The sequence below is a fragment of the Melopsittacus undulatus genome, chromosome 9 (assembly GCF_012275295.1).
Source record: "Melopsittacus undulatus isolate bMelUnd1 chromosome 9, bMelUnd1.mat.Z, whole genome shotgun sequence".
In the NCBI taxonomy this organism is placed as follows: domain Eukaryota; kingdom Metazoa; phylum Chordata; class Aves; order Psittaciformes; family Psittaculidae; genus Melopsittacus; species Melopsittacus undulatus.
In genome coordinates, this window is record NC_047535.1 from 24,671,560 (window position 1) to 24,783,453 (window position 111,894).

General features: G+C 39.0%; 2 protein-coding genes across 5 annotated transcripts in view; both read right to left on the reverse strand.

The window, feature by feature from the left end:
• Positions 1-7,924: 7,924 nt before the first annotated feature.
• Positions 7,925-66,471, reverse strand: PPARG (peroxisome proliferator activated receptor gamma). Of its 4 annotated transcripts, none has more exons than XM_034066019.1 (8): positions 66,363-66,418; positions 61,324-61,421; positions 31,831-32,058; positions 29,950-30,119; positions 28,387-28,525; positions 19,602-19,801; positions 15,720-16,170; positions 8,055-8,510 (listed from the first exon to the last, which is right to left on the reverse strand). In XM_034066019.1, the coding sequence occupies exons 3-8, from the start codon at positions 32,048-32,050 to the stop codon at positions 8,263-8,265; spliced, it is 1,428 nt and encodes a 475-aa protein (XP_033921910.1). In that variant the 5' UTR covers positions 32,051-32,058; positions 61,324-61,421; positions 66,363-66,418; the 3' UTR covers positions 8,055-8,262. The 4 variants fall into 4 exon arrangements, with proteins under 4 accessions (XP_033921912.1, XP_033921910.1, XP_033921909.1 ...); XM_034066018.1 differs by having other exon boundaries at positions 66,330-66,399; XM_034066021.1 differs by lacking the exon at positions 61,324-61,421 and having other exon boundaries at positions 7,925-8,510; positions 66,363-66,471.
• Positions 66,472-97,901: 31,430 nt separating this feature from the next.
• SYN2 (synapsin II) overlaps positions 97,902-111,894 on the reverse strand; it is a 185,316-nt gene continuing 171,323 nt past the window's right edge. Inside the window, exons 12-13 of the mRNA XM_005149375.4 lie at positions 101,456-101,729; positions 97,902-98,927 (exon numbers count right to left, since the gene is read on the reverse strand). Of these exons, the coding sequence (XP_005149432.3) occupies positions 98,792-98,927; positions 101,456-101,729 (410 nt within the window). The 3' untranslated portion in view covers positions 97,902-98,791. The remainder of the gene's footprint in view (positions 98,928-101,455; positions 101,730-111,894) is intronic.

Here is a 111,894-nt window from a genome sequence, read left to right on the forward strand (position 1 = left end):
TTAGAAGGGTCTTAGTCAAATATAACATTCCAGGCTTGGTATTAGTTAATGTATGCAGTGTTACTATGTACAAATGGAAGTGTTGGATAGAGGGAGCATCAGTGAATGATTGCTATAAATATCTTAAGTGGATGCTTTACAGCCCATTGTTTCCTCCTTCATAATACATGTATTAAACTGTATAATCTCCAGTAATGACAATTTATTATGGTAGCACAAGGTAGAAACACACTGCACTTATATTGTATCTTGCAGGTAAGCACCTCACAATCTTCTACAAAGAGAAGATTAAGGGTTATGGGGGCCCAAAAATAGCTTACACCAGAAAATACCCACTTTATGAGTAGAGGATTTTTATTGGTAAGTTCAGAACCTGGGCTGCCCAAATAACTTCTATATATCACCTTCACAACACTGCTGTGTTTTCAAAATCTGTTTTCTAGTAGGATTTCATTTGGGTATAATGCCACTGCCTTTAACAACATGATACCAGACTTGAATTATACTTGCAAGCAGGCTCTGCACCTTTGCATTGCAGTGGGAAATGCAATGATAATTTCTTGTGGTCTTCTTCACTTCTGGAGTTCACCCAGAAATGAAGGTGAATATTCCCAGTGACTTCAGTTTTCATTATCTTCTGCACTTTAATTTTTCTTAATAGCAGATGCCAAATGAAAAAATATATTCCTCTACTAAGCATTTAATATGTTTTAATTTTAATAATAAAAACCCCAAGACTGTTTCTGATAGTCATTTGAATTATCCTTTTTTTCCACTGGATTGCAAGTTCAAGCTTAATAATAAGAATTGGGGAATTTTATTCCATAAATTGATCTTAAAAAGGGAAGTACCTTGAAACTCCAATTTTCCTTGAAGCTGACTTTATGATTACCCTGGTTTCCATGTGATGGTAAAAATCCATAGATTACAAACACCTCATGTTTGTACCTCAAAGTGTACGTGCAGGGTCTGGCTGCAGAAAAGCCTGCGTAGCACTGGATCTCATTTGTGAGAGCTCAGCTATCACATGTGTGATGGCCTCTGCCTAGAATTAATCTAGCAAACAAAAAAAAGGCTATTGTAAAATGTGGAAGAATGTGCCACCTACAGAAAAAGACAGTATAAGAGATGTTTGTCTAAATAGCTACTAGATCTTTTGATTAAAGTTCAGCTATGAGACTGTAAAAACAATCTGGATTCAGACCCACTGCAGCAAAACTATTCTTTGATTCCCTGCACATTAGGGTGGACTGTTGCAATGGGCAATATCAGAACACTTCAGAATCCACCACATTGCGTGACTCTAATTATTCCTTGCATTTTGATTTAGTCTGTTTGGAGGCTTGAACTGTGAAGGACTTCTGTGAGACAATGTTCTTTGTGAAAGAACCTCCCCATACGAATGGGCCACAATTGAAATCCCAAATTTGAACAGCTTTGAGTTTTCTTCTCCGTGTGTCTGCACAAATGGTTGGAACTCTGCATGTAGATTTGCCCCCATGGTTTTGGATCAGGTTCATGTACATATAAAGAAGGAAACCTAGCAAGCAGAGTTTCACCAGTGCAGCCGGTTTGGAGAGATTCCATTGAACAGTTTGAGATATTATCCTGTTATCAAATAAAGACCCAAATCCTTCTGTTTGATCTAAACCCCAAACCTGTGAGAGCCACCTCCTTTGCTCTGCTGGGATTTTGTGTTGAGTACAACAGGAAGAAGAGAGCTCTCCTTTGCCAGCAAACAGATGTCCACCAAAAAGATTTTGCTAACTGATCAATTGCAAAATCCCTCCCTGCAATCCTTTATAAAATAAGATGCCCTCTGTCCTTCCTCCCACCCCGAGCTTAGTTGCCAAAACTTACATACAAAATTATTACTGTAATGTTTTATAGTCACTGGGAAAAAAAATATCCATTTGGTCTTAGGGAATGATGTGAAATGAATCTCTGGCCTCAAAAGAAAAAAAAAGTCTATTAAAAGTAGTTCTGTTCCCTCCCTCCTCCCTCTCCCAGGCCCCTTTTGCTCCCCTCCCCCAACAATAAAGGATGTTTTGGAACAGCCTTTTCAGGAAACATTTCCACAGCAAAATGCAGCATCATTTATAATATTTAAAGCTACATTTTTGTTGAGATGGCTTGGCAGGCTTTGCTTGCAAATCTGGCAGGATATGGCCAGCTGAGAGTTAGCACTAACAAACTGAGGATATGCTGACACAACAGAATGCTTTAATCATCATTGCAGCAAGCAGGACAAGATCTTCTCCTGCACTGCCAGCTCTTCCCAGTGTGAGAACCAATGGTGCTCCGTATTTCTCCTTCCCTCCCCTGCCTCTGGAGACAGCAGTTTTCCCTTGCTGTTTCCACTGAACTAAAAAAGCCTTGTTGGGTAACAGCATATAATATAATGAGCAATGGCTATTCCTCTTGGCCAATGCTGGTATGAAAATGCGACCCATTTCCAGCCCAATAAGGAAGCCTCGTAATAAAAAAGAAAGGCCTTAAACAGTATTGTGTCTCAGTGGAAGGGCTATTTTCATTTGCAGCTCAAGCTCTACTTCTGCTTTACCATTCGTGCCCTTTTCCAAAGCAGGGCTGAAAGTTAGATTCAGTTTGCAAACTCTTAACTAGAAACTTGTCCCATTTGAGAGCTGAGAACCGATTTTAGCTGTCTGCAGAAATCCATTGAAGTAAATCCATTTTTCATTTAAAAGAAGTCTCAAAGAATTTAACCCTGAAGATCTGAGAATTAATACTTTCAGTAAGATTTGCCCAGAGTAAGGCTTGCCCAGAGAATTCCCACTCTACGGGCTAGATAAGCTACAGCATAGAGACTATGTTCCTGCAGTAATTTAGCACAGGATTTGATCCATCAAATGCCAGAGGCCTGTGCCACGAAGGAGACTGTCAACTGAACTAATCATGCATAGTTTGTGGGCATATTCATATAGAGATGCTGTTTGCTGGCTTTGTTGCACTAAAATTTCTTGCAAACACAATGGCTGTTGCACAGTAAAAATGGGAAAACCTATGAGAGGCAGGCCCAGCAGTCAGGCTGGGTGCTAAGCTGGGTGTTGTTCCTTATCTGTGGATCCTGGTTAGGACAAGATCGAATTCCCTTACTGCTCCCTCCCTTTGTCTGCCTTGTCTGGTGTTCCTTGGAGCAGTGCTGGTGTCTGTAAGGCCAAGTACAGCAGGACTCCCTAATCTTGTTTAGGAACTTTAGGTGCCTTGCATACAAATAAGTACGATTAGTGTACATTCCCAAGATTACACATTACACAGGATACATTCCCAACATGCAGCTGTGCATGCTGGGAAGAACAACTGATATCTTTGCAAGTGTGCAGCTTTTATCCAGTACACCAAGGCCCAGATGCTGGGGTATCATAAACAGGGATACTCTGTGTAGTCCTTGAAGTAGAGTGTGGTTTGCCAGGTGTGGTGGATGGTCAGACACAGTAAAACTGCACTGTCTCCATATCTGGAGCTGTTGCTGCTCATACCCATCTCCAGCTCAACATCCAGGCTTGAGGATATGTGCATCAAACAGCTCACATACCAAGGAGGAACCCACCTGAATTGTTACATCTTCAAAGTAGGGGTTTAGCAAAAGAGAGCTGATGAAATAGAGGGCCAGGTGGCAATGCAGGTTGATCAGAAGCAAAAAAGCTTCTACCTAAATACTCTTTTTATCCTGGAGATACAACGGGCTGTATTTTGAGGCAACTCTCAGAATGTATGAGCAAAAAGGTAACAAGCTGCAGTTATTTTACACTGTCTGCAGTTCTTCCACCCACAGATTACTAGCAGGGGTGTCTGGCTGGGAGCTGTGCTGTAAATTAATGCTGGGTATGTCCTTGCTTATGTGCACAGGTACACATGTATCATAGTACTGTATCACATTTGGAATCTTTTCCTTACTTCCTGTTGTCGTTCGGTCACTCTTTGGCTACTGCTTGTTTACTTGAAGGCAGTGAGCAGTACTTGAGATGTGCTGCTCTAATTCCCTATCTATACCCTGCATAACACAGTGAAATTCAGAAACTGTTTTCCCTACAATTATCAGCATTTTCAGGGCTAGTTTGTGCCAATAAAGGTGAACATACAGTATTCATATATACAGTATTCATATATACAGCTGCATTCATGTAGCTGGAGACACAGCTATGCAGCTGATTTTTAACTACCATAGGCAAGGCAGTTGGAATGGGGTTTAAGATGAGGCACATCATTTTTTCTGGTGCTTGAAAGAAAACCTGAAGCATTTGGCAGGTGTATAGCTGAGCTGCTGACCCAGGGTGCTGGGTTGGTTTGACCCTCATCTTTGTTTTGCTTCTCTAAATCTTTAAATGCTGCAGCATTGTGTTGCTTAAGTTTACAAAATTGATGTTAAGGGAGAGATATTACCTCTTAAAAGAAAGAAGCCCCATTAAGATGTACTCAGCTTCAAGAGAGAGAGTTTACAATTGCTGATCAAATATTAAATCCTGATCCCCCAGGGTTTAACTGTACTGCTGGTGCACTGAAGCCTGGAGCATGTATGCTGAAGTGACGGGGCAGGGCAGGCCTGTGGCACTTCCACAGCTTGGAAACACGAGTCATGGCAACAGTTATCAGGAAGGCCATTTTCTAGGCTTCATTATTTTGGAGTACTGAAGGGCTGTCTGCGGTGGGAAAAGGTATGGTAGGAACACACAACCCCACTGCTTCCTGTCATGCAGTGCTGAAAGGCAGTGAGGTACCTGCAGGAGTAGGATAAACAGGTTTTCTTCTCTGTTATGGAAAAGGTGGTTAAAATGGTCTCAGCTGCCTTTGCTACAATAATGGTGATGTTTTCCTCTCCTTTAAGTTTTCATTTTAGGCCACTTACAGCAATATTTACTATAGAAATGGTCACCAATGAACTTTGTCTGAAGATGGTAATTTTCCCTGTTATTCAATAGAGACCCTGGAGCTTCCACAGGGAATGGTTTGATGACCGGCTGATGCTGGGCATGGGGAGGGAAATGGGCAGAGAGCTGCGGATAGGTGTAGCTATCCCAGATGCCATTCCCTAAACAGGATTTACTTCCAGCATTTTTCTGCTGAAAAGCAGATGAGTATAAAACATAAGACAGAATAACAGCTCAGAAGCTTTAAAGCCTGTGGGAATGTACCAGTATTGAACTGCACCCATCAGCCCTGAAGATGTTGTGCTGTAGGGAGCAGATGAGTAAGGAAGGACAGTAAAACACAAGGCAAATGAAGTTCTTCAAAGGCAGGCATGTACCAGCTGACTGTTTCTATTTTTGAGTTGTGAAATGGTTTTAGTAGCACTGGAGATCAAAACACAAACATTTATGGCATAGCCCATTCTGATCAAAACTCCAGAGGGCCTGGAAATATTACAGCCCACTTAGAAACTCCCATTAGCAAGTTTTTTTTGTTTTTAATAAATAATGTCCCATAGAAACAGAAAGTATTTACAATTAGATCAAAATTCTGAATGTAATTCACAAGAGAAAATGCTATTTTTTGAGAAAATGTTTTTGTATCCTCATAACAGTCATTTGTTCTAAATTAGTACATAGTGATTGTCCATGAAACAAACATTTTTCCCTGAAGACCTATTCTTGTAGAGAAGTATTTTAGACCAAACTTCCTAACCATGATGTAACCATTTTGAATCAGAACATTTCTGTGATTAGTAATTCACATGAAAATTAATATTTTCCATCACTTGAGGAAAATGTGATGGATAATTATCAAAATGTAAGAGCAGACATGATGTAGGAAGAACAATAGTTTATTAGAGCCTCTTATACAGTTGAAAGAAAAGTATAGGCTTTGGGGCAGTCAGGGCCTTCATCCTAATAGAGGATAACACCTCTTCCAGCATAACTGTCTTCTCTTTTATCCTCAGACCATTATGAATATGATCATGCTGCCACTTTCAGAATGTATAGATTGCATATGTCCATGTTAGGCAGAATGGTTTAAACCCTGTCACTGCCGAACTGCTACCATCAAAAATAGTACTACTTGTACTAAAGTAGGATTAAGCTCTTTGAGTTAATGTGCTTCTTGGTTACACAGTTTTTTCCCATAACAATGTAATGGACTTAATTTCATTGTCAGTGCATCTCTTCCACTGTCCTTTTCAAACAAATTTTAATATTACCTACACGAGAACATGCCCTAGAGTTCTTTATTTAAAACTAATTCTGAAGTCTCATTTCTAGTGAAGCCAATGTGAAACTGGATTTTATTGCTGTGTTACTATTACAGGAATGCAGTGTTGGAGCTGTGGTCCATCTCAGTGCCAGTTAATTGTTGATATGTCCTCCTACAGGGGGGGATGAACTCTGCAGTTAAATAGAGGCTCTCCCACTAAGGGATAGATGGCAAAGTTTCAAATGTCCAGTAGAAAACAGATTAAAACAAGAGAACATATATTCTTCTCAGAATCTGATGCTCTGCTAGCACGTCTAGCTTGAAATGTGCACGAAACATGCAGTCTTGAGCATTAACATGCAATATTCCATTGGCTTTAGGGCAACCCTTTCTAAGTTACCTGGAATGAGCTCACTGTGAACTTGGTGAAGATCAAAGCTGTTCACTTCAGCCTTACACTGACTTCATCTCAGTGCAATTTCATCCATGGGTTTTAAACCTTGAGGCTGCATGATCCAATTCTCCAAACTTCCTGGTGGGCATAACTCCTATTACTGACCATGGGCCCAGAGGTTATCTGAAATTAGTAGGAAACATTTCTAGGTGGAGAAGGCATGAGCTCAAGGATTTATTTTACTATTTGCCTCTGTCAGCCTAGTTATTGCACAGTTTGCACCAACGTAGAACTTCAAGGTCTACATCGGGATTAAGGCCAATTTATCATCCCTGAAAATCCAGTCTACTCACATATGCACTTACATTACCTCTTGGTCCAGTTATGTAGCACCACTGAAACTGTCTCACCAAGTTTAAGGCACACTTTTTGCTACATAAATAAAATGTGGGCATGGGGAGGAAACTAATGATATTAAACTGAGGATGGCTCCTTACTTCAATATAAATATTACAATTAGTGGCTTTTCCCTCCCAGCATTCCCTCTTCTGGTCCACCAGCATGGATCACACCTGTGACTTTGTCAGGGTCACATTCACAAATAGCAGATGTGGGCATGCTAAACGTGAATCTAAGGGAATCTCACACCAGTCCTGAGAATACCCAACGAAGACAGTGTAAGTAAACTCACCTTCTGCTCAATTTATTCATTTCCTTGTGCTTTGCTGCCAGTGGACACTTCGGTGACATTATAGGGCAACATATACAAGGAAATTAACAGTCTTAACACCTCAAAGCATTCTCCTTCCCACTGATGAGCAATGATGGCTCAAGTCAAACTAACATAGGAGGGTTTCCATTACGGGTGTGTGTTTTAAAGAATGAATTTAAACCTTCCTTTAGTTTAGGAGGAGTCATGCTATTCCAATTCTCCATGACATTTGGGACTGAATGTGTTGTTCAATGATAGGTCATCAATAATCTGGGAAGGTCTCAGGCCAAGTGGTTTGCACAAACCAATTGCAGACTCAACCAAGTGACTGAAAGCTGCATTAGCACTGCCTGCTGGGGCACGGGCCTTGGGAAAAGACTCCCAAGAGCCATGAGCAGAGGCTATGAATGAGTTCTTGAAATGGGATCTAGTTTTGGGGTTTTCCCACAGCTGATGAGCCTATTCTTACACTCAAAACTCTTCACAGAGCTCTCTCAGTGTAGAAATTACATTAGGGTAGGCACAATTATTGTCAGATCTGGCGCTTCAACTTTTGCCTCTGAAACTCTCCTAGGCAGTTACACTCATCTGTGACTCCACTTCATTGCTGCTGCCTTGGGAGCACAAAATCAAACATACTACTTCAAACGTTTCCCTAGAAATGTTTAAGGAGATGTTTATTTCTCAGTTGCGGATGGAACTGCATACTGAACCAACCCGTGAAGCATCAATCATACTGCACAAGCATTGTAAGAAATAAGATATTTAAAAAATTAATTCTGAAAATACTGCCAACAATTTTATGATATAGATATTTTTAATATTAAAAGTAAATTGTAAATGTATCTTTATAAACAATATGCATAAAATAGATCTACTATACTAAGCTCTCTCTTTTTAAATGCTGCTTCACAGTAATTTCTTAGGTATGCAAAGTTTTTCCTCCAAGAAATAGTGCAATCTGAAGAACATACATTATGTCAGCGGATCAGAACTACTATGGTCATTAATACAAGTCTTTATAGATCTCTTGTAGGAGTGGATGAAGGCTCATGTCTGTCTCCGTTTTCTTTATGATTTGCAAGAGCTGCACGTGTTCTGTTACAATCTGTCTGAGGTCCGTCATTTTCTGCAGCAACTTTGCAAACAGCTGTGAGGATTCAGGGTGATTCAGTTTCAGCTGGAGCTCCAAAGCTTGCAGCAGATTGTCTTGTATATCTTCAATGGGCTTCACATTTAACAAACCTGGGCGATCTAGGGGGAAAAAGGGGAGTTGTAAGTTTATGAAGAATGTGTTTCTTAAATCTGTTTGTTTCTTAAAGATTTCTTAGTGTATTGAGCACTTACAGCACTTCCTGACAACTGTTTGACAAATGGGTTTATCTGTCAGATCTTACTAGAATCTGCTCAAAGACATTTTAGAAATAATCTTAGAAACAATCTGAGCATTCGTGTGGGGCAGATGCAGAGGCAGGTTCGTACAATACTACAATGCATATTCCACAGTAAACTGGGAGTGTTTATGGAAAGGAAGAGTGATTTACAGTTGGGGCATAAACAGTCTGTGTCAATTAATTCACTTACCTGACACACCAACATATACTCAGATGGATTTGCATGTAGTTACTCCCATTAAAAATGTCTCCTGCTAAGGGGGATGCTAACCTATTGAATTAAAAAAGGCATAAATTCATCTTGTGCAGTCACGCTAACTTGGGGGATTTAAAAACCACAGGCTCAGTTCTTCTCCACACCCAAGTTCCAGGGGCCATTAAGAAGTCTCACGGTAAGCTTTTAGCATCAGCTCCTCAGCTCAGCCCTGAAGGCTTATGGCAGTGGAGGACTGAGAGATGTGGCTTGCACTGAAAATGCCTTTCCTGGGCTCGTGCCAACAGAGTTCTCTCTCCTCCATATAGATCTTTACAGCTCGGGCCAGCTACTTGCACTGCCACAGCTGTGAGGTCCAGCATTATCTTTGATGTATCTTATTCTTCAGCAAGAAGCAAAATCTTTCCTTTTTAACCACTAGTATCTTTCATCATAATAGCTATCTTGTTATTTCTGTCTGTCCCCAAATACCTTCTGAAGTGCTTGCAGTTATTCGTTAACATCGTTTGTAACATTTGTTTTCCAACTTGAGGCAATAAATTACTTGATTCTACACCCATGCAAGTTGATAAAGTTGCTTAACATTATTAAACCCTCACATATGACAATGAACATCAGTAATGTGTTACTGCTGAAGTAGCCTCATCTTGATTATCAGAATGGAAAAACAGTCAATGATTTCAATGACATTTGCTGTGAAGCTATATAATCAATTTATAACCAATAAAAAGCAGTGCCTGAAATCACTTCCCTAAGGCAGTATTTCCAAATTTGAGCTATATTAAAATGGTGAAAAATAGGCTGTTATTTGCTGTGATCTCAGTAACCTTTCTGTGCATCCAGTTCTACTAACTCAGCCTGGCTTGTGCTGAGAACAAGGAACAAGGCTGAGAGAAAACAAAGCTCTTTGTAAACACATTGGGGTTTTATTCCACAGGTCAAAAACTGCAGTGTGAACTAAAACTGAAACCAACTGAGTATCCCAGCCATGAACACACATAGGTCAGCCCTTAGGAAAGGACAGTTAACTCTCAAAGAGTTGAAGCTGGGGAAAGTTGCAAGTTTAAAGTACCATAAAGCATGGCTCAGAATGTCTGTAAGTAAATATCATGCAAGCAGAAAATTGTCTCCAAACAAACAGCTACTTTATTAATGCCCTTGGGCAAGATTATCAATGCATTTTTACAGAAACTTGAGAGAATTTTTGGTAAATTTGAGATGTTTCCTATTACCTACATTTACTGCGTGTGCTGGAAAACGACTGCCTTCTTTATACCTTTCAGAAAGTTCCCGGTTTTCAGTACATCAAAGCTGTTAATGATTTTGGCTTTGGGGTGCGATAGCTTTAAATTAGACTTCTGTGCTGCAGCTGAACTCTGAACTATGTATGACTCATTGCTCAGTGATAGAAAAACTCAGAAAGCTCAAAGCCTGTGGCCTTGATTTCCTCTGAGATTAATCTCACTTTGCCCCCTGCTTCTTTTATGATGGGAATTTTTAGGGTGTGAGGTTTTCAGCAGTGAAACCCAGTTCAAGCCTTGTGCTCCCCAGCACAGTCCAGGAGGCAAACCCAGGAGATCAGTACTGAGGCTGGGACTCGCCAAGGAGCCCCCAAATTGGGGTGCCCAAGGTCAGTTGAAGTTCAGTGAGACTTAAGCAACTAAAAGCCCTCAGATCCTTTGAAAATCCCAGTCTAATGGGTTTATAATGACCCAGTGGAACTAGAGTCAGAAAAGATGACTATGACAAAAACCTAGGAGATAATCATATGTTATTTTTAAATAAGCCAATTTGAGAGGAAGGAAAATTCCCATTGAAGGCAAGAGAGATTTTTCATGAATGAGAACTTCAGGATATGAACATTATTTTTTTGGGTGTTGACAGTTTGTTATACTTTCTCAGTAAAAACTTCTTACAGAGAAAAATACTGTTTCTCTTCCAAGAAACTTCTAAATCGGGGGGGGGGGGTGAGGGGGACGAGAGGAAGGAAGGAAACAAGAGGCAAAAGCTTTAATATAGAGGTATTGTGGTATATTTCTTGTTGTTAAGATGCTCTTAACTATATATGCTCTGAATTCATTGGGCTACTGCACCAAAACATGTACCAGAAATGGGAGCAAACAAGATGTGACACTGGTGGAGGCGTTTGGAGAGGCTAAGAAAGACAGAATTGCTGTTTGACAGCTCACAGAGAAATCTGCAAGGGGAGGTGCTGAGAGGAATGAAAGACAAGCTCCAGTGAGTGGCAGCAGGACTTTCTTACTATACAGTGGCATTAGGCTGCAGAAGGCCAAAGGAAAGAGAGTTGAAACGATGATGGTGAGAGACAACTAAAAGCAAATGAACACCACTGTTAAACCTCTCTGATACAGAAGACTGCTGATGGAAGTTTAACCTCTTTATGTGCTATTTGTGACCTGCCTTTTATCCATTCAGACTATGCCAAGAGAGTACCACATTTCTCTTTTCACTACTACTTGTCTTTATGAATTCTTTCATTTGTTTCATTCATTGTCATATGGCTGTTTCATTTGGCTTGGAAATTCTGCAGGAAGCTGTGCTAAGGAAGAAAATGGTCACAGAAGTGACCATTAGCCCCTTAGCTTTGAGCGCCAGCTGTATGACTGCGTGAATTGATGTTCTATACTGGGTCAGGGAAAAATATGTTGTTTATTTCCTTACAGCTCTGGGTGCTTTTTTCATGTCCCTGACAGTAATTGCAATTTGGTTTCTGTTCCTCACATATGAAACTGCTATCTGTACGCCTTTACCCATACCTTTATATTTTAGTACCTGTGATCAAGTGCATTTTGCATTCAAATACACATTCTGAAATCTTAATATGAGAAAACAGGCAAAGATACGGGTGACTGCACAACTGTGCTACTTCTTTTGCTGAGGCAGATATGACTCAGCAGTCTGAGGATTTTCTTCAGGACTGTAACGTGTGTTGTAGTCCCCAGGACTGTGGTTCAAAGCCCACAGTGGTTATCTGCAGTTCTTGGTGTGATTATGGAATGCTTCTTTGTTCTTAACAGCTTTGCAGAGCAGGATTTGTGTAGCAGTAAGTTAGGAACTATTCCTTGGTACTATTCAGTGATAAAACTTCAAATTTTGCTGATCAGATTGTAGCAAAATTACTGAATGCAATGTTTAAACAAGAGCAGTGACTGCTGTAAAGAACACACTCAGAAAACAGAAGTGAATGAACATTGGTGAGTTCAGGTACCATTCTGACTGCACCTCTGGGTAACAGAGTCTGAGTCTTCACAGGTATTCCCTACTACAGTTCCCAAACACCACTGAAGCCTAAACACTGCAGTAGTTCATATACAAAAGTTCAAGTCTATGTGGACATGCTACAAAATCACCTTTTGAGCTTTTCCTTTATTTAACAACAACCTGCTTGAGTGAGTCTGCTGTTTGTAAATGTGGATTATCCCAATATCTTGGACTACCCTCTTTCCTGCCTAAACACGGACATCCAGTTTATTCTCCTTAAACCTTCTTATGACAGACTTCATTTTCAGCTCGTTTGTATACCATATTTTTAAGGATACTTCAAGTTCTATAACATTCATACCATGGCACTAACTACTGGCTGAGGATATGCCTCAGTGGAATACAACAGGGAGGAAGAGTATCTCCTTGAAAGGAGTCTTCCAAACCCCATTTTACCAAATGTACGTATTTATCAAAGCTACCATAAGTAAAAGGACATTGTAAAGAGAGTTTGGCATTGCTGTTAATGGCATAAAGCATTTCTTGGGTAAAACCAAGGTAATATCCTATAATCATAGAATCATAGAATAGTTAGGGTTGGAAAGGACCTTAAGATCATCCAGTTCCAACCCCCCTGCCATGGGCAGGGACACCTCACACTAAACCATATCACCCAAGGCTTCATCCAACCTGGCCTTGAACACTGCCAGGGATGGAGCATTCACAACCTCCCTGGGCAACCCATTCCAGTACCTCACCACCCTAACAGTAAAGAATTTCTTCCTTATATCCAATCTAAACCTCTGCTATTTAAGTTTCAACCCGTTACCCCTTGTCCTATCACTACAGTCCCTAATGAAGAGTCCCTCACCAGCATCCCTGTAGGCCCCCTTCCGCTCACAAACACAATCTCTGTCTCATCAGCATTAAATTCATAATACTAGAATTTGCTGGCCATTTACACTGTTGTTTTAAAGCACAGTGAACCAACATTGAGAATAACTCTTCTGCTTTGTAATGATGTGTTCAGAGTGACATTTGGAATCACTGAGACGGCGAGGCTGCACTGAGCAGCTCAGGAACAGTCAAATGACACTGGAAGCAGGGATACTTTCATTCTGTTGATGTGACAGTTAATTTGTCAGCTTTTTGTTGGCAGAGAAGTATTTTGCCTTTTCACATATAAGGCAAAACAACTGGTTCGCTGTCAAAAGGCTGAACTGTTTTATAGGATTTGTGACAAATTCCAAACACACTTCACAATGAAAAGCTTTCTACATGTGATGTTCCAGCTGGAATCATCTTTCACTTTTCCTTCTCTCTGCTCTTCAGAGCTGCATAAGAGAGTGTGCTGTGGAGCTGCAGAATGAACATCATTTCACAAGGCAATGACAGATTCACTTCGAATCAGAGCTTTTGGTGAGGATCTTTCCGTGTGTCACAAACTGCTTTGCTTTTTAAGATCTTTCTGCACAGGATCTCTTGAAGTGACTTAAGAATGAGAGTATTCCTGCAGCCACTAAAGGCCTTGAGGTAATATCATATGGCTTTGAAAACCAATTTGCAATGAAATCATCCTGGCTCAATATCCCTATAGTTCTTGCAGAAACAAGGGCATCTGAGCTCCCTGAGGAATCGGATTTCAGCTCCATACCACACAGAATGCATACAGGTCAATATACATCATACTTGACTGTAAATTCCATGATAAAAGCCATTCTTTAATTGCCTGCAAAGCTTAATTGTTTTCAGAAGAAAAACTTAGTTTTTTGCAAATAACTATCATGGTTTTTTTTTGGTTTGGGGGGAGGGGGAATAAAAATAGTTCTGAATAAAGACAGTGAGTGAGAGATTTTTGCTATCAAGAAATGAAGGGATTTTCCAAGAAAGGGTTGGTTGATTTTTATATGGGTTTATATTTTTATCTGGCTTTGCTTCAGGGTTATTTCAAAACTATTAAAATTGAGTAGTTCTTTATGGACATCTGTTTGCAAATTATTCTTTAAAAAGAGACTTGCTGATAAATCTGCTTTGACAGAGTATTTTTTCCTGTAGGTCACTGTCCTCCTGAGATCTAACATGTGAGATCGGTTCCATGATACCTGTACCCTTTAATGCCAACCAGGCACCACCAAAGACCCAGCTTTGCAGACTGTGAGGTCCCTTTTCCCACTTAGACGCGGATTTTGAGAGGTCTGTTCCTCCTCTGTTAGATTTCATTATATTAGCAAATGCAAAATATCAGCATGTTTTGGGGAATGCCCTAATAGGTTTGGATAATTTCTCCTCCCCTATCAAAGCCAACCAAAAATACACCAATAGCATATTTTCCCTGCCTGAATTAGTTCAGAGTCCTCAGGGATCATTGTGTTCAAAGGTTTGCACAAGGGAATGGCTTCTGGGAAGTGCACTTGTTTGAAGTGGATTTTAGTTAGTCTAATAAACCAGCTTGTGATACTGCAGTTTTACTGAATGAAACACAGTGCCAGGAGTAATTGTGTGTGATTTTACATGAAGGTATAGGTAACAATGCACGTTCAGCATGGTTGGTTTCGGAACAATAGCAAGTGGTGGTTGTGTTTGATTGCTTAATCATCACGTAGTAACAACATACCCTGCGTTACTCTGTGGAGGATCTGAATTCAGAGCATTCAGCACATTCCTCCCATTGATAGCTGCAGAATCATTCTAAGCCTAAACACACACAAATCAGTGAGGTAAAATGTTCTTTATGTGACATCACTAACTTGATAGTATTGGCTGAAGTAAGAGACCTTCAGTACGACGTGAACTGTGTGTCTTATACCTCCGATTCTCAATGGAAAGGTTTCATAATTGAACTAAAACTGGTTGGCAGTCAGTAATTCCCAAAAGATAATACCTACATCACCTTGAATCAGATAGAACACAATTACTGTCTTCAAACAAGCTGCAAATTCAGTGTCTTGTTTAATGAAATGTTAGGATGCATGTAGTCTGATACCTGGGCCTGAAGTTCATGTTTGCTAAAGCATGATGTATAAAGATTAATGCAAACAGAGCATCTTAGGAAATATGACCAGAGCAGACACATGATGCCTCCTTTTCTCAGCCATTAAGAGAGCACGGTTTTCTAGAGGAATGCATTCTTCCCCTCTTTTAAAGGCAAACCAAACCTTGCACAAATGAAAAAACCAACCATCAAAAACCCCATAACAATCCTGGAAGCCAAATTCCACATCTATTTTGAAATAGTTATGGAGTCAAAGCTATTTGTGTACAATTAGCAAGCCACACAAGCTAATTGCAGGTTAAAACTCTCATGCAGAACTTTTTAACTTTTTGAAGCTCTTGCCAGTGAAATTCCACCCTTCCTGTTTTCAGGGAGGCAGTCCTCATTTTGTTTCCTAACTGAATGCACTGCTGACTCAGCAGGCATTTCTAGCTCCATCATTAATAGCAGGTAATTTACATTCTCAAGTTCTACCTGAAACTGAAAAAAGGGCAAACAACATCATGAAAGCTAAAAATGTATCAAAGCCTATATGTAAATACAGTCCCATCCTGCAGCACTGAGCATTTTCCCATTTACACAGGAGTGAAAGGTGTCAATTCTGTTATATAAAATACCATATCAAACAGGACAGCACTTACCTCCACTTAGTATAATGACAGCTATAAATATTGCCAGGTCACTGTCATCTAATTCCAGTGCATTGAACTTCACAGCAAACTCAAACTTGGGTTCCATAAAGTCACAAAAAGGTTTTCTCAGGCTCTTCAGAAACTCCCGTGTCATGAATCCTTGTCCGTCAGATACAAGAACTCCATCTTTATTCATCAGAGAAGCCAGGAGCGTATATATGATCTCATGGACCCCGTATTTCAGGAGAGTTACTTGATCATTCAGGTCAAGATTCACAAAACCTGGAATGTTCTTGGCAAACTCCGTGATCTCCTGCACTGCCTCCACTGAGCGGAACTGGCATCGCTGGAAGATGCGAATTGCTACCTCTTTGTTCTCCTCCTGCAGTGGGGACGCATGTTTGCACTTGATCTGATCTTCTCCCATCATTAAGGAGTTCATGTCATAAATAACAAATGGCTGCAAATAAAAAGATAAGACAATTTACTTTCAAATGTCCTTTCTATGAGCATTTGCCTCCTGAGATACTGAAGCAGCACACAGAGGTGTCCTGCAGCCAAAACCACTGGAAAGTCTGTGAGGAATATAGCAAGAGTAGCTGACCCCAAAAGGTTAAACCTTCATAAACCTATTAAAACAAATATCCTCACAGTGTTAAAATGATTTACAGAAAGGCCAAATAGTTCTTAGGGCCTTCTCCACATTCTAAACCCAGGGCTTTGGCTGGTACTTCCTCACTAGTTGTGGGAGGGAAGTAAAGGACACGATTTCAAAATAGCTGCTTTCTTTACCCTTTCTTTTAATTGGTTTTCTTGTTTGTGTGTTTGTTTGACAGAAGTTCTGTAACATCTGAGTTTGAATTTGGAGTTTGGAACAACATTAAAATATTTACCTGAATTTTAATGTACTCTATAAGCCAGAATCTACTCAGAGAACAGGGACATGTTTGCACTTCAGATTATATACCTTCTTTTCTATAGAGAGACAGAGTATATTCACTTTTTGATTACTTTACTGTGAGGGTGGTGAAGTACTGGAATGGGTTGCCCAGGGAGGTTGTGAATGCTCCATCCCTGGCAGTGTTGAAGGCCAGGTTGGATGAAGCCTTGGGTGATATGGTTTAGTGTGAGGTGTCCCTGCCCATGGCAGGGGGGTTGGAACTGGGTGATCTTAAGGTCCTTTCCAACCCTAACTATTCTATGATTCTATGATTCCTATACTGTCATGTTCTTCGCAAGTTCTATCCATCTAGAAAATGCTGCAACTAATACCAACTTTATGGTATTGGTTATCTGATAAATTTAACCTTTTGCTGTTAACTCCTTTAACAAGAACAAAGTTGGGATATATTTAAACTCAAACAAGTTGGCACTGGGAAAGAAAACAACCAATGCGATACAAACTACAGGAGCACAATTCAGAATAGAGGAATGAGTCTGACTGTGAAATAAACACAACTGCCATAAACTAATTTTGAAAGCAGGCCAGGAAAAGTAGTGCCAGGACAGCTTTTGTTAGGATCTGGAAACAATCTGTTGCCGAGTGTGCAGAAGAAGCTCCTGGTTTTAAAGGAATGGGTAAGTGGGGAATTCTTGAATTTATCTGAAGAATCTTTTCCTTGGAGGATAAATGACTAAATAGCTCATTGCTGCACTGAGAACTCTCATTGATGTGAATAGCTTTGTTAACGTAGCTGATTAATTAATGTAAATACAATGAGTTATTCAACAAATGGATTAGAGAAATGCATTTTTTAATTTAAGATCCCTTGTGGTTTCATATCTAATTCATTCTAATGCCTTATTCACATGGGTGCTCTCTCTCCTGCTTTTGTAGTCACTATATACTGAAGAACAGATTCCAAATGAGCCCAAGCCTTCCTAACTGTAGTCAGCAGTCCTCTCCCACAGCATCACCTCCTGGAAACTCCTACGGTTCTGTTCCTATTGGATTAAAGTGTTCCTATTGGTTTTAAAGTCTATTCAGTGCTAAATTATTATGGGATTCTTAGAACTGAAATTAGGTACTTCCTTTAGAACCTGGGGGTGCCTTTTTTCAGCTGAGGTTACTGCTCCCATAGTTCTGCCAATGGAGACTGTGGAAGTGTTCACTCATCTGCTTCAGGCTAAATCAAACAGAAAGCTCTGACTGCTTTCCCTGGGCAGGAAGGAGGGCTGGAAGCTGGCAGTGCTTCCCTAACCAGGAGAGCTGATTGGAAAACAGAGCTCTGGCTGTGAACTGAACCAATAGCATCTGCACAGGAGGATTTCAGCTTCAAAACAGGTTGGTTGGATCAATATTCCACTGCTTACAGGACCAAGGAAAGTAGTGCTGTGACTTTCCCAGTAATGATAGGCAAACACAGCTCCAGCCCCTGGGATCCAGTTAAACAGAGGGTGAGGTGTGACACTGTTTTCCTACTTGCACTAGGATTTCAGTGTGAAACTGAACAAATAAACATACAGCACTGAGAAAAGCCAGGAGGAGGAGGTGTTTTTCAAGATGCAATGCTATTTTGGCAGCAGAGAAAGCATTTTATACAGATCTGTATATATGTGTATGCACACATATGTAAAATAGTGGAATAAAAAGACAAGAGGAAGCTTTTAAAATGCATGTTTCAGTACTAGTAGGTCGTTACTTTGTTTTCTTTCTAGAAACTTTAATGTTGGGGCACCAAGTACAACAAAGGCATTAATTCTGTGCATGAATATGTGCTTTAGAAAGAATGTTTCCCAGTGCAGGTACCTAGTTATTAGGATCACACTTAAATCCCCTAAACTCCTGTGTTAATTCTTTTCCCTGTTTCTGATATAGAGAGGGAACTGAGAAAAGAGTTGGAAAAAGCAGTGCCACTCAAGTGGACCTACCACAGCAGCTTTCTTCAGAGTAAAGAAACTATGCTGGTTAAAACTTCATATACTCCATGATGAAAGGCTACACAAACTGTAAGTGTCCACCACATCTGGATTTTGATGTGAGGAATGCATCCAAATTGGAGACAATATTTGATTTATTATTTTAGCCACCTTTAAAGCCTAAAACACCTCCAAATTCTTGCCTGTCTTTGAAATTATTAAAGAAAATAAACCCCAGGGTCTGCTGTAAAACTGACAATTAAAGATAAACCAAAGCATTATAAAACTTGGAAAACTGGTTTTCTTTTGAAGTATTAAAATAGTGACAAAAATAAAAACCTCCCATAATTATCAGTTAATCTTCTCACTGCTAGAAAAGATTGTCACACATTGCCGGTGAAGTTTCCAAACATATATATCCCTATTCCTTACTTTTCAAAGATTTTCCTGTATGTTCTCCTCAAATTGAAACTGCACCAGCACAGGATGCTGATCTGATACAAGATAACCCCCTTAAATGCAGGAAGTCATCAAAGCTTCATAAGAATAAGCATCATATTTAAGGCTAGTAATGCTGTTGGCACTGGGAATCATTTGACACTTAGGAAAAGAGTATTCCTTTGGGAACAGGTAGTACTGATAATAAGCTATGATAATATGCTGTGATACAGATGTTTGAATAGTATAGCTGCCAATTCCTGACAGCAAGATAGCCACCTTAACAGATGATGTGGCAGATAACCTTTGGTGGAAGAGAAGGAAAACGGGAAGAGAGGCTCAGAGAATACAAAAAGGTTAAGGTGACCTTCACATTCTTGTACTGGTTTCAAGTAGTTTATTAGGTGAACTCGGAGTTTTTTCAAATAATGTTTACTTATCCTATCTAAAAACATTTCCTGTGTTTCAGACACAGCTTGAAATAGGGAACTGCCAACAGCAAGGGGGGGTTTTGAAGATGTGCTGTCTATGTAGTAAATAATTTACTCAAAAGAAAGGCAGAAAAAAACCCAAAACAAAACAGAGGGAACTAACTGATTTGTCTGTCGTCTTTCCTGTCAAGATCGCCCTCGCCTTGGCTTTGGTCAGAGGGAAGGACTTTATGTATGAATCATACAAATGCTTGGCAAGTGCTCGTAGATCAGCAGATTCAGGGTTTAACTGGTCGATGTCGCTGGAAATCTCTGCCAAGAGCTTCTCCTTCTCCGCTTGTGGCATTCGCCCAAACCTGATGGCTGAAGAAGATGACAAGCGATTACTACAGCTATAGTTGCACCTGAAAAAGCATATTTGCATTGCTTTTTAGGTCACCTTTTGTTATGAGTTCTTGAAGTCTTTATTAAAACAGTACTTAGGCAAGCAAGAAAAAGATGAGTTTCCCCAGTAATATAGGCAAAACAGCGGAAGTGCTTTACAGAAATACAAACAAACACATCCCAAAGAGGAAATCGTCTGTATGCCCAAACAGTAAGATTACAATATCTTGCTTGGAAATGCAAACCTGAGAGAGTTGCTGAAAACCACTGGTTCTACCTCCAATCTAAATAAAACAGGAAGAATCTTTAAGATATAAAAATCATGTTGGCTGAGGGTAGGAACCACTTTTCAGCCTTGTATTATTTTGGGCAAATCACTGTATGGATCTCAGGTTCTTCATTTGTTTAGAAACAAAATACTCCCATGCCTTGCAGGAACAAATTCCTAAGTAGTTTAACACAACTTAGCGTGGTAAGTGCTATGAAATGTTACTGAATGAATTAAAGAATTAGAAAGAAGTTGTAGAGGGAATACAAAAGCCAGAAAAATGCTGAGTTCTTCATGTAACTCTATGTGCATGCAGTATTGAGAGAACAGGAAATGGTTCTGCCTACTCATATGGTCTCACAACTGCTCAATACTGACCAAGGCAGGCTGTAAATCTCCCACTGTGACCCATATGCCTCCTCTCCAAGACACTCTTCATTCATATGGGGACTGACTTGGAAAATATTTCACATGAGCTGTCAAGATCAAGCCTGATTTATTGCATGATAGTTCAGGAAACAGAATTTGGTTTATTTTACAGAAACAAAACAAAAAAGCATCCAAACAAACAACAGGAGGAAGAGATAAAGGTTTGCATGTTGGCCTTAGAGAGAGAAATATTCTAAATAGTTTTGCAGTGATTAGTGTCTTCCTTGGATAAAGCAAAAGTGCTGTTAAGATCATACATAGGGATGATCATACAGGGGATATTTAGTTTGGAAACAACCAGGCACTTTCCTTTCAGGTGTTTGCTTGCAGTGTGCTGATGGACAAAAATGACACTCATATTCAAGACTAGCTGTGCTAAAACACGAAACCCAAACCCTGTTTGTCAGATATTATACTGATTGATCAGTTCTCTTATTTCATGCCTCTAGAAACAAGGTGGGCTGTTTTTACAACTGCATTACCGTTCTCTGTCAGCACACTCGGTCTCTGAGTGCTGCGTGCTGTATATTTCATATCTGCTTGAGTATTCTTTGAGTGTTCAGATGTCAGAATAAAAAGCTTCCTGAGAGGAAGCCAAGTTCAATGGGTAGAAATTGATATATTCTTTTTACAGACATTTCCAAGAGCTAAATATTTAAAGAGAAGTTATTAGCTTCAGATAAGTTTCTATGAGGTACTAGAATGGCTCAGGCTGACCCCACTCTGAAAAGAAGCAGTGTGAATGAGTGAGTGTATGATGACATTAGTGATGCACAAAACACTGATCCCAAACAAAAGGAGAGTTCATATTTATACTGAGTGTAACTGAAATAAAAGAATGAAAAGAGAGAATCACCGAACCAACTAGGTTGGAAAAGACCTTTAGATCACCAAGCCCAACCATTACCCCAGAACTACCAACATTCAGCTAGCTACAAGAGAATTAATTCATCTCCATCTGCTGCCATGAGCACGGTGGCTCAACACTCTTTTGGTACTTTCATTTTGCAGTTAAAATGGATTCTCTCTGTGTTAACAATTCTTATTTGTAGTTATCACAAATCCTTTCAGTTTGTTTTTAAAAGCCATGCTCTGGAGGTTGGCAACATTGAACCTTGCTGTGATCTCTGCATTTAGACATTCCTGAAGATGTAAAATGAACAAAGTCTGAGTGTTCTATGAATTAAATAGAACAAAAACTCACCGAGAATATTTTATAGCATTTACAGATCTTTTTTCTGATATTTAAGGACTGAGTCAATAAAAAGAATCAAACTGGCATCACCATAATAAAGCCAAAATACAGTATTACATAAATACAGTAAGAAGTTGCTACACATAGAAATAAAATGTGGAGTCAGGAAGGTGTTAAAATAACAATATTGCTAATAAAGGTGTTAAAGGTGAATTAGAAGTCCATGTCAAACAGTGTGGCCCAACATTTTATAACTTCACATCTTCATTAAAAGCTCTTATGATCTTCACTAAACCTGGTTTCAGATTTAACGTTTATTTCATATTACATTTGTGGAATTTTATCATCAATGTCTCCACTTTTCAAATGTGCCTTTTGCAATAGCTTCATCAATGTAAAAAAATCCTGTTCTACTTTGATGATGAGAAAGTTGGGGCTGTTCAGCCTGGAGAAGAGAAGGCTGCGTGGAGACCTCATAGCAGCCTTCCAGTATCTGAAGGGGGGCCTACAGGGATGCTGGTGAGGGACTCTTCATTAGGGACTGTAGTGATAGGACAAGGGGTAACGGGTTGAAACTTAAACAGCAGAGGTTTAGATTGGATATAAGGAAGAAATTCTTTACTGTTAGGGTGCTGAGGCACTGGAATGGGTTGCCCAGGGAGGTTGTGAATGCTCCATCCCTGGCAGTGTTCAAGACCAGGTTGGATGAAGCCTTTGGTGATATGGTTTAGTGTGAGGTGTCCCTGCCCATGGCACGGGGATTGGAACTGGATGGTCCTTTCCAACCCTAACTATTCTATGATTCTATGATTCTATGATTCTGATTGGCATCTTGACAACACAGTCAACTCTTCAACATCTGGTTTTGAGGAAGAATTGGCAAACTGGAGACCTAAGTGAAGCCTTTGCAAGACTTCTCACACTGTAACTTTTAATCTGGAAAGAAAGCAAGGCAAATATTAGCCTCATGTAAAGGACTGTTCATAGGAAAGGGAAATCAGAGTTGCCCATGTCTAAAACATTGATCACTTCCAGAAACACATGAAGTGCAATTTATTATGACCTGAATCTTAACACACAGTAAGAAGTCCCGAGGAACTCTGAGGATCTGTAAGTCCTTGAAGAGATTTCACAATCGGATCAGGAACGAGGTGCTTTGGGACAGAGAAACGTTTTGTTATGATAAATCCTACTTGTAAATTATTTTGGTATTGTAGGTGGAATGCATTCATAAAAATATTCTGTATAATGTTATAACATCCATTTTCAACAGCCTGATGTCAACCCTACACGCTCAGTCTGTAAGCACACCAGAAGTATTACGGAAAGAGATGTTGACTGGACACCAGGGCGAGACATGATTCTGGAGAGCTGGGATTTGTGGAAGCAAATTTATAACCTGGAATCTCTCTGGCACAAGACCCCCTGTCATCAAGGTTATTTTTACAAATGGGATTAAAAAATATAGCACAGTATATTCAGTATATTGCTTCCCCTTCCATATGAATGTTTTAATATTAATTTAGCTCTAAAATAATGCATGCATTTCCCCAAAGCATTAAAAATTATAGGAATTTATTTGTTTTTTTCTCTACATCTGCCCCTAGTCAAATATCTAGTGAAACATTCATAGTGATGTACCACAGTGCATATACCAGCTGCGACACTGCTTATGAAATAGAACTGTTGCATGGAGAGATTTGATGGAGAAGATAAAGGATTCTCAAAGCACAGATTGTTCTGTCAGTAGAGAGTAACTCAGCTGTGTAATTGTATTCTTTCAAGGAACAGAAACTGGACTGATGGCAAACACCTTGCTAGAAATTCCCATCGGGGGGACAGGCTGGTGCCTGTTTTCTCAAGTAGATTTGCCAGGATTGAGTGGGATAATTTGGTTTAAAACTCATGGCAGTTTTCCCCTAGCTGTATCTATCTACCATTGCATTGATATCAAATGTTGCACAGCATCAAATAAGCTTAGTTCTGAGTATAAAAAAACAGCATAGTATGTACACGATGTTTTCTAACTATGCTCCTATACCCCGGTTCCTGCATTCCTTCATCTCCTGTGCAAGAGCCTCTTGGGAAGTAAATTACAGTATTTGTGCTAGAAATTTGGTATTGCTAGAGGACATATTGTTGCCTATTCAAAGTTTTCAATAGCTCTAGTGTAGAATTTACAGTAGATGGCAACTTGCTCTGTCTTGATTTTTTTCTAATGGAACATAATATGGAGTACAGGTGTTTCGGAATCCTGTTTCTGGTGTGCTGATCTATCCTGACTGAAGGATACCATATTGCCTTTGCATGGATTACAAGGCCTAGTGCTTCTAACATTTAAAGAGTGTACTGGAGTTCATCATACTGTTAGTAGTTCATTTACTGTGAAGAATCCTAGAGTAAATGCCCTCTTAGCATTCAGTTTCAGTTTGTCTGTGATGGTGACACTTATTTTCCTGCAAAGGGTTTTGAGAACTGTATGAAAAATGCTATAACCCCAAAATACTATTTATTCCTTTGCTGTTTCTTTCAGAACTCTGCCTTGTTGGAATCAGATTGAATATTCTGTTTATGTGTCTTTAAGAATTTGTATAATTCTTATATATACAGTCACCCCGTGTGAACATCAGTGTGAAATCAGAGCGTTGCCTTCACTGTGCCAAATTCTATGACTGCAAACACCCATATTTATAATCTATTTTGGACTCAGAGCCCAAAGTTGCAGAGGAAGATGGTATCAAATGAAAAAGAAACAAAAAGAAACCACAAGGAAACAACAGCACAACTGCCAAAGAGAACGCTGAATTCCATAGCAAGTGTGTTAAAGTGCTAAGATTACATTGAAAGAAAATCTACACATATACCATTATATAGTAAACTGGGTTCTAAGCACTAACTTCCATGCTGGAATGCTTGTGTGTTGCACTCAGAGTGCAGTCAGATACAGCAAACACCTCTCTGGTTCTGTACAGATGGTATGATTATTAGCATTCTCTATTTCCACATATGTTTGTTTCTTTCTAAATGGGTGATCCATGCTTAAACATCATCCTTATATCATGAACACCTGTGCCCTGGAAGGTTTCTGCTCTAAGTCAGGAATTCTGAGCATAGTTTCCTAAAAAAAAAGTGATCAAGACCCAAAAGTCTATGTTGTCAAACTATTACATTTATAATTAATGTTATTAGTGACTAGTTATGGATCAAACATTTTTATCCTATAATTTGATGGGCAAAAGGATAGTTTTAATTTGGTTTTAATGTTTAGAATGTGTTTTATAAACATGCTGTTAGTTGCAGCAGGTACTGTTCAATGTCTGTTAGCATTGTAGGCAAAATCTGGGGCAAAATTCAGTTTGTGGTACTGGCCTGATAGCTTCCTGTTGGAGAAGCCACTCTCATTTTCAGGGATTGAGATTAAAGTCAGGGAGAGGTCAGGCACCAGGAGGGTTACGGAAGGAATTTGGAAAGTGGGATTTTGGGTGAGAGGAGAGGTAGGACACATTGATTGTACTTAGAGAGGTCAGGGTGGAAAAAGGAGAGTTCACAGGCTGGGTAGGAATTCACAGCATTTCTAGTGGATGAGGGAGATTTCAAGGATAGGTGGAATCGTTTTCTGCTTCTCTCTCAATCTCCCTCCTGTCACCCTGGTCTCATCTTCCATTTCCTGGACCACTCATCCTCCTTGCTTCTCTATCTTCTCTCTCATCCATCTACTCTCACAGCAGGCCCAGCTTCCTTATCTCCAGGGAGCCTGGGAAGTGAATCAAAGCAGGATCTGTGGAGGGGGGAAAGAGCATGGACAAGCCAGCAAGCTGGTATAAGAGACCTGGAAGTGCGACTTGCTGCTCACAGTGCATGGGTGGAAGGGTTTCAGATGGTAACTGCTTTCACAGTAATAGCAGATCCTGAGAGTGTAGGCACATGCTGGAACATGAGATCTCACGCTTTCCTTTGCCAGTTATTTCCTTTACTTGTGTTTAGAGTATTCTCCAAATGTCAGTGCCATAAAGCCAACAGTGAACATAGTAAGATGCTACACTCTACCTTATACCCTTGGCCTTTCTGTGGAGGAACTAGAATATTTACCCTTACACCACATTTTACAGCTTGCAGAAGTCTCTGTACCTACTCACAGACTATTCTGTACAGCACTTGATCCCTCCGATTGACCAAATTACTTCTGAGCACAAATAAGTCCCCAAACAGACTATAAACACAGCTTCTTGCACTAGAAACAAAAGGTAAAGCCTGCATGCATGCCTGTCTGGATTCACTGGAGGCATGTGCCCAGACTGAGCAGTTCACTGCTCCCAGCACTGATGGTAAAGCCTTATTGCCGTGTGTGCTCTTCTTTACAGTAGTTGTTTTTGTATAAATAGCAGCTTTGAGGAGAAGAGAAAGAAATTAATGACTTTTCTAACAGACAAGCCCCAAGCTTCTGCTTAGTGGTAATTCAGCACAAAATGAGCAGCTAAGGGTTAAACACAGAGCAGCACTGTGGCTAGAGAAGGAAAGGAAAACAATATTCAAGGCATGAGAACTCTACTGTCTTCTTTAACCTTCAGCCAAGTGGTATGTGGCGTTTCTACGTGAAAAAATGTGGCTGTAGCTGCTAAGGTCTCCCTGCATTCCCTGCTTCTCCAAGTCCCTTTTCATGCTGCAATAGTGTATCTATGCACAGACAGGCATAGATTGTAACCCTCAGGCACAAATAATCCACATTCTGATGCCAAGCATTTGAAATTCAGCTAATTTCACTACCCAAATGGGTGAATAAGTGTAACATAAAATGTGTTTGTGTGCAATCGGCAGCACCCAGTGTTGTGTTTCTGGATGCTTCTTCATGCAGCACTGCGTCTTCAAAGGTGAAAGTCAGTTCTTTACTGTAAGTGTGATCGTTTATAAATGACAGAGGAATGAGGGTGTTTCATGCTATGTCATGAAACCAGAGCGAGTAGAAAAGGCAAATGGAGAAGCCAATATTTGACTACAAACACTCCTGACTCCCTGTTAGGTGAGCTCACGGTGACAGCAAACAGCAGTGTTCCTTTAAGCCCTGGGACACATGGCTTTGCCCCTTCCCAAACTCCCAGACCCACATCCCTGGTGCTGCAGCTCCTGCCTTGGCAGTGGCTAAGCAGAAGAACTGGGAGGGGAAGTGTTCATTTTAAAAGCATTTCTTGGGCCCTTTATGTTACACAGCCAGAGGGAACGGTCCCGTTCCCCTTCTTGGTAGGGCTGCACATGGTTCCCATTGACAGAACTGGGAGCTGTGTTGCTAGGTTGTAAATTTGGCATGCACCTTGAAAAACATCATAATAAACTCTCCTGAATTACTGTAAGAATACCCACAAGTAGCATTTCAAAATTAGATTTATGTTTAAGTGTTGCTGTTGCATCCCAGGAACCTGAAAGCCATATTTTCTATTAGCAAAACGTTTCCCATACGAGTTTACACTCAGTGCATGTATTAACTTTGCAAACCACAGTTAAGCTTTCCTCTTGGGGACAGTACACTCATTTTTTATATTGAAAATAATGAAAGGTCTAAAAACCCACAGAGGAGTTATTTTCCCAGTCATGCTTGCAATTTTTTACCCTTAGAATTACATAAGTCTCTGTTATGACATTTAATTCCCGTTTTTACTCCACTTTGCCAAAGCAAGGCAGCAAAGAATCTTCATTATGTGTTCCTGTGCAAACATTCATAACTATTTCCACATGAACTGATTTGTTAATTTTAAAGTTCAGAGGGACTTTCTTCTAAATTCTATGCAAGAGAGCAGTATCATGCTACACTTCATGCTATTTGCTTACCTACTGTAAAGAAGGAAATCACAGGACCATACCCAATGGCAAACACCTTTGCTATGTAAGATTGTGACATATTCAAAATGGAAATGCTGCTCACAGTTCACAGATGGGGGGGGTGTTCACCTCCGGGTGGGGGACTGGGCAGAGAGCATGTATTACACAGGAATGACAGCCAGACACACTATGCGATGGGAGGCTGACAGCTGAATGGGCATGCTCAGAAACACTACACTCCTACTTACCACACACTGGAATCTATGCCCAGATGTGGGTATCCTAGGAAGGAGGAGGAGGAGAGGGGTTTGTAAACCAGTACAGGGTCCGGCCCATTCATCTAAAGTATGTTGTGTCCTAGTATGAGGAAGTGTTAACTTAGCGATGCTGACAGTCCTCAGTAAGTGTCCTATGCATCAAATTCAAGTTGTTATTCTTAATGTTTCAGTAAAGTCTCTAGTCCATTTTTCATGTTTATATTGAGCTCCAGGATGCCAAACAGTCTTGTCAGAAAACAAGACAATTGAAAAATAGCAATGACACTAGGAATGTGATCAGGAAGAACAACCAGCAGTGTAACGGGCAAGAATAGTGCAGAGTAAAACCAGCTCATATGTTGTATGATACATTATATTTGAGAAGTGCAGATCTCTACCCATCTGATCTCTATATTGAAAGCAATCTCCAGTCTTACACGACCCTAAACTCAGAGGCAGTCTCTGCAGTGATATGAATTTCTAAACTGCCTCATGTAAAGATATAGAAGACTCCGGGGGTCACAGCAGCACACTCAGTGACCGTATTAATGTTTCATGTTATTTTTCAGTTGAAACATCATTAATGCATGCTGTGTGCACTTACCATTATGTGACATTCCAACAGCAAGGCACTTCTGGAACCTGCAGTATTGACATTTATTCCTGCTTTTTTTATGGATGCGGCAGTTCAGGTCACACCTGTCATAGATCAGCTTTAACCTGATGGTTCTTCGAAAAAAGCCCTGGAGTCAATACAGAAGCACGTAAGAGGACACCAGAAACTGCAGTGTCATCACCTCACCTCACCTCCCCTGTGAGGATAAACCCAAAGCACATTTCTGGACACACACTGAAGCTAACTTCGGTTTGGGCAGCTTTCCAAAGGAAGCAAGGCTCATGTGATCTGTGTCTGCTCCTCCGTGTGCTCCTCTTCTGATCTCATTAGCCATTTGCAACCTAGTTGGATAGAGGGGAACTGGGAAAGCTCATAGGAATCGGTGGGGTTTGAAGGACACAAGCTGGGAGCTCTATAGACATGCTGAGCATGAAGAACACTGTGTCAAAGGAAGCAAGCTCCATTTGTTCCACTGCTCGTGGGACAGCTTGTTATGAAGAGAAATTTTAGATTGACTACCAGGGGAGAAAACTGCAAACCAGAAATTCTGCCAACAGCAATTTGATCTCCAGTGAATGGGTCATATTATGGGGTATTGTCTCCTGACAGTTTAAAGATGCTTTCCCAGATCACTCAGAATCAATGAATAAATTTTACCCAAATTTACCTGCATTTGTCCCTTGTAACAATTAAGGTTTTCCTCACAATAAATAATATCAATAAATAATTCACTGTAATTTAATTAATCAACAACATACCTATTGCTTTATGTGTTCCTAGTTCAGAGCTATGTGTTTTATTTAAGCTCTGCATTGGGTCTTTCCTATTAGTTCATTTCCTCTAGATATTGAAAACAGAGAAGATGAGAATTTGATGTTAAACTCTGTAATGTTTTTCTTTGAACTAAATGAATTATTATTCATTTCTTTCTCTGGCATTTCTTCGCTCATTCTTGAGGAAGGTCAATTTTTACACCATTGATTTGTCCTTTTTGTGATACAAACACTAAATACCACTGACATTAAAAAAAGCTGGTGGAGTTCTAAAGCAAAAAACCACATTCTTCCATTCCATTAGACTTTTCCATAGTCATCTAGAAATGTGTGAATTGGGTGAGGCAACTCTAATCAATCGGAATAACAGAGAGTCTGAAATTTAAATTGCTCAGAGGATTGAGCTTTGGAGTTAGGTATGAGTCTGCTTTTGCTGCATGCTATGAATTCAGATTCTGAAATTGATCTCTAGGACAGCAAGAATTATCTAGAACTGCACAATTGCCAAAAGTAGAAGAAATGAACAAAAAATTATAATAGATCAGTAACATAATAAAAAGGCTAATTATATTTAAAACTCCTTCTCCTATGAGGTCCCTATCTGCAGTCTGGAGGACAAATGGTCCTTTCCAGCCCGAACTGTTCTGTGATTCTATGACTGTATTTCAAGAACTAAAGCTGTTTATAAAAGCACAGACCTCTGATTTTACCAAGGGATTATTCAGGTGGAAATAGTATCCAATCTTCCTTCAGAAGAGCCACTTTGGTGACAACTCACCTTGCAACCTTCGCAGGCATGCACACCATAATGAAACCCAGAGGCCTTGTCCCCGCACACACGGCATTCAATAGCCATAAGGGAGTTGGAAGCCTCCTCATGAGGCTTGTTGTACAGCTGAACCTTTTCTGAAAAATAGGGTGGGGAAGGAGGCTCCATTTTGATTGCACCTGTGTGTAAAGAAGAGAGAAACTCAAAGTACAATTAAATATATATAGGATGAAACAAGGAATAAGCCCAAGGAATCACAGTAAACATAGCCAGAGTCATAGCTCTGCTTCATAAGACAAAATGAGCAGGAAACAGAGGATGTAAAGGGATGTAAACTAGAAGACACTATCTCACTGGCACCTCATAGGCTGAAAAACCTGGAAGAGGCAGATTCTGATGTAGAAAGTGCATTACAGATCCAGTTTTCAGCTCTGGAGGGTGGAACGATTGGAAGAAAGGAATAGAAAAATGTACCTATGGAGACCCCATACTAGAAAGGCCTTCCAGTATCTAACCTGGTTGCATTACTTCAAGGTGTTCAGAGCTACTGCAGGGAGATGGGCTGGAGTTTCTAATCTTGTAAAAAAAATTATGTAAGTACCTCTGCATTGAATAATGGATGATTGGATATTTAAAGAAATTGAACTCTCCTGGGGAACACTTTGGATGCAGTTTAGAGACCCATCTTCTCTTCTGGATGCTTCTAACTGAGAGAGCAATTGAATATCAAACAAGCTCAAACAACCAAATATTATGTCCTTAAACCAGTTACTGGTCATAGAAGCCTCAGAAGTGATGTAAGTGCCACAGTATTACAAAAGCATGAATGTTTTTCTCTTCCAGACTGGCTGCATGATACAAACTAGAAACTTTTCTTTCATATCTAAACTAGGAAGAAAGAAGAAGAGGAAAACTTTTAAGTAAAGATGAAGAGATTTATCCTATCTCAGCTCTACCATACCCTACCTTGTTACTGGAGTGTTATGGACAGTTAGAACTAAACAAAAGGAAATTATTAGCTGGGGAAATGTCTTAATTTATTACGTATGCAACCGAGAGGTACACAGCACCCACTTCACTGTTCAGCCAGAAACACCACAGGATTCCTAGCAGGAATTCCCTTGAAGAATTCCTGGACAGATTGCTACATGCAAAAGTGATGTCAAATCCAAGTAGGCTAAGTGGATCTTTCAGAAAGTTCCAGGCACAGCAAGCTCACATCCCACTTTGGAGCAGGGATGTGCAGCAACAGCTCACTTACAGACTGTACACCTTAAAAGGAGAGCTTCCTGTCAGTTTTTTACTGTAACTGGCAACGAGCAGCACTGTTCCTAGTCCATAACGAATCCTAGCCTATGGAGCCCCAAGGCTATGCCTGCATTAGGGACACTGGTAAAAGTTACACCAAAGCTGTGACTCAGGTGTAGCCAATATCTCTACTCCATCACTTTCTTAGGCTGTTTGGCATTTCAAAGCTACACATATGAATTAGTAACATGTTGTGTAGGCTGGGGCATTTTTTAACATCCAGGATACTTATTCTGCACTGTGTGCATAGAGCTTCAAAGGACAGTTTACACATAAGGTACTTGAATGGGAAACTGGAAGTGTCAGAAAAAAACTGGTGGGGTCCATGCGTCTAATAAAAAACATTTAATGTCATTTTAGCTACCTTGTGATACCCTGCCCAACCTCCAACTGCTACTCTGGAAGGGTGAAGGGCTGCTGTATGCATTTTTTCTATCCTATCTGCCCTGCAAGCATGGTGACACAGGATACAGCAGTTAGTCACTGGAATACTTCTACAGCCTTTGGCTGATAGGACACTTTCCAGAGAATGGAGCAGATATGAGCATGAAGGAAATACAGTTTTTAAAATCAAAAGCATACCTTGGCAATCCTGGAGCTTGATATCATATTTATAATCAATGCTTGTCTGATCACTTCTTGCAAGAGGAATATCTTCATAGTGTGGTGAAGAAATGCTTGAAAAATCAACGGTGGTAAATGGCTTTATGTCGAAGGAATGTGTGTGATCTTCCATTGCAGACAGATCCACGGGGCTAATTCCAAAATTCATGGGCCAAAACGGCATTTCTGTGTCAACCATTGTAACCCCTGAAAACAGAAACACAGACAGTTTGAAAGAAACTAGTTATCTCTGTGACAAGTTCAGGTCCTGTTGTCTCACACCCAAAGGGTTGGGGTGCAAACTCTCAATCAGGTGCAGGTTTAGGCCCCATCTATCATTTGCCATGAGTTTGTCACCATACAAGGTACTAGGGCTTCTAGTAACATTGCATGGCTAACACTGAGCAGTTAACCCGGCTTTGAGGTGGCTCTTAGGGAGGCTCTGCCAGCTCATGTCATAAGAGTAAATGAGATGTTCTGACATCCCAGCCTCAGGCTAACCTTAGAATAGAACAACTGGAGAAGAGAAGGCTCAGGGGGGACCTTGTTGCTCTCAATAACCACCTGAAATGGACCCAGGAGGAGGCTGGTCTCTGCTCCCAAGGAACAGGGGATGGGACAAGAGGAAGCAGCCTCAAGCTGTGTCAGGCAGCTTTAGATGGAGCTGAGGAACAATTCCTTTCCCAAAGGGTGCTGAGGCCCAGGGCAGTGCTGGAGTAACCGTCCTTGGAAGTGTTCACAAACTGTGTAGACAAAGCCGTCAGTGCCATGGGTTAATGGTGGCCTTGGCAGTGCTTGGGAACAGTTGGAGTGGATGAGCTTAAAGGTCTTTTCCAACCTGGGTTATTCTATGGCTGTCTTCAGTATCCTGCTGGACTGAACTGATCTGATCTGTTTTTCAGAAGGCAGCATGGATAGTTAATGGGCTCACAGAACTGTGCTTAGGTGAATAACCCACAAAAACAGATGGGAAAAATAACCAACTCAATAACTGTGAATGGGCAGATGAAATACAGTTTTACTTGGCCCTTTTGTAGAATATGTATGTGCTTTAGTAAGCATGCAAGTCATGTGAAACAAAAACAAAGCCCCCCAAAACCCAAAGGCAGATATCACTGACTTTAACTGCATCTCTCAATGGTATGTATATGAATAGAATAAGAAGTCTTCCACAATTAGTTTTGCAGCTTTGCAAATTCCGATCAATCTCCCCAAGTGCCTGAAAACCTGAAGAATTTCTACACTTAGAAAAAATTAAAAAGTAGTTGGTGGTTTTTCCTCCAAATAACCAGAAAAGTTTAAAATCTTTCCTCATTCAAGTGTGTCAAAAGCTTTATTCCAGAGTCTTAAATCCAAGGCTCAAGGAAATTCCATTTCTGACTTCCCACATTCTAGATCTCTTTGTGCACATCTTGAAAGTAGTAAACAAATCAAAAGCTTCAATCTGCAAAAATGTTCAGCAAATCAAGTGAAATGAGACTGAGATTTAAGGAGTTTTTCTGAGTCCTCTTCTGACACTTAGATGACCCAAATCCTTGATTCAGATGTATTTCAACTATAAAGGCTGTAAGCAACAGCAAGTGTAAAACACTGGTTTATAACTAGGGCTTGTCTTTCAGTTTCCATCATTTATAAAAAGAACATTCTGATCTAAAAATAAAGTTGATGTGAAGGAACTTCATTGACTTGGTCCCTTTGGCTGTTTAATTTGGACTTCAGACTAAATCAGGTAAATAGCCTTTAACCTCTAGATAACACGAACATTGATTTGATCCACTTTGAATCAAAACTACTTTGTCACACTGCCACAACTGTTGTAAAATGAGTATCATGGATCAGACCTGCTCTCTAACACTGAGATCATCCTCTATTTTGACAGGCCTGCAGGTAAGTAAACCCATGACTGTCCTCCCCATCAACTGCACTGAAGTGCTAAGGTAGTAATGGCTAGAAAGGGTTACAGTTCTCTTGATCTTTCCTCAGGGAAGTCACCCTCATTCTTCCACCTTAAGGACTCACAGCACAGCCTTTTCATTCTACCTTGGCCACAACAAAGGTTGTAATATATCTTCCTTATTTTTACATTTCAGATTAGAAATTCTTACTGCAATAGGAACAAAAGGGATGCTACTCTATCCCATGCTGTGCAACACACCTGTTGCCTCTAGGAGAACAAAATGGGATCCTATAGCTCCATACTGCCACTCCTACTACTACGTGACTGATGAAGCAGAGTCCTGTAGAGCAAACAGTATTGGGGGCTCACTGTTGGCAAGGTCAGCCTGACACTCAGCAGCTGTTTGCCTTCCCAAAGGCATCAGCCATCGGATGAGATGTGCAGGCTCCTGTCATCCCTAATGAAAGCAAGATCTGCCTACAAGAAAAAATCAGAACTTCTAACTGCCACAAGGGAGAGTTACCCTGTGAGAGTACATTAGAGGTTGTCAGAGTACCTTGGAGTTACATAGTCTGTTCCAAACAGTCAATTGTTCTGGAAGCATGAAGTGCAAATCCCTGGCCATCAACACTGAGAACTGTCCTCATTAAACACATTTGCAAATAAAGCAGTAAAATAGAATAGACTCCTTCCTAAGAGGCCATTTTCGGAATTACCCAGACCTTTAAGACAATTAAATCAAATCAACAGACATCTGTATTTAAGCATCGGTTTGTAGTCCTGTAAGCATTGAGAGCTATGTCCACTGTGTATGTGGAGGGCTGCCTCAGGGGTGGATAAAGAATGCCTGAAGGCCTGGCCCCAGTTACAGCCCCAGTTCATCCTGTGCAGCCCACAGGACTCAATACACCCAGGTGCACCCATGAGGTTCCTGTGAGGCCAAGACACACGTGCAGGCAACCTCAAGAGGCAGGAGGACTCCTGCTGACACCTGCCCTTGCATGGACACCTCCCCTGCACTAGAGGAGCTGAGGAGGCTTCAGTATGGGCCTGAAGGCAAGTGCAAGCTGAAGTCACCCACTGAATGGCTGCCATTGAGCTCAATTGTTCTATTACACACAAAGCAGATGTTACAAATAGTGTTCCTGCATCATCCGTAAAACCTCTGTGAAGATATTCTCGCAGCCCTGAGGCATTATCACTTTGTATTCTCAATTTAAAAGGCTTTAATCTGCAAACCACTGTCAGCTAAACAGCAGGTTAAAGTTAGACTATTTTTCACTTTATAACACAGGGAACAACTGGGATGTTTTGGAGAAATTGGTTACACACAATGTGATTAATTCTGTGAAACTCCTGACCCATTAGAAGACAATGTATGCTTGACATTCGCTATGTACAGATAGACACACCACAGGTTGGAAAGACCCAGAGAAGTGTGTAAGCCCAGAGGTCTGGCTTGCAGGGCACAGGCTCTGAAAGCTGAGGGTACAGTAACTCCTTAGCATGTTCTGCTTTCACAGTCAGCACAGCTTGGTTGTTTCGGCAAAGCCTACCCATAACCAGAGGAGTTTCATGGGAAAAGTATTTCTAGCACAGAACTTTAGATTTTTACTACGTTTTAGGAGAAGCAAACAAAATACATAACAACCCTTTGCTTCAACACTCACTCAACCTGAGGAGCTGTTTCATGCATGCTGGTTTTTCACTACTGTTGTTTGTTTTCCCTGCGCATCTGTTCACACCACATACACATTCTGTGAGCTGGGGACAGAGGAAATACAAATGCCTCAAGTAAACCGAAGGGCAAACCAGAACATTTAGGTGCATCTATCAGCTGCCACAGGGCACAAAGTAATTCCATTTTATGCTACTCATATTTCCAATCTAAGGTAATAAAATCTGGACTCAGCAGCCATTTACAACCCTTCAAGGAAGAGCCTATAAACTCCATCCCTTCCAGAGATGAACGCCCCATGCACAACCAGTAATAGCAGTTCTTCTGATTTGCAGGCAACTAAAAAGGATTTGCTAAATTGTTCCATACCAAAAAATGTCTACTTTCAGGTTTGAAAAATCATTATGTTCACAGAATGTGCACATACACATAATTGTGTATATCTGAAGTCTCCCATTAAAGTATAAGGTTCTGACATGATAAAATGCCTTGAGTAGATAGGATTGACTCAACACAAAGAAGGTTTACCTGTACATGAGCTGCTTTCCTTACACTGGAAACAGTTACCTTTGGCTGTACTGTAAACCCCACTTGACAAGGCCTTAGCTCTGCTAAGTTTACATGAATTTCATTCTCACTCCCAGTCCAGCATCAACCTGGGAGGGCTCACAAACACAAAACTTTTAATCTAACCACAGGGAAACATTCTGCCTCTCAGACCTTGCAGAGCAGGCGAGTACCTCTCTTGGGAGGGCTACAGCATTCTCCAGCAGCAGCAGTACAAGACAAGACGGTGTTTAGAGCCATGCATGTCTACATGGATGGAAGTGGAGAACGTGTGGCTTCTACTTCGTCTTGGCTTCCCCACTACTGTGTAACATAAAGCAGATTCGGTGCTCTCCCAGCAGCAGGGATGATACTTCTACTACTTACTATGACACCTGTGCTGTAAAGGTTTATTGTCTTACTAGATTTCATGCAACAAAAAGACTAAAATGTTTGGCTTTCTCTCATTATGCACATATTTCTGATTTGTTTGGCTAAAGAAAAAGAACTGTATAAAGCAGTAGTGTGACCTGGCATACAGATACACCACTCACTGGCTGTTTTCCGAAGACACCAGTAAATCCAAAGTTGCTAAAGGAATCCTGAGGATGTCAGTGCAATATATTCTGTACTGTGAGTGTATCTGTGGTCAAACTAAGCACAAGACAGATGTTTTACATTTCTTTCTCCATTTCTGGACAACAAGATGCATATTACCGCATTTCTTTAGACAATAAAACAATGATCCCAGATAAATACTACCCATAATAATTTCTGTATGATGAGAGTTTGCTGTGTTGGATATAAAAATCAAGGTGTTTTATTGCAGTTGTAAAGTTCAAATTCTCACATGTAACTGCTAAGTCTTAGATGATACAGACCTTGTTCAATTTACTAAAACCTTCTAAAACCTTCTATTACACTAGAAACAAAATGGATTTTACTATTCAGACTAACCTAGATTGTGAATACTACAATGAAGTGCTGATTTTATTCCTGTGTTATTGAAGACTAACATGTGAAAACTGTGCCTGTGTTTAACAGTTTACAAATATTTCTATTTAGTGTATAACTCTACTTGATCTCTGCTGTGATTTTTGTCTTTTCCCCTCCCCATAAAATGTGAATGCCAACATTGCCCTCTGGAAAACCTAAAAGTTAAAATAAATAATGATAGTCTTCCCATGGCTTTTTGGGAAAACGAAACCAGCACCCAAACAGGCAGACACCAAAACACCTAACGCAGAACTCCAATCCACAGACTACTCCAAGATCCTTTCATAACACTCACACATGCTCATGTGAAATCCAGGTAATAAAAACATAACTAATATTGATTGAAAAATGTGCAAAAATCATTCTCAGCTAGCCAAAGGCAATGCAGATAGGCAGCAGAGATGTTATTCACATGAAGTCAGATGAATATGCTTTAGTATTTAAGTCACCAAAAAGAGCAGAAGTGGAAGAGAGAATCTGTTGAGATAATGTTACACAAGATATGAAACCAGTCTTTATATCTCCCTTGAATTGCACTTAACCTCAGGTAGCCAACTGCTAACTATTATCTACAAGGAAGCAAAGGAAGGCACATGAACTCATGAGACACGTCTCTATCGACTACCAACCACAGCAACAGCTTACACTTGATTAACATGGTCCTGACTGTGAGAAGCAGCATTTCATTCAGCTGCTTCATGCAGGAGCAAATTATTTCCAGTTCCTAAGAAAGTTATTTGGTGCATTTGTCACCTTAGGAAAACATGAAGTATAACATAAGAGATTATCATGGTATGAAAAACATCTTGGATCACAAGCTCCTTTCTACCGTAAACACTGCCTGTGCTCAGTTAACCTGAAGGGCCTGTTGCACTACATTCTAGACACGCTCTTTCCAGACAAAACTACCAAAATATGACCGTAGAGGTATTTAATGAAGCAACCAGAACATCCTAACCTCGGATGAGATGCTGAAAATCAGAGGGGAAAAAAACAGTCAAAGCCTCTCAGCTTTGAAACATTACTGAAATCAAAGCAATGGTATAACTACACTACCCTGACAGGTATAAATATGGACAAATGCATACATGGTGTAAACCTGTTTTTATTTTTTAAATTAAAACATATTTCATGGAATAGTCTGGAAATAGTTTGATCCACTGAATCACAAACTTTCATTTGTCTTTCAGGAGAGAATGCTGCAAAAGGACTATAAGAAGAGAAGGGACAGTCTCATGACAGAACTGTTGCATTCCCCTTCAATAACTCAGTTCTTCCATTGCCTCTGACACAGAAATTCAATGTGGCAATGGACAAGTAGCTCAAGCCAACATTTTCATGAGTGCTGCTTTCAGGTCCTCTATGTGAGGCATAGGGTCTGGTGATACAGAAAGTGTATCAGAAACATCAGTGATACAGATGGTGTTCAGAAAGCAATGATCTAGTGTCTCTGGAAGGTGGAGAGAATAATGGATTGTAGTAAGACTTGGAAAAACAGTATCACTTTGTCCTATTCGAGAAGGTTATTTCGAGAAGATTGGATCATTTTACTGCATTTACTTTTTTCCTGGAGTAAAAGAGATGCTGCTGACTTTTGTCTCAGTTCTCCACTTGTATAGAGAAAGAATATTACCTTTCCCCTCCCATTCTCTCTGTTACCATCAAAACAGCCATCTTCTTCAGCAGGGATGGTATTACTGTACAGTTTTGATATTCCTGATGATGTCTGAGTACAATGAAGCTTTAAGCTTAGCTTAAGCCTCTAGGAGATACCTGCTTCAATCACAAAAATGATGTATTGTTCATTCATAGCATCTGTTGTTATAATGGACTTTATCTGATAGACAACATTTGCATAAAATAATTTTATTTTGGATAAACCAAAGTATGTGCTTTTATTGCTGTCTTTCAATGACTCAAAGCACTTGGACACAGTCCTTTTAATACATTAAAACAACTACTGCATGGTCTCAGGTTCTTAAATCTAAGGCAGGACCTGGAATACTTGTGTTCTGTTGCTGCAGAGTCAGCAGAGGGAGCACAACATAACTAAAAATACCAAACCTTCTTTCCAAGAACTCTGCCGACAGGACCAGCGACGCTCGTCGACAAACAAACAAGCACCAAATGAAGTCCATAAAAAGAGCCATGTTGCCTGATCCTCCCCCCCCCCCCCCCCCCCCCCCCCCCCCCCCCCCCCCCCCGTTCAGTGTTTGATAAAATCAGTAAGCTTCAAATTGCAGCAAGAAAACCCAAGTAACAGCAACAAACTATAAAGACTTGTTTTAAAAACTCCAGTACAGAATCTTGTATGTTATGTTTGCATTACCAAGACACAAAGAGGATTTTTCCTTTTTATTCATCCACCTATTCTGAACACTAGCATAATTCAGGGTAGAAGTTGTTTCATTTCTGTGATGACGCATGCACTGAACAACAATGTCTTGGTAGGAGTTATCCAAAGCAGCCTTTCCAAGCAAATGACAAATTAGAAAGCACTTGGGCAACCTTCAGGGCACGAGGGCTAACTGGTTGTTGTTGTCATCCACCCCACTGCTCGACCACCCGCATCCACGAGCTCCTTCTGACAACTCAGTAGTGCCTTTCAGTTTTCTTTTCAAGTATGATTCTATTCAAAGTATGTGCAGGAATGCAAATGGAGCTCACTGCAGAGGAACTAAACGTCTATGGATTTGTTTCGAGAACTCTAAAGCCCCTTTCAGTTTACCTGTAAAACCAAAGAAAATCCCTGGTGGCCTCTAGTGAATGTTGAGCATTAAACAAGTGACTTAATGAAGAAGTAAGCTGATGGTGCTTTTGGTGCACTGCTTTTAACATCAGCCCTGACTCCAAGCACAAGCTCAAGACAATGGATAACATTTTCCTTTCCGTTCCACAGATCCAAACTTCAAGCCAAAACCAAACATGTCCCTTAGGAAAGATACCCGACAATACCGAAAAGATGCAACATGACCAATGTACTATTGAAGGAATAGGAATAAACAAGCCTGGTGGTTCTAGCCAAAATGAGTTTGTGAATCTTGAAGTAGAGGAGGAGAGATGTATCACCCCGTCACAGGGTGCAGCCACACCTCAAGGGTTAATCATGGAGTGGGAGGGGTATGAGCCCTGTACAGTCTACTGTACTAACCTGCATAACCAGCATGGGACCAAAATTCTGATAGCAAGAAGGAAAGCAATGAGCTGGGGCTGAGTGGAATGTTAAAAGTGTGACAGCAAACCCAATACTCCCAGGAACATCTTGAAGCACTGCCACCAGATGCAAGTGTCTGTCACATCTCCACAGCATGAACCGTGGAGGAGCACTGAAGATTCCATGGCTTAAGAACCAGGCTGAGAAAACCAAGCAGTGGCACTGTACATGGGCTGCAGAGAACAGCAACACCCAGATCCTTCAGGAAGCCAAATACAAAGTGAGGGGGGGAGTCAACCCTCTCAGCAAGGCTGCACAGTACAGCATCAGAAGCTTGAGAAATGGTGTAAAGCCAAACACTTGAAAAGGCCAAAAGCAAGCAACTCATAAATCAGTAGGAAATGTGTTTTACGCCTGTAACTGAATTACAGCTACAAGCTGTAATTACTAAAAGCAGAGTCCATAAAATTTACTGCAATGTTTAGGAGGTAGCTGTTAATAGAAACAGCCATTCAGAGAACAATAGAGCTGCTTAAATTAAAATATATTTTCTATTCTGTGCCTATGGAAGTCACACAAAATGGTAGCTGACCTGAGTTCTTACTTGAAATAGTAGCATTTTATACCATTGTAGATTCACAAATCATTGTAAATATAAATGCAGGTGAGAAGCAAGCTCAAAAATGACACAGGCTACTCAGATAGGCTACAAATTCTACCATCCTATTTTAATTTTTTAATGTAGGGTTTGCTGCATTCTGATACTGGAGAGATATTGATGAAACTTTTAAGTTATTTCAAGATATAAAAGAAATTGATTGCAAGGCTGTGCTCAAATAGCTTAACTAGAAATTGAGAATATTAGAAGATTATAGCTGTATAAGAAGTCCTGATTTACGTATCTAAAACACTTTGTGGACAAAGGTAGCTCAGATTTAAGGGGAACAGCACTTCAAACCCATGGGAAATAGAAGTACAAGATTCTGGAAGTGGCATGGTGTTGGACTCCTGGTGGTAAAAGAAGGACTAGAACAGAAATGAAAGTGCTCTACTACAGCCACCAGACTGACAGAATACTGAGCTGTAGAGGTAATTTGTGCCCTGTTAACTCAGATTCAGGGTTTGTGGGAAAGGACCCTAAAATTGTTCTTAGAAATACCTGAGCAGCAAAACTGCAGTTTTGTGGTTATAGGCAGCTGCAATCCATGCTTTGTGAGGTGCCGGGTATTGAAACTCGGCTGAACCCTGATGAAAGGCTTATCTTCCCAGGCCTTTTGTTCAAAAATGTCTTAAAAATACCTCCCACTTTTCAAAATATAAATGATTCTTTCATTCTGTTGAACAAAAATACCCAATATCCCTAGAAGCACAAAAATCTGAAAAATAAGATATCATCTGATTGTTAATATAAAAGTCAGAATGAACGTGTGCAGATTCTGTTTGGCAAAGACCATATATTGGTATGTACAATACACATGCTTGCCTTAGGAGAGCTCAAATGTGGATCATTTTGGTTTTGAGGGATTTGAGGAAACCAGAAACACACAACATGTCTCCAACTTGCACTGGCAGTATTGTAAAACTACCTCATGATATAAAATGTGGGCGTTACTCTCTATGAGTCATTGTGATTTAAAAAGGATACTGATAGATAGGCAATGAATCACATTCAATTTTGTAATCAGAAAAAGCTGGCTTCTTAAGAGAGACCTTTGCCCCCTTTGGCAAAGCAGAACAACTAAATGTGCCAAGCTACTGAGAAGTAGGTTGTTCTTGTCATGGAAGTGGCTTCGTAAGACTGAAGGAAGTAATTGATTTTAAAGCAGACCAAAAAATGCTGTGTTGTATACAAGATAGCAAAGCTTTATCAACATGAAAGTCACAACATAATTCCATTGGCAAGAGTGCTAACATTCTCAGCCTGTGCTTGGCTCCAAGACTCAGTGTACCTTTTAGAACTGGCATTGATTTATAGTGGGCAGTCTTCACATTACTCAGGGCTAGTGAAAGTTTTACTAACTACAGGAAACTCAGTTCAGAAAGTGTACATTTGTGCAGCTTAACCCATGCTGCTTTTTTTGCCACTGACTCATTAGGAGAGAAAAACCTGCTTCCAGATTCTATGAAACTGACTTCCTGCTGTGCTAAAGAAGGGGACTAAGACAGCATTCCAGAAGCCTTTCCGTATATCCCCAAGATGCACAATAAGATAATATAATTAATTCATTTTAAAATAGAATGCCATCTAATGGATATAAACTCTTTATTAACGGCAACAAAAAGAGAAATTACCACGGAGATAAGAAGCCTTTTAATTCTCTAAGTTTTCAGTCAGATTTATAAGTTCAGTGCATGTCATTAAAAGGATTTTAAGGGGAAATTCCACATTCAGAAGTTTCATATGCAGACTTAGGCAAAAGCTGTGACTGCGCTTTCAGGTGTCAAACTTGTTTTGAAATCAATAGAAGGCTTTATAGCTTCAATATAAATGCAGTGTTTAGGCCACGGTTAAGCAAAACACTCATTTATATGTTTTATTTTGAACATTGTATTATTGCTAATGGTATTAAATACCTCCTTAAAATGTAAACACTTTAAAAAACCCAGTTCCTGGCCAAGGAAGGACTTCTTTAGCCAGGATATATTATCAAATTCCGTATCATACATGTATGCACACAAATAAACCAATAGATGTTGTAACACAGATCTACGAGAAATTAGGATTTCATAAAATTCCATATTTTCATGTAAAATTACTGTTTCTCACTAGCTGCAGTGACAAAACTGCTGACAGTTCATCAAATAAACTCACAGCTACCATGAAACACTGGTCGCAATGCTCAGCCAGATGCCTGCTGTATGGTTAAATAGGTAACAGCACTGTCCCAGAGTGCTCAAGTCTGGCAGGAAAACTATCTAGCAAACTGATACTCTGCTCACACACGACTCATTATATGAGAACTTGCAAATTCCTCTGTGGCTTCATAAGCCTTCCCCAGATTATCAAAGATTTAAGCATGTAGTATGGCAAAATGCGCAAGAAGACGTGTAAGAACTAAATTCTTGACAAGACAATCTTATGCTTCACTGTTTAGTTGGGTTCATTGGGTCATTACCACTGTGTCTTTTCATGTATTTTAATTTAATAATAATGGCCCTTATTCTTTATAAATGGTGCTTAGTGAATACTTATTAACTAAGGGACCAACTTAGCAAGAAATTTTAGACTGTATGTACTCCCTTTTGGGATTCAAATCTGAATATGAAGCTTCGATTCCTTTTTGAAGTGTTAATATACAATAATCACTATGAAAGTTAATATGTGCACAATATACAGTTAATTTTTTTTTCTTCTAAGACAACTTCAGTGCAATAAATGTTATACTGAGACTGAAGAATTTTTATAATATGAATACTTAAATAACTACTTAAAGCTTCCTCAATTAATTTGGTGTGTTAGAGAAGTTGGTGGGATCTTTTCACAGAGGCATAATACTCTTAGTAGGGAGCTTGGGATTTTTTCTTTCCTCAGCCCCTGCCATGTCAGTGCTTTTCAATGTTCACAAGACAGTAAACTGAAGTGTTGGTTCCAACAGATGAGCTAATAAGGCATACAACTGTAACAGGGTAAAGTATACTTACTAATATCCTCAGTGCAGTTCCCTGCCATGCAGAATACTGAATACTCCCGCAGGAAGAGGAGGAGAAACAAATACAACATATGAGTTTAAACTCATTCCTTGAATTAAATCCCACTTCTACAGTTTTTCCTGGCAGGCAAAGACATTGCAAATTATCCATGAAAATGCTTCTCTCTTATTGGGACGAGCTGTTTTAATCACAAAGCTGTCATCTTTAAAATACTAACACTGTAATATGTATTTTGATATGGTCAAGCTATCCATAGGGCCCATATAATTCCCTGTTTTTTATATAATAACATTTAAAATATTTTAAGTGTTGGACAGTCACTAAGTCCTAAAAGTTAAAAAGCTCCATGTTGCAAAACTGGTTCATTAATGCAGCTCAACATTATTTGTGCATTAAATACAGAAAATATCTCAGCATAACAGGGAACGCACTTCCCTAGGTATAATTATTCTTATATATAATTATATATAATTTCTGACATATACCAACTATAAGATAATACTCTCTGCATACATGTGTGTACCGCCACTAAACTCAATGATGTCAAGCTAGGTCAAACACTTCATAGCGTGAGAAAGCAGTATACAGTACCGAATAAGGCTTAATATTTAGCATTCTGATCTTCTAGATGCCCCCCAAAATTAATCTAGCACAGAAATATGTTCAGACCTTGTGTAGAATACACTTCTTTATATACTGTTACTGAAGTGTATTTTCATTAGCTGCTGAAACTCTTCTATCAGACATTTCTAAACGTGGAAGAGTACCACCAGGGATACACATACCACTTCAAAGCGTAGTGTTGCCCAACATAGTGCTGAAGGACTCTGTTTTTTACTCCATCTCAGTTGCTGGCATTCCTTTGAGCAGATAAACACCAGGCAAAAGAAAAATGGGCACCCTGCTTTGATTAGGTGTAACAGCAGGCTTTGTACCAGCCTACAGCACCAGTGCTCAACTGAAATAATTCATTCCTAAAGACAGATGAACTTTTGTGCATCTATCATCTCTTGCACAAATGTATCTCTTTCATCTTTTAAATTAGCAAAGAAAAATTAACCTTCTCCACTGTACTGAGCAGCACATAACCTGCTCAGCCACTTTTCAGCAATAGAGCAATCTCTTGTCATCTGACTACTGTACTTTTGACCCTCCAAAATATTCCCAACTGAAATATGTTGACATGTTTTTACATGTGATTCAGTAATTATTGTTCTCAGTAGTGTAGGATACTTATCATATATTTGGATCGATGCTCTTTTCGTCTCATGTACTCCATCTTCCTAAATATTCACTTTTCCAGATGACTTTAAAACTATCCCATCAAGATGACTTCAGGCTACCTACGCCAGGAGTGTAGAACCAGGGTATAAGTAGGTAAGCTTGCTTTTGTAACTGAAATTGCAGCATTGGGCAACATTGTGAGAAGTATTAATGAACACCAGTAAATTAACTATGAATTGTGTTCTAAATTTAAGTTACCTTGAACAGTTCCACTTCTGAACCTTCTATTGGACCATGAGGCAAGGGCACCAAGAGAATCTTTCCCATTCTTGGGTTTTGGGGCATCAGTATAAAATACAACTTCATAAAACATTGTAGTTTGCATTTTATTCCAGAAGAAAAATAGGTGGAAACTTTCTGAAGGAAATTTAGCACTGAAACCAGACTATCACAGATTTAGATATAGAAGAGTAATTTTAAAACCTGCATATGGCTAAGCAATAGCAATTTGAGAAAAAGAATACTAAAGTACCATCTCTAAAATGTCAAGCATAAGTTAGCACCAACTTACCTCCTTTCATGTTATGGTATTTCTTACTTTCCACAGAAATTATGGGAATTTTGTTAGGAATTGTCCATTTGATGCACTTCAGAAAAACTTTTTGTATACTGGAACTTAAAACTATAGTAAACTGCTGAACCAAAAAAAAAAAAAAAACCAAACCCAAAAGCAAACAGCTCAGGATTTGAGTTACTGGGATATAGATGATACTGAGAAGACCTAGAACAGAACAGTATTATCTGGAGTTCCAAACTAAATATAATGGGTCCCAAATATCAGTTTCTGGGCTAACAGTTCTGCTGGCAAGCTCTGTAGTCCTGGATGTCAGTGTGAACAAATCAAACTAATTAAAACTATGTCATTATTGTTCCTACCATCTAATGCTAATAAACGAAACTCCCCTTACCATTCTGAAAGCAAATCTCACAGTACATGCAGTCAGGTCATGGATTATCAGCACAATATTATAGGCTAATTCAAAACAGGGTACATGCTCAGTTGTGACACGAGGTCATGGAAGCCTTCCATTACCCACCCCTCAGGAGTTTTCTGGGAAAAGGCCCCTGTCACAAATATTTCTGAGAATGTGACACGAGTCTTTGGGAGTGGCACAGAATTTGATGGAGATACTTAACTTTTAAAAGTACTTTTCAGGGGGAGACAACCCAAAGATTCTTCTATATCCTTAAGAGAAAGATAACTTACTAAAACACAAATGGTAAGTGTTGTTTGAACCTGAACAAAAAGATGAATATTCCCCTGCAGCCTTTTGATATGAAAAAGTAGACAAAATATTGGTGGGGAAAGAACACGATCTCATCTTTCATTTCAATATCATTAATGCACATCAAAATGAACTTAAACATAACCTGGATAATGATACATTAATGCAAAATTCCACAAGGTCCTGACTTTGTTACTGATGCAGAGACTTAGTGGATGTTCTAATAACAGATCTGGCAAGGTTTGCAATTTACCATGTGATTGAAAATTTAAAAGAAGGGATTTTTTTGATCTTGTTTTCTGTTGGGTCATTCTTCCTCTATGCTATTAATAAGCTAAGAACATGTCTGCTGTGACTGGGCCCTACTTTTGTCAAGCTTTCTATTTGGAAGTAAATTTTTTTCCAATTTGTCCATTGAAATTGCCTTGCTTTCCCCATGAAAGAATGAATGTTTTCACCTGGCAAAGTATGGAATATTATTTCACACAACTCCCTTGTCCCTTCATGTGAACTGTATGTCACTCCTGCATTTCCTGGGAGGGGCATTCACCCGCAAAGCAGGGTGTATTTATATTAACATTTAAGCAAACATATATGTCTGGCAATAAACTGCACTGGTCTAGTAGCTCCATGGCTTTTGCTACTGTTCTTTGCTTCTGCACTAAACTAACATTTTAAAACCTGTGTTTGATGTTATTCTTCAGTTCTTAGTGTTGGGGATCTTTAACCCAGAGAGCCCACGCACAGCAGCTCTCGCTCTTGTCACACACTTTGGCACTGCGAGTCAGCAGAGTTTAGCACAGTGACTGACTAAGTCATTCTATTAAAGGAAGATGAGAACTTGTGCTGCTATTTTTGACAAAAAATTTTCAAGCGTTCAAATGTCATCATTTTAGGACACCAAACAGAAAATATCCATGGCTAAAACCAGTTCACTCTTAGGAAGAAGTTATTAATTTCTAGTTTAAGAATTTTGTTATTTTTATATCTAATGGTAAACAAATACTTAAATAACTAATGCTAAACAGTCACTTTTGTAGATTTCTTTGTTTCCAGCTGTAAAGAATCTACTAATATTTTACTTTATCAGTAAAGATTCTGATTGCACTCTATTTTGTATATAAATACTGTGGAGAACATGAAGTGTCTATCAGCTCTAAGCTAGAAAAACTCCATGAGTCCCACTCACCTATGTTCATCTGGATTTCATATTCTAGGAAGCTCTGTATCAGAGAGTGAGAATTGCATATAGAGATCCCAGTTCATGCAAACTTACCTGCTTTCTTTAAGTATATCAACTACCATCCCATTTGTAGCTTTGACAGCATCTGCTAGTTTCATCTAAAGCAAAAAGTTTTTTTTCAGTCTAACACTGTTTCAGGAAGATTAATAATTATAGGGTTATGCAACATTAACAGTGTTGCTACAAGCAAAGCAGAGATGTTAAATTTTAACAGCATTTAAAAGAGGGGAAGAAAGACAGAAAATTTCAGTTCCTTTCTCCGTCATGTGCTCTTGTCATCATCTTGGGTTTTCCATATTTAAAATACTTTAAGAATTTCTTCTGCAAGTACTCTAAGAGGACAGCTAGCAGCAAGTCTTTCAGATTTGTGTCATGGTAAGTAAATGCATACACCACAATTCAAGATGACGATGTATATTTAAATATTTATATTTATAGCTAACTTGTTGCATATTTTTCTAAAACATTTATGGAGTAAGTTAGTATACTGAAAAAAACCCCCAACATACTAACTTGCTGGAAAGTGTTATTTTGAATAATTGCATGCAACCGTATTTCTTTAATCTAAATGTGCATGTCATTTTCACACACAAACCACAAATCATGCACTGGAGTTCTGCCCATGCTCTGGGATACTTGATAACTGGATGGGTTTGTTTTCAGTTCAGCTATTCATCTGCAATTTGAACAGAATTCGGAGCAATATTTAACGTTGCAATAAATTAGATTGTCATACTCCATTATTCTTTTAAGAGGATTCGTTTTCGAGGCAAGCGAGTTTAGTGTGAGGAGTTAGAAGATATTGCCATGACTCTTTGTAACCCCTAAAGCAGGCTTGTGAACAACTAAATATCACGTGCCTCTGCTACACACTGAGGGTAAGTTACTGAGACTTTTTACTGTTCTAATACTTTTTAATTGCTAAAGAAAAAACAATCATTTGGAAATTTCTATATGCTGAATTTGAAACATGATCACAATACAGATGGTTGATCTCTTCAAAGATTCCATGGTATTTAAAAAGAGTCAAATTAAAATACTATTGGGATTATCACCAAAAAAATAAATTCTTAAGGGACATCTGGATTAACTCCAGTGCAATGTACTGTCATATAGAGCTGAGTATCAGGATATGAGACTTCTTGCATTCACGCTACATGAGAAACTCCCACTGAAACCTTTGGAAGAAGCATTAAAACAAGGGGCCAGAAGTGGTCTTCAACAGTACATTGCTTCCCACAGCTTTTGCTTCCTGTTCTTTGTGTAACAAGGTGTGAACATCTGTTGTAAACCTTATTTCTCTACTCTAGACAAAACAAGAAATTATTCTGCAGCAGTTTAGCTGACCCTTCACCAACAATGATAATGTGGGTTAGAGGAATATGACAAGGATGAAAATAAGGACAACAATAATCTAATTCCGTTACACCCATCTAAACTGGGAGAGCTTGGAAATTTAGATCCTGGTTTGATTTCTCACCTCCATTTTCCCCTGTCAATATATCAGCACAAAATACAGTAAACACCAAACTAGTGGCAAAGCAGAACCTGGTTTTCATTGGGTTACAAGAAAACAGTATTCACTTCACAGCTTTACACAGGCACACCTTTCCGACATAAGGATGGGCTTGTAAATATGTGGGGAATACTGTGGGAAATGAATACAATTACACAACCGTCTCCCCTGCATCTCAAGAATTCCTAAACTGTTTCAGATGTAAACTCATCCTGGACTTGGTTCATTGTTTGGAACTATGGAATATTTTGTGCAACTCTATCTGCTCACCAAGTCAGGCAAGATAATTTGGGGTCAAATACTGGCTCCCTTAAAATTGACTGTAAAATTTCTCTCAGTTTACTTAATTTACCTTTTGTGGGATGCCAATGACTGCATGGGTTTTTGAAGAGGAATTCTACCCCTCTTGGTCAATATTTGAACACAACAACCTCAAAATTGCTGCCAACACGAGCACACATACCATACTAAACAGGGCCTCAAACTGAACCTCCTCCTTCCTCAGACATTCTGAGAAAATCATTGGTTTATAACCCTAGGTTATGAAAAGTAGAAACTATTGATACTGAGATCACAATAATACATAGACTGATCAATAAATAGCTTCCTCACAAGATTTACATCTCAGTGAAAGCAGAAAAAGTTGCTCATTTCATTGTTGGTCAGATACTAAGGCCCCAGTTTATCAATGGGCTATGCTCTGTGAATTACAGAGCTCAAGTGGTTCTTGTATCTTACCAGTTGTATCTCTATTTTACTATTTGCTCTCAGATGTTAAAACCACTATTGTACGCAGTTCAAAAATACATTGTTGGAAAATTATTAATGCCCTAGTCATACAATGTCATTCTGAGGCTCCCTGGGAATTTCGATTCGCACAGCTTATTAGGATATGACCTTTCCCTTGATTTTTTATTTTAAGAGCAAGTTAACATGATATTTCCCCAGTGGGAGTTGCTGTGTTTCCTTCACAGATAAGGAAAAGAGCAATGGCAACGCTGCATAGAGACAACTTTCATACATTTTCATAGTACAGACGACTCTGTGGTCTTGACAGACATCCAAAGCATTCCTAGAGATTGAGAGGAAAGTCACGCGGCATCTTAACTAAAAAAACCCCAGGAACATAACAAAGGTATTTCCCTGGATCTTTCACCTCTTTTTTTTTTCCTTACTGGTTTCTTGTGTTTTTTTTTTTTTAATGTGATTTGAGATTGAGCTTTGAGGAACTTTAAGTCCTGTGGGCTCCCTGCATTCAGACGATCAGGGTAGCACTGCCTGAGATAATAGCTTGTTTGTGAAACACATTCATATTCCTTTGGATGTGCAATTACTACCTCTACAGCACTCTTTTTTCTTCATGATACAGATCTTGTCTCTCAAATTCACACACTTCAGCATTTCCATGCTTATTATATTAGCATATTTTTTTGTGAAGCTGATCTAAAAGCAGGAGGCTGGAAAACCAGCTTCCAAGGTTTTCCAGTGTGGCTTCCTTGGTGGTCAGTGAGAGAGGTTCCTCTAGAGATGAATTCAGAATAGGTAAAGTTGTCTCTTGCTCTAAATTATCCTGTAGAGGCAAGATCTTTCTTGCGATATGGGCTGATTATCAACTATCAAGAACAGTGTTTAAACACATCTAACAAACATTTTTTAATAGCTTAGGACAGGTATATTCAAAGTTTCTCCACCCTTATCTTGATGAAGCCCACAGAGATAGTTAAATAATTAGAAGCTGAATGATGCTGTTTATATTTGAAAATATACAAATGGTCAAGATGGCAAAAGCTAACAACTGTTACTTAGGTTTCATTCAAGAAAGAATAACTTTCTTGCTAACAGTGGGTCAATAAAGAGCCTCTACAAGGAATTAAGTATTTTGCTTTTTGGATATTCAGGGTAAAGGCTTCATGCAGTAAGCCTTTGCTATCCAAACAACATTTTTGCTTAACTACAGATACCAAAAGAAGAAAAGAAACTTATAATTAATTAAAATGAATTATTTTTGTTTTTTAACTTTTCATAGAAGTGGTTTGTTGATTTGGTACTCAGTAGGCATCCTGCATAGAAGGTCCTTATACTGATGCCACATTGTAATATAAAGTACTGCAGTATGATATAAATTCATTGTGATTATATTTGAATGTCATAGCAGTGACACATCCAACAAAACCATACAAAGGTTCAAATGATTCCTAAAACAACTTCAGGTGATTCCTAATCCAACTTGAGTCAACTTTCTGTATTTCATTGTTCTGCAGTTCTTCTCACAGTAGTGATGCACATTTTCTCCTGTAATCTGGGCATGAAAAAAAATGCTCTTTAAATTTTCCTGCAACAGCTGTTAACAGGGGGATGTCCCCGCTTAATTAAATTCATGCTTCCTGAAACAGACATTCCTCTTTCAACAACTGAAAAGAGATATGGGTTTACTACTCTAACAAACAAGAGGCAGACAGCGTTAAAACCAATTTAGATTATAGGCAGACTGTAGGAGTTAGCTTGCAATTGATCGGAGGCTAATCTGTCCCTCTTGGGTAAGTAACCTACATCACCGGTTAAAGCCCTCTATGACACTTATGTATCTAACAGAGGAGTAAACAAATCCAAACTGATAACCATTTACTGCATATCACTGTAGAGTACACTGATGTCATATATACCTAACTTTTCTGCAAACACATCTACCAAGATTCTAGAAAAATGCTAATAATATAGAAGGAAATAATTACAAGCTGAATACTACAAACTTACAGGCAGAAGTCTATTGGCTAACATCATTCTGATGGAAGAGTGTATCAGCAGGCATGTTTGAGAAGTGATTCAACAGAAATGTGTATCTTTGTCTACTCTGGTGACACAGACTCTCAATGCAGATGCATAGTGTAAGCACTAAAAGTTTATTTACAGAGGGCAGGACTGAACATTGCATGTGAACTCACTCAGACCATGATAAAGAGCTAAAGAGCTTTGTCTCCCATTAGTAATTTAAAGAATTGTGATTTGGTACTCCCAACACACCTATAATTGAATTCCTCAGTCATAAAATCACTGGTGCCAAACAAGTTCTGATATCTTTTATCAAGCCTCTTTTTTCTTGTCATTTGTTAACATATTTCTTATGGAGCTTTTCTTCTTTTTATAGATACATTTGTTTTAGTTATAAATTAACCCTGGAATTTACTCTCCCAGAGGCCACAAACTGCTTTTTTAATTCTCCTGACAAACTTTCTATATGAATTTATGATTTTGAACAATTTTGAATAACAGTTGGTGGTTCAAATACAGAGTAAGGGAAATGTCAAAAGATTGATAAAGTAATTATGAATAAACTGAAGATGTTTAGATGTTTTTCTGTGCCTTCTTCTCCAGAAGCCCTGATGAAGTTACCAAAAGGGGACATATTTGCCTGTGGGATATGTGGTGCTTCCGGTTCTGGTAATGTAAACTAAGGTACAGGCTCATTCTAAAAGGTCTTTTTAAGAAGTTCCGTACTTCAGTGGGTCTTAAAAATGGCCAACACATGCCAAAGGTATGCAGAATACTTTGGAGTTTACACTCAAGCGCAATTTGAACCATATCAATGGTTAAATCATCAATACTTTTTATCAGGGTGGTTCAAATAATGGCCATTAATAGCCTGATTTTTCAGTTGATAAATCCTAAAGAAAAAGGCTTACAATATTTGCTGGTTCCTATTGTATGTCTTTGTTGGCCTCTTTCTCTTCATCCCCAATAGCTTTGGAAAATATTGGCTTGGTTCAGTCAGAATAAACTACAGTGTAGAAGAATTTTAACACAAGATGTCTAAATTGTTAGTGTCACCACTGAAAAAAAAAAACAACAGTTTGAACTCATCCTGTAATAAATATCAGAAAATCCAAATGAAAAATTCCTAAAAGATATATCCATAGGAAACTAACTTAATTGGTTCTACTGTTCAAATAACAATTTGTGTAAGGACAGAAGAGCACTTCTTAACAGCCAGGATAATACACACAGTTTCCTTTACTGGTCCTTTTGTGCTACTCTTCGCTTCATTACAAATCAGGTAAGTCAGAAAAATGTGATTTGATTTGACGTAAGGACACCAGAAATCCATGTTTTAGTGGTTTAATTCCTGGATTAGTTAAGACTTCCCAAGGTGAAGCAATTTGAAAAAAAAAAAAAAGCCTTAAAGATTCAGAAAACAGGAAATGATCTTACGGAACTTTGCATTTCTGGATTCCTCTTCCTGATCCAGTTCAGACTAGCTGTTGCTGTGCTGCTGCGTGCACCGCCTGTAACAACGTGCTGATCTAATCCAGTGGGTGGTGGGTTCCAAATGACACTGGTTTGGTTTTAACAAAATACTTTCAAAATGACTCTTTAATTCAGAGTAACAGAAAGGATTAAGGAGCCCTGGGGCACTTTTTCCCCATCTCTAGTTTTCCATATTCAAGACAATGTTCTTCCTGCAAAGGAAAACAGAACTTCCTTCTCTAGATGCTGTTTCTCAGATTGCCAGTCAGTTATTTGAAGTTAAAATGGTAAATTTTTTGTCTCACATTGTGCTTTGGGTCTCTGATTTGTTACATTTCTATTAGTGAGGGAGTGCCACATCCACTTGAAAAATGTTAGAACTTGCTTTATACTTCTTGAATGTTTAAATCTATTTAGTTACCTATAGAAGGTTCTTGCTGTATCTTTGTTAAGTCTAACAAAACATGGTATTTTCTGCTCCTTTAATTGAATCAATAGTGACACAGCTGAAAGGATTTTAACAGTCAAAATATTTATCAATTTTTACAACAGAAATGAAGTTTAAAATAGTGGCCACGTTGTAAAATATTTTAGCTCTCAACTCTTCAAGCCTTAAAATACGCATCCATCTGTCTAAATTTTACAACTCTGTGCTTTCTAATTAAAACAAAATAAAATATCTATGACTTTTTTTGTTGACAATAGTTGGGGAATATCACTCAGTCTGCTTTGGCCCTTCTATACCTGTGTAGTCCCATTAAAATCAATGAGATGGTGAGCGTAAAGGTCAGATTGCACCAACTACCCTGAAGGCTCAGCACCATAAATTATGCACCAGTATAACCATCTCCTCTCACACCTTGTGTACACATTTCATAACTTTGTTTGCCCTGTGTACTTTCACTTGAGTCAAAAGGAATTTTCAGAGCAAACAAGTTGTAATGTATTCTTTAAAGGTGAGTTACAATGTTGGTTATCTGTAGTTCTTGGATCAGACAGTAGGACACCAATAATTTCAAAGGTTTTTCATATTTTTTTGAGTAATGACAATGTTATAGATACGTATTTTACTAATGTCTGCCCAGATCATGGAGAAATAGAGGGTGAGTTTTGCCATTATGCAACACAAGCTCTGGTAACAACTTGATCTGTCACCAGGGGTTAAAAAATATTTCAGGAGTATTTTTGAAGATTTTAGGCTTTATGATATATGCCTTTATATTTATTTATATGACAGCCAAATGGATGTATAATATGGACTAAAATGAAATATATATGTTTTTCTTTTCATAAAATGCCAACCATCTACAGCCTCTCTTTTGCCAGATACACAACTTCCATTACTTTCTTGCATGCCATAAACTTCCAAACTTACAAAGATCTCCAAGTTATAAATCATTAATTTTTTGGAGCTAAAAATCTATGAATGGATCATTAAGCATACCTTGTCTGGGTCCATAGTCAGGGAGAAACTTATAAAGGAAATTATAACAAATCTGAGAGGCACTGAAGCTAATTCAGTTTCAGCTATACCAATAAACTAAAGCCTACCAGGACTCCTACTCTGGGCATCTTTGTTCCACTTGCATTATCAAACTCTTTTAGTCATAAAAAAGTGGGTGGCAATTACCTAAATGGCCCATTGGAAATGGTCCATGGCTCATGTTAAGTCCCACAGTATTGCTGGACATTGATTGCACGGTTCTTAGTCGCCTGAACTGAAACTGAACCAGGGACAATTCTAAGAATTTAACCACTTACCAGTCCAATCCCTGAGCCTGTGCCCAAGTTACAGCACTTTTTAATTTCCTAGTATGGATCAAGCCTTTAAATTCAATTGGACCTCTCTGAAAAAGGGAATATAATTGCTTTGGGGTTTTGTTTTGTTTTTCCTCAAATTCAACAAGATGTTTAATTTTGCATCAGCTTTTTTTTTTACTCTTAAATTTGGTCCTACTTTCTTCCTGCAAGCTGACAACACCTGTAGTAGGTGCTCTTAGCTTTCAGAAAGTGAATCATGCAATTCTGAAGACATCAGCATCAGGGAGAATGTGAGTAAAGCTCTAGAACTCCCATAAGCCTCAGGAAACATGCTTTTCCTTTGTACATCATTTTATTGAGCACTAATATAAGATCTACTGTACCATTTTTCCCAAACTTGCACTTCATTTCAGTGAAATGAAATATCAGAATTATCTGTGCAAAAAGAAACTGCAGAGATGGAAAACTCTTAAGACACAAGTTACATTCCTGATAGACAGACAAACTAGCAAAATGATCAAATTTCTGTAATGGTCGTGTAACGTTTACCTATTTATCTTTGTACCACATGAAAACAGAAGAAATTTTGCTGCTTCAAAAGCCCACCAAAAAATGGCAATACTATAGCAAACTGGAAAGTGCTTCCTATTTATCTCATCATCTACTCTGAGAATAGGTAACATGTACTGGATACAATTACCACCTCAGAATCACCCTAGCTTCAAGGGGCTAAAATAATCTTGTAGAAGGCTCATAGAAGAAAACTGACTATTCCTCAGATAGACTGTAGAGCATCAAAGTGCATAACAGAACATATCGGGAATAATGGCTCATAGATGATGAAGGCAAGAAAATCCTGTGGGATGGCAGTATCTCTTCCCAACACATCACTCATCTCTGCAGTAAATTTCTTTTTTTTTTCTCTCCAATTTATTTTCAGGAATTCTTCAGGAAGTCAGAAGATGCTTTCTTTGAGCTCTGCTCTACAGTTTATATGAGCTACTCAAATTAGCAAATAGCGCTGTTCAGTATTTAGCCTGCATTGCCTTTCATTTCCATATTCATAGCTAAGTGAGCACTCTCACCATTTTGAACTCCAAAGAATTCCTTTCTCCCACAGTGTAACTGCCAGGTATAATTACTACATTCATTAGCCCTTCCTGGAGTAACTGTCAGGAAAGCACAACCAAAGTGCATCAATTCCTTCTTCCTCCTTGCTTCTTTAATCTGCTTTACTTCCAGGACAATTAGAGTACCTCCCTACTTTGTTTCTCCCCTTTACACTGGGTCTGTCACCTTACTCTCCTCAAAATTTTTCCTCCCTTTATTCCTCCCTTCAAAATGAAGATTTGAGGAGGAGGGGGAGAGATTGTCCTACTGTTTCTTACTGTTTTCATGCCTACCAACTTGTTGTGGGTTTGCGTTTTGGGGGGGGGGTAAGGTTTTTTTTTAATCCATTCATTTTGACATAGGGAGCCTCATTGTAGAGTTATTTCAGCAGTGACAACAAAAGAGTTACTCTCCTGTCTAAGGGTCAAGCTTCAGCAGAAATTTAAAATTGCCACATGCTGCATAACATTGTGCTGTGCCTTCCTGTTAGTGCGGGGGGGAGGAGACAGGAATCCACAGCACAGCCTGCGTCAGAGAATGTAGTCACACTACAGAGTATCAAAGTTAGTGTATGTACAAGTTATTGTTACTTTAAACTTACCTCAGCCTTCAGCAATATTCACTGTCTGTTCTCCTGTCCTTTGTGACAGGAAAGCTGTCACTTGTTGTTAGCATATCAGACAGTTCCTGTTCTCAAAGGAGTAATAAATAAAGCTAGATTTAAAAAACAGAGCAAACTTGGGCAGAGAAAGAACAATGAGTAGGAATGCCAAAATACAGTGAAAGACCACGTTATGGCATTGTCAGCATATCTTAAACCAAGAAAAGCTGAAAAATCTCTTAAGAGACCAGACAGAAGAATTCAAAATCAAGAAGGTTCCAACAATAAATGTTAAACTTCAAGAAAGAAATTCAAGCATCTGTGTTTTTAAAGAATTTCCCTGAGGTTTTTTAATACCTTCTTTGGCAAAGATAAAAAGGGATAAATAAATAAAAACAACAGTCTCAGCAAATCTTCCCACTGCCTTGCTTACAAATGTCCTTCAATTCATTAATTTCCTTTCCTGACATTTACTGTGGACAATTTTGTTACTTTTTCCCAGCTCTCTTCTCTGCTGGGCCTCTGAAGTCCCACATTGACCTTAGATCCCTGTCTTAATCCACCACAGCATTTAATCTAATCATACTGAACACCAGTAGCCTCTATTCAGATTAAAGATATTCTAGCTATTTCCCAATATTTTAAAGCCAGAGCCTATCTTAACATCACACATTACTCCACCTACTTTGCACAAATTTTGTTGCATGGATATTTTTGTGTGTAAAGCAGCAAAATACTGTTGATAATGGTTTTCTGTTTTAAAAACAGAATTGATAAAATCTACAGAAAGCAGTTTTCTGGGTTTTCATTTGATCTCTCACCTACTCAGAATTGGCACCCTGGTGACCCAGAAGAAGAATGGAAAGAAATGCACATGACTTCCCCATCCTCAATATTACATCATGAAGGATGAAACAGCATATTGTGTACAGCTCAGAGGGCTGCTGGGCTGTGTGTGACTCTTCTCTTGCATAAAAAAAATGCTTTTCTTAACAAAACTGTGACTCATTAAAAATTTGACAGATACCATATTCCAATGCATAGATCAGTGAAAACAACGACAGACCATTAGACACACTCATTTCACAATGGGCTCAGCTCTGCGAGCTCTGACATTAGCATCCGAAGGGGTTTTCAGAATAAATTAAAACATGAAGTTTGTGGGAAAAAAATATCTTTAATATTCTATTTTTGGATTAAGGTTTTCATTGCCAAACATTTTCAAGAAGACATGCCTAAAAGAAAAGAGCTTTCTTGGAGGAAAAATGGGCTCTTGATGGTGAAGCACTTCAAGCACTATCATAAATTCCTGCCTATGCCAATTGTGCTGTAGTAACTATTTCTTAATTAGTAATCCTGATCTAAGAAAATAATTCCTCAAATGTCAGTACCTATGTCAGAAAGTAACTTGCATAACCTGAAGTTTTATCCCATCTAGGCTGAGTAAAACCTAAAGCAGTGTGATGACTTCAAGTGTATATTTTATATGAGGTATAGGGGTATTTGATTACCATAACCCCCCCAAACTAAACAAGATCTTGTGAACATAATAAATATCCACCACACCCAGTTTAACTGGGTAAAGTTAGCTAGCCTGATCACATGAGGCAGACCCAAAGAACAAGTCTTTGGGCAGTGCCCAAAGGAAACTGTGCGAGGAACCCTCTTGGGTCTCTTATTCACCATGCCATAATGTTCTTCTCTGCATCACAAAAACAATTAACCAGTTCAAGACAATTGGCAAGCTCACATCATAGTTAACACTCCAAGAAGCTTGCAAAACAGAACCAAGATCAATTGGCAAGCTAATCATAGAAAGAAAGTGTGGAATTTGCTTGCAATAGCATTTCTGAAGTGCGAACATCCAAATAATTAAAAGAAAGGCAAGCTAGGAATTCATAACTGAGCTTCCATAAGACTTTTGGAAATTATTTTGCATTGCCTTGATAAATACTTTAAAACCATTGTTACAAACCTGAACCTTTCAAAGTAATTTTTCAATGTTTGCTTATTTATTATTTTAAATTCAGCAGCTGTCATACTAAACTTTTGGGTTACTGATTCTGAAACTTAGTTTGTAGTTAATTGTAACAAGTTAGCTTAGATCTTTAGTAAAATAATCTATTCCAGGCCAGTTTAGCAATTCTGGCAATAGCTCTAGTGTAAATGTAAAAATAAAAGAAAGAAATCCAGGAAAATAAAGCTCTCTAATGTTGCTTATTTTATTCAGAGAAGCGGTTTAACATGGAATTGATTTAACATGGAATCTTTTTGTTCTAAATAAAGCGTAAAGCTTCATCTTGTTTATCATCTCAAAGCATCTTCAGCAACAGCTGTGAATTCTGAAAGTGAAAGCATATTTGCACACCTTCTGTTTCCACACTCTTTAAACCATATTCTAGGCAAAACTCAAAATCCTGCACCCCACAATACGCAGCCATTTGTCAAACACTTTTTCTGTTGACAGTTCCTATGGGATATTTAAAATAAATCGAATGCTACCCTGCTTTTCTTAACGATTCTGATAATTTTTAAAATAAAATACACTAACATGCCTTGATGTACAAATGAGGCATCTCAGACATGCAGTTTAAGCGTAAATGATGGCATTCAGGAATGCTGATAGAGAAGAAGTACAGTAAAATCCCCACAGAACTTTAGTGACTCAGCGAAGCAAATCCACCCTCAGTAGTTAACTTCAGCAAGATCGGAGGAAGAGCTAAATCACTAGGGCAGTACAAGAACTCTGTTTCAGACATACTAAAAGCTAGAAAGCAACTAAATAAAGTATTTTTTTCCTGGTCTGGGAGGGAATGAGAACCTCAGCCTGTGGCCTCTTTAAAATTCCTCATGATTCTATTAAATATGGTCTGGAATAAGGTTAGAGAATAAAGATAAAATTCTGTATAAATAAAGCAACCTTTTGCCCTCACGTACTTCTGTACTTGCTTATCTGTAGATTTCTCCGGGTGTAAGTGAAAATAAAACTTGGCTTTATATTTTTCTTTACATTCTTAGGTAGGATTAAAAATGAGTTTAGCAATATACCACATAATAACATGCTTCTATTAAATTTAAAAACAGAGATTCAGCATAAAATTTTGTAGCTGAAATACCACTGTAGTGAAGAGTGAACAGTAACTCCAAGTAAAACATATTCAAGATGAAAGGATAAACTCTACAGTTTTATTTACTGTAGACATAAAAAGGCAGTACCTAAACCTATCAGGAAGAAATATGTACATTATGAAAGGCAGTAAATAGAAGTGGCTGCATTTTTCCACAAGCCCCCATATTAGATAGCACCACAAAGCACCAGGTCGAGGTAGTAAAACCTGTTTTTCTGACCACCCCTACTAGAAGATCTTGGTGTGAGTGTTAAAGCCTGTAATTAACATTTTTCTTTTCATAGTTCCTTTTTTTGGTGTAGCAGAGTGACTCTTTTGGTAGTCTGACATATGTTTCAAACCACTATGGCTGAGAACTGATTTCACAGAGGTATTAAAATATTCTCCTAGCTTAAATATTGAAAACGTACATCATTCCGTTCATATACAGACAGCAACCTAAGTTCAAAGCCTCTCAAACTTCAAAACTGCTACTTCACAACCATGAATAGTTACAGCAGTTACACAACATCACTGTTCAATAAATCTAAATAAACACACAAGTACTATGGACTTATAATGCAATATTATAACATAAAATCCTATTTTATGCAATGCAGTGTAATCACATATTGTGTAAAAAGTTTAAGACAAGATCATAATTCTGGGCAGGGCTACTTTGTGCAAATACAAAATTCTATGAAAAGTAATTTGTTCAAACTCAGAGGAAAAACACAGGACAGTGAGAAAATTTCCACCACTCACACTTATTCTCTATGGCTGTTCTGTGACAGCTGAAAGTGTTTGTATGAAAATAACATATTTAGAATATTAGAGACACACAGGTAAGTCAGAGGAATTGTAGCTGGAGGTCTCCTATAAAAGTACTATGGGATTCTTGCAAAAGGGAATCTAAAATACCTCCCAATCAGACTTGTGATACAGACGAAAGCCATGAGTCCCCATGGAGCTCATGAAATTCCAGTAACGCATACAACAGCATGAAGTATAAAATTTTCCTCCGGTAATAGCTGTTATAAAGCCAGACCTAGAACACTCATCTAATTTGAAGGTCTGGAATAAACTAACACCAACTGCAGTGTCTGTATCAAAATGTTAGTATTTCATTTAGCGCTAAAATATGTTAAGAAATTGATCACATAAATTTCAGAACAAAAGGCAGATAAATATACTACTCCTGTTACACTGGCGTTTCTTAAAGACTTTACAGAATAATATGTAGGACTTTTGCTATAATACATATTCATGATTATTTAATTTCAGGCATTTAGTCTCACTGAGCAAGCAGCAATTCATTTAGAGTCAGACCCTGTATTTTCAGTATAAGAAAACCAGAGTAAGTAGTAAGGAATGAGAAAAAAGAGTATACAGGGCAGAATTTCTAAGCTGCACATAGCTTGCAGACCTAACCCTACTGAAACAGCAGAACTGCCACTGACCTGGATGAAGCTGGCACTGGCACTGCTAGACTCTATGCATCTTCCAATAAACCATCATCATCTTTCTTTGATACCGTGGAATGTTCTGTGTATTTTTTCTGTTGGAATATTACCCAATATTTATTATACTGTTATCAGATGCTATATATAGCCTTTCAACATTACTGAGATAAGCCATTCTATAACATAGGGTTAATATATTACCTACACACGTATATCCCCCATGACTTCATACATAACCATACACACATGTTCATCTCAGCAGCCATCAAGCGTACCTGTGCCTGAACATACATCCACAAAGCTACGTAAGCTTTGTGTTTTTTAAATTGCTAATTATCAACCAGCAGAGTAGACTTTGGGATTCATAGACTTGAATTCATAGACTTTGTCCTGAGTGTGCAGACCGCATGGCAAGGAGGTGATCTGCTTAGTCATGAGGGAAGAGGGTTGCTTATGCAAGTCCACGAAGCATCATCTGTACGGCGATTCCAGAAATTCTCAGCCTGCCTTTTGAGGTAATTATCTATCTTTCCCTTTGTAAGCAGGATAGTTTTCCTATTTACAGTGAAATCTAGTGAAACTGCAAACTAAAACCAGCCCATATTTAGAGAATAGGGTGCTGCTTAAAAGTTTAGTTTTTTTTTTTTTTTTGCTATAAATTTGGGGATTTGATGTCATACACAGACCTAACTTTTTGTATTTGTTATGACACAGACTGGAATCTATTAACTTTGTAAGAATCTGTTACTGTTGTAAACATAAATCAATACACTGAAATCTTAAATTAAAAGTTTTGCATCAATCTCACTATGGCAATGTGTCCCTCTTGTAAATCTGTAACTATACACATTCTCATGCCATAGAGCATGTAGTATTATGGATATGTACAACTTCTTCATCTGAGTGAGTAACAAGATGGCCTCAATCTTGACTAGGCTGCTAGGTACTAATGCAACACAGGTAATTAAAAATATCTATATAGTTCATGTATCATGAATTTTAATTAGAGAATGATGTAATTCTTTGGTTCGGTTCTATAGAGTGGTTTAGGAGAGGACAAACAGGCCAAGTAATATAATGGAAGGTGTGGGTGGAGTGGGAGAAAAATGTGAACCTCATCAAATTGGCTTAAGTTCTGCAAAAATTCTTAGATATGAAGACTGCAGAATAGGCCTTGCTGCTGCTTTTCCCCCTTTTTCCAAACTAAAAGAATAAAAGCCTACATTAGATTTAGTTGTATATTTCAAGGAATCACAGAATGGTCTGGGTTGGAAAGGACCTTAATGTCAACTAGTTCCAGCCCCTTGCCATGTGCAGGGGCACCTCACACTAGTGTGTTTCTAGGTTTTCTCTTTAAGAAAGCCTTGGCTTAACATCTGCAGAAGCTCAGGTGATGTAGGCTCTGCTCCACCTGCAGATCCAGCCCAGTGCCAATCCCTGCCTGAGTACATGAGCTTTGCCAGAAGAGGGGCAGGATCACACAGGTAACCAAGAAGAGCTGTTACTGTACGTATCTTCACACGAGCTGGGCACTGTGGTACAATCAGAAATATGTCAGACTTTTTTCCCCCTCCACTTTGATAACAAAGAATAAATATAAGCAAATATTTGCCTTTTGATGTGAGAAGATCTGACATCTTTGTAGTAACAGGCAAAAGAGAAGTCCGTATTGCAGTAGAAGACCTGATGCTGAAGTAGAAATGTAGTCTTTCCTATGGTTGCCACATGTGTTTTCTCCTTCATGTCTCCTTATGCCTGCAAGATGTGAAAGCATCCCAAGCCCCACTCACCACAGGTGCTAGTAGTAGGGTGACAATTTGCTTTGCACCTGCATTTTCTACATGCTTTGACACTGGAACCTGACAGAAAACACAACTGAAAAAAGATGGACTGTCCCTCCTAATAAAAAAAGCAGGTGTGTGTGTGGGAATAGACAAAAGAAATGCAAGAGCATTACCATTGAATGTAGGACTCCATTTACATTTCACAGTCCTGGGAATCTAAATATCTGACAAGCAAATCTTATGGCTCTTTCATTTCTCATTCTGCCTTGGAAAAGCCTACAAAAAAAGGGGGGGGGGAGTTTTTTTCCCCAAGTGATTTGTAAGAGTTAAATGAAAACCTTAAAACCAGACCAGTTAATGGAAACCCCAACTTTTTCTTGTGGCATGGGTATGTAGGACCTGGGTTTACAACAATGTTCTCTTGCTTTGGATTATTTCTAACTTTTTCTTTTGTTAGTTCACAAAAAAAAAGTGATATAAAAAGAACATTTGGTATGAAATAGATATAGGTCTAGATTAGGTATGGTATAGATATAGGTATAGATCAGGTATGAAAAATAGATCCCTGCTGTTAAAGAAATACACAGCATTACGGAAACTCAGGATGGAATAATTAGCACTCATCATACAGTATCATGCTAAATTCAATAAGCCTATAAGTGATTAATAAATAAAACTAATAGCAATAACTAATGGGAAGGATTGTATCCATAACTTCAAAAGAACCTAGCATGGGGAGTTTCTAATTGTGTTTTAATTTTGCTTGAGTAATTGCACTGGAAACTGTTTTACTGCATGCCAAAGGAGAATCCAGCAATAATCCTTGTGACAAAAGCTAGTAAAAGAAACTCAAATTTTGAATATCATATGTGCACAACAAGCGATTTACAATTAGGCTATCAAAAACTGGCTAGAAATATGCTCAACATCAATCTTAACAGATTATATGTTAAAAAATAAAACCAAAAGAGAGCCTCAGCAATCAAGGTGGGGAAAAAAAATCATTACGTATACTTTCATTATTTAGTCCAGCTTTGATAAACACAGTTTTTTTGTCCTACTTTTAAACTTTTCCTTGTTTTTACACTATAAATTTTTGTGAAATTAATTTAATTAGCCACTGGTATAAGTAGAAAATTGTACTGAGAGTAATTGAAGCTGAGTCTGAGTTCGTGTTATTGACTTTGAAATGGACTTCAGGTTGTTTCAAAAAGCTCACAGAAGAGTCAGACTAAGAGGCAATGTTGAGAGCGGGTGTTTTCATTAGTGCCATAAGGAAGGTTAAAAAGCACAGCTCCAATATTCTTCAATTAAATTCTAACATTTTGCCACCTTCATTCTTAGTGATAATGGAATTTGCATTGAATGCTGGTGTTTAACAAATTATATTATCCAGGAATTTGACATTTGAAGCATTTCTAAGAAATATATCCTCTCTTAAGGCTGTTTAGAAGTATATAATCTCTGAACCACTAGGAGTTAATAGCTATTTTATGAGACCAATGCCTAAGAATATTCAAATTCAAAAGCGACCTCTGTAAATATACCTTTAAATTGTATTTCTGATTGGTTATCATTCAAAGTCCATGCCAACTATTTTTTCAACTCTGTGTCCCCTTGACAAGTCCATGCTTATACCACATGACTGAACACACTGCTGAGTGATTTCTTATAATCTCGTAATTAAATCTCTAAGCAATTTTTACAGCAAGTTGTTTTTTTTTTCCTGCGACAGCCAAAGAGAATAATGATGTCAAACACACGACTTCATGCAGCAAATTCTGATATTAATGGGAGCACAACATATGAAACTTCTTTCCAAAGGAAGGCACCGAGTATCATGTGCCATAGTGTCCTGGGTTCAGCTTAAACCGTGACACAGTTACTTGGTGTACACTGGGAATTTTTAGTTAACTAGTAACAAATCATAGTAACCTGTTAAAAGGTAAATTACTGATTAAATTATGGACTAATTGGTACCACACTTATTTTCATTTTTTATGGCACATTTCAATCATGTTCCAGAGCAAAACTTGCCAGAGATGGGGCAGCAGGTCACAAATACGAGGCTAGCCCACAACCTTAGGTATCTCAAGGATAATTATAATTGATCCTTCTGATTTAAAGGAATCTCGACTCCACAGTGTGTGAAGAAATTGATAAGTTCCTGGGCTTTTCATCAGAATAAGTACAAGTCTTACATCACTGATATTAATAAATACATCACTGTTAAGTCAGTGCTGCATTGTCATGTCCTGGGCTTTTCATCAGAATAAATACGAGTCTTACACCACTGATATTAATAAATACATCATTGTTAAGTCAGCGCTGTATTGTCGTGTGTACAGAGTGCCCCAAAGTTACAACACCACAGGAACTTGCACTCTCCAGTTGTAGAATACCCTGGAGAGAAATGACACCAAGAAGATTACAAAATGCTCCTGCAAACCTGAGGCATGCCATCAAGACATAATATATTTCAACATAGCATCTCAGTTGTTGCAGGCTCCCCGGCTTTCTGCGGTTGAGAAATTTAAGGGGGGGGAAACCAAAAACATGGCTGTTCATTCATTGAGTGAGCCAGGTGAGCACCAGCGCTTCCCTCTGCGCTCCTTCCGAGTGCAGTAGGAATGGGCGCCCTGCGGTATGCCCTGAGTACATCCCTCCATCCCCGTCGCCTCCACCTCGGCAGGAGGTTACCCACCCGCTGCGCCGGTCGCAGCACCCCGCTCCCCTCCCGAGGCTCGTTCCCTGCCTGAGTGCAGCACCATGGACACAGCGCCCGGCTCCCGCCCCTCGGGGGAGGCCGCCCGGCCGGGCCGGGCAGCGCCGCGGGGCGCACCTGGAGCCCGGGCCGCGGGGTCCTCCCGCCGCCTCGTTGACGCCCACCGCGGGGCAGCCCCGGCCGCTCTCCCCGCCCACACGGCCGCCGGTAGCCCGTGTCCCCTCAGGGCCGTGCTCCGCACACGCCGGTTATCCCCGCTGCTCTGGTAAAAGCGCCCTAACCCCGCACCCTTCCCTCCCGCCACTCCGAACACCCACGGCACCACAACCTCTTACCCGGCCCGGGGCGCAGCTTCCCCCGACCCCCAGCAGCCCCTCTGAGCTCCACCACCCCTCTCCAGACGGAGGCGCCCCTCACGATGCCCCCCCCCCCCCCTCCCGCAGCCACGTCTCCCTCAGCGCGGAGCTCTGCCCGTGCCTCAGCTGCCCCCTCACCTCAGGGGAAGGTTCCCCGCTGCCCGCACTGACCTGGCGCTGTCAAGTCTCAGCGACAGAAACTGTTCCCTTCTGGTGGGATAAACTCCCCCGCTCGGCCCGTCCTACCGGGCAGGCACCGCCCCTGCCGGCCGGCACCGCCTCCTCAGTCCCACACGGCCGGCGCTGAGGGGCGAGCCGCCGGCGGGAGATGGGCTCGGGGGGCGCGCTGTGGGGCGGGGCGGGGGCTGAGGTAACCGTGCTGAGGGACCCGGGCTGAGGTACGGGCGGCGGCCGCGGGTATGACACCGAGATGGACGGGGTGAAGCTGGCCCCGGAGCGCGACCCTGAGGACGCGGCGGCGGCGCTGCTGCTCCTGCCTCTCCTCTTCACACCATGACCGTTCGCCCGAGCCACTTCCCTCCGGGTCCGTGCTCGCTGAGCGACGCCGCAGGAGTGTACCTGAGGGCAGCCCGCGGGCCGCTGAGCGGGTCTGGAATTTGATCTCTGCTCTCTGTAATCTCCTGTAACTGAAAACACAGGGTTTTTTTTCCGGCTGCTAACTGCTTTCCTTTTGCATTCCCGTTCTCCAGCTAACTCCTCTGCGTTGCCTGTAGTTGGCTTGGTCACCTCACGGCAGTTTGTACCCCACTATGGCAGGAGTAAAGGCTTTTCTGAAAAGATTCTTAGCAGTGACAGAGGTAAATTGCATTTATTTTTCCCTTCACTTTCTTATAGCTACAGATCATCTCCCCCCCACACCATTATCCCCCATTCCCTCCTCCCTCCAGGAATGCAGAGAGAAATGGTACAGGCAGGGTTCGGTAAGGCTCAGTGGAGAGCAAGTTCCAACAAGCATGTAGCCTCTCTCTATTTCACCTCTGAATCTCTTAAAAAGAAGCTAGATGTGGAAAAAAAAAGTCGTAAGATCAACAGGCTTTAGAGAGTCATCTTGTAAGCTGAGATGCCCCAGGATACAACAGTTTATCTTTAAAAACTGTTGATCTCTTGGACATCACTAGGAGATTCAGAGGATCCGAACTTCATCTCATTATCATTCTTAGTCATCAAGCATTTTGAAAGAGAGCCTACATTTGCTTTATTATTTGTATACTGAAGGCAATTTATAGATTAGAGTTGAATACGTCAAAATACCTGCTCTACTTATAGATACTAACATCGCCTACAGCCTTTTGTTTATGAGAACAGTCTTTCTGTCTGTAGAGGCTTGAAGCCTCGTGCTAATTTTGTTGAGAATTAACTATTTGTATAGGCTTGAAGTAAGTGTTACTTCTGCCTTGACATATCAAGGGTTGGGTTGTTTTTTTTTAATCGATGCTTTTCCCCCATCCAAATTTTTTAGCCTGGAAATCCTTTGTAAACTGTTTTGTTTGTTTGTTTAGCAAACATCAGTAATACCTGTTCAGTAATACCCTGGCTCAGAATTAGGAGCCAGGTACTAGAAACAAGTAAAACAAAACCTTGGAATGAGCACAAAATGCTATGGATGAATAAACAGGCAAATGTGCATGAAATAATCAAACAACAGTGCAGAGTTAAATACCAAAATTATGACTATTTCTAATCATTTTACAGCAATGCCTCAGGTAAAGTTTCAATACAAGGTTAAAAGAAGAAGGATCTTAGCTGGACACCTCCACAGAATCCAGATTTAGCTCTGCTGAGAACAGAAACAACACTGTTCTCTGTGCAAATTGCTGGGGAATATACCCATTTAGTTTCAGTGTCTGACTAATAGAGGAGCCCTCCCAAAAATCTGGGCTTTAACATGCAAATTTTTTAAAACTCCATGAAACTGGGAGCATTCCAAAACCTAACATATATTAATGAATATCTGACTGTGATATAAAAAAACTCATACTTTGAGCCTAGACTCAAAATAAGTTCAGAAGTAAAGCAGAAATGCAAAGCATAGTTTAGATTTTAATTAAATTGCAAATAGGGATATATTACTCAGTGAAGAGAAATCAGCCAAACAGAGCTTTCAGAGAAGTGTTACAAATACCATATCATTTTATTTGTTCTAAGCATTATATTCTCTTAGCAAGTTCATCCTTTGACCGGAATTCATACAATGCAAAGCAGAAACAGTAATATTGACATTATGTACAAATTAGATTTTGTAAATATATGTTTTAACAGATTGAGATAGAAAAGGAAAAATTACATTGATTTCCTGCTTAACATGGATTTTTAGGTAGTATTTGGCAACTCATTAAATGACTCTTTTAGAAAGACAGCTAATCTTAAGTTGAAGAATCAAGACATGAAGAACCCATAAATTTTCTTTGGAAGTTAAAAATGTGCCTTATTATAGCTTGCGTTAATCTGGTTTTCTGTATTAACAGAGAGTGGGGGTTTTTCACACATGGAACACAGAAAGCCAATCATTTCATATTGGTAAAGAAATAAAATAGGCTACAAATATATTATCTATTCTATAATTAATTCTAGAGTTTCATTGCACAGCATTGAAATGGTGATAATAAAGAAATTATTAATTTCTCATACAGCTTTCGCTTACATTATTTCACTGCCTGGTTTTGGATTATGCAGAATTTCTCATCTAGTTATCTGAGAGAATTCTGAAATTTGACTGGGATCTTTAAGCATTATGAAACAACAACGAAATGTCAGGCTCAGGCCTTCCTGAGCATGAGCAATTCTTCCCTAAATTCAAAGACAAGCAGAAGGGCCTCTAATCATCAGTTCTAGTTTTAAAATTAGAGGATAACTTGTCTTCACAGAAGATTAGTTATACTTGGGGTTTTTTATTGACTATAAAATCCTTAGTTATCTCTTTCCATGTAAAAGAATCACATTTTATATTACTTTTAATAATTCAGCTTTTCATGGTACGTCTTTTTGAAGAGTTTGTTGCCTCTGAAAAAATAATCTTATTTCTAAATATACTTATTATTGTTTATTATTAATTTCAATTATTCAGAAAATTTGAAGCAGGTTATATTGAATCATATGGCAAAAACAGTCTCACTGAAATGAGAAAGGATACATTATGGAGTCTCAAGGTGGATAAGGGTACTAGTATGGACCATACAATCTCCCTTAAATTTCTGTGCAACAGGTTCTAAGGTGTGCTAGGTAGGGTTTTATGATTAGATCTGAGGTTAGAACAATCAATATATCAGAGACTCTGTCTGTGATACTGGGATTTTTAAGACTGACTTGAGAAGGATAGAAATCTTAAAAGCATATAGAGGTGAAAGGTTTATGCCTCCTCCTCTCTTTGCAAAAATACGCTAGTTCCAAATATGCTAGTTCCAACTTTTGCTTAGTTATTTTGATGTTTCCGCTGTGCCTATGCTCCAAGTCTCTAGGTGCATTACAGAGGTTTAAAATCACAAATCACACAGCATGTCCCATTTCAGTATTCTGGATGGAAAGAAAAATTATCTAGCCAAACTTAACATCTAGAGGGCAATCTCATGCACTAGCATGAGACTAGCAGTGTGACTGTAAATCTAGCAGTCAGTAGAACAAGTTTTGATTGTGGAAATTGCATTGCTTTAAAGAAAGGGAGTTTAAGTAAGCTATAATACTATTACACTGCTGCCTTTTTTTACAGTAACTGTGCATTTTCTCTTGGGTTATGTAGTTTTTAGATTTATCTATCTGGTGGTCTTTTACTAATAACAAGAACTTTGTCTTAGCATATCTTATTCTGTCTTCATCGTCAGGTTCATTCTGGGAAGATATGTTTGTAAAAGGTGTTTTGTAATATTCCACCGTACTTCTGTCTTCAATTTTCACATTCTATATATACATGATTTTACTTGAAGGAAATCAGAAGTTTAAACTATTGGTGGCGTTTTATACATGTATGTAGCAAAACCTATAGTATAAACCACATTTCTAGAAGTGACGGCAGAGATCTATCCCTTGGTATGATTCCAAACTCTTTGGAGATTGCACTCCGGTATTGTTATACTGCATTTAGCATGCTGTGCCTTGGATTCAGCAAAACTGATAGGACTAGGCATAATACAGATTTTTCATAGATAATTGTAGAGTGGGTCGAAACAAGAACCCTGTCAACTAAACATAATACTCTTTTTCCCAAACTTTGAGGCATATATAAAAAGAGAACAAAATCCAATCATGCCTGCTTTAAATTCAGTAAAGCCATGATCATACCAGGCTGCCTCTCTCTAATTATAATGGGTTTTATTCTTCAGCTTTGACTCAAGGATATCCCAAATTCTTAACTTCATTGATTTCATACTGTCTTAAAGAGAAGAACTTCCTCTCTAGGGCTGTCTAATTCTTCTGTGATTGGATATTACCTTCATTTGCTAGTCCCATTCTGATCAAACAGGTCCAAATTGCATATTACACACAGGTAGCAGGCAAAATAATATATAGGAATGAAAAGCTCAAGTATATACTGCTGTCAGATTTTTTAATCTATCTGAAATTTATTTCTGAAGGAAAAACTTTAAAGCAACCAAAAGTTTATGACCATTTTGAGTCTCATTTAAAGACAGTTTATCCTGATTTCTTGGGTGATTAAGTTCAAACAGATTTATGAATGTGACTTGCTCAACTCCATAGTGTCAGATTTCTACATGCTTAGACATCTTAAATTAGCAGCTGATGCAACCAAGACTTAGAATTGTGCTAATATGAGATAGGAAGGAGGTGGCTGCTCTTGTGGTTAAAGCATGGGACTAGCTGCTGAGAGGTCTAGGTTCTGTTCCTGGTTGTGTCACTGACTTCCTGTGGGTCACTGAGCCACTTAGCTGTGTCTCTTTTACTTGTATATAAAATGGAAATAATGCTTACATTGCCAAAGCATCATGAGGCTGAACTTGTTAGTGTTCATACAATTATTTTATACTCATAGAAGGACTTGTGTGTAACTGTACCAGCAGGTCAAAACCTATATTCCTAATGTAATTCCTTTCATGTAATTTGCTATGTCTTTCTCACACAGCAACTCATTGATTCCAGTAAAGACTAAAAACTCAAAAGTGAAAATTTTAAATTAGAGCATCTAGAGAGCTTTGCTTCCAGGTTCCAATCAAACATTCATTCATGACGAAAATGGAGTTATCTTTGTAAGAGTGTGAGAAAGGTAGTTTTGTGGTGTTTGCTCCCCCATAATTGTTAAGAAATAATTATTCTCTCCCCAAGCCATTGTTTCTTTTGGAGGATTGTGTGAAGATCTCTTGTTACTTCCATTTCCTATAACCTTTGTCCTGCTTTATAGTTTTTATACATTGTTGTGATGGGATTAATTTGAAATACTATTTTTAAAATCCCTGCTTTTTGCATATTTTACCCTAATCTCCAGGGTGCTCTAGATAGATGTATGAAATAGTGTTGGTCAACTAATTCTGTAGAAAAGCAGTAGTAGTATACACTGCAGCTACTAAACCCCAGTGAAAGGCACATGATCAAGAGCATCTCCTGGTATCCTGCCTAGCCCTAAGGATTAGTTTCTCAGCATTTCAGTCACAGTGGCATGGATCTCAAATTCGTGTTATTTCTATTTTATTTCTGTTGCAGAGGGGGAACTCTGGAAGGTTTTAAACCAAGGAGACTGGCGTGTCTTTCAAATGTTTGGTAAATTAGGTTCATATGTTTAGAGTCATAGAATAAGTTGAGTTGGATGGGACCTTCAAAGCTCATCTAGTCCAACCCCCTGCAGTGAGCAGAGACATCTTCAACCAGAGCCGGTTGTCCAGAATCACATCCAGCCTGGCTTTGAATGTCTCCAGGTATGGTGCATCTACTACCTCTCTGGACAATCTGTGCCAGGATTTTACTACCCTCATTGTAAACAACTTTTGCCTCACAGCCAGCCTGAATCTCCCTCTTTTAGTTTAAAACCATAACCCCTCGTTCGATTGCAAGAGGCCCTGCTGAAAAGTCTCTCCCCATTTTTCTTATAGGCCCACCTTTTCTTTTTACTTGGATATACTTACAAGCATTTTAAATATTTTGTAATTCTTTAGGACAGATATAGCTGTTACAGGCTGAAGGAGAATTAGCTGGCATTCAGACTATGCTATAGATTTAATTATGATAACTGAAATACCTTCATTAGTCTTTGTGGCAGATGGATTGCATGGCTTTCAATAATGAGTTAAGACTAAATAAAGCAGTTGGACTGCTAAAAACTTTTTTGTCTTTGTATATATTTTTTATTATAATGCTGTATAATTAATATATTATTATAATACTACACATCCTAAACTAATGTCATTTGAGTAATGTTCTGAAAGAATCACCAGGAGCAGTGGCATAACAACGACATGGAAACGTCCTTTCCTTACATCTCACAAACTGTTTTGCTTCCTTTCCATGGAAGTTATGACCACTGAGGTACACCCCAACAAAATGCACACAAAACTATTGACTTCTATGCCTAGATTCACAGGTAGCTGTGTGAGACTACTGACAGCAGCACAGTGAAAACTTGAATAAATATTTGTAGCATTAGGGAATAATATTTTTCAAACGCTGTTTTGTGTAAATGTACACAGATGTTGAACTCAGAGGCCTCAGATGACAGTTTTTACTGCGTAAACAGTATCTGCTTACTCTGTGATTAAATCTTCATCATAAAAATATTCTGCCAACATGCATGGAATTTTGCTGGGCACAGAAGCAGTAGCTTTAATGCTTACTGACTGTTGAATTTTGTTTTGCAGAAGCACAAGGAAATAAAATATGGCCAGGCAATACATCTTGAAATAGCTGTTATTTTAAAGTCATTGTGCTTCATTCATGCAAATAGTTCCATTGGTTTGTGGGCTGCCCTTCTGAACTGACTCTTGCTAGTCTTTCAAGTAAATCATTATTTTGATCTACGATCTTAAAATTCTTAAAAAATAAAGTTAATAACTGGCTTCAGTCTGTGCTAGCCATTAGAGGATGGCAGGTAATGTTAGGAGTGAATCAGGGGCTATTTTGGGAGAAAAATATTACAATAATTTGCAGGAAATAACCTTTTTGTTCCAAAACAGCTGTCATTGAACACTATTATATCTACAACAATTAAAATTATCTTTGGTAACTTTTAGTATTTGGCATTGCTCCATTATTGTTCAGTTAAATATTTTTCAAGTATGTTAGGACTTCTGCCCACTGTGTGCTTGAAACCCTCCATTATCAATACAGAAGCTCCCGCACTTTTGTCACATTGTAGCTTCTCATGGCAGGACATATGATCTCTTCTGGGCAGATTCTTTGCCATTCTATAGAATAGCAACAAGACTTACACAGAGCACTGATGACTCAACATTTACAGTCGAGAATTTGCTTTTTAATATGAAATGTTGAATGCCAAAAGAAAAAAATAATTAAAAAGAATGTACTAGCTAACATATAAAGTGAATTAGGAAACGTGCAAACATCCTGGTGAATTTAAATAGCTGATTGGATCAGAACTGGAGGAAAAATAACACTGGGTCAGGAACAAAACACAAAGCAGGCAGAAACCTTGTATTTGTAATTGAGGTTATAAATACCGCTAAAAAATTCTGTGTTACAGAATGGAATTCATTAAAAAAGGCAGGGTTTGGGGGTGCTGCTTGTTGATGGCTTTAATAGGTTTCAAATACTAATTCAGAATATTTCCAGTGCTGAGACTTTTTGTTCACTCAAATCGCAAGTAGTGACGTGGTTTGTGAACTGTTCTTCAGAATGAAATCTGTATTATTTTTTTGTAATAGCACTTGTGGGTCCTACTCATGGCTCTGAGTCCTCAGGATTAGCAGAGCAGAACTGAAAGGGTATGCTTTTCAGGGTCCTACATTGTACTTGTGTAACACATAGTAATGTTTCATTAATAGCACATTTGCATACTGTGATATGCTTACTTGCATTTGTGTCACTATAAGATACTATAAAAGTATCTCTTCAATGGAACATGTATCAGATGCCATTAAACTGATTTTTCTATGCAAAATTTTACTCTGCAAACTTAATTATTTGTATTTGCTTACTCTATTGATTGTTGTGTTTGCAAAAAAATGGCAGCAGGCAGAAGACATTGTGCCAGGTTTTGGTATTTGAGTTTGATATATGCCATCAAATAAAAAAATGTAGCAGTTTAGTACACTGTGGACTGCAGCCTGGCAACCCACTGTTGTTTCAGTGAACTAAAGTAGATATTGAATCTGAACTCTCCTACTTACTGTTGAAAATATCTGGCATTTCAGCTGGATCACCCCTTTGTGTGTTTGCTTCTTGTGGACCTTTCATTGCACTGTGTACAGTTCTTTGGTCCAGCAGCTGAACCTGAAACAGTAAGCTAAAGCACTTGAACCGAAGTACAGAAAATAGAGGTAAAACAGTGCAATTGAAAATCTGATCAAATTGGAAAACTGTAATTTAAATTGATTTTGTATTTCACTTATTCCAGCTCAGATATGCTTAGTTATAAAGCACCCACATATAAAAAAGAATTTGTGTTGTGTGGAGTTAGACTCTGCTATTTTTTTCCTCTAAATAGACATTATAGGTAATTCAACTTGTATTATAAATCACTAAAACCCCATTCTTTTTAATGATAACATACAGATAATAAAGTGTATTGGAAAGCAGAATTTTCTTACCATAGCCCCTCTCCTTAGAGTATAACAGTACAAACTGAGTCATAATTAAAGTCACATTTTCAGTAACAGCTGGTTTTCCATAATTTGTTTTGTCAATAATCATTTACACGTCTTCAAATGGCCACAGAGTGAGCAAACATCATTTGAAATGTGAGGGAAAAGAATTGACAGCTACTTCTTCCAGATAGGCCACAAAAGTGTCAGCTCACTGGGGAATAGCCCTGATAATTTCACTCCTAGAAGTAGATGGAGAGACACTGACAGAGTGTGGAATTGGCAACAAAAAAGGTTTTTGGGGAAAAAATGGCTTGTGACTTGGATAGCTTTGTCCTTTTTGCTGGCAGGATAGAGCTACTTACCAAATTGTGTGTGTATATAAGCGAAAAGCATAACAATAAATGTTCAAGATGTAAAAAGCAAAATTTAAAATTTCATATTCTGTATCATCATGCTAGATGCAGAGGTGAGGGTTTGTATGATTTCATCTTTCATTGTGATTACTGGGAGAAAAAAACAGATAGAAAAATGTCTCATCTCTAGATATATGTCCAGAAGATTACTGTAGTGTTCTTGCTTGTGAGAATGTAGCCTATGCCTCAGAATTAAGTTATTAAAACTGCTAATCTTATCTTAGAACCAAGAAGTGAATTAGGGTAACTGCTCTCACATATGGCAGCAAACTCCTTCCATTCTATCTTTTCTGTCTCCAGTTTCCTGTTTACTTATCATGCAGCTCCAGCCTCTTTCTGTCAAGAGTTCTTTACTCGTGAGTGTACCTTTTTGGGGGTTGGAAACCTCAGCTCCATTTGTACAGGGTTTTAACTCAGCCTTTTTGCTCTATAGTGTTCCCATTTTTGAAATTATATGGTGTGATCTCTTATGGTCTGACACATTTAAAGCTCAGGTTTTTAAATGTTCTCAAGCCTTGCTTTAAATTAATGTTTCTACTTCTGAGAAGCAGTCCTTGCTCAAATACATGCATTTCTCTCACTGGCAGTAGTTTCTGAAACAGACAGCAATAGATCTTACTGCCCAGTTAGGTTCTTTTGCTTCCCTAACACTCTGAAACCACTTAAACTGGGAAAATAATGACTTCCAGTAGCCAGGTGAAATTAGGACTGTGGAAAAGAAACCCAGCCAATCTGCTATGGATTTGAGGGAATGACAGCAAAGCCAGAAGTTAAATTCCCCTCTTTCTGACTGCATTATCTCTCTGTCTTTTAAGAATTACTATCAAATTATTTCATATTCGTGTTTCTAGAAGATCTGGTAGTGTTATTCATAGGACTGTATTTGTGTATTCCTTCACACATCAAAAATCAATTTTATAGTTAATTATTCTCAACATTTTCAGTAGTGCTGACTTCCAGCTACACTTTTACTCTACACTTTTATACTATATGCTTTTACACTGTACTGCTTTGCCACATGTCAGTTACCTATCACCCTTAAACTTAAATAACATCAGCTGAAAAAAGATGAGAGAAGGGACTATCATCCCTAGATAAATGCCCAGAAGATTACTGAGATGTTCTTGGTTGTAAGAATGGAGCCTACTCATCAGAATTAAGTTATTAAAACTGCTAATCTTAGCTCAGAAAACTTTATTAAATAACAGCAATTGAGCTAATTTTTCCCATAGCTAATTTCAAAATGAAATACATCCCTCAACCCATATTAGAAGTAGAGAGTTCCCCTGGACATGAGCCAGTCTTTTAAAATCCCTTTTGAATGAGGAAGGACTAAAATTGTTTTAGTATCTTTGGTTTGCTTAACCTGTGTCTTTTAACTATTGGGTTTCAGTTGGAGCAGCACTACCAGTCTGCCTATGCCCCCAAGCTTTGGAAAATCATTTCTTTCCACTTTTACTTCTATTAAAAAGGCAGCCACACCACTCTTGCTGATGCATTAAGACAGAGCACAAGTGGGCATATCCTGGTGTCAGAAATGTGCACACATGTGACTTACAACAGGAATTGTGTGGGTGTCTGAGATCAGAGCTTGGTCCAACGCTTTCTCTGCCTGAATTAGCATCCCCTCGTGCTGTAGGGTAGTGAAAAACTTCACCCAAGTTCCAAAAAAGGAAGGAGCACATCATGCTCTGCAAGTGTGCAGCAGGGGTCCTGGTGACTGGCTGGAGCCCTGTACTTCCTGAGGGGAGAAAAGGGAAAGGAGGGAATCTTTTTAATGAGGCTGATAAATTGTGTATGATAGGGGTGGGATCAGAGCTGAAAGTAAAAAAGGTTTCTTCTAACAAGGAGCAGATTTTCTGTGTTCTCCTGACCTCGTTCCATTCACTGAAACACTGTCTTGATTTTATGTCTGTGCTTGGGGAAGCAAGGAACTAGGAGGGCTTTTTGATCTCTCCTGGGTACTTCGGAGCAGTGATTCCAGGTGTATGCTTCAAAACACATCTTTTGGAGAAAAGGGCATTAACAAGAACCAGTTGTGTCTTTCCCCTGCTGGTTCTATCTATTGTTTCAGTTAGACACCTCTGCTGTTCTCAACCATTTCTAAATGCCACTAAAAGGGGTTTCAGCCTAACACAAACCAGTTAAAAGAAAACTTTCTGGATCTAGCAATGTATGTAGGGCACAACAACACCAAAAATCCCAAACATCAATCCAAAAGCAAAATAACTGTCAGAATCATGATTAAAAGGTCTATCCAGAGTCTTCAGATTGATTCACATCATAGAAAACATTAAGCATAACCAAAATTCAATTTAAGAAGCATTGACTTCCTAGGTATGCATTCACTTGTTTCACACTTGTTTCTTCAGTTTCACATCCCTTAGACAAACCTATACTTCTATCCCAGAGACACAACAGAAAGACACCTGGGTACACAGCACAGGCTGCAGTTTGCCTGAGCTGAGGGAAATGAATCTGCTGGAATCCTGGAACCTTCTTCCCTGCCTGAGTAATGCATCCTGTCCCCCAACATCCCATTTGTCCTAGGAAGAAACTGGACAATCTAACCATGGGAAATGAAATGCAGAGGAATAATTACCCTAAAAAGTGAGGAGAGCAGTTAGTAGAGGAAGGATAACTACAGTTTGATCAATTACCTGATAGCCAGTGATGTTTCAAAGACAGACTGCAGGTGGGGAAAACTGTTTGAAAGAGGAAGACCTTTCTAAGGCAAGCATGTCCTGGGTTTATTTCCTAATATTGTGCATCTAAAACCATTCACATCAGACCTTTTGGTGAGTGGTTTTTCCAGCTATAGAATCTCTGGTTTCTTTCTAAAAGGTTTTTGTTTGCAGTTTTTTTGGTGGTGGTGTAGTTTTCTCTTTCAGTGCTAAAGCTTTTAAGTTTGCTTTAAGCTTTCTAACAGGAACTGCATTTCTTTCCTATGTGATGTTACCTGTCCTGTGGCTAGGAAAACTGGCATTAAGGAGACCTGTTGAAGAGAAACATACCTGAACTGCCTTTCTTGTTCCCTTAGGTAAATGTCTTTTCACTGGTAGTTTATGGGCAGGAATGTTAAACATTAAAAATCTGCTCAATTGTGTAGAAGATTCTTTGAGTAGATAAATGACCCTGTAATAACTTCAACTCTCCAAGCAGATGTTAATTAGGCTGTGAGTAATTTCTAAAGCATTGCCATAGTGATAGCTTCCAGAATGTTCTCTGCTCAAAGTAGAATTTGGGAAATTCCTTTTATAAAGGGGTTTTAGTTATTCCTGGAATATAAGAGAACAAAAATGTTTCCAAAGATTACTACTTTTTAATGTTATTTTATTTGCTTAAACCAGTAAGGTGATTTGACCTGTTTACGGACTTCCTTACAGGATAGAGCTGTATTCTGAATGATACAAGAGTTGAGGAAGTTTTCTGTGTTACCAAAGAACTTGTGTATTCTCTGCCAACTTTAAAAGTGGCATTGCAGTACCAGTACTTAGACCACAACCCCACACATGTTTGCACATGTCACTACCATGAAACAACTTCCAATAATGTCATTATTTGTATGTGTGTATCAATGAGTGCAGGAATCAAGACTTCATGTTAATGTTTGACAGTGAGATGAGCAGAATATAATCTCTTGCTCCTTTTCTCACAACTACGGGTAGCCTCTGAGGGGTGCTTTGCTCCATCTCTGTTTCAGTTAGTGGTCTGCAGTGCCTTATGGAAAACAGACAAGTGCTTGTCTGCATCTTTGTTTCCCAACTCTGAAAAGCTGTTTCAGACTCCTATGGAACTATAGCTGCACGGCTGAAAGTTAGGAAGCAGACAGAACTGAAACCTAAAACACATCTTACACAGAAAAAACCCACCTTCAAAAATGGCAATAGTGAGTGACAACTTTTGCTTGGATTTCTAAGCGCAGACTTCCTAACTGTGAGGGAGGGGAAGATGCTAGGAAGTGGCAAACTCAAGAAGTGAGAGAAGTAGCTTCTCTAAAGATATTAAGTTCTGATGCACTTGCTTTGCTCATGTGTTAATTTGTGCCTGAAAATGACCCTCAACTTGTCCTTCTTATGGACAATTTTTCTTCAAACCTTCTCCTCTTCTGTGTACACTGAGGTGATCTTTTATCTTTTCCCCATGGATAACTGCGTGTCAGATATTTTTGCCTGCTGTCTTTGTTGGTGGCTTAATGATAAAGTGTTAAGGCTGAGAAAAGGTCCTTGCATCTTTCTGCACAGAAGCTTTGCATTGTCAGAAAGATTCTGTTGAGGTAGGATTCTGTTTTGGCTGTATGCACCAGAGTGGATTTATAGACATAAAGGAGCATTTAGACATAAAAGGAGCACTGTTATGCTTGATTTCAACAACACCAAAGAATTACCAATGAGATAAGAAAAGATGGAATACTAGTAAAAATAGGCGATGTTTTCTAAATTACTTAACAATTTAAATGCGCTCCTCCATTGCAAAGACCACTGGAGGACTATTGATACAGCTTAAGTGTAATGGTATGTAGGAAGCTCTGTTAGGAGATAGTAAGAGAGCTGCACTACACTTTACAGTATTGTTACGATGTGTAGATATGAGGGACTTGGACCAACCTATAAAAGGCAAAGGTCACTTGACTCAGTGTCTGTGTATGCAGGGAGGGTTCTGCTAGCACTGGAAACTGGAGAAAGAGGTAAAAGATGTAATATTTAATTCAGATTAAGAATATAATTGGAACCAGTTATTTAGAGAGTGATGTATGACTACCCAGAACCTACAAACCAAGTTTTAATATGTATCTAGAATATATGATTGACTATCAAGAAATAGTTAAAGGCTTGCTAGAGCAATTCCGGGGGAGGTTTCTATGTCTATGTATTATGTGGGAGATCAAATCAGATAATAATGCTTTCTGTCTTTAACATCCACAATATCTTTGTGTGCCTGAATTTTGAACATTTGTAGTACCAAGCAATTATTTGACTTTGTCTGGAATTGCTTTGATGCATTCTTTCCACTATGCTAAATAGAATATTGAATAGCAAAATCCATGTAACCTTTCTCTTAACATCACCTTTATCATCTGGGTTTGTTTGGGTTTTTTCCCCCCTGTAAATTTCCTTAATTCCTTCCATAATCTAAATGAAAGAACATCAATGCCTCCAGAGTTTTTCACAGCAACACTTCGTCTTTATAGTTTAATTCTGTGAAACTCTGTATTTAATCTTAGCTTTCTAAATGTTTAGATTTGACACTTTCTGGTTCTTCTCTAGTTTTATATAAATGGGAACCATTTGGCATGTCTGACATCACATGTTCTGCCAAGCAGCAGAGAAGCTAATTGAAATACTCTGAGTATTTCAATTTCAATCTGTGGGCCAAATTCTCAGTTGTCAGCAACTCAGTTGTCGTAATCATGGAGCTCCACAACAGTACATGGAAATATGCCGACACAAATTGAGCCCACAGCCCACTATCTGTGATCGAGATCCGTTGTTTCATATACTGATGGAAAGGAAATTTTTTTTACATCCTGACACTGTTTTCTCCAGCAACATGGTTTCTCAGGAATTGCCACCTTTGTCCTCCTCATTATGGAATGTGCTATATCTAGCAGCTAAGATGAACTGTTGTACCATCCAGGATTGAATGGGGCAGCGGTCACATCCACTCTTGGCAAATAGTTTCAGCCTTGGATCCTGTTTCTTATATCCTGATGCTGAGAGTTCTGTTTACTACAGTTTTCACAATAGGCTTTGAGAACGAGTACTCTGGGAACACAATAGTGTACCTCCCGAAGAGTTGCCAAGAGGGGAAAAAAATAGACTTCCTTCTTTGGCAGTGGTAGAATATAGGTAAGGCTAAGCAGCATTCTTAGCCAGCAAGAAGGGCATAACAATTTATTTTGACTCCAATAGCTCAAATTAAGGTTCCTTTGAGAAAATGCATTTTTCTTGGGCAAGGGGAGTTTACTGTGACTTTTCTTGTGAAAGAAGAATGCATATGGAAGGTAAAGGAAAGGAGGATGGAATTCAAACATTGAAGGAGAAAGGAAAATATGAACATCTCAATTCTCAACCTGCTATAGTCCATAGGTAGCAAGAAATGCAATTTAAAGTAGAGGATACCATGAGTGTCTATGAAAAATAGTAGGACATCCTGATTATAGGCAGTGAATCACACTGCTTAAAGTCAGTAAGAGGCATTCTAATATAAAAAATAGACTGTGATATCATGAGTACCCATGAGATGTTTCTGGAAATGTAGGAACAGTCAGAGAAGGAAGCAGAATGCACAGGACTGCTTCTCATTGTCAGGCAGGCTGATGCTTGATCTGCTTCCCAGGAGTTGTTTTCTTGTATGGGAGGACAGAAGGGTTGTGGTAAGAAGGAAAGAGAATATTCATCCTGCTTTTTTTCCTCATCTTCCCTGGAGAAGGAATAGTGTACCTGCCACTGAGAATGGGCCTGGAGACCAACCATAACTCCTTTCAGAAGCAACATGGCAGAAGTAATGGTGCTAAAGGACTGTGAGTGCTCTTATACTATAAGGGAGAGTGTACCAGTAAGGAGCTGGAAGCATAAAATGTAAATGAGGACACTTCACTGAGAAGGGGAAACAGAAGAGACAGACACAGAATAAAGAAAGAAATAGGAAGAGCAAATAGATGAGTAGAGAAACTCCAGCTTCTGGATTCCTAGTCATTATGATTTCCTTACAGACTGTTACAGATCTTAGCAGTATGGGTGCTGATTTTGGGTCACCTAACAAAAAGAGCTACAGCCTCATAACTGAGGCACTAGCCTGATTGTGGCTCTGGTTTATGCATGAGGCTTTTTTCCCTTTTTTCCTCAATCATAGTGTTAGTTTTGCTCATCTTCAGCAGCATTCACAACAGAATTAGTCAGACTTCCACTCAAAAGACATGTTTTTTAAATTAAGCTTTGACCAAAGAACAAATGGATTTAAAAACCAGGGAAAAATGTTTCATAAAACTTTGAGAAGTTCAGTAAAGACCCAAACTTATAAATTCCACAGGTCTGATGAACCCCCCATACTCTCGCCTGATTTTTCCCTCGTCTCAGCCAGTGAAGGACTTCAGTGCCCCTGCTTTAATTCCCAATGCCTTTAAAATAAAACAGGGCTTGTGCCTTAAACACATCTAAATCTTCCCATAGTTCACCCCTTCTTTATTCAGAGCTTTTAATGCCTGTGTTTCAGGAATCACACAGAGGGCTCTGTAAACTGTGACAATACCAACACAGTATAGTTGGGATGTCCATGGGTCATCTGCAGGGCAGGTGTACCCTGGTAAGACGCACTGGGAACTCCCCCCGTTCCCCTGGCCAGATACAGGATTGCTCTGGGGAAGGGGAGGATGAGCGCTGCTGTGGGTGGTGCACTGCAGCTTGCGCTGGTTGGCTGCAGCTCCCCTCGTACTGGAATATGCTGACTTTTGTATGTATGTGATAAATGTGTTTTAAGAATAGCAGTGATTTCTTAATCCAGTTTTGCAAGTACAAACAATTACAATGCCTTGTAAAATAGTTGCTTAGATTCCATAGTCCCAATGTAACAAAGATCAAACTACTTTGCAGCTTCTGTTGATCGCTTTTCTTTCTGCTTGAAGGAGGAGGGAAAGCAATACCAGAGTTTGAAATTTATATCTTAATTTATTTATATGAACTTCTAGGGAAGAATACCAGAAATAGATCCTACTATTTTATTCTTTCTTAATAGAGGATAGGAAGAATTGGTGGCTTTAAACACAGTTGCTGTTTTGTGCTAGCAAAATGAATTTTCTGACAACCCAGTGTATATCGAAATAGGGGAAAAAAGCATTTTAGTTCCTCAGGACAGAGCAAAACAGTTTTTTCTTAATACTTCCTACATTAGTGATGGGATTTCTGGATTATGCTGTTCTTTTAAGACACATGGGAGATTAAATATTTTATTGCTGTATGTATGCAGCTATATTTCAGTTTTGAAAGGAAGCATAGAATGACATTTAAGCTCTATATGCCCAAAAGAACCCAAATCTGGATCTTCAGTTAAAACAGGAAATATGTGTTAGTGGGGTATTCTCTTTTTAAACCCAGTCCCTCATGTGCAATGCTGCAGTGGCATATGAAAATACACAGAAAATAAATCAGCACAATGTGACACTGTTGGCAGGAATACCTTTTTGTGTGTAGAAGATAATCCCAGGGCTGATCTGGCATATGCTGTCTGAATTGTCTTGCATCCCGAGGGTGAGTTATTCTTCTAACACAAGGCTCAACATGGAAGGTGTTTACCCTTTTAAATTAGGGATTACAGAATCTACATACAAAACTACAGGGTAAAAAAGTGATGAAAATGTGTTTTGTTTTTTCAACTGGGATGCTATAATGTTGAGTTTAGCTGAAATTTTATCTTTCTTATAGGTAGTGTAGCCAAGATCTGTTTCAGAGCCCACGGGTGGAAAAAACCCAAGTCCTGTTTCTCTTCTTTCTTTGTTCCCTTATTTTCCTCCCATCTCCCTATTGTCAACTGGGGGAAATTGGCAATGAGGTTGCATGTGCGTGCATTTGAGTTGGGGCCAGAGGAACAACCCCAAAAGCCTCCTTCCTGCAGCTGCAATAAACAAGAAAGTGAAATGTAGTGTGTGCATATACTCAGCCAGAGAATTTGACTTGAATATTTTAATTGTAGGGGTGTTATTTTACCTTTTCTTTTTTCCTTTTCTAGAGTGCTAGCTAAGATTTTTTCCTTTACAGCAGTTTTTAAAAACCTGCATTGATTTTTAAAAGGGTTTTTCTATCATAAGTAAAATATAGGACATGATTTGACTGTACTTTTGTAGGCCATTCAGTTATTTGTAGCCTACTGTCTCTCTATTACTCAGATTATTTCATTTTTTTACCAACCCTTTTCATAAGATTTCTCATTGTCTGAAGGCAGAAGTTTCCAAACTAGTGCTGCCCAAGCTGAGTTTCACAAAAGAGTAGAAATGAGGAAATGATTAAATGTATTTGAATTTTATCATGCTTTCATTTTAATAGCATTGGGACTCTTGTTGCTGTACCACATTTAGTAAGAACCTCAAATTTCCTTATGGTTATGGGCAGTAGAATTTGTCTGACGGAGAAGTGTGCACTTCCAGTGCTCCCTGAGGAGTGACTCCCCTGCCGCTGCGAAGTGCCGAGCTCATGGCGTGGGATAAAGCTGTTATATGTGCCATTGCCCCCTGCTGGAAAGCGCCTGGAATACTGCTTTCTAGGTAAAACACACTCCGCGACTGTTTTTTCTCTGTTACTCAGGAATTCCTGTCGTGGTAGGCATGTTCTTCATCTAAACTGATGAGCCATTTCTGTGTCCAAGATTGAATCTGCACTTAGTAAATACATTCAATAGCAGTATCTCAAACATGCTGTGGTATTAAGACAAAGGAAGCTTAATTTTCAAACTAGAAGAGAACTGGAAGCTGCCTGATTGAGATTTGTTTCATATATCCACAGTGGTGATCTTCTAAAAAGCATTTATTTGGCTTTTTCTTTACTATTTTCCATTTTGGCATAATAATAATCACTTTATCAGGCAATAGGAGCTCAAATTCAAAACATAGGTGTAAAGGTGTAAAACTCTTACAAATAGCTACAAATGAACTAAGACCATCTCAAACAAATCAATGAGATTGATCTCCTGTGTGTTTGCATCATACAGAAATGGTATCAGATGTCTGATGTTGGTCCAACTGGGTGTGGTAGTGGTTGCTGAATTCGTGCAATGCCTTAGCTTTTAGTGATTAATGTAAAGGCAAGGAACTTGAAACACGTGAACATTGGATTAACAGCAGCTCAGCCAACAGTGAAGGACTGAAAGGCATTGAATGGCAAATCATTAATTGAGCACGTAAGAAGTGCTACTTTCAGGATCTCTGTGCATTGCAGAAGGGATAAGGGATAAGATAGCAGACAACTTAATGTATCCTAATAATTTTCTTTTTTTTTCTTTTTTTAATAGTATTGTAAATGATTCAGTATCTTTACAGAAATTTTCACTGTAAGTTTTGGGATTTTTTTTTTTCCTTCCAAAATATGGTAATTATATTAATATCACTAAGCCAACAGCCAAAGAACAGCTACGTAGTATCTCTAGTAAGAAGATATCGCTAGACTTGAAAATCCATTCTAACCAAATCTGCTGAAGAGAGGGGAGAGAATAGGCCTTTTATGCTGAAGTGAGTTTTTGGCATACATGTTCTGTACACTTACAAAAATTGATGTACTCAGAGTAAGAAATAATACAGGTCTCTGAGTGCAATCACTTATGAATTACAGATATTGTGTGCTTTGTGAAGCAAGAGGCTGATGTGAGCTGTCTTTTCTCTTGGTAATTGGAAAGCAAGTATTTGGAGTAAGATACACAGAGCTAGTAAACATCCATAAATACATGCATAAGGTTGAAAACTATTCCATGCAAAAGATGTGCTGAGATCTGGGCCCCCTTCTGTTCTCCTAGATAGAAGATGGTACAGAGGAACCGAGTACAAGTGCACTCACATGCCTCTCTGGGTTTTTGCCACTGCAGGTGGCCTGCAGAACCTGCAGTGCCTCAGGGCTCTGCCATGGAACAGCTCACGTATTGCTCTTCAGTGGGTTTCTTGAAAGGCTCCTACAGCCTCTTGGTCTCTGTTAGGGACCAATGTTAGGTCCCTGTGGTTTCTCTTTCACAATGGAACATGTATGTGAGCGTTCTGATATGCTGTTTCTTTCACTGCCACTTTTCCTGTAAGGCAGCATAACTGGTGATGTTTACCTGGCAGTTACCTGCTTTACAGGATTTTTTGGTAAAATAACCCTTTGAGAAGATAGCTGATGCTTTGGCCAGAAAGGAGACTTCTGGTTTTTTAAGCAGCATCTTTCTACCCCTCTTTAGCCCTGAAATTTATATTGGTATGTTGAAAATGATGGAGCACAGTATTTGCATTTGGGCAGCAAGTATTTCCTCCATTAAGAATATACTGACATGCATGCTAATGCACACTTCCAGCTGTTTAAAGTGTAAATGGATCTTGTGCTGGGTTAGCAATCAATTTTGCAACATTATGGCCTTTACTGGCTTAAATCCTCCTTATAGTACACACCTGATTTTTAGCCTTCATTGATATTAAAGTAAGTGTAATTGCCTTGTAAATGCCTTGGACTCCTTTTGGTGTGGGTTTCATGAATAGAATATGCTTACTGTAGCAGCAGATCAGGTGCCAGTATTTCACATAGAAAACCAGTCTACTTGAAGCCCAACCTGTTGTGAGAAAGTGAAATAAATCAGTTTATTGTAAACCAACTTTCAAGCTGTTGCAGCAAGATCAGGTAAATAAGCAGAAAGGCATTTAAACTTTTTTTGTATGTATCAGAAGCTAACTAACTGGGGTTCTGATCAGTTGTGCTGGTAAATCACTTTCGATGCTGATTCAACAGGGCATGTTGCTGAAAACCAGAGCTGGCATTAAGGTACTTTTCTGCATTAGATGACAGATTGTGTTTTAGAACTGTATTGTGCAAATTGGGCACAAAAGTTAGTCTTGACTTCATTATTATTTCATCACTTATTTCAGACTTATTGAACTTGATGCAAACGAAATGGCAGACTTCAAAAATAGGTTTTAGAGTTCCTTTTGAACTTCATGGATAAAACTTAGAATATGCAAGTTCTTATTTCAGGAGAATGAACAGACTTTCTGGAACACAGTTGTATATTTGACAATGATTGATTGATTGAAATGAATGTTTTTTTTCTTGTCTGTGTCAGTTTTATCCCCATATGTTTGTAGCTGTTAGGTATCTTTTCCCAGTCCTTTTTCAAGAACAAGCCTTACTGGAAATGTAGCTTTTAGATTTTTCCAGTTCATAGAATCATAGAATCATAGAATAGTTAGGGTTGGAAAGGACCTCAAGATCATCTAGTTCCAACCCCCCTGCCATGGGCAGGGACACCTCACACTAAACCATATCACCCAAGGCTTCATCCAACCTGGCCTTGAACACTGCCAGGGATGGAGCATTCACAATCTCCCTGGGCAACCCATTCCAGTACCTCAGCACCCTAACAGTAAAGAATTTCTTCCTTATATCCAATCTAAACCCCTGCTGTTTAAGTTTCAACCCATTACCCCTTGTCCTATCACTACAGCCCCTAATGAATAGTCCCTCCCCAGCATCCCTGTAGGCCCCCTTCAGATACTGGAAGGCTGCTCTGAGGTCTCCACACAGCCTTCTGTTCTCCAGGCTGAACAGCTCCAACTTTCTCAGCCTGTCTTCATATGGGAGGTGCTCCAGTCCCCTGATCATCCTCATGGCCTCCTCTGGACTTGTTCTAACAGTACCATGTCCTTTCTATGTTGAGGACACCAGAACTGCACACAATACTCCAAGTGAGGTCTCACGAGAGCAGAGTAGAGGGGCAGGATCACCTCCTTCGACCTGCTGGTCACCCTCCTCTTGATGCAGCCCAGGATACAGTTGGCTTTCTGGGCTGTGAGTGCACACTGCTGGCTCATGTTCATTTTCTCATTGACTAACACCCCCAAATCCTTCTCCGCAGGACTACCATGAATTTCCTTTTTTCCCAACCTGTAGCTGTGTCTGGGATTGCTCCAACCCAGGTGTAGGATCCTGCACTTGTCATGGTTAAACTTCATGAGGTTGGCATCAGCCCACCTCACAAGTGTGTCAAGGTCCCTCTGAATGGCATTCCTTCCCTCTAGCGTATCAACAGAACCACACAGCTTGGTGTCATCGGCAAACTTGCTGAGGGCACACTCAATTCCATTGTCCATGTTCTTGAAGACCAGTTTTTTAGTGTAGCATAGCTCAAAGGAAATGGTTGGTCTGTGATTGTCTGATGATGAAATTTAGTCAGTGAAGGTCTTGTGATATCTTGTTGAAGTATGCACAGATTGTAATTGCTTCCTGGCAGTGGTCAAGGAAGTGATTTATATATTTGACAGCATTGACAAGAATGGAAAGGGAGATGTGGTGGCCTGAGTAAAGGGTCCTGTGGTTTTGAGAGCAGAGGTGCCAAGCTCAGCTGGTGCTGAATGGTGAGGCAGAAGTGTAGATAAAAGGCCAGATACAAAGTGCCTGCAGATGGATGTTGACTCTTGTACTCCATGACAGGCCAAACAAACAGCAAAAGTCTCAGGAACAGATGCACGATTTCCTGATTCTACTCTAACACAAACTGACTGATTCTGTGCAGGCCAGAATCAAGTATCTGGGTAGATTCCCTCAGTTTTCACAAGCCTTTCTTGTGAGGAAAGAACATAAGTGTGCATTTTCACCAGCAGCTTGCACAGTTGCTGCCAAATTCACTTTAACTTGGCTGGCTTCATGTTATGGGTGCACACTCATTGCTTAGATGAAGAAGTGAAAGACCACAATAACTGTCCAGCTGGCTTAAACCAATGGTCAATATAATTCTCTGAGTAATGGCAATATGAGAGGATAATAAGGAAAAGATGTTTTATAGAGTGAATTTTTACTACTGAGTAATGAGAATTTCCCGAGATGTTCTATTTTTCTCTCTGAAATTCTGCAGAATGGAAAAAAGGCTGGTTTGAGAGGGCCAAAATCACAGAAAAAAAGGACAAATCATCAGAATTATCAGAAATGTTTGCTCTCAACATTAAATCTTAGCTCCAAATTTGAATTTCCTGTGCTATGTGTTGTACTAACTTTCAGAAATGAGCTGGAAACTCACTGGGGAACAGCTGCGGAGCTGTTGAGCATATTTCCTGCTCCTACTGCACAGAAAGCATGTGCTACAATGGTATGAGTGGACTTTGTATGGCTCCTATACTTGAATAAAGGCTGTTAAGCTATTTCTGACAAGTCTAACCCCCGCTTTGCCTCTTTCATGGCATTTTAAGAGAAAATATTAGTGAAGGTTCCCCATCTTCCAACCGGAAAGAAAATAGAAACACATTCTTCTGAATTGCTGAGTCACTCTGACACTCGGAGCCAAAAGCTGATGCAATTCATCTTTTATCACCGGAAGATCTGTTTGGTAATCACAGACACACCTCTTCTTTCAATAGCTTCTGTAAGGGACTGCTGATTCCTCAGACTTAACCCAGCCTGTACAAATCACAGTTCTGTTTTCTAGTCCCATTCTCTAAGAATAAAGGTTTAAACTTCAGAGACTGCAGCTAAGGAAATTCCAGTCTTTTGCCATGGAATTGCAAGGTGGCTTATGCACAGAAATCTAGAGTAAAAGCACTTGTAAAACATGGAACATTATTCTAGTGTTTTAATGTGTATTTAATTCTTAACACTGGTTGAAAGTCTTACTTTCATGCTGTTTACCACAGTGGTCTGTTTTTAATTGTAGCAGAAATTCTTTGAGCTTTAACTGAGTGTAAATACAACTAAAGAATTCTCCATTTTCAGTCACTTCCCTGATGTCATACATAATACCAGATTGTATCATCACAACCGAGCAATTTCTGTAGTTGACTAATGTAATGTTTTGTTACCAATGGAAGGAAGACCAGCAATGCTATTTTATTTATTTTCTGTCACCAGCTTGATTAAGGAGAGGTGATGCTGTCCTAAGAATTTTAAGCTTGAACTAGTAAGAATTGTAATACAAATTTTGCTACCTTCAGCAGCAAATGAACAAGCCCAATGTTAGCAAAATGTCCAGCTGGCATTTCAGTTGGCTATAATATTCATTTAAATGAAAAATTACAGACACTTGCAGGAGAGTGAGAGAAAGAAGATATCAATGTATTGCTTCTTTTATTGTTAGCAGCTCTCCAGTTGAAGAAATAATTGATATTCCTTCTTCCACACCCTTCTGCCATAATCATGTAAAGAATCTGGATTATGCTTCCGACTTGATTTAACTGTTTTATAATAAGTCACAAGCATACCTTGCCTACTTGATGATATTCCTTTAAGGCTGTGCCAGTCTTTCCATTATTAAATCATGTTTAGTGTTATATACTGGTTGCTTAAAAAAACCGAACTCACTTCAAGCTTGAACTTGCTATGCATTCTCAGCTAGCCATATGTGTGAGGGAGCACAAAACCCATCAGTGCTACTCAGCAACTTAACACACTATTTTTCATTTAATGGGAATTTTGGCTTTTCTTTAAAAATATAGGAAAAAAATATCCTAATGAGGGCTTCAGTGTGTTAGTGGGGAGAATAAGCATAAAAATGATGATCTGCATTTTGTGTATATGGTCTATAGGCTGCCCCTACGCATCCCTTCCTTCCTACTCCCCATCATAAATCTGACCCATTTGTAGAAACTTTGACTTTTGGTTTGAACAGGAAGCAAGCAACTAAAAAGGAAGATGTGTGTTGAGAGTAGGAAGCAGTGTAGTTTTAAACAGTAGTTCCGATACACACAGAGGTACAGGAGGCCCAGTCACCACCCTGCTACTCTCCTGACTTGTTTTTCTGAAGTTCAGAATTTGAGGAGAATTGAAAACACTGGGGCTTTTTGTAACCTTTTAGTTACTGATTTCCCCTGCTCACCACCCATCCCCTATATCCCAGAGAAACCCAAAGACTTTGCCACTTGGTATGACTTGAGCAGTCTGCAGAAATTTTTAGCATGGAATGCTGTTTGTGTTGTAGAACAGGGCAGAGACTTCTAATAGCTGAATTCATTTTTGGGGAGTGTTCAAACTGAAACACAAAGTCCCTAATGGGTCACTGTGGAGAGGTCACAGCTGGTCAGGGTATTTGCTCTCCTCAATGTTTCATGCATTATCTACTGAAGGTCAAAAAGAAATGTTGATCTGAAATGCTGACCTCTCAAGAAGATACACTAAAACATATCTGAAAGAGTTACTATAAGGATAGTAAAATTCCTCTTCCTGGCTTTGTCCTGAATACCATGTAAATTCATCCAGCAGCATCATTTTCCAGCATACTTCTGCTGACTCTAGTAACATACATTTTTATGCTCTCAGTCCAAGTGACCTGGTCTGTAGTCTTTCTTGGACAGACTTATCATTTACTCCCCATTTTCTAGAACAGGTGATTGAATTTAAGTCTTTTCATTCATTCAGTTTTTATTATCTGCTATACACAAAGAGAACTCAGCCTACTTAAGCCTCCAGTTTGGGGGGGGGGGGGGGGGGGGGGCTCTTTTTCCTTGAGGGAGAGGAAGTGCAGTTTTTTGGGGTTGTTTTAAACCTGTTCTAGGCCTTTTCTGCAGACAGAAAGAGGTAGGGTAATAAACTCATCCTAATATCTCTTTAGAAGGTGCATTTATTCTATTGGTAAGTCTGATACTCTGAACACCACCCTCACATCCAAGCTCTCAACCATGAACGCATCCTGTGCTGATTGCTGCTATGTGCAACTGCCAAATGGGCTCTTATCTAAATACTTACTAGGCTGGGGACTGCTTAATCTCCGAGATCAGGGAGACTTATTCTGATGTGGCTGCAGACTCTAGACAGCTAAATTTGCAGAAATCCACTGAAGGCAGTTTGCTTTTCAGAAGTTGCTGAGGGCATAATTTGGCTTTTTGCAGTTTGAGGGTGGGCTGTTTAATCTGAACAAGTTCCAGCTTGCTCAATTGCAATTTAGCAATATATTTTCCCTATACTTGCTGTGTTCCTCCCAAGAGATGCTTGCATCTCCTTGATGCATGAAAGGATACTTGTATTTAATGTGCATATTAAATACATCTGTAAATTCTCACATAATTTTACATTTAAAAGTACTATTTGAGGTGTGTGTGTATATATAATTGTTAGACGCATATACAGAAATAAAACAGTCTTTGCTCTTCCCTTTTGTACCTCCTCAAGACATGTAATCTACAAAGCAGGAGAATTGCATGATAAAATGTGCCAGAGTGGAATGCATAATTATTCCAGAGGAGGGTAAGTCAGTTCAGAACTTGTACTAACATTCTTAAGGGCAGCAGGAGTCTTCTTGCCATGAAATTACATCAGCTCTCTATGGCCCAGAGTCAATGCACATGCTTTCCCTTTCTAGTAAAAAAAAAAAAAAAGGTGTGAAAAATGCTAATGTCTTCAAAAATGTACCATAGAACAAAGCTGAGTAAACGAATATGTATTCTAGTGTGGTGCTCACCTGTAAGTGAACTTGAGTTGAAGAGATTGAGACATTGTACTTTTAAAACAACCATTTCTCCTTTAATAGATTAAGTCATGACTTGCAAACAGACAAAAAACATCTAAATAAGAAAAAGAATGCTTCCTTGATCCTAGTTCAGAGACATTCCCCTAACAGGTGGGGCATAGGCCTTTAAATTACAGGTCTCCTCTATATACCCAAATTTGTTACAATTCCATCAAGCAATGAGAAAAGCCATTTCACAGTAAATAGCAGTAGATGCGGCTAGCAACACCTATTTTCAGGGTTGTTAGAGGATGAATAATAGTTTGGTTGTGATTGTGTAGTCACAGTATCAGGAGAAGAATCTGTTCATCTCTATGAAAACACTACTCAGTTTCCTAGGAGTCTTAGGATGAAGCATAGAGCACTTACTGCTACCTAATACACCTAAATTGTCACCAAGGCAAACAGTCAACAAATGCAGCTCAGCACAGTTCTGACTTACTGTTATTTCCATGGAGCAATTAGGCCTGGTTCAGCAAGTGGATAGGAAGTGTTAATTTCCATTTCCTCACAAGGAAAGGGGAGGAAAGGAGCATTTCCTTTTTCTTGAGCAAGAATATCTGGCACTTAGAGCTGTTTGATGGATCCATTGTGTGAGACAAACCATACATAGACTGCAAGCTGATATGGTGCCTTGGCAGCAGAATTCGTTTGCACACTACATTCTAGTGTCAGTCTCTTTAGTAGCACCCCATGTTTCTTACTGCATGAGACCAGTAGAGTATGTGGTCTCAGGCTAAGTATGACTGCAGGAAAAGTGTATGTGGGGAAAACATGCCTAAAGAGCTATCCATGCTCATGACACTATTCTTAGTGCAGGTTGCAAAGAAAATTGTGCAAAAAGCAGAGACTTCAGAAGTTTGGCTTGAACCAGCCAAAACTATGAAGTATTCAGTGATGATAGATATAGTCAGGATAGTAATCTACTGTTTAAAGGGCCCATCTGGAAGATTTACATAATCATCATTTGGAGAGATCTGTACATTAGATCTCAAGTTAGAGCACACTTGGCAAGTGAAGTGTTAGCTTATGGCATTCTGCACTTAGTGAAAGGATGCTTCACTCCATCTTCTTTTTTTCTGTTAAAAATGCCCCATAACTTTAAGGGAGGAGGCATCTTAAGAGTGAAGCTGCAAGATGCTCACATTTTATTACAGTGGATGGCAGTGAAATACATATATTCTTCTCTCACACTGACACCTTTTTCTGACTATCTGAAAAAGTGTTGCTCAACAGCTCTGGTTTCCACAAACAAAATTCCAGGAAATTTAAGTGGCAGAATTTTAAGTGAAAAACTTGAGGGGTAGAGGAAAAGAAGCATCATCTTCCCCTGGTTTTCCTTAGCAGCAGCACTACTGAAAAGCCTGACTTTCATGGTAATTATGCAGGTGACCATCTTCACTGTTCTGAGTTACAGTAAAAACAAACCAACACATTAGGTTTAGCTTCAGCCTCCAAAGGGCACATGTTAATGAGGAACAGCTCTTGTCAATTTTAGTCTCATGCATCTGAAGTACTGTCTAGAGCTTTATCAGTACTGTAATAATTCTGTAAGTGATGGAACAGACCTAGCTGTAAATCCCTATACTAGATCACCTCTTAAACCAAACACTTGTAACAGACTTCTGAGAAATGGCTCACAGTTTTCAAAGTGGTCAAGTACCAGCCCACATGTGCTACTACTTCTTGCTTTCATTTCTCACCTGGATAGACACAAGCTCTTTTTGCCTGTCTTGGTGCTTTTAAAATCAACACAATCTTTTACAAATTCATTCTTAGTTAAGAACAGTCAACCTTCACTTTTGTGCTACTTACTGTAACTATCTTCATGGTGTTAGGAGGCACAGAGCAGTGTAATGCAATCACAGCAACTCACAATCTTGCTTTCAAACAAGAACTCAGCTACTCCTCCAAACTTGTAAATCCTTAAAGTAGCATTTGGCTGACTGGGATTGGCCAGAAAAACAGGCACATGTGGGAAAAGTAGAAATAGTTAGGAGGAGAGCAAAAATGCTAACAGAAACCATGTGTAAAGAGTTAAGATCCCAATTAATCTGTTCTCATCTTGCCAGGTTAGCTTACATTCTGCCCAGTTTCTGTTACCATCACTCCTATAGAACAAAGATTTAGTTATAAAGCCAGGTACCCTCTCCTCCATAATACATATACTGTAGTGGGAAACTTAAATGTCAAGTAATGTGAAGTGGATTGCTTTTTAAACACCGCAACCACCTTTGGAAGTGCTGAGCAATGCCACTGCTAATGGAAGTCAAAACTCCAGCCCCAGTAATCCCAGCAAAAAATACAAAATCTGCTAATTCCCCTTTCCTCCCCCCAGCTGATCCTGTTTCTAATTCTTTGTAGCATGATCTGTGAGGAAAAAACCAGTTTCTCTTTTACTCCTGAGCTATCTTCAAGTGAAATAGCAGGATAGTCTTCCTGTTGTCTTATTTTGTATTTAAAGAACTCCCTTGATACTTCAGACATTTATCTTTCTTGAGGTGAAACTTAATGTAAACTAGCATCTCGAGGTGGAATACTCTTCCACAGAAAATGAGGATGAATTAGAGGAAACAAAACCCAACATTTTGCAGATTTGGCCGCTTATTTACATGGCTGAATATGCATTTGGAAAACTAATTCTGAGCTTTAGGTACCTTCTTTGAAACTTCTGAGAGTTTAAAAACTCCTTAAAAGAAAATAAGGAAAAATTTGCTTGTTTATAAATGTATGTCTAATAAAAAGCAAAGCAGAGCTCAATGAAGTTGCCCCTTAGTCCATGCTGTAATGGTTACATAAAAGGAAACTCAGTCCCAATTACTGGCACCTGGTGCCACTGTAGATCACCTTTGTATTTCCTGCCATTTTGCCATAGCCCAGCTCACCCACAGATCCCATATCATATCTGCCAACTCTTGTGTGGCTCTCTTGGTTACCAGGATAGGTATCATACCAGATCTAAAAAGGCACTAGACAGCAATGTTAGGACTTACTCAGCCACCTGCATCCTACCCAGCCTCGCTGGAAGCTGCTGTTGATGGGCAAGTTGATGGGAAATTTATTTGTAGCATTCATCCACATACAGGCAAGAACCAAGTCAACACACAACAATATGCACTGACATTTTCCCTTTTGGAAACAGGAGCTTTACTGTATGTGATCTGCTCATTGAGACAACATTGGCTCGGAGAAGTGACTTTGTTCTTGTGGAGTAGGAAGTATACAAAGTACACACAATATTTACAAAGTACCTTAGTACTATTTTGACTAATTTTGACTGGAGAGTTAGTGGTTGTTTCAAAGCTAGATTAGTCACTCTGTCCATAATTACAATCTCTTGAAATCTGTTTTAGTGTTTTGAATTGGCTTCAGGCCTACTTGGTCAGAAAATGGCTCCGTCTCAATCTTAAGACTAAACTTGCAGGATTTCACACTTTCTTGATTTTTAAGTGAAAGATGAAAAAGAAATAAGAGTGCTGTGCATAGAAACCTGTGGCATCCTAAGATGCATCTGCAAGGAATCATCATGAATGTAGACCTGATGTTCCTAGGCTTATGCTCCTGAAAAGGAACAAGAACAGACACTCCAATTATTTCAGTTACTATTTGTGCAACCTGAGAGACCATTGTGTTGGATAACTGGGTATTTAGGGTTTGCACATGAACTCCAAGTACAACAGTCTATTTAACAAAATAAGACAAAATGGACAATAAAACTTTCGAGTGGACTTTTCAGAAAACCTAACTTTTCCTGATTGTATTGTGAAGATGTGTTATAGATTGCTTAGAAATGTCTTAACCATGAAACACTGCATAAGGAACACAAGCATGCATCAGCTTGCATGTGACACGCTTTAGCACGCTTGGAGGTATAAAGAAGTTTGGCATTGTGGAGAGGCAATGTGTTATGTACATTGTGTGGGAGGATACACCATGCAGATTTGATTGCATCATCTTGCTCTCTTTTTTTCTCCTTTTTTTTTTGTTCCAGATGGTAAAACAAAGGCTGTAGTGAAACCTGTCCTCTCCCAGGAAGAGGTGGGAGGGAATTTTATATGAGCAAGAAACTTTGCCTCAAGTCGAAATCTGGGGCCTGGACTAATGAGCTACCTGTAATTCATATTGTACTCAATATTGCTGAAACTAGGCATGTACTAATCCTGAACTATGCCAAACTATGCATAATTACTATGCTTTCTCTGTGGCAGTAATTAATTTGCGTTAGCAACTTTGATTAATCTTTCTAATCTAAAAGTAAAGTGCTTCTCAGACATGAAAGGCTCTGTAACTGCTCAGGGTTGTTATTGTAGCCCAGTGAAGGGTGTTTCGAGCTGACGGGGGGCAGGAGGGGAACAACACTTAAAAAAAATCAAAGTATAGCTGATATTTATGAACTAAGGACAATTATTAACAGTTAATGCATTCCATTTTGCCACAGAATTCACTGTCTAAAATACAGGCTTCTGTACACAGTACACTCCTCCTGGAAGAAAAGAGAATTGTCATTAATTCGTTAAGAAGGCTTCTCGGAGGGCTGTTCCACAAAGATGAGCATTACATGCCAAACAGAGAGACGGAGATTCCATCTTCTAGAGGGCAAGGCTACGTATTTAACGTTTGTAATGTTGCAGTGCAAAATTACACATATATTCATTTTAGTCTTAACCTGGAGGACAGCATTGTTCTAGGCATGGTTGTTCAACTGACTCAGTCCTCATTGCCAGTCCAGAAAGGGTGTCAGCTGCGGGGTGATTTGGACATGCCTGCTTTTCAGGAAATATGGATGCTAACATCATTAACTTAGTCTACGTTGACAAACAGAGAGCTATCAGATGCTAACATACAAACTAAATTCTGACATCACTGGAGATTTAAGTTCCCATCCTTCATTGCCAACCTCTTGGCCCAAGCCACACTCTTTGCCCAAAGAATCCAAAGCTGCTGAAAGGGCTTATGTCATCAGGTGGTGACTGTGATTTACCTGGACTTCATAAACTGTCGTATCTACCAAAGGTAAAATTGCTGAGGCAAATAGATGTGGCTCTACAAACCCATAACAAATACTACAGGGGTTTTAACTTAATATTGTGTTGCTTGTTTTCTCCCTCAGACATGCTAATATTACAGTTATTTTTCTCTTTTTCCCCTGTGAGCACTGTTTCCTGGCAAGGAATACTGCTGCATGTAATCCACGATAGGCAGAAATGACATGATAATCGTTTGGAAATGGATAATCTAGAGATTAATACTGAATTTCACTTTGATTTAGATGAGTTTTAAAGATTTGCTGCTATTACCTTCAAGTCTGGGATCAATTCTGTTTCAACTAGTGAAAGAAGTATTTTTAAACTACATATCAGAAAATGTAAATGTGACTCCTGGGATTTTTATATATATATTTCATGCTGATTCAAAAAGGGAATTATTTGTGATAGTTTATTTTCTTATAGTTGTGGTTTGTGTCCAAATATTTTATAATCATAAAGCTACCCATTGGTACCAGTCAAAACAGACAATATATAGTGATGTTGAAACAAGCTTTGTAGAAGACATATTTTTAAATCAGGCATGGGACTTTACATTTATTAGAAGGTGTTCACAAAAATAAGGGTAACATCATGCATATTCTTTGCAACTAAACCCAGTTATGGTTACAGTTTGGAAATAAATTTAAGTAGACATATGGAGATACAGTAGTACATATACACTCTATTTAAGACATTAAGTTAGTGTACTGGTAACTCTCAGCAATACATCAGAAGTCTACAACCAGCTGATGGAAAGATTGTATAAGGAGGAAGAAACTGCTTCAATTTCTCACATTATTTCTGTGGCTTGACAAGAATGTCAGTGTGAATTGCCTCCTAAATTTGGGAGGCAAGAACACGTCAAGACTGTCCTTTAGCAGTACAAAACATTTACACACAAAATACACATGCACTGCAATGCATTGGGAATGGTTAAAGCAAGGAGAACCCCATCACTCAGTGCTTTATTAACACAGTTCTACAAAGGAGTCTCAAATAGGATTATATAGTCACAGTAAGGCCACAATATTACAATGGATAAAGACCTTAGAATTTAGCATTCTGTGTTAGCAATAGAACCCTTCCTTCTTTCTAGACCTTCCTACATGTTCCTGAATGGTATCTCATCAGTCCTTCTATTTTTTTAACTTTTTTTCCTGTAAGTTTAACATATTGCTTAATATAACAGTTAGCACAGTAGAGAAAGGTACTGCCACAGGGAAAACAAAACCTAGGCAACATCCACAGAGTTTTGAGACTATATGCTGGCTGCGTTCAGGTGGAGCTGGCTAATCAGAAAAAAGGCTAGCAAAGGATTTCCTCAGGTTTCGAATAGTTTCAGCTTTTGCTTCATCTTCATTCACAGACGACCGGAAGAAGGATGATTCTGTGAAACTGAAGGCGTTTGTCAAAGACTGCGACTTGCTGCAAGACAAAAATGCAACAAGTTTTGCATGGTCATATTGTCTATGTCCACCCACTTGTATAAGTGATGAGAAAAGGAGAAATGCCCATAAGATGTAGACAGTGTGCATATGAACAAAATGCATGTCCAGCACAAGCAGTATAGTTAGCAGTATACTAGCAGTATAGCATACAGAGCTACTGCCGCACATCACCTTCCCTCCACTCTTTGATTTGAGAGGCAGGATAACCTTTTCTTTAGACAACACACTGCTTTTCTTACAGACCTGAAACACTGTATGCCAGTAAATTGGATGACGTGGATTAGTACTTAAGGAAAAAGTGGGCCTGCCTGCTAAATCCAAATCACCACCCAACACAGGATGATTAATAACTGTGTTCATTGAGGCTGCAAACAGTTATATCCAAAGAAAAATTATATATATATTGGCAAGAGTTTGAAAAATTACTCCTGAAGTTGAAATGTGCTCTGTCTATATATGTGTTGGATATCTGAACCCTAATGGGGACTTAATGACACTTTATACCTTTAAAAAACCACCCCAAATCAGATACAATTTTTCTTGTCTATAAGCAGCTAGCCTAGCAATGCTATTCGGGTTTTAGTGGTAGCATGTAACTATGGTATAAGTTTCTGTAAGCATGAATCAAATAAGATACAAGAAGGAAAATATCTGAAGCTTAAAACCTTAACTCATGACTTGTCAGATAAAACAATATTTAAAAAGTAGGCTTGAATTAAATAGAAAACATTAATGAATTATAATCTTTTTACCAAGACACCCATGCATTAGTAAAACTAATATGATTTTGGTTTTATCTCAGTTCTATAATAGGATTTGAGTTTTGGCTATAGTAAAACAGAAACATTTATTCAGATTCTTATACTCTTCACGGTTTGCAACTTCTCTCCCTCTAAACTAATAATGTACAGCAAACAGTGCTGCAGGCAGTTTAGGTTTTTCATAAATTATAGTTGTGCTAATGAGAATAGACTGATAAATGTTTGTTTGTGCTCACTGAAAGAGGGAGGGTGGGAAGCAGCACTTGACTTGATTAGTAACACAATAAGTAGCCTAATTAAATATTTATTCACAGATTAATAACATGTACATACAGGTTAGGCAACAGCATGTGGGTGAATACAAAGCATACACATGCAAATAGATAGAGTTAATCCTACAGGCAGGAGATCTGAGTCTTGAAAGTTAGAAAAACTACTCCTATTATGGCTCACATTTCTCCTTTTTTATTTCATTTTAAATAGAGAGTATTCTCTCCTGTTCGAAGAAGAGAAAAATTAATCCAGATTTGAGCTAGGAATTAAAGGAAAGGGACAAAGCTGAGAAGCAGTTTGTGGTACAGTTCTGTACCTGTTCTTAACTGGTTTTCTTAAATGCCAGAAGTTCACAAGTTAAATTTCAAACTATAAAGTAGTCTCCATCTTGCTTAAGGAAACCAGCCTTCCTGTTTTCTACCTATACTTAAATAATGGCTGAATTAATTTGAGTTTTATGATCATAAAACAGAATAAAGAAATACCCTGTCCTGGGAAGACAACGAAAACAGAATCACCTTTGCATACTGATCCCTAATACATCTTTTCCACTGAATTGTGCTCAGGTGAGGACTCAGAAGTGGTTCACACTGGTATAAGCACATGAGCAGGTGGAAAAAGGGGATCTGTGTTACCTGGCTAAAACAAAGACTATACACCAATCTTTGTACTTACCATAGGAGGTAGAATGTGTCTGCGACTCTACCAGCAATAGCATGTGTCAGGATTGCTACGTTGAAAAACAACAAATCACTGGTAACACCTCCCCATGTTTTCTGTTGGCTGGGTTTGGGCTGTTAGAGGAGATACAGCTACAGATCCTTCCCATATTCTTTACTGCAGTATGCGACTGGTGAGATACAGCAACAACAGGATGCTGTGCTTTAAGGATTCTTCCAGAAAGTGAGAGAACTACAGACAGCTTCCTGTGGAAGGGCTGAAAAGGGCTGGTGTGAATTGCTTGTGCTGGACACTCAGTGGCAGTGTACAGCCACAGGCAATGTGTGACCATGAGCAAGCACAGTTCAGCAACCAGTGTCTAGCGTGTTCACTTGGATTATTTCTGAGACAGGCCTTTGAAACTGGAATCTGCTGTCTGAGTGACTGCAGGGTTAAAAGTTTACATAGATAAGACTTCCTTTTTTCTGTGCAGGCTTACAGCACACGCACGTCATGAGTCAGTGACATGAAAAGAGGACAACAAATATGAGAAAAGATGATGAGTTTTGAGACCTAGTTGGGGCAGAAACTGCACTAATAAATGAAACCTTGCGTGGTGCTTAGGATATAACTAATGATACTGTCTTACTAATCACACACAGAGAATAAGCTTTCTGGAATGTTTTAACCTCATTTTTTGACTTGGGAACATATGCACATTTTATCCTTACTGTAAGACCAAGACCAAAATTACAGTTATGGCAACAGAATCTGTGTTGTGAGAAAAGAAAATGGATAAAGTGAAGCTTACTTCAGCTGGGGATGAGACTGAGGCTTCTGTTGTGGAGCAGGCTGTGGAGCAGGCTGTGGAGCAGGAGGTGGAGCTGGCTGTGGCTCTGCTTCCTTTGATAATCGGGTGCTGGCAGGACCTTGCGCCTGGGGACGTGGCTGCTGAGTTGTAGGTCCGGGCGGACGCTGGGGCTGGGAAGCCGAGGGTTTTGCTGCCTGCCCAGGGGGGTACATGCGCTGGGGCTGCAATGGCTCCTGGCTTTGTGATTGCATTCCTTGGGGTTGCACTGGGCCCCCTAGGTTCAGTACAAGAAAAACTTCATAATGTTATAGTATCAAAGAGTCCTTATTAGATCTCATATCCAACACTTTAAAATAATCCTCCAATGTGATTAACTCTACTTTGAGTTCGATTCTATTCTAAATTCTATTAACATGGACTGCAGTTTCATGTAGGCAATACAACTAATCACAGTTGGTACATTAGCAACTTGTTTGGAGCCCCTATGATTCACTCTTAACATCACTAAGAAGCACCAAATTATCCCAGCAGTAGTGGTACTGACATAAAAAACAATGGAGTTACTCCCAGTTAACTTTGTCTCAGTACAAGGAGAAGCCATGAGATAATCAAATATACTAGGTAATATCTGTTTCAGCAATACAGCTACTATTTTCTGTGTAGTTATTTGCAGTTTTGTTCCTCCAAAGATTCAAATTATTTGTTTTGTTCCCCTCAGGTTCACTCTTATAGCAGTAAAAGAACTTTATACTGACATTTTCCTGCTAATTTAAAGTCTTTTGACAACTTATTTAACCCCTTAGTGAAATACGTTAAGAGCATTACAAGAAAGACAAGAAAGTCATTACTAATTCTTTACCAAGGAGATCTTGCCACTGAGAAGGGCATATACTGGCAAAATACTGTATTAAGTGTGAAACTACAGCGTGTAGTAGAGACTTAGGTTATGAAACCCACAGCTGAAAGATGCTAAATCATCATACAGGGTGGTTTGTTGTTGCTTTCTGACTGAGATAGTGCTGTGTCAGATATCAGTGGGCATGCTGCTCTTAGATCAGATGTCTGGATGTGGTTTTTGGGGCCTGATAGCTGTTCTAACTCAATATTCTCGCATGTGACAAAGCACACAGGACATTTGAGTTAAGGGGAAAAAAGGACAAGGTGAAATTAATTCTGAGCAGTTTGTTTGGATAACTTTCCAAACAAACTTTGCTTTGCTGAACAGTAAATATTATAGAAGACAACTGATCTGGATGTTCTGAAGAGTGGGGAATATTTAGTCTTATGCAGATATTTAGTGCAAGTAAAAGACATCTCTAAAAGAAACCCTTCATCTCTGAAAGTCCTGCTGCAATACGTGATTATTGTTAGGGTTTGTTTTTTGGAAATTGCTATTATAGTTTGCTCTCCACTTGCTAGAGGAGATTCCAGTGTGTATGTCTGAGAACAGCATGTACTAATGCTTCAATCAGTTTTAATACAGTTGTAGCAGTGTGTTGTGGTGTAGAAAGATAAATAGCATGTACTGTATTGTTAAGGAATGTGCTTCATTGTTTATTAATTTGAACCCACATTTGTAGGAAATATTTGAAGGTGATAACATGGTCTTACAACATCTTAATAAAGATCATTTTCTTATTAGTCTCCTTTCACTCAATATTGAAATCCAGAAAGGTTTCTTTCCCCCACACTTGTACATACAGGCTTGAATGCCAGAAACTTTACACTGAAGACAGATATAACTTTCTTTTATTGCACATTAAGCTGTACAAGGTATTTCACATAAAAGATATACTGCTGTCACATTTCCAGCATTTTGCTCACTTTCTTGCAGCTGGGTTTGTACAAAAGGCAACAATCATGAAGAAACTTTTACCAAAAATAACTCAACAAAACTGAACATTAAGCCTACACTGTAAAACATCTGTTCCCTGTTACCCACAATATTGCACCTAAGCATGCTTACATGCAGAGAGACATTTTGGCTTGCTTCTTGTCTGTGGTATGTAGTAATCGTGTGTGCCCTTGTAAATCCTTTACAGTCAACAAGCTGAAATCCTATCTGAAACACACATCTCTTCTTTGCACACACAACTCACCAGTGTCGTGTGAAAAGCACTTGTGAATACTTGTACTACTACATGCAAAAAATACCAACTGCTTTAAATAAAAAATCAATCATCAGATTCATTCTCCACCCCAGGGCAGTATGGTTTATTCCTTCTTACGGTGTCTGGAGGTAAGGATTTGTGAACCTGATTTCTAAGTGGAATTTCCTTAATATAGACCAAAATAGCCAATGCCATCATTGGAATGATCACTGACCGACCCAAGACAAATGCTGATCACTAAAGCAAAATATTTCATGTAATTTACTGATAGGTAGTAAACAGTAGCACTCACACCACAAACATTTAAATAGCTAATAATTAAATTCTCATCTTACCAGCCAGCTTGTACAAATGAAAGAAACACTAAAATGATGAGTCTCACTGATAATTTTTCCAGTGTTTGTAGGGAAAACAGAAGTAGAACATAAGGCTGTTTTCCTTTAAACAAATTGTTTGCACTAAAACTCATGGCCCTACTCATCTTTGTACATATTCAAGATTCAAATTATAGTTTTGTGGCTCACTTGCAAACTAAGCTTTCTGGTATGCTAGCAGTGTGTAGCTTGTGAGTCTAGGCCAGACTTCTCACAGCAGATTAACTGCCTTCTGTGCATTTTTCATAATGCTACAGTTTAATCTGTTACTCAAAAAGCAGAAATAATTTACCTACAGAAATCCAGCATTGTCCAGCATCCTCGAGTCTTTGCCATGTTCTTGTCAAGCAATTACTATAAACCCTGTTTATGTGGATAACATTGGGACTGAATTTTCTTTATAGCTATCTGGATATTTCTAGGTTTTAAAGTAATAGACCTGAGTTGATAAAGAAAAACCACTCATGTTTTTGTCTTGCATTCTAACCAAGGGCAAAATCCCCAGCTGGTTAAGGAACCTTGGTTGGTCTATCATCTCCTAACATCTCGGTGCTTGAAACAAAAAGAGCTCTTACAGGAAGTTTAACAGTCCTTGAGGTTACTTCCCACCAAATAATCTGGGACTTAACACTTTAGGTAAATATCAGATTTTTTAAAGTCTTTGCATTAGTTTTCATTAAAAAATCTCCATTGATTACTAATTCAAAATGACAACAAAAGGTACTACTTATCAAAATAGGATACATAAAATACTCACATTTTCACTGAGATATTGCACATAGGTGGCCCATTTCATAGCTTTGTAGCTAATAATTTAATGTAGAATACTAAAAATTGAATACCAGTATGTAAATAGAAGCTATCTTAAATATTCTTGGGAAGAACTGTATCTTATGGAGTCACTAAAATATTAGACTTTCAGTTACGTCTAACTCAAATGTTAATAAACTTTATAAAATTATAAATAAAAAGCCTCACCAGCAAATTCTACTCTAGACTTTTAAAAATAGCTCTGGATCACCTGTATATTAGGTCATGCACACGCACAAAAAAATAAAGGCTATGAGTACAGTGTGCACACACTCACAGAGTAAGCAAAAGTATTTAGATTTGAACCTGGTGGCATTTTACTTAACAATATAGTACTCAAAAATACTGTCTAACCATCCATAACGTCAGTTGCACTGGGCTCTAAAGAGGCACATTCTTTGTACACTGTTGACAACAGCCCTGAAATCACAGATTTTACAGAGAAAGGGTAGGTAAGCATTACACGCACAGACATGAACAAGTAAACAACCCAGACGGTATAGTTACACAGTGGGGGGGCATAGAAAAACACAGTCCAGGTCAGCACTGAAACAATGCGAAAATTGAACAAAACTGGTACGTTTGCTTTTAAGATTGGATGTTCAATTCTTTTTTCATTTTTGTTTGTTTTTTTTTTTTTTTTTCTTTAACCCTTGCTTTTAGTCTCAATTATTTAAGTAGCCTGGACTTGTTTTGGTCCTACTGCAACGCCATTAACAGTCGAGAATGTTACTGTAAAACAACCTTGAGTGGTGGTCGCTGAGGTGGGATTTTTTTGTTGGCTCTGGCTCCTTTAGTGATCCACTCTGGAAAATACATTGGAAAACACAGAAGAGAAGAAAAATAAAAAAAAATTAGAGTAGCTTAGTTCCAATTTTCTGCTAATTTGTCTTAATTTTCAATAGAAATCTATTGGTTGGGGTTCAACATATACTTTTAATTTATTCCAGATAACATTTTCTAATTTAGTTTGCTGTCTGACATGATATATGAATCCTGGACTAATCCAAAGCCAAGTTCTTAAAAACCCCTCGTTTTTTTCCCTTTGCAGAATATGATCATGATCTAAGGAGTGCCTTCTCAAATCTTACCTCTTTGTGTAACAGTCTTTCTTTCTTTCAGTTCCTAGCACCTTGAACAGCTTTCCTGTCTCTTACTGCTTCTGCTTTTCTTTCTTAGACAAACTGAATAGAAAATGGACTTCAACAAACACTTTTGTGTAATTTAAGGAATAATTTATTTTAATTACACTTCACTCTCATCTAGAAGCACTAGCACAGATTTGTTTGCTAGTGATAGTTTCACTTTGATTCACTGACTGTAAATGGGCAGGGAGATGGACTACTGTGAGTTGGCTGTTTTGCTAAGCAAAATGAAAGAAGAAAGCAAAAACCACAGACAAATAATAAAAGTAATTGAAATTACTTCATTTCTATTCCATCTGACATGTTATTAGAAAACCATGGAACACTTAACTTTTCAAAACAGGAGATATATTTGGCAGTATCCCTTTCAAATGTATACTTGTCGAGAGGAAAAGATGGGCCTGAACCAAAACCTTGGAGCAGAACACCTCTGGGAACATTAGTATTTGAATCCAAACTTTGTCTTAAGCCCATCTCTAATATTTTGAAAAGTAAAATATGTTAAATCATTGGATGCTGGGGTATTTTTAAGGATCAGAAATTAAATTGCCAACTGTCAAGAGGAAAAAATCCCAGAATGTATTAAAATAGTAAATGTAAAATTAATTAAGCATGTTTCTTGCAAAGCTTACTGGCTTTTTTTCCTGGTATTTTGTATTTGATCTTAGAACTATAGAAATGAAACTTACTTCACAGCAATGTGAACTCCTGGCACAGCGCCTAGAAGTTACACTTTTTAAATGTTACAAAACAACAACACTATCTATCCCTATGTAGCTGTTCCAAAGCACTTTGCTTTAACTACACAAATAAAGGACATAGGGTAGGTCCAAAACTCCATATTATTCAGTTACCAACCTTCTTAAGACTAAATGAGGAGTAACATGACAACTATTGAAATGAATGAGGCAAAATCTAATCCTTACATTAACTGACCTTGATAAGCATCACTGTAAGGATGAAGATACATAGAAGAAAATTTTGTAAGGAAAAGACACAGTCATTAGAAATTTCAAAGTGCTTTAGTGTGGGTCAAAGTCTTCTCTGTTTTGTTTCTCTCCTTCCTCTAATTTTCTGAGCCACATGTAAAGGTGCCATTCTATCCCTATGCACATTTCAGGCTGTTTGTGGTGTCTGTTCTGTATAATGCAGTTGTGGCACGCTGAAACAATATGCATTTACATCAGTAACTCCTTGGATACTGGGGAAATTAACCCAGATTCTTCCAAACCTTGAAAAGTTGCCCTGGAGGAGAGAACTCCTTTCATATTCTAGTACCATTGTTCTGAGGCACCTGGCAGCCTCCTCATAACCTTCAGGGCATCTGAGTGCTTCATCTCTGGTGGTGGTGGACACACGAGTCTGCACCTAAAGGGGAGATGTTAATACCTGGGCCTAAGGATATCCAAGAGTTTCTTTCTGGAGGACCAAACAGATCATGTAACTTCTGTTAGAAAGCATGCCTAATTCATACAGAGCATTACCATGTGACAGACTTCTACCCTGCACAGGGCTATAAACCCTTTGCAGGGCTCTCTGTGCTGCCAGAGGGTGACAAGGGAGAATCTGAGTGTTGCTGGTTTTTCTACTAAAACAAAACTAAAGGATTCTGTAGGTAAAAACTCATTATTTATTTAGACGCTGAAACCAGAGGGAGCAGTTGAAATTCACATCTCCTTGAACATGTAAAAGCAACATCTGCAGGGCCTCCATCTCCTCCATGCCTTGAGGCTGAAGCAAACCTGCCATTTTACTCTTGCCACTGAAATGGTCCCTTGGGGTTATCACCACTTATGCAACCGGCATATCTCCCCATCTTACACAAAAATTCATCTTCTCCTAAATGAAGCCTTCGATAACTCTCAAAGAGCTGCTCCTTTCCTCCCCACTCGGAAAGCACTGTGCTGAAGATGTCTTCCCCTCACCAGCCACTGCTGCAGCTGTCACTGATTTACCACCCACACATCCCTTTTTTCACCATCTATCACCTGGTGCTTCCAGGACCTCACCCATACTTCAGGCCAATCACATGGGTATATTGCTTTTTTTTTTAGCTAAAAACCCACCCAGGCTGACCCAAAAAGATCATTAGCATTACATTCCTAATTAGAACTCTTACTCATGGTTGCTCAGTGTCTGGAGTAATCCAGGCCTTTTCAAGAGTCCCTCTTTCAGACAGTCAGAAACCTTGATACTTGATATTACAGACAAAGGCTTTGAACCAGTCTTGTTTGCTGCCCTGAGCCAAGCCTTTAATAAATCCAGGTCTTCTTTAAAACACCAGCTGTTGGCAAATTAACTACAGATGTTACTTCTCACCTCGTCCAAATGGTGTGCCAACGTAATTGTAAGAGCTGCTCACTCCTTATAGGCAACACAATCTCTCTGAACAGAGATGCTGGACTAGACCTGTCCTGCAGATGTATTCGCCCCTCGTGTTTTTTTCGTTTTTTTCCTTTGTTGCCCAGCCCAGAAGCTCACCCTCCTCCCACTTTCTTTTAGCACAAACCTGTTTTTCCTGTAGTGCAGTTCTGATCTACGAACTTGCCTGCTGCTTAGTTCAAACACTGCAGAAATAAAGCTTAGAATTAAGCAGAATGCAGCATCTATCATGGAAATGACCCTGAACAGATTCTTACTCAGATGCTGAAGAACCGCATTAGTAATAAGGAGACAGAAATGACAGTGTTTAGTATGTTTAGGATTTACCTAAGTAGGTGTGGTAACATGCTGTTGTAAGGAGTCCTTTTGGTTTTCATTTTATGGAACACAACTTTCATGTCACATCCAATTCCCCAATGAGAAGGGCTGCTGATGTTGATTAGTATACTATATAGAACTGATTATGGAAGCTCTCCTTTACCAGGGGATTTACTGTTTTATATAGCTGCCCTAAACGAAAAATACACCTACCTATGGAAAACCTCTAAGCCACTGCTGCAAGTATACTATAGGGATTTCTCAACTCTGGGTATAACAGTTGATGCCTGGTTGCATAATGGTCTTTGAGAATATCAGCCAAGTTAATTATAGCCAAAGCGAAACAACCCCCTATTATCTAGAAGATAGAATGTCTCCAAATGTCTCCATGGCACTTCCTTCCTTTCCACACTTACCTCAGTCTCCTTTACGAAAGAACTGTTGGAGGAAAGAACTGTTTGTTCTTTCAAAGCGTGTTGTATTAGAACCTGATCAGTGGCATTACTTCTTTTTCTACCTTGTATATTTATATAAATGCAGACTGGTTACATATACACTTGAGTTTTTGGATAGTCTGAAGATGTGGAAATGGGTGGGAGCAAAAGCAGCAACTTGGCAGAAAAACAGCCCTTGGGCAAAAGAGATGCTAAACTGAGTCCCGCAAAAATGGATTTTGATTTGGCTGAATGTGAAGATTCTGTGAGCTGTAGTTGAAGCCTGTATCATTGGTTCTGATTCTGTTTAGTTTTCTTGCAATGCAATGATAAAGCTTTTTAGGTATTTCACATATTTGAAGGGAGGTAATTTTTTCAGGTTAAGAAGTAGAGGGATTCGCTGAGTACTTGCCAAAACATGAACTAGTTACATCTCATAAAGGAACAAGAATAAATAGTGAACAATTAAGTAACAGGAGAAGTAAGAAAAATATGATTGCTTAGGGAGAGGTAATTCAGATAATTTAAGTAGGGTGTCATAGTAATAAATGTTTGAAGTGTCAAGAGATTATGTTAAATACAGGAGCAAGGGCAACGTGCCAGGTGGGATAAAAGCTAAAAAATGAAATGGAGGCAAAAAAATCAAGATCTTCCTGGCTCATATTGGTCCGACAAGATATTCTGCATCTCAGAAATCAAAACCAGCTGACTCATGACATGCAGAATTTCCATAGCAGGTATCTGTAACAACTGGAAATGTATAGTTACAACTGGAAGGTTAAGCACTAATACTACAGGAAGTTACACTGCAAGTAAGGAAATGCTACTGAAGAGATACACAGTTACTGAAGGAAAAGTAGTGGGAAGGGATATAACTGAGTTCAAGCAGAATTTTCATTAAGTTGGCACAAAAAAAAACCAGGTGTGTGCTACTAAAAGCTGTAGATGATACCAGAGTTGGAAGACTACAGGACAAAAATATCCTAAAGCACAATGAAATCATTGATCAGTAGAGTCCTAAATAAAAAAGAAAGCAGCAATTTAAATGTAATGTCCAAAATAATTTATTTATGGCCTAGTAAAATGCATCTGTCAGAACTGCAGAGCTCACCAACTGAAAGCTAATGGGAAAGACTGAAAAAAACCCAGCATTTTATCACACAACCAGTGGAATACTTCCAGTAGATTTCGGCATGATGCTGTGTGTCACTGACTCACCCCTCCTCAAAAGCCGAAGGTAAGCTGACCAGGCAGATGGAAGAGCCTATCCCTACAGCATTTGAAACATATGTATTGCTCAGTCTAGCAAAGGAAGGCTTGAGTGCAGTACAGTGCTTTTTATAAATATATTGTAGTGTTGAGAACTAGATAAAATAATTTAGACTAAAGGACAACACGAACCAAGAACGAAGGGATGAAACTGAGTAAAACTGGAATAAGCAATACTGTATAATTTAGCAAAGCGTGAGAGTTGAACTGGCTTTCTGATATGAAATATCCAAAAATAAGAAACTCCTTAGCACCTTGCTGCTTACTGCCTTATCCATTTAACCTGTAGTGAGTACAGCCCAGGTGATTGGCATAGGTGTATCTGCTTCACTGTGTTGCAGAGGTGCTGAGCAGAACTACAGAGTTTTGCTATTTATTGCGTTATTATATATTCCCTATGGACTAAGAAGGCAGTGAATCAGACCAGTTACAGTTACAATGGAGAGAGGTGGTAAGGCACACCTTCAAAGAAGTCACCTTCACCTTGTCTAGTGCAAAGGGGCAGCCAGAGAGGAGCTGGCTACTTTTTATGGTGTTTTTGGAGTACCAGTGTTCAGCCTTGCCTTCTCCGCTGAGGAAATCAGCATGGAAAAGATCCTCTCAGAAAAACAATGTCAGCTAAAGTTTCTTCATGTGAAGTCGTGATAAAGAACCTGCAAATTTAGAGCAGCTTCAGTTATTGCTCGTGGAGCGTTTCCAAACTACCTGTGCAAAACCTATCAAGATCTGCCTCTGAGTAAGAATGGAAATGGCTCTAAAGGGCAGAAAACCAGCTACACAGTCATTTTTACTTGGAATAGTATTTACAAATGTGCTGAAAAGGCCACCGAAAGTATTTTAACTTAGATTTTGCAGAACTGTTTTCCATTGCTAGATAACTGACTACTTCCTAGAAGTAGCTTCCTTCTTGAATATTCTTACATACGGTATCAAAATGAGTACCCTGGTATGAACTCATTGCTCCAGTATTGTCCCTGAGATAACCATACAGTGACCTCCCTTTGTCCATTCCGCCCTAATTTCTATTATTCTGATGAATCACAATAATCCCACCCCTCAGGATGAGGCTTCTAGGAAGCAGGATGTTGACTTTTAGGGGAAATGAATTTCTTAAGTAGCAACTCCTGCTGAATTAGGTTCCTTTCACAATCAATCACGAATTCTAATGGACAGGATGAAGCCATATTTTATTGCAGTGCTTGCTTGATTCTGAAGCCAGGATTTAAACTTCTGTGTTTTGCAAAGGAAACATTAAAAGCATGCAGCTGCTCAGCAGCTCTCAGGCAGCTCTTTCCAACAGACAAGGAGGAAGTGGGCGAGTGATAGCGAGAGCTCCCCCTGTGTGCTAAAGCAGCGGACACTTCAAGTGGCACAAGGATCTAGAAGTGTGCAGCTACGGAAAGTTAAACTTCCTTACACCTTTCTCCGTGTGCACAGACACCTCTGTTCCACTGACTACAATGGACCCCTTAGGGCTTGACACGAAAAATCCTGTGCTGTTGCTTGAAGTTGTAAGAATGTTTTTGACCCTTTTTATGCATGGCTTTGGACTCTGGCTGATGCTATGCTGCATCTGCTCCTCATTCTTAAAACAAA

Coding starts and splice junctions, on each gene's coding strand:
- PPARG (XM_034066021.1), bottom strand. CDS start 32,050: ATGGTTGACACAGAAATGCCGTTTTGGCCCATGAATTTTGGAATTAGC. Junction 30,120..31,830: donor CAAGCTCCAGGATTGCCAAG/GTATGCTTTTGA, acceptor CTTTACACACAG/GTGCAATCAAAATGGAGCCT. Junction 28,526..29,949: donor ATGCCTGCGAAGGTTGCAAG/GTGAGTTGTCAC, acceptor TATTGACTCCAG/GGCTTTTTTCGAAGAACCAT.